Source organism: Coturnix japonica, chromosome 6, assembly GCF_001577835.2.
Source record: "Coturnix japonica isolate 7356 chromosome 6, Coturnix japonica 2.1, whole genome shotgun sequence".
Classification (NCBI taxonomy): domain Eukaryota; kingdom Metazoa; phylum Chordata; class Aves; order Galliformes; family Phasianidae; genus Coturnix; species Coturnix japonica.
Window position 1 is genome coordinate 12,330,941 of NC_029521.1, and position 132,005 is coordinate 12,462,945.

The window sequence follows — 132,005 nt, forward strand, 5'->3', positions numbered from 1 at the left end:
GTGGTATGTTGACATATACATTTTTATTGAAGTACTGAGTCACATGCTGGCCCTGTTCTATCAGCACAGTTGAGGACTTAACCTGCTATGGACTGTGCTTGTAAGAAGGACACTCTGGCTAAAGGTGAGCTAACAAAACTGACTTTAAGACACATGTTCCTATTCACGTAGAAAATCTGACACTAGAGACAGAAGTAGTTTGATCAGTGCATGTTCTAGAAGAGCTAAACATGGCAACAAATAAAAACTATTTTTTTTCTTTTAATTTTTATTACCTGGTGCAAGATCCCAAATTATTCCTGGTCTTAAGCACATTTGATAACTTACAGCCCTCTTCTGCACAGACTAGATTTTGATGTAGGTCTCTTTCCTACATATAATATTTTAAAATATCCTTATCTGTATTCTGCACATTTTGTCTTTATTAAGCACTTGGAAAAGGCTATCTTCAAGGAATAGAACACATTTTTCAAACTAGATGCAGCTCCATTGGTACAAGCTGTGTTACATTTGTAGATCCTTTCGTAGAAATAGGGATATAGAACTTGTAAATTGAGATTAATTAAATAAGATGTTATTATAGATGTCCACAGCAGAGGGTGCTAAGAATAAAGAGAACTGACCATGTACTTAAGATCTGGGGCAAAGGGAGCAAATTCACAGCAAGCAGTAAATGGAAGCTGGTTCATTAGTCACACTATAAGGGCATCAATTGATTCTTCCTTAATGATGTCTCTGATTTTTTTTTTTTTTTTTCCCTTCAATTCAGGTTTTTCATAAGAAAGGAGGTACAACACCATAGCAGAAAACATGACCCTTGGTTTTTTGCATCAATAACATTTTCTCAAAAATTAGATTTAGCACACATACTCATAAAAACAAACTATATAAACAAATAAGACAACAACTAATGCTCTCCTACACTATACCTTTTTTTAACCCCAGAATTCTTTTAATCAGTCTCAAGAAGATGTATTTATCTCATGCCAAAACCAACCCCAAGTATGAGCAGAAAATTCCGAAATATTTCTTCCAATGAAACTGGCTGTTACTTAAATGAAAATGAAGTGTCTTACTGATAGCTTAGATTCCATTGTATTTCAGTGAAAACACATTCTTAAGTTTAGTGTTGCATAAGAACATTATTACATTAAGCTTGTTATTTGAAAACAAACTGTTTCAGAAATATTCTGCTACCAGAGACGTGTTTGGCTTCATCTCCGCAGAGATGACTGAACATCTAATTAAAGCTCTCCATCTCTATACCTAACTTTCCCATTGAGTTCCACAGACTTAAATTTGATTGTGGGGTGGTGTAGAGTGAAAAGAAGGGAAGAGAAAATAGTTGGAACACCAACAGCTCTGATTTATGTGCCTGAGTACCTGGAAAGGTTGCATGTTTGAAAAGGATTACCAGGTCTTTGGCTAGTGAATCCTGCTGAACTCAGAGCAGGATTAAATAAAAATGTTTACACTTTGATGAAGCAGTGTCCTCTATCAGCAGTTCACAATCTTTCCCACACAAAGAAAATTCTTCCCAATTCTCTGTTTCTTTACTCACCTCTGCAGAGCTCAGAATTCTCTCCCAATGAGCCCAAGAGCAGAGTTTGATGTTCTCTTTTTCAGACATCTTGGAAGCTGTCATCTTCAGAATCAGCTCTTAGAGTGATGAAACCTGAACAGAAACCAAAAAAAGTGCATAAAGCCTTTACAGATGCCATCCATGCAGTCCCTACACTGGCACTTCTCAACAGTAAATTCAATGCAAGCATCAAACAAACAGCTGATGCAAGAAGTTAGATTTATCATAAACAGAAAGTTTTTGCAGGAATCAGAAATCCAAAGTTTTTATGCTTTCTGGCCTTGATACCAGGGAAAATCCTGACTTACTCCTGACTAAGGATAAGCCAAGAAAAAATAGAAGTGTATCAGTGCTAGAGTAGAGCACACAGATAATAAATATTCAGCACAGATTTCCTACTATGATTGGCATCATAACACTGAGATTCACTTAGCCACTATTCAATTATATATTCTTTTCCCCCTCCAAATTATCACTCTTCGGTGAGTATTCACACCTAGTGAAAGTGAAGACAAGTAGTAAATAAAATGTAATGAAACTTGTTTTACATCTCTTTTCATCCTCTATGCAGCTTCCTCAACATTGAGAGGAACAGACACGTGGTTTTCTCTTCAGACAATGAAAAGGATATGCATCGAACGACAATTCTGCAGGAGAGAAAAGAAGTCTGAAAGAAAGAAACCTATAAAAGGAAATGCACCACATTCTTCCACCTTCTACCCCAACAAATCCAATTAAACTTGCCAAGACACACACACATGTCGTCAATCATTCCAGAGTCTATCCTCCCTATCAATATTTCAGCAGCATTTCACTCTCTTACTTCTCAGGACTAAGCACACTCCACACAGCATGCATTCATTGTTTGCCATGCTCCTTCCTTGCCCCCTTCAATCAGTCGCTACAAGCCACATTCACTTCTTTCCCACACCTTATGCTGCACCAAGCTAGCTGGTTGGCTGCATAGCAGAGCTTCCTTGTGCACCACTGATGGCTTGCACTTACCTATTTTTAAACAGGAAAATACAAGGTGTAAAATGCATCTGTGAACGGACACAAGGACACTGACACATATGATGCTTATAAAACAGATATTTTATTGGGAAATCCTGCTGTCCAATTTTGATGACCTCAGAAACAGCTTCACTTTAAAGAGCATAAGGAAAACAGACAAAAAGCAAAATGTATCATAATATATCAGAACCAAATTTACCCCGAGTACCTTATGTACTTGACACAGGCAGTCTCAAAGCCTGCCTTAGTAACTGTACCATTTTTAAAATAACTTCAGTAGCTTTCTGTACAGGTTGTAGAGTTCTGGTTCCCAACAGAACTAAGTCTCCCTGACTGAAAAGGGAGGCTTATCGTGACTTTTTTATTCTATGCATCTTGCACAGGACTTTGGGTGCTTACAGAGGTGCTCTTTAGTCACGAACATATGCAGTAACTCATTTTCAGAGATGAGGCTGACTTTGGAAGCACTGAAATATTATAACCATGCCTTGTGCCAGTGCAATAATAGGTCTGTCAGCTTTCTCTTAGGATTTTTTCAATATCACCAAGGAAAATGTATAGAAACCTAATCCAAGGAAGGATTTAACTGACTAGGTTGTGCTGCCTTTACTGACGTTGCATGCAGAGACCTAACGTAGCTTCAAAAGAATGAATGTAGCTTCAAGCAGATGGTAGCTACTCCAGCTGAGCAATGCCAGTTGCAATTTTTCCCTCTTCCTAGCATTCCCATATTCTTCAGTGTCCTCTCATGTCCTCTGATTCCATTCCATTCCAGTGCCGAGTGGATTCCTGGCTTGAAGGTGAGCTCTTGCTGTCTGCTCCTCTTCCATTCCTACAGTATTTTTCTTTTCATCTGAAAAAGTGTAAAGAGCAAATATTGCAGCCTGATATCCATAAAAGATAGGTGGACTGCACAAATGAAATAATAGTAAAATACACATGCCAATGGCCACTATGGATGCTGGTACAACCACCAGGCAATAGACACCAGTTATGCAATTGTTTCCAGTATATGTATACGGCTATATTCTAGTGATCCATTTTTATTCTCCCTCAATTTTAAATAGGAACTGGGAGGAGGGGAGAAGAAAAAAAGTTAAATATTTTCCTTTTTCTCCTCCACAGAGAAGATTTTAATCTTTCTTAAGTAAAAGCCACTTGCTGAGCTCAAATCTATGGGTTCTAGAAGTCCCATCTCCCCTCAACTGCACTCCTAAATAGCATCCCTGAAAGTGTCTGCCTTAACTCCCTAATGAATCTTCAAACATTCTGGAAATAAATAAATAAATAAATAAATAAATAATGTTGAGACCTATTTCACAGTCCTCTGGAGTGTGGATGGCCAACTGCATGTACAGCACTATAGCTTCCTCAAAAAATAGAAGCCCTACTAATCCCTTCAGACCTATCTAAGATTAAAAGAACCTACACAGACTTGTTATTCAGATTGCTCACTACTTCTTTTAACATTCTCACTGGAAATCCAGTCTTTGGACCCCAAACTCTTGTCTTCAAAGAGTGGTTCTGAACTTCAGAGCTTCTTTGAAGCAATGATCTGTGACAGCAGAAAGGAGCTGTGTAAGCCAGGTGAAAAAGGAAAAACCTCACTCTGCAAAGTTCTGGCTTTAACACAGACTTCAATGTTTTGAGAACCAGCATCTCTGGATGTGCTGTCCAGAAACAGTTTCTTTCCTGAACCTTTTAGTTTTTCCACTTCCTTATGTCTTTGAGGAACTTTCCTGCACAAGGCAGAAATCCAGGGGCTGAGGCTGCAGAGGATAAGGAGAAAAGAGGGAAAACAGACAAGTGTTCTTCCTTTAGGTGATAACTTGTCCTGGAAATAATTGGTATTTATGCCCTATTTGTAACAAAGTTGATTGTCACACAAATACAAACATCTCTTTTCATAAATATTCCAACTAGGATGAAAGGATAAACCAAAGTGAAAGGGAACTTCTGAACTAGGCTCAACAAAATTTGGCCATGGGGTACCTGCATGGGGTATACTGACCACAATATGATCTGCTCTGTAAATTTGGTGAGTGAAATATAATTTCCTTATAAATTGGGATGTGATTTTATGACTGAAATCACAGTTGTACTGGCAAGCAGCCCAAGTGCCAGCTCACTTATCCCCGGCAGCACAAACCCAGCTGACTTGAGCATTGCCTGCAGGCTTTTGGAGCACTAGCAAACATCAAATGGCTCCAGCACAGCCTTTTCAGAAAAAGGTTTGACATGGACTAATGCTGTGAGTCACCCCGTAGATGGGTTTATGTGTAGCATTTGTGGGCAAAAAAAGACCTGAAAAGCATTCAAGAATGTAACTGGCAAAGTGCTGACGTGATTTGAGTAAGAAAATTACAATTTTCCCTCAGCCATGCTTTTGGTAAGAGGTCACTTAATGGAATTTCTTTAGAGTGCTGCATCTTGCGCACTTCTCATCTTGAGAACACAATAGGCAAAGCTCCTGGAGTGTGAATAATTAAAACAGTAACTACACGTTTATCTCTGTATTCACTCGATGGTAGAAACCCTCTGCTTGCACACAGCAATTCTGACTGTCATTTATATCCGGATCACTTGCATCCTATTGAACTTGTGGTGTTAAAAGGTAAAGTCACAGCTGAAAAGAGTAAAGTTTCCCCATTTATGCTGGAAAGAAACAAGTATGAAAGCACCCAGCAGGACAGACCTTATCTTGCAGAAATCTTGCATTCTAACATTTGCAGCATTGTCTGCTCATAGTCATGTGCTTACAACCAGCACCCTGAAGAGAGTCTCTTCCAACTCCTCTTTGCAATTTAGAACTTGACTTTATTAGTTTCTGTTTGAAACTCACAGCCTTGATGAAGGTTGGACTTGGAATCCCATTTCTTTAGAAATGAAGAAGAGCTGCAAACTTTTCCAGCACATTCTAGAAAAATGACATATTCTTTCCCTTCTAACCCAACAGTCTACATTTTAGGTCCCATCTTGAATTTGTGTTCTGAGAAAGCCTATTAGTGTGAATGCAGTGAACAGGTGCATGAACATGTAACCTGTGATTCTGGGTGAGTTTAGATACAAGCAAGCCTAGAACTGGTCAATAATCTCAATGCCAAGCAGCACTTTTGGTACATTCAATTTTGAAAACATTAATATAAATGAACTGTATGCGTTGTCAGGGCTGGAATGCAGACAAATGTTTTTTTCTTCTTGAGAATCTCCATTGTTTGTCACTTAAACCACATAAGATCACACAATGACCCCATCCATTTCTTACCAATCCAAACATTGGACTATTTGAAAAGCTCTCTGTTGGCATTCTGTATCAGGGATGATAACTGTGCCTGGAATGTCTGCATGTACCAATAAAAATAGGCAACTTTTAGACACATAATACTGTTTTAGTCACGTGAATGATTTTTCCTGTGGTGAAAGATCGCAAAACAAGATCAAATAAAGAAATCAACACAAAGTAGGAAACAGATTAAATACTAAACTTACCAAACACCTTGATAGAATATCACAGAAGTCCAGACTGCATTCTAAAATTGGTCCAGGTGCTCAGGGTGTTCGGTCCAGCATTTTCAAGGAGATCTACCAAACAGCATCAACATTCTTCCAGCAGAAAGACATCAGCAAGCTCCCATGACAGGGAAAAAAAATGTCTCTATTTACTCTTCCCCAGAACATCCACAACAAGGGCAACACTGAAGGATCCTGTTCCAGGGGCTGTGCTAGAAATCCTCCTGTAGAGTCCTGGAGGACTCTCTGCCAAAGGCTATCCATTCCTCATGATGGAAAGAAGATGAAACAGCAGATCTGATGTTATTTGCTCCCTTTGAGTGAAAAACAGCTCCTGATGAGACTCGATGGCCAGCAGGTAAATGGCAGCCCATGAGCCACTCACATTTTGGAACTAAGCACAGCTTGCATGCTGAAGGGAATCAGGGACTGAATCAGGACTGAGAGCTGCAGTTAAAAATTACAAATAACATTACAAATTTCAGATATAAAGCGTAACTTCTGTGATTTTACATAGCACACAGACACTGTTGGGTTTACCATTTCCATCTTGTGATTTACAAAGCCTGAAACCCCTTATTGGCAGTTTTTGACCTGTGTGAACCAAAGAAATGGCCAGTTTGCCATTTCAGAATCATGGCTGCAGTTTTGTAGGCTAGTGAGGGCAATGCCCTATGTCCAGTTGAGAACTTCTTAACAACATTTCAGTCAACCAAAACCATTCTTCAGCAGCTGCCCAGCAAAGAGGGGAGAGGAAGAGTGTTCAGATTCCAGCTAAGCTCATTTTGCTTTCTATCTTGACAGACATATTGGGCCTATTCCTGAGTTATGAGTGAAACCATTTTTCTCAAAAATCTCTAACATCCTACAGAAGTATCTCAGCCCTGTAAAATCCCCAAAAGCAGAGGATACCAAAGATGCCTGCCACATGTCCTATATATTTACATTATGAATATTAAAAGAGATGATGGACCTCGTAACTTCACACTTGATCTGAAAAGAAAATGTGCAAATTTGTTTAAAAAAGCTATCATTACTTCTCTGGCAAGAGCTACCTCAAGAGTTCTTTCTTTAAAAGAACCAACACAAATCAGTGCAGAGGTCAAGCGTATTTTATATTACTTGCTTATTTTCTTAAGAACAAACACGTACACATCTGCCCTATGTCAGAGGCAGACTCAAACAGCACTTGGACCATATTCACCTCCAGAACTCACTGCAGACTTGCACAACATGCCTTTCTTGGCTTGTGATTAGATCCTTATATAAGTGTCCAAAGAAGGACTAAGCATATTTGTTCTTAACGTCCATAGGATTTCTGCATAATAAAGTAACATAATACATGCTTATTTGAAGTTGAAAAACTAACACATTCTGAAAAACCATTTTCACACCAAAGGAAAAAAAAGGAAAAAAAAAAAAAAGCATTATATAAAAACGTTTGCCACAAACATATCTTTCTATTGTAAAGATATTACCTTGTGATATAAGGGCAATATGAGCAGGCCTGGCTTATTAATTTGAAAAGGAACTCAAAGCGCTAGCAGCAGTAAAGCCACCACACAAAAAAACTTCTTTTCTATAACATCAAAACATCCACATTTATACACTGTAACACAAAATGCAACATTAAATCACAAACAAAAAAGTCAACATTTTGACACAACGCTGACTCTTTACTTTGGCATATATGTATATTCAGCAGATGAACAAGCGCAGAAATTCCATCTAGAGAAGTTTTTGAAGAACAATCTTTACCGTTCTACAAATTCCAAGAAGTTAAATTTCTCACCTTTAATATTGCTTTATTTTTCTGCATTCCTCCCTTTACAACAGGTGTTGCCAGACAGCAGTGGAAGAGTTAGTTGCTTTGCACACTCTGTGTTACCCAGTCAGATGTTACCTATTCATCCCAGCAGGAATCATGTCACCAAGTCTGTGACCCAAACATGTATCGTTGTCAAGCAATACCTATCACAAGATCTCCTGTAATCTGTAACACTTGCTATTTTACTAGAGTTGTGGTCAGTTTGCTAACATGATACTTGTGTTCCCAAAGTGTGGAATAAAATTGCTGTTTGCCAGCATGGATGGCTGGATCAGGTCTTTTAATGTAAATTGTTTGAATCCTTCCTCTTAAAAGAAAAAAGTGTTCAGGTCCTCTGTCTGCAACAAGTCTTAACATCATCTTCTCCCTGGCAGGAACCCACCCAGTATTGATGGCATGTACATGGGCCCTTCTTTATACATGACAGCTTTTCACGCTGCAAAGAATATTACTTTTGAAGGAACAGTGGAAAAGAAAAACTGATCTTTCTTCTTGCAAAGAGGGGCTTGAAAAGGTAATCAAATTGCTAGGGCTGAGCAGACCAGGCAGAAAGGCTCCTTGCATATGTATAAATTCTTGAAATTATTCTTGGCTTTAAGGAATCAGTTCTGTTTGACATATACTTCAGCCAAATGCTGAAGCATGCTCTGATGCAGAATTGAATGATCATCCTAGACAGAAATGGGTCACGTCTGGAGAAAAGAACAAAAAATATGGCTTCCTGAGCCACTTCTGCAAGCTTGCATGCTTACAGGACACTAAACCAGTGAACGAAAACAAAACAAAATCAAACCCAGGAAAAGATCTGTTAAAACACCAGGTCTCAACAGGTTTTGTCACAGAACTTGATCCCTTTTCCTCTTTGTTCCTCTTCTGAGAAATGCTCAGTGTGGCTTGACCACAGCCCTTGCTATAAGACACAAAGACAGGAGAACAGCTGTGACATCAGCCAGGGCCTGGCTGAGCTCACAAGGCAACTGCTTATGGCTGTGGAAGAGCAGAACCACGAGAGAAGCATGGGCACACAAGCGCACGCACACACACACAAATATAAATCTGTAGACTATTGTATATTCACCCAACTTCTAGCACACTACATTTCAAAGGACTTCTTAAGTCAGAGGAGTGCTTAGTATACTTAGCTTGCTCTAGCACTTATCTGCAGGTCACTTCATGTGAATTTCTCTTGCAGCCATGTGGGGGAAACGACAGCCTGAGAAGCAAGGAGGAAGAAGGGCAGGCTGCTGCCCTGTACAGGGGCTGCAAAATCATCAAAACCCATCTGCCTGACTGCTGTTCTGCAGCAGTTCATTCCTGCAGGGCATTTATAAATCAGCTGTTCCTGTGGCACCTGGCAGATGAGGGTGCAAAGGGACCCAAAGGACAGAATGGGATGCGAGGACATGAAAGCCTGTGGAAAGCAGATGTAGCAGGAGGCACAATGATGCTGACCCTGCTGACCTGCTCAGGTGCTGCCACAGGACAGTGTTTTGTACCAAAGCAAAACACACGCATCTCAAGGGCACAGAACTCAACCAGTACAAGCATTAAAAATCAAGAATAGAAACTATGTTAAAACTAACATTTTTTTTTCCAAGTAATTATCATTAATTATTGTTGCAATAGCATAATTAAAGCAGTGATCCCAGCTATTATCCATGTCCTGCCTGTGCCTTGAGCAGTTCTCAGGAATCAAGGTTTTCTTAAAAGTTTGATTCGAAGGTGATGAAGTGCCCTGGTGATGAACTGACACAAGATATAGAGACAACTACACTATTTGAAGTATCAGCTAAAAACATATCTCTCCTTAGACTCTGGTTCTTCAGCTTTTAACACTGAATCATGTAATCTGTAAACGCTTCACATAGAAGTCACCCCATCAGATTAAAGCCTGTGTAAGAGCCTGCACTGGCTGAATGCCACTTTCTAGGACTTAAACATGTATTTGATGCACCGTGAAAGGTAATACTAAGAATCTTCATGTCATTTCTATAGGAAGCGTGTCAAGTCCTGTCCTTAGACATCTATGGGCAGTTCAAGTTAATGAAAACTGCAGGTGATCTCTCTCTTAACAGACATTTCATAGAATTTAGCTTATCCTGCATAATAGATACAGATGATCTACTTCTTTCACACTTTACAGACAACCTTTTCTAAAATGAACAAACTGCTGTTGCAAAACCTGTATAAAATGGTAATGTCTGGCCTCAGCCTGCACACCAACAGCATTTACCTTCATTTCCATGTATGCAGCACGGCAAGAGCTGTGGATTTGATAAATACTGTCAGAACCCATTACAGAAGCGCACCTCTTGATCTAAAACACAAAAAAACAAGTATCAGTCACCATAAAATAAATGTGATATAGCATAGAGCAGAATAAAGTTTCTAGCACATATGGTATTGTGAGAAATGATTTTCTGTGACAGCAAAATATGACAGCGAACAGAAGACAAATGAATTTCCTGAACTGTTTCAGTAAAGGTTGCCTGTCCTGTAAAGACTTACACAGAACAAACTGACAAGATCACCTAGAATTACCTAATCTGACTGGCATTATATGTGACAGATAAAACATCTGTTTAAAGAAAATAAAACAAACTTACCCATGACTAAGATACTGACCAAAACCAGATCAGAGAGTGGGAAAGTTTCCTTAAAAAAGAAAATCTTAACAAATCTCACAAAGAGTTCTCAAACAATTTACATTAATTCAAAGATCCCATCACCTTTTCTGTTCCACCAGTGAGAATGCCACAGTTAATTTACACATTCTAGTTCTGTGGTTTATAGAGAGAGGATTGGTGATCAAGTGTGAAAGTAAAAGGCATTTGAAGAGAAATGGGAAGTATTCCAGCAAAAATCCAATGGCTGATCTATTATACTTTTTAAATGCCATTGCCTTGTTCTCTTTGCGTGAGAACAAAGTTTGTATAATATTTGCTTTTATACACTTTTATACATCACTTTAAATTTAGACACAAATTTTACTCTGAAAAATCAAGCACTGTTGATTTCAGTGCTTGCCAGCTGGTTGTAAATGGCAGGAAAATAGGAGACATAGGCAAAAACTTGAGTTTTGAGTACAATTAGATGTTCATGAATGAGTGTCAGCTGAAACATTCAGCATTGTCTGTAAAAACTTTCCAAACTAATTCAAAACATAGAGATCATATCTTGCATTCTCTTTGCTAAGAAGTCTAAATAGCCTCTCCTCTTTCAGAATTTATTGAGTGGATCTTAAAGAGTTACATGAGGCTGTTTCAAGTTCCACGGCAAAAGAGTAGAAACTTTTAAGCTAAGAATGCAGATGGGAGATTTAGCGTGAGAGGACAGAGCAACACATGGGGAAAAGGCTGGCTGGAAAGGGTTGAGAGCAGAGATGGAAGATCACTCTGGTGCTAAGGGTGATGTGGTGGATGATAGGAAGCTGCTCCAATTAGGATGTGGGTGTAAGTGACAGCATGAGGGTGATGAGAAGAAAATGACTTTACCAGAGATGCTGGAAATCAACTGGAAAGGAGAAGAAAGTCCGTCAGAACAATGCTCGTTAGACAGGTTTTGCAGACACAGACTGTTTTCCTGGCTGGATTCAGCATTCAGACAGCTGAAACATGTGCAGCATAGGAGGCTGCATGGGGAGCCAGGGTCCCACAATAGCCACAAGTTGCCTGAACCCCCTCCAGCTGCACATCCAGGAGTCTGGTGAAAGAACCACAAACCACAGCTCAGCCTACTGTGCACTGGTTATAGTCTGGGAGGCTGCATGATTGCAGTGACACTTGGACGTCTGCTCCAGTTGCCTCGAAAATCAGCTCTGAGATATTTAACCAGAATCTGCTAACATGAATCTGGCAGCTCCCTTCCTGTTAAAAATAACAAAACTAATAGTGCTCTCCACTTACTTAAGGACACATCTTGAAGCTTTTACTCTTAGTGAGCTAGCGCCTTCAACAGGATTGCTAGATACAGCTCAGGTCTGATGCAACTGTCCTTTAACTTGAACTTCCTGGGGTGTTTTTGGGACTACTTACTCTTCTTTCCAGAGATATTCCCCAGCTAGGGATAGAAAGATGCAGGTTAATCAACTTACACAGGAACAAACATAAAAGTTGCATTGAATCTGCAAAAATTTCACAGGGGAAGTAGTACTGGGTTTGTGTTTTGTTTTTCTCAACACAAATTTAATATGCTGCCTATAGTCATTGGAAGAGACCAATTGCCTGAGAGGCTGATTTAGAAGAGAGGCTCATTTAGATGCTCCGAATTTCTTAAAACTCTCAAGAAAAATGATTTTCTCTTCACTGACTGTATAAGGAGCCTGGAGAGATCAGACAACTGAAACTCCACAGTAGACTCTCTCCTCCAAAGGGAACCTTTTGAAGCATCAGAGGTATCATCATGACAATTTGCCTCAAGAGGACAGCTGAAGAAGGCAGACCAAAACACATTAATTATGGTTAACCACCTTCAGTTATTTCCCTAAAACTCTTTAACAGTAAAAGAAAGTAGACAAATGAGTTTATACATTGAACTTCTCGGTACATAACATACACAGAGAGGCAGGAACCTGGATTAAATTATTAGGAACAATGAAAATTCTTTTTGGGTAAATCTGAAAGGAAAATACATGCTCTGTTCCACTTGGGAGGATCTGCTTCTTGTCACGTATGGCATAAGTTTGCCAGGGCACTTCTTCACTTTTGTAACAAAATAGCTCTGCGAATATGCTGGTCTCTGAAGACAGATGCAAGGAAGAACTAGGAATCCTTCAGCTCAGAGCTTGACCCATCTGATCAAACCCATACCTTCTCTTCAGCAGGAGATCTCCGTGTTGTCACTGCTTTGTCTCAGGCCCTGTACATCAACCCTAATCTTCCTCCTGTTTCATCTTTTCTTGTATTTTTAGTCTGGACAGATCATTCTGTTGTACTTGAAGATTCACACACTCTCGTACAACTGTTTTATTTCAGCTCTCGCTCAGCAAGCAGTGCAACAAAGGCCAGAGGAGAGCAGCGAGCTCTGCATACTGTCAGTGCTACATAGTTCTGACTATTACTTCCGCTTGATGGCTTTGGTTTTATCTACGGATTACTCAGTTTGGGAATAATGGGAGATTTACATGCTTGTACATAGGTCAAATGACAGTCAGAACGCACATGTGTTGTGATTTCTTCACCTGCAGATTATTCCTGGTGACTGTTTTTCTAAAACTTCTCTAACTGGCAACAGCAGAAATCACTGTTTGAATCCTTCTGTTTGCAGATGGATGCTGATGTCCTCCTGCTGTCCCAAAAAGCTCAGCCTCTGCTTTTTGCTTCAACGTTAAATTAGAAGTTGTTTCTAATAATATAAAAGTAACTTTCCTAAATTCTTACAGATACAGAATAGATTACTCAAACTTACTCATTGGAAAAAAATCAAACGTTTCCATGTAGCTATTCCTTAATTCAAGACTGCTATTAAGCTACTTTAAGTTTTAGGCAAACTTGAACAAATCAGCATTAATTACAGTGCCTTCCTCTCTAACCAGAGGAACAACAGCAAATGCTTTGCTGTTATTTGTGGTATTCCTAAAGGTTTCAGAAATCATTTGGAGATCCTAAAAATAAATAAATAAAAAAGCAGAAAGATATGCTGATTTTTTGCTTCATAACAAAACTAAAGTAAACAACCTGAATTCCACCACCTGTTCTATAACAAAGCAGGGAAATGAATGACAGTTTTGCAGCTTCTAAGAAGCTGCTGTGAGTTCTGGATGGAAATAATGAGAAGGCAATGTAGAGAATATACTGCCTTATTGATTGATTTATTCATATTTAATGATGATATAAACATACAGAATCTTACTGGAACCCAATTTAATGTTCAAGTTATCCTAGCTTCCCAGAAGCATGTTCTTCTACCCATAGGAAAATGAAAGAATGCAGAGGATCCTCCAGCACTTTGTGTCTTTGGGATTGTCTCCTTAAAGCTTTTCCCAGTCACATGTGATCAAGCCCAGTGCCAGCAACACCAACAATGATGTAGCATGGGCTATGCAGGGATAAAAACTTAAGTTCTCTTCCACCTCCATAATGTATAGCCATGGGTGTGGGGGGAGAGGAGAAAGAATTGGAGAACCATCCAAAATGGGATTCCCAAATGTACTTAAGGTGTATGAGAAGAAACAGGCACTCCAGCTTCATCAGCTGCATACCAGCAGGGAGTAGCCCCTCAGTCAGTTTGTCCTTACTGAGCAAAGTATGCTGGCAACCACATAAAGGTAAGTCTCACCTCTGGCATCCTTCTCTTGGCTCCTAACCCCCTTTGAGACTTCTAGGGATGCAGGACATGTGCTGAAGGACAAGTTCTTGGAACGGGAGCTTTAAATAGAGGTCTGTTCAGTCACTGTAATAGATCACATGGCTTTTTTGTTTGCTTGATTTTAACAAAGAAGAGTTCCATCATAAATCTTCACTTCAAATTTGATTGCTTTATAATATATCATACTGTGATATAGCTGGCATCTGCACTTGGCTCTTATTAGGTGATGCCATATGGTACAATTAGAAGTGGAGACATAGAGGACCATTTGAATAAGTTAAACTTCATTCGATCTACAATTAAAGCATCCTCATTCATCTGCATGCATTCAAGATGCTAACCTCTGAAGAGATTCCCATTTCATATTACCATACCTTTTGTATTTTCGAAACTCTAAATCACTAAGCTGGACTTCTATTGTAATTTGTGTAAGTTGGACGTTTGTTTTCTCCATGAGATGGTTTTGCAGTCTGTAGCATGGTTAGCCTGAAGTTGTGCACAGTTCCCTCTGCCCCACATTCTCTAAGCAAGCAGGGGCTCTTTTACACATTTTTTGCTTCCCACTGGGAGATCTACACAATTGAATTTAACATTGTGTTGTGATACTTGCATTCTAGGTATGGCACAAAATAAATCTGCATGTCATCAATAAAGGATTTTTAATTGGCAAGACTGTATTATTTATTCATGGGAAGATAAGTGAGTCTTAGAATGCCTTCTTTCCCAGAAGGTTAGGGGGTTGCACACAACTCACAAATCTTTCTTGATAATCCTCTACTTGAACCAGAAATTATATTATGCTTTTGTTCTTTCATGCCGAAAACTGACCAAGCGGGCAATGATTTATTAAGCCAGAGTCTTGAGTCTCCTGCCACACAGCCCACTTAGTCACAGTAATGGCTATGAAACAGATCATGCATTCTAAGATAGGCTATAATTTGTGTTAAAGAAACTTGTCTGTTTCAATTACCGAATTTAATTTGCAAAGCCTTATAAAAGGTTATGAAGTAAAAAGAAACAAAGCAGCTAAACTTTGGGTTACAGTATTATGTGTTACATGTACACACAGAGTAGAAGAGAAAATAACACTTTGGAATGGAACCAAAAGATTTAAAATTAAAAAAAATAAAAAGAAATGCTTTCACATAATGAAACATTAAGCAGACTTCTGCAAATATGTTAGCATTCTTCCAGTTTACAGTTTTGCATCCTGACTCTCCATTTACAAATATACAGAGATAGAGGCCAACATATGCATTTATACACATTCTCAGTGAAAGACTGGAAGTGGAATCCAGTTATAGAAGATGAAGAATTTCATGAACAACTGACTCCGGGTAGCAAACAAAGTACCACACAATTTTAGATAACGATTAAACACATCTCAAATTTGAGTTTCAGTCTGATTTCAGCTTGCAACCAAGGTCATACTATGGAGTAGCTAAACCTGGTGCTTAAAAACTGTTTCTCAGAGAATGCACCAGGAAAACAAAAGGTCACTGTTTCGAAATAAATGCATTTTCTCCAAATAAAACTATTGCAACATGCTAACTCATTAAAACTCACCTTCAGAATATATCTGGAAATAATTGACACAACTTTGTTATTCACAGGCTAAAAGTCTCATCATTCGCCTTGAAGAATGGGTGATGAAAGACATTTCTTACTACTTTTGCAGTAGGATACACCACCGACTTACACAACACAGATAAAAAAATAGACAGGAGGAAGCACTTAAGGAACTTTCTATGACATCAAGCACTAAGCTGCTCTCAAATTTCACAATAGCTTTAACGTTTCCTTCTCTTGTGTGAACATGCAGCTTGGAGGAGGGAATGCAAAATGGGAGAAAATAAATGGTAAAGTAGAAAGACAGAGCAGGAGATCCAAGAAGGTGAGATGTGGAAGATGTGAAGGACAGGCACAGCTGAGGCAATGGCTAAAAATCTCAGTGTGTTCTCAGCCACCAGAGGAGGCCTAAGCAGCAGCAGGTGCAGCAAGATGCTTCCAGTCACCACCCAGCACCCTCATGGGAAGGGGATGCTTGTCAGCCTACCTTGGCTACTTGCAGGTAGAAAGGGGCTTCTTCCTGCCACTGACATCAATTCCATCTCAACTGATGATTTCAACAGTCAGGATCCAGGCCTTCCACCCAAAATTTAATTACATGTAACATTTGCTTGTTAAAAAGAATGAGATAACTAGATTTAAGTCTCAGTCACACATGAATCAGGAGGCAGGCATGTCAAGTGGGTATTTCTCCAAGTTGGAGCTTTGCAGCTAGAAAACGTGATGAAGGACAGGCAGAGGAGGGTCTGCTTTTGCCCATGTCCACATCTCCCCCCCGTGCTCCCATGGCTAAACACAACACTCAGTCTACCTCTATTGTTGCTGGCTCTGTACAGCAATGACAGCAGTACAGTAGAGGTACACTCCACTTAGCAGCATACACATTTCCACTGTTTTAATCACTTCTAGGACAGATGAAGTCCCACTTTAAATGGAGACAGGAAAGGAAGGCAGAGACAGGAGCTGGGGCAGCCCCGACAAGAACCCAGCTGAGCAGCACTGCTCATGTGTAACAAAACCCCAGGACAGCATGCACAATGATACAGAGCTGAACACACATACACCTGCACCCACTTAATAGCTACACACTTACAGAGTTAACATTCCTTTCCTAATTGTATTTCACCTCTGCTGCTTGTTCAGCACCTTGAACTGAGATATAATTTCTAAATATTTTATAATGGCTACATTTTAGAAATTGCCCTGAATTCTTTGCAATGCATTATCTCAAAGCAACACAGCCTCTGAAGTTAAGAGATTGCTGAAGAAGATTAAATGTTTTCACTAACTTAAAGATAATCTTGTTTGTTCTAATGATTGATGAGAGACCACCGTTGCAACCTTCAAGTGAGTCAGCAGTGCGTGAAGCACAGGTGAAGTGCCTCAAGTGCAGAAAAACATAACACCAGAAAAATTGTCTTGAGATTTCCTATTACAATATTCCTACTTGTGCCTGGTGAGAACAGGCACAACACAAACCCATGACTTCTCATTCATGAAGATTTTCTCACACAATAATTACAGCAGTTATAAGACAATGTTATTAGAAGATGTAAACAAAGAAAAGGAAATTTCTCATATTTAAACAAATTAAGTTATTAAATCCTCTAAATTCTATAGAATTTCTTTAAGTTGATTAAAAAAGCCTTTGCCTTGTAATAGCACAGATGTTACTAACCATCTTCAGCTGGTCAAGACATGAGGGAAATTCCTGTCAGAAAATAGCACCAGTGTGGAAAAGTTTGAGATAAAGATGATGATGCATCACCCCAGAGTTCATTATTGACCAAAATCTGACACACATGTGCAACAAGCATTTCTACTCTGGGGTGTTTAGCCTACAAGCTAGGGTTTATAGGTAGCATAATGTATTTGTAAATACAGTGGTTTTGTTTTGGAAATTTGGTTTTGCAGATATGATGCAAACAAGATCACCCTTCAGCGAAACAGAGAAGCCTGTATGCAAGAAAGACAAGGGCCTTTGTTAGTTGGTTATCTTTTACTTTCTCTATGTCATTTGTTACTGCTTATTCCTGTTATTAAGAACATACCAAATAAGGGGAGAAACCACCATGAATCAACAAGGTGAATAACAGTTTAAAAACACCTATCAATTTAAGCAATATTTTAACATAATAGACTATTGCAGAAATGAGAATCTACTTCTAATCATAAAAACATGGACTAAGTTTCTTTACTGGGAATAAGCCCATTATTTTTAAACTGTCTCTCTTTCAGTTGGTCAGAACATTTTCTGATGCTGCAGAGGACCTGATTTGTGCTCTTTGCGTTGTTCTCTGACAAGATCTTGCATGGCAGGTCAACCAAAGACAAATTGTTTATTCCAAGTCCTACCCATACTTGACTGCTGGTATCACAAGGTCCCACGGAGGGAAAATGCTCATTTCCCTAAACAGAAGAGGCACCCACACCAGTCAGTGCAGTGCCAACTTTCCACTGAAGTTGCTCCACAGAAGCTGATGCTGTTCAATGTGGTTGCCAAACGGACACAACTGGTTGTTAGTAATCACTGTAGGAGTTTCACAGAAGTGCGTCTGCACGTCATGTTATCCTTAAAATCTATTCACTGTCTTCTTATGCTAGTAATAAAACATGTTTTGAAAGGAAGATGAAGTTCCTGACAGAAGGGTCAGAGAACCCTAAGGAGGTACGTGATTAGAAATGACAGCTGAATGCTAGCTGGTATGAATGGGCACATGGGCAAGACAAGAGGTGGCAAAGATGGTGGTAATCAGAAATTGGACCATCCTGAGCAGCCACAAAGGCTGCAGCCCAGACACTCCATCTGGCTGTCCAAACACATGCTACATGCCTGCTGAATCTGGAAAAACTACATTCATTGACACTGCTGAATTGATAGCAGAAGTTCAGAAAAGGGTTGAATGTCTAAGAAGAGAGTCATACTCTATCAAATGTTGAAAGCATAATAAGCCTTCTATTCTGCCCTGGGAAAACTGATGCTTTGCCTTGCTGTAAAGGTCCCAGGCAGCAAAGGCTATAAAAATTCCATCTGCTAAGAACTTGTGCTTTAGATGATCAAAAAGAATTCTCACATATAGGTAGAAGAAGCCAAGGGATCACATGGAGGGTACTGGTAGGGAACACCTGAACAACTGTCCAAGACACCAGACCTCTGGTCTCTGGAACATGGTAGTAACAACAAAAATTGAGGAATACCAACCACTTCTGACATACAAAGAGTTCCCTAAGTCAAAGGTAACTTTTCCTTAACTGCTCAGACCTTGCTGGATTATACAGAGTAATGGCAGGAGCATGGGTGAAAGAAAAGAGCCAGGAGCTGGAATACACTGAGTGTGGCTTCGCACACATCAGAGATAGCATCAGAAGCACATTTTCACCGAAGCTCTCCCTAAACACCCCATCCACTTCCCCTCATCCATGGGCACAGCAGTCACCACTGAGCTCTTTTCAATTAATTTATTTTCAGTGTCCCCACATCAGCTCACCGCATCATTTCTTTCCCAGCCAGTTATCAGAAATGTATGATTCCACCAACTAGCAATCGTAATTCACAGACAGCCCAGAAAGACCAGCAAACCACACAAAAGCAACAGAAACTTCACATTCAACCCCCATTAACTCTTCTCACTGAAACCAAGTACAAGTGTCTATAAGATGCACTTTTGCTTACACTTAAGCTGCTGCTAATTTTTCTGCCTTCAAAACACTTTACTCTTGAGTTCAGAGTTTATGTTACTCTCATTTCATTCCCAGAGTGAATGTAAACTCAACAAACTCAGCCACTTTTTCAGCAATTTTCAGCTCTTTCACTACTCTTTCTGAAATGCATTACAGCTGTCAGCAATCAGCACAAATAGGTCATGAGCAGAAATGGGATGGCTCTAAATCCCCTACAAAGTCCAAATCCTGCTGCATGACTTCTGCAGATTTAGTTATTTATTTATTTTCAGTTTTCACAGGTCTTAGCAATCTTCACATGGGAAGACATTTGAATCTTTAAATGTAGAAAATCGACTTTGTAAAACAGCTTTTAGTGTAGATCCAACAGCATCACTATTCTTTTCCTAAGCAGGGAGATGCTCAAAGTGTTCTGAACATCAAGTGTCCTGGTTCCACTCTCCTACCACAAACTCCATTCACATGGCTCTCAGTAACTGGCAGAGGGGAATCAAGCAAAACAGCCAGCCAAAGCAATGCAACACTTATGGTGCTTTTATACAAAGACTTGAATCACAATCCTCCCTCATGGATAGTTCCACTTCTGCATGTTCAGTAAAACATATAAACAGTTGAGAGTGTCCAGTATTACACTTGGTTGCTTCACTCAGAACACTCAGAATGCAAAATTCTGGCAATAACTTGTTAGATTTTTGATAACACAATTATCAGGGCACAGTTTCACAATAACCAATAGGTACCATAGCAGTTAACATCTAGGGGTCTCAAAGCAGATGATAAGCTGTTATTAGGTATCACAGCACCTTCTTTAAGCAAAAAGCTATGAGGAGTCCCACTGATTATGTGTAAGAAAATCTTAAATAATTTCAGGACATACTCTGAATGTATCACACTTAGGCTCTGGGCTGAGCTGATTTCACTTTTGCCTTTGTTCATCAAGATCCAACAGAACTGACAGACCAGAGAGATCAGCTCAGAGGACACCAGCAAACTGATTCAGACAGCCAGTTAGTGGGGTACCCAGAACCAATTAACACATTAACCCAGCCTTTTTCACATGAACTCATGTCACCTAGTCTTTTAGAAAGGAATCCTTCCAGAGGGAAAGCCTGCCTGTCTCACAGGCCTGTGCAGTCAGGCAGACCTGCTCCCCTGGGAAAGGCTGAGGACTTGGGGGCTCCTCATATGCCCTGCCAACTGGGGCCAGCAGGCACTGCTCTCCTTGTTCATTCTTTTTTTCTCTTTCCAGTGCTCTTGCTGTGACATTCACAGTTCTGTTCACAGCAGGAAATGTAATTCCCAGGATTCTAATGTTATTGTTATTTCAACATTTTATTGTTGTTTGCTGTTTTCTCTTGTACTTGCAGAGGAACAAGGAAGATAGAAAATGTAAATACTTGAATTTTTAGCTAGCTCTGATTATCCCTGGATGACTCCCAATACCTTTTCGCTTCCAAAGACAGGTCCTGGAATTGATACTGAAACTTAAGTAAATTTGTATTAACTGCTTTGAAAAGGTTTCAACAATAACTTTTAATCAGGCTTTGATGCATTATAAAGATTGCTACTTTTGATTTAAATACTCCCCAGTATTACTTTGCTATTGTTTAGGTGAACAATTGCATGCAGATGCATTCCTGCTTTGGTGTAGACTCAGTCATGTAAAGACAACCACTCTGAATAGGTCTCTACAAGCATAATTATGTAGTCTGAGTAGGGTATCGACTACATAGTGCCATTTCTGGAGTCCTAAGAAAATGAACTGGAGACACTGAAGATAAAGGTTACTGACTAAAAAGAATAATCACTATACTTTTCAACATCCTCTTTTATATAAAGGTATCATCCCAATGTACAAAAGAGAATTAATTGTACAATTATTAAGGATTATTATATATTCAGCCAAATGCTTTTTAAGTGCAACACTGTAGAAAGTTTAATTGTGAAAGGGATGTTCCCAAAAAGTACTTGTGAGAGGATCCTGAGATTACAATAAAATACACAAAATTATGAATAGTGGCATCTACAATTGTACTGCATTTTGGCCATTACTGATACAACTTGACACACTGCTACTATCTTTTGGATTTATTTTTTTTTTTAATTATTTATGTTTTCAGACGGTAGAATAGGATTCCTAACAGTTTCCAATGAGGGAACTGTTGCTAAAGGACCTGGCTGAATTTTACAATCACAAAGTGATATTTGGAGTCAAATCAAGTGATATCAGAGAGACTCCACCACAATGAACCAAGTGGAATTTCTATGGGAGAAAATACCACAAGAATTTTAAGAGGACCATTCCTGCAGAATGACTTTATAAACCCTGATTTATATCATGTGTCATGAGGCTTAGTTTGTTAGTGTGAGTAAAGACACCAGGATGATTTAAAATTAATGATTACCGAGTAGCGAACAAAGCAAAGCTAGTGTATCCCTGGTACGAATTTCCAGACAGGTTCAAGAATATACACCTTGCCAAAAAACCACTGTGCTCAGCAGGTATAAAGAAAGCCTGAGGTGATAGAGATACACCAACTGTAGGAACTACAAAAAAAAAAAAAAAAAAAAAAATCAATACCAGAAAAAAGATCAAGTTATGATTGAATATGAAGTAAACTCAATTTACTCTCACATACGAAAACATTCACAGTTCAAACACAGAAAAGCTCTTGACTGCAAAACAGCATACTCAATTTTAATCATCATAGAAGGTATGTTTATTACTTTATGTATGTATATATGGTGCAGAAGCTGCTCCCCAGACGACAACTTGAAAGAAAACAGGACCAACATCCTGAAAAAAATCATCTAATCACATCACAATAAATGTCACATTTCTGTTGCTCTGTACAATAACTTCCACATCAACTGTTTTAAAACTGTATTTGGATCCAAAACTCCTTAGCAGTTGGGAGTGGGATGCAATCCCAAAGAGCAACAACAGGAATTCAATACAGGATAGCCATATTCTGAAAAGCACGGGTCTAAATTCTCCCTAGCCTGCTTTAACACCAAAGCCATCAGCTCTTCCACAAATCATAAGCCCAAGCTGTGTGCTGGGGATGGAGGTTACAACAGAGAAAATTGCTACTGCTGCTTTTGTTTCTCGTTTCCTCATTTAAAAAGAGGAATGAATTTTAACTGAGACTGGGAAACAAGAAAGGAGTTCAAAGATGAGCTACATATTTACCATATGCAACTTCCAGCCTTCTGCTAATTTCAAATGCCACATTGGTGTCCAAGTCCAGAGATGAGCTGAGTGAACTCAGGTTCTGCAGGCTCTAGCAAGAGAAAAAGAAGCTCAGCACTTCGCAGCACCTAAACCAATAGCACAAGCAGTGGTCCTGAGTTAGGGGTTTGCCCTGAACAGAGCATTCTTATTCCAGCAGTAACAAACATCAGATGCAAGGCAGGATTATACAGATACAAAATAGATCACTGACTGTTGCCCTCTAAAACAAAAGCCACCATTTTTAATTTTTTTTTTCCCCAACATAACTGTACAAGGCTACATCAAACTTGACTTATACTTGCAGGATTCTAAGAAGGTCCCTTTCCTGGATCACTACAGGAAGTCTATAATGCTGATGCAGTCACTGCAACTGCTTGTAAGAAGTCAATTAACTGATTCTGCTTCCAATTATAAACATGCAATCCCCACTGTCTCTAGAGAATCATTTAACCCTCAGGATTACTTATGAGAGCACATGGTGATTAGTTGAGCAAGATGTTTAATTCTGAATGGCAACCAGGTCAGAAGGCTAAAAGTGAAAAGCATGAGAAACTGGCTAAGGATGAATCTGACTTGTTCAGTCTCTCTTTTCCAGAAGAATTTCAACCAAACTTGAGCAAAACAAAAAACAACACTAATATTTAAAAGGGAGGAGTTAGAGGAGAAGCTTTGCTGGCTAAGGGATGTACATCAACTTAAGAGCAGACATCTTACCCAACGACTGCAACAACCAGCTGAAGCAATTCTTAGATGTAGCTGCTGATACTATATTTCCAACATGAAAAAGAAGAACCCTAGTGAAAGTATTTAGAAATTGCACATGCTTGGGTGTTAGCATCCATAGACAATTTATTATGACATTCTATCAGTTAGGCAGAAAATAAAACACAACACTACCATTTGTTTTAATGTTTACGCTTCCAGCAGTATCAGAGGAATAAAATTAAGCTGCTCACACTTTCAGCTGTTTACAAATACACTTGAAAGCGCAGGAGTGCTTTCACTTAAGAAGCAAGTGTACACCATTCCTTAGGAATGCTCATATGCTGTCAAGTAGCTGCAAGTGCGCAAAGATACATCTGAAATGCAAATCAGAGGTCAGAATAACCAGAGGCAGAGCCATTTGGGGGGACTGTTTCATCCTTTTGGCACCTAAATGGTTTTGGTTTCAAAGGCTTTGGCAAAGACATACCACCGATGATAGACACATCACCTTATCCAAAGCTTGACTGGTTAGCTGATACTCTCTAGCCAGAAAGGGTTTGGATTACTACCCCACTTTGTTTTTACGTTATACCTTTACTTCTAAAATTGAAACCCATGAGATACCTGGAGTAGAAAATTTCTTTCTGACAGATAAAAGGAACGTGATGCTCTCTTGTCAGGACTGGGGATTAAAGACAGGATAACACTGGGAAGCATCTCCACACATACAGCAACAAACCAAGACATAAATCTGCATCCATACACTGTTGTTGAGGAAAATTATGGTGACACCACCATGAGAAATCAAATATTGATAGAAAATGCATCTTTTGTCTTAAGAAGTAACGTCAACTAAAATCAGAGGAGGGAGATGCATTGTGCAGCTGTCTCAAGGCCTAAATCAGCATGCACATAAGGCACAGTTTTAGTACATTTAGCCCTGATCTTTGGGGCTATAAATTTCACCATGAGGACAAATACCCATATTCTGAGGAAAAAAAATTGTTTACAGCATACCTAACAGGTGGAGCAGTCCCTTGCAAGGCAATATCAGGTGACACCATCCCCCATCACAAGAGCATCACATTTTTGTGTAATGTAATAAGGCATTTCAAAAGTTTGATGCATTTGAATTTCACACCTACTAAGAAATTGGTATACAAGATGGCTCTTTAGTCTCAGAATTTCTCATTTGTTTTTTAACAGACAATTGACCTGACATGTCCTTGCACTTTGACTGCCTTCTATACCAGTGGACAAGCATGGGTTTTCATCTGCAATCCTGCACTGCTCTTTTACCAGCAGAAATTTATTCCTTGGGACATTTTGTTGTCCTTGTTACAGAAAGAACACTCCAAGGGCTGTAGCCCTCTAAACATTTTTTTCTACCACCAGGAAATTTAATTAAGTTCATAAATAGGAGTGAAAGCTATTCTAGAGGACCACTGCTTTTTACACAACCTGGCAGGGAACTTCAAAGGCTTAACAAAAAACAAAAATAACCACAAAAAAACCCCACAAAAAACGCACACAAAAAACACAAAAAAAAACCCCAACAAAAACACCTATATTCTGAGCAAAGAAAATAGTATTTTGGCTTCACTTTTACTTTCTTGTGGAGATGAGATTTTCACCTTAGACACAATCCAAACATGATGAAAATGGCTCAGCCTCTCTCTCATAGGCACAACCGCACTTGATCTGCAAGTGAGGCTAGACTGCAAAGGAGTCCCTGGTAGTTCTTGAGGTAAGAGTAACTGGAAAGTGCTTTAATTCCCCAGAGAGAAAAGAGCAGAACTGCATCATCTAGAGCAAGCAATTAAACAATGCCTTTCTGTTAATGTTTGGGTTTTTTTTTCCCATCTACTTGTAAAATATAGAGAGCACAGGCAAAGGTGAGAGCTGTCATTAGGCAGCAGAAAGAAGTCATTTTTTGAAAAAGCTGCTAACTAAAAGCATTCATTCAAAGAGAGAACAGTAACACTATGGACAAATAAAAGTAGAAAGCAAGGGACAAGTTCTAGATTCCAAACAGAAAATGAAAGAGCAACAGATATGGACATACAGAGGCATAGAGGCCTTTAAAAATTCATAAGCAACTGAAGGAACCAGGACTGTTTAGTCTGGGGAAAGAGAGGCTGAGGGGAGACATTACTGTTCTCTTCCATTGTCTGAAAGGTGAAGGAGCAGGTTTGGTCTCTTCTAACTGGTTACAGAATGAGGGGAAAATGGCCTCAAGTTGTGCTAGGGTAAGTTTAGGTTGGATATCATGAAACACTTCTTTACAGAAAGGGTTGTTAAGCACTGGAACAGGCTCCACAGGGTTGAGTGTGGTTGAGTCACTATCCCTGAATGTGTTTAAAAACCATTTGGATGTGGTGCTCAGAGACATGATCTAGTGGAGGGTTATTAGAGTTAGGGTACTGTGGTTAGGTTGTGGTTGGGCTCTATGATCTTTAAAGACTTCCAACCTGAGCAATTCTATGATTCTATAGCAAAGGAATTGGTCTGATGGACTTGGTTTTCCTGAAAGAAAAGAGGAACAGGGGAGAAAAGAGGAAGAGATAATATTCGGAAAAAAAACCAAAAACCCCTAATTCAAGTATCAACCAAATCCACTTTATCTTTTCTCGTCCTTTGATCAGGCAGCATGCAGATATGATGACTGCTGGAAGATGAAACAACTTTCTTTAGAGACTGCTGTACACACATACAATTCCATGTTTTCCAATGGGACGGTGTCTGTACTTGCTCTACATACATACAGGGCCTGGTGCAAACTCCTTATGTTCCATGCACATCACCCAACCAGAATAAACACATCTGTTGCTTATTAGGCACATCTAGCAATACAGAAGAACAAAAAATACTTGAGATTTTCCTTAAAAAGGATTGAGCCATCAGAAGTAGCTGGTGCTTGACACCGGTCCCTTCATGATTCCCTTTCACAAGTTCATTTTATGATTTATGAATCCTCCAAAATGTGTACTACAGGTGAAGATCAGAGGTACAGATTTCCTTAGGCTCAAATTTGAAAGCATTTAGTAAAAGCTACCTGACAAAACACTTTAACTATTAATGAGCAAGAGGGGCAGTGAAGCAACTGGGCTTTCTGAAAGTCCCAAATTCTTTTTATGTATTACATTTGGGTGCTCTTCCCCTTTCCACCTTCTTTTTCCTGCAGCACTTTCTGAATCATCACTTCAAAGGCTATAGTGTAGCTTATATCATAAACATCCATTTCTCCTGCCCTCAGGACACCGTCAATGCAACAGAAGATACACTGGTGTGCTGCTGTCAGTGACACAGATGGTTGAAATCTGCACATCTCTTCAACTGAATAGTTTCAATGTGGTATAAAGTAACCTAGCCCAGGAATGAGGTATGTGTAAATGAGGGGGGGGAAAAAAAGAGCAATCCTTTCTGTGCAGATTCAAGCAGCACCTGATATTCAAGAACAATAATCTTCAGTCATGAGAAGCAGCTTCCTTCAGCAGATCCATCTGGAATGAGAGCACTCATTAAACATATTGATTCAATGCCAGAACCTCAGAAATCTTATAGAGATGCTGTGTATAAAAAACTGAGCAGGGCTTTAGGAGGGCTGTAGGGCTGATACCTACTGCTTGGTCTTTGCAGTTTATTCAGACAACAACAGCAAGGTGCTTGAAAAGGAAAGGTGCAGAACTGGGCTCAAGTACAAGCTAAAGTCTACAGCATCTCAGAGGACTTAGAAGAAATACAATGTGCATCATCTTACACCAGCTGCCTTTCCTACAGGAGGGCAGTTTTAATCCCTTTCTTTCCTTCTATGCAACAGGATCTCCTTCCTTTTATAGCTCCATTAACCTCTCTAAATAGTTTTCTCCTGTCTTTGGTAACACTGAAATACAAATGAAAGCCAGAGGGATAGAGAGATGAGTAAGAGTCTGGAGAGTAATGTAGAGTGAAACCAAGAGGGAGCAGAGTAAAGAATAGCACAGGGGAAGCCAAATGCCACAGATGTAGTATTTACCTGCAGTAATTGCACAGGATCAGAATTAAGCCTGAAGAAAAAAAGGAAGCCATAAGAGACATACTAGAGAGAGTGCCAAATGCTGCCAAAATAAAATCCATATTTGGCGCTTACAAAACTCCACAAGGAAGAATTTAAAAAGAAAGATGAGGTCAATGCTATGAATGCATTACCATCAAGGGCCCACAAGCATTGCCTCTATACCTCTTCCTTGGAAGAGGCAAAGGAACACGCTGAGGACAGGTATCTCTGATAAAGCAACTGTTGTAGACACAGGAAAAATGACTGAAGTTGTAGAGTGTGTGTGCAAGAACACACCAAGAAGCATTAGATTATATTTGGAGGGCACAGGACATGCTAACAGAAAGGACTCTGGAAGGAAAATATGAATGGCTTTGATAGCCAATCCTTAATTTAACTCAGTGACTTAATGAGAGGAAGAAAAATGACACAGAAGGGATAAAACAATGGGACAAAAAGGAATGGCTGAAGTCCCGTATACAGACAGACTATTAACTTAGCAGGAAGCTAAATACCATCCATGCTGGAGACAGAACCTCACTGTAGTTTCTTCTACTTCCAGTTATTGCATAATCCCTCTCTTTACATTAGAGGTCCCACAAAGACACCAGCTGACTTGTCCTAGATGTGGTTCTTTAATCTGTTCCACATTAAGTTATATAGTGAACAAAACTTCTTTGGCTGAGTAGCATCACAAAGAACAGTAAACCACAAAAAACAGTAGAGTTGAATAGGAAATGCAGAAATATTTATATTGAAAACACAATATGTGGATAAATAACACTATAAAGCACAATGTTGTGACTAGAGATGGGCGCAGATGCAAGACGTAGAAAAAGAAGGCCAGACCTACTGCACTAATGTCCACTACACCATTCTACACCCCAGGGACATGAACTTCAGTGTTGTTACTTCTGTATAGATTTAGGGAATTCAGATGATAACCAGCTAGAGAGGACACAGCCTGCCAGCTGTGGTGCCATAGCTAAACTTATGGAAGCCCATGTTGAATTGTTAGTGTGTTTTTAAATGTGAGATGTCTAAGGGCAAACTTCCTTCACAGGAAAGAGACTGATTTACAGGTTTTAGTGACAGAAATATAGACCTATCCTCACAGAAGCAGAAAAGAAACTTTGGTGCTTTACCTAATTCAAAACGCATACATTATCCAAGTATGACCTTTTTTTTTTTTTAGTTTGTCCCACTCTAGTTTATTTGAGTCTTCCATACGTTCATTATTTACTGCATTATATAATCTAGACATAAGTTTTCTGTACTACATAGCTATTTTTCACACAACTGAGCTGCAAATTTCAGAGTCCAGATCATCTCACTGTCAAAATCCACTTCTAAAACCAGGTCTGCACCCTGCCAATCAGATTATCAATGAAAGTATCCCCAATTAAGTAATTGAACTCTATGAAAAACTGTTTATTTCACCACAGTGCTACAGTTTCTACCCAAACCTGTTGTAGACAGCAGGAGAATGAGCTGCATAACATGAGGATGAAAGGCAGAAACAAGAGCTCTTTAGCCTCCTCTTGCCAATGGGTGGTCATGGAAAGACCCCCATCCCTTTCTTCAGGTAAGCCTGCAGCATGGGTTTGCAATAGCAAGTCTGGAGAGTCTCCTAAGTGAGGGGACTGCCAAGAAGCAGTTCATAAAGCTGGTCCTTACTGCCACTCAAACAGCTGCTTTATGCACTGAGGAAGGGCTGTCCTGTCTTGCTGAAGGCTTGGGCGCTCAGCACCCCACAGCCATGCAGCACTTGGGTTTCAAAGCCACAGCCCAGACAGACCTGTGCTATTCATATGTCTAAAAGACAAATATCTGAATTTTCTTCTTAAAAAGGTGTGACTCTGCAGGAATGACCTAAGCCAGTAACCAGCTAAATCCAGGTAAGCACACAGTAATAACAAGAAGTTTGTCTGAAATTCCTATAAATTGAGAGCCCATTAATAGTCACGGCCCTCCATATTTTTCTGACATTGTGCTGCCTTATTGCTCCAAGTCACTTATTTAGATCTACATCTGCTGGTCTGATGGTATTCCCTAAACATCAGTTTGAAAGCATCAGACGCAGATCTTCTGCCGGTTATGCTTAACCATCATCATAATCAATCTTTCTTGGTTTGCATAGCATCTTTCTAGTAAAATGCTTTCTAGAGAAGAGTATTTCTGGATGGAAAGAGAACCGGGGTGCTATTATTTACAATCAGTAGAAGCTATTACAAATTTTTTAAGTAAAAAAATCAGCAAATAAAAATGAAAGCAGATGAAACCATAAACTAAGACAAAGAATGTCAAAACCAACTTATATATCTTCAGAAAGAATAAAATCTAGAAAGATTACAGCAAATAAACATGTTTATAAAAACACAGCATTAGATAACGATACTTCAGCTTCTTTGCCACATTTTATGTCAAAGCCATTGCACACCTGCAGAAAATGTTCCATCTCACAGTTGTCATATTACACGCTGAAAAGCCAGTCTAAGCATCCAATCTAAGGCAAGTCTGTCTAATTTCTCAGCCTCTCATCTCACCCTCAAATTTGTTAAGCCTTTAATTTACCCTTTGTCAAATCCAAACATGATATCATATGCAGTCTCAGACTAAGTTCAATACCATCTCAGGAAAACCAGAATCCCGAACCCACACAAGGAGAGAATTTTAAAGGGAGCAAGTCAAGTAATGGAGAACAGTTATAAGGCTGTCTGTGTATTTGCAGCCTTACCCTGAAGCACTCACAATCAATTTCTCTATGAGCTGTATGTCAATGAAAAGACCCTCAACTATTTAGTAAATTATTTTAGAGTGAAATGAATAATCTCTCCAGTGTATATTCTAATTTGGAGTGTATAGTGGCAAAGTTGCAATGCTTGCACCTTGGAAACTGCTTATCACACTTGTCAGAATTTGCTGGGAGATGCCGATAGCCTATTTACTCCCTGGTTTGCCCTGGGACCTCAGATCTCAATGTAAATCAACATAGTACTTTTGCCTTCTATAGTTCTTGCTGATTTATAACTGAACCCTTTATACAATATTAAAATAAAAACAAAACCCAGAGTAAGGAATGTGAAATCATTACCTAAGTTTCTACATTAGTTCTTAGAGGCAAGGAGACACCACTTCTACAGTTACTTCAGCAAATTGGAATCTCCCATGTTGCATGCTGACCTCTACATATTACACAAACTGGAGGCCTTGGGGGATGTGGGGGAGAAGTCTTGTAATTGCAAGCACATTATAATATCTTACAAACAACATACAAAAGGCAAGGATTAAGATAAAGAAAGCCCTATCCCCATGCAGCTCCTGCTGCTGCCCAGGGTTTCTCAGTGGCCAAATGCAAGTGCCCCACAGTTCTCACCCAGTATCCACCTGAGGTTCAGTGCTGAGAGACAGGGGATGACAATCTGCAAACTATTCTCATGTGCAGGACAGTGGGGAAAGCATTTCTCTACTTCATTAACTTCCTTCCCCACAAATTTCAACTGTTGGCTACAAAAGTTGGTGTGTAAAAGATACCTTCAATTCTTGCACATCCAGGAGACTTTGAAGTTTCTCTGATCTCACAGCATTTCCTTAAACTTATTAGCACTCATAATAAAATCTATTTGCAAAAGTATATGGCAATACGAATGGCACCACGTAGGCAACAGTAATTCTTGGTGAAATTAAGTCCAGTGCATCAGAAACTGCAGAGGAAAACTGGAAAGTTCTACATTTTACAACAAACTCAAAACCTGCAGCAGCTGAAGTAGTAACAGTCAAGAGTTCTTGTTTTCATTTATGGAGAAGGAAAATTTATTCATTCGATTTGGAGGTGCTGAAGGGAGAAAAGTGGATTCTTTTTTCCTTGAAGCAACTTTGCCACTCTACTGCTTGACAGAAATCTACTGGACCCTAGGAAGCGTTTAATCTGTTTTTTTGGCAGATGGGCAGACACGACTGCTGGTAGCATGTCAGACAAATCTTCAACTACTTGAAATCTATAGACCTCCACTGGTTTTATTACAATTAAATGGGTGTACATCAGCAGAATAACTTGTCCTATAGAGTTTCTCAGCATTTAATCTCCTGGAAGTGGTCCACGGTAAACACTGACCTCACTAAAACCATCAGGGTCCCTATATCATTCCTGAGGGCTAATGGAAACAAGCAACCAGCACTTAACATGCTTCTCATATTTTTGCAGCTAAAATGTCAATTGTGCTCTTTAAATCAGTAAAAGGTAAACTTATTAACCAACATGAACAGAAATAAATAGTGAAATGATTTACATGAAAGGAGTTTCAGGCACAAATTTGTGAGTAAATGGGAGCTGTTTAAAAGAAAAAGAGAAGCCTTCTGTTTTCTTCACTCTTGGTCACATGCTATCAAGATGTGATCAAGGTGCATTGTAGCTGGCTGTCTCCAAGCAAATTACAGTAGGGACTTTAGGGTCTTGCTTACAGCTGACATGTAGCTCCATCCATCACATCTGCTTTCATCATAAATTACTGGAATCCCAGGATACTTTATGGTTCACCATACTTCACACATCCTTGTTCCCCTTTACTAAAATTTCTTTGCTAATAGAATATACATGAGGGGGAAAAAAAGTTTGATCTATATTGGTTTGAATGCATAGCTTGTCAAAACAAGTTTTCCCTCCAGCTGACATTGAACTTTGTAATTATTCCTGAACACTCCATTTTAGAGACCGCCCCTGGCCGTGCTAATTTAACAGAGATCATGTTCTCTACAGCTTGCCTATGTCTCCCACCCTCTGCCTGGTCAGAGAGGAATATCACAGCTTTTTAAAGGACTTCTCTCTGCCCCCTTTATCGTCCCTCCCAGAACCATTTTTACTCAGTTATTTTAGCCTTCGTTTTTGTGAAAGCAAACTGTCAGTTGACTTTGGGGAACAAAACCTCAAGGAGGAAACCACAACACAAAACAATCACATACATACTGAATTAAGATATCAGCAAGTGGACTGGAGTATGCAGTCCAGAAATGAGCTTTAAGGGAATGAGGTTTCAGGGAGAACAGAAATCTTCCCATCTCTAAAGCTCTTAGCTCTTCTTTTCTTCCACCCAGACCACAAGCACCAAAGAGGAAAAACTGAGCACACGGGGCTGTATCTGAATTCCTGCCAGTAGCACAGGGCCAATTATTTGAGTGGAAGCTTCACTCGCTTTGAAGCGAGAACCTTTTCTCAGGTGAGACAGGCACTGTTTTCTCAATAAATTCAGCAAACATCAGATTTGAAAATGCAGGAAAATCTCACATAACAGTATGTATAGAATAGCCCAACAGCTAAAACTCTCACAAAGAAAGTTAGCAACCAGAATTTGAATACATCACACCCCCGCCAGGTAGCTGAAGTGCCCTAAGTAGGTCCATGCCTCCTACGAAAATTGGCCTCTGTATGGCCAAACACACAGGATACAACAAAAACCAACAAGGCAGGTTATAGTGTTACAAGCAAATGTCCATGGCACACACCCAAGGACAAGAGGGGAGGGGCAAAGATGACTGTAAGTTTCAGAACTGACCAAAATTACAATCATAGAATCGTTTGGGTTAGAAGGGACCTCATGGATCATCAGGCTTGAACCCTGCTGCCATAGGCAGGGTCTCCAGCCTCCATATTTAATGCTTTTGGACCCCTGCAAATAAAAGACCTAAACCTCCCAAATAAAATACCTAAACCCTTATGGACAACTTATTACAAAGCATCTACAAAGTCTGCTGAAATTCAGTACATACATGACTGCCTTAACGTGAAAATATTAAAATGAATATGCTTTTTTTTTTTTTTAAAAAAAAAAAAAAAGATCTGACACCTCTATCATGGAAAATCTGAGCATATAAATCAAGCTGAAAGACAGAAGATAAGACTAGGCAGCAAATCATGTGTTGTGAAGGATTCTCCCCCAGAAACCCCAAGAAGTACATTAGCTTGTGTGTAATCCCCATGGGAAGCTAATGTCCCTGAGCTACAAGGCTGCAGCTTCTGCAGTGCCTTTGTTAGTCAAGAAGGCAAAAGGTCATCGGCAAGAGTTCTCTTTGTAAAATATTCAGATGCAATATTGCAAAATTAACTCTCTTAAAGGCTAAGCACGATAAGCTGATTACTGTAAATGGCTTTTCCTCTTGAACAATGGTAGGAGAAGATGAAAAACCACACCAGAAAAGGGAGGAGGTGATTTATGGAGGAGGACGCTGGTTGGCTGGAGAGAAGAGCAGAAATACATGTGAACTATTTCCCGCAACGGCACGGCCTTCTCTGGATTTAAAGCTACCTTTTGTGTCAAGCTGGAAAGAGAGGGTGCACAAGGTATCAATACATCAGCATTTTGCTCTCCTTGTGACCTTTCAGAGGTGAGCCCATCTACCCAACTAGGCAATTTCCCCTCTCCCCTTGCATTCCCCAAGAGGCAGCTGTCGGGATAATCACCTCCTTCAAGATCCTGGAGCCTCAGAAAACACAAATAATGCACTAGGCCAGCAGTTCAGCACTCTCCTTCAATTACCAATATACGTAAGTCAGGAGAAGCTGGCAATAAAATATCCACTTTAAGGTAGACTTTAAGAGGCAGAAAAAACAAACCCACACATGCACCCTCCCCTGCCTCATAAAGTACAAATTTGTCCTCCCCCCACCTTCCTCAAAGCATCGTCTAAGCAAGGAAAACTTTTTAAAAGGAACAAAACATATATTCCTCCTTGGACTCTCCTGTATCAGAAGGGAAATTTATCATTCTGTGCGCCTCAGCAATATTTCCTGCTTCAGCCTATGTGCTTTCAAATTCCCTTCCAAACATAAAAGCAAAGCATCGATGAAAAGAAAATTGATGTCCCAATGAGCAAGAGCTCTTGCAGTGATTACAACCAAACAGCAATTGGCATGAACAGAGCCAACATTTAATACCATTTTAAGGTATAATTAAAAAGGAGAGCTGTTCAGAAAGGGTTCTTTACTATAAAATATGGCAGGCACACACCACAAATACTCCACCAGCTTCTTCCCATGCAGTGGAAGCCTAAAAACCTTCAGATGAAAATGTATGGTGGGTCTGCAGAAGCCCTTTACAATAACACTTAGGGGCCTTTCAGCACATAATGGACTTTGGCACCCTGCTCTCCCTGTCATTAAGGGTGGCACCAGGAAGATTTAGAGCCAGAGCTCGCCTCCTCCCTATCTCACAGGGCAAGTGCTGTAAAAGGTTGGGGTACTTCCACTCCACATCCGATCACACTCTGATTTAGGGGGATTAGAGAGAAGGACAAATAAAAACAGATTTGTTGTTAGATGCCTTGTCTCCTGTTGTAGAGTTTGAGTAATAAGGTAGTTTAAAAGGAGCTGTGGAGTAGAAGGGAAAACCAGAGAAGCTTAGCAGCAGAGCATAGTAACTGCAGAGATATGAGCTATTTCAGTGAATGAAATAGGAACTTCACAGACAGGAATTTACCAGTGTGAAGCAGGGAGGCATTTGGCTGTCTGGGGTTCGGTATGATTCCTTATTTACACAAGAGCCAGCTGCAGCTGAAGCAGATCCAATTTTCCCTACAAAACAGAGGAACTGAGTCTAACCTCAGTGCATGTGGTTACCTGAATGTGCACATGGTGAAACCACAGGCAGCACAGCCAACTGACAAGAGTGAGTGTGTGTAAGGACGCCTCACATGGGTGCCTGGCAGTGTGTGCTCACACATCTATGCTGGGGCTTACCACTGCACTGACAGCCCTGTGGGCACACCGAGTCCTCTTCACTTCTTTCAGAAAACGTACAAATTTCAAGGTGTGTAAGCCAGAAATGGCTTCTGCAGCATAAAGAGCCCTTTACTTAATGTATAGAATCCTAGAATCCTTAGAGTTAGTATTAAGGTCTTCCAGTCATCACAGGTGGCACCCGGAATATTTAGAACTACTTCCATCTTTCACAGGGACTGCAGCTTTTCAGTAGCTTGAGTCTCTGAAGGAAGTCCACGCACATACATCCCACACGTTCACAGACTGCCAACTCTTGCTTTTTCTTTTTGCTTTGCTTTAAATTTAACCACCAACCAGTTGTTTAAGCATGCCACACTACTGCAACCATCCTTGGACCACAGTGCACCCCCTCAAACTCCTGACACTTCTGAAACTCAGCACACCCCTTGCTCACAAAAAACATACAATAGCACCTTCAGTTTGTATGTTTCACTAGGCAGCATTTTAAGGCATCACATAGCACCACCCTTAGACTAAACCTACTCCTTTTCCCCTTTCTCACACCAGATGACTATTCATGAAATAAAGCTCCTTGGGAAATTTCATACACATGCTGGACATGTCCTTTCAGGTTAGGCGCTGAATCAGAATATTAAAAATCTCTTAGTGACTGTGTATGTGGGAGAGATCCCCGAGTCAAAGGAAAGTTCTAGTAGAAACCACAGCTCTTGTGGAAACAGCAATGCCCGATTACTGTTTTAGAGTATATCAAGACCCTGGCTGAATGCACCAAAACAGATGCTAAGACCTCACAGCCTGCTGCACACATCAACTGAAAGCGTGTAAGAAAACGCAAGAAGCATCTGAGAATAGAAACAAGTGTTTTGACAGCCTCAGTCTAAAGCACGAGACCAGATGTTTCTGAATACCAGGTCTGAGAATCTATTTAGCCACCAGAGGGAGACAAAGACACCAAAGGACAATACTTCACACTACATTCAGATTTCACCAGGAGAAAGATTTCATGGAAAACACAGTCAAAAGGCACAAATTTGAGTTGAGCATTAAAATTCAGGGTTCCTGGATCTAGTGAAATTCAACTCCAAGCCAGGACTGCTTATGGTGACAACCTGACTTGTTTTTTTTCCATGTACTAATCCAAATGCAGTAAGCGAATATATAAACAATAGAAGAAATGCTTCTTTTCATTTTAAGCATCTTTTCTAGATGAAAAAACAATGGATGCTATGTTGAAACATTAAAAATCAAGCTTTTTTGAAACATTGGGGTCAAACAGAGTTCACAGCATTCTCAATATACATTTTTATGACATCTATAAGCCTATCATATGTTATAAATTAATGGCAGATACAGCACACTCTAATTACACCACCCATGTCTATGTCATTTAAGTAATAGCTCTAAAGGGTGGACTAAAATGAGAAGCCCTAAGGAATGGCTGCAGATACTTGTGAGGTGCAACACCGCAGAGATTTACAACCTACTGTACAATATCACCCTCTGCTGGTCACAGTGAGAAGAATTTTGCATGGCAGCATCCTCAGAGATTCCCACAATGCACCAGGGCAGGAACAAGACTGGTGGTGTCTTATTTGTTTGAAGCACATCATCCGATGTACAATTGAAAGCATTTAGCCTGCAAGATTTTATTACACCTCAGCATAAACTGATCAACTGACTTGATGGAACAGAATGGCAAAAGTACATTCAATGTGTGGTAAATAAAATAACCCAGGCATCTCATCTTGCATGCCCCTCACTCACTACAGCAGACTCCGAAAGCTCTGAATATCCTATATAGCCAGGATTAAACCCAAATTGCTTTTCATTTTCAAATCTTCATGTAAATTTAAGTTATTTTAAAAGAGGAATTGTTTGGAAAAGGGCCATTTCACAAACCAATGAAAACAACAGAGAATTTAATCCTTACTTCAAGTAATTCCTAGAAGGTGGTATTTGTGATATTGGGCTACCCAGCACTGCAGATTGAAACTTCACATCCAGAATCTGGTCTGTAATACCTCTGTAGCAATACAGAAAAACATGTTAAAAAGTCCAATAATGCAACAGGGAAGAAACTGAAACTATTACCTTAGCCACACTTCACAAACAAGCCAGTATTAGCCTAAATATTACACAACATTTGTCCATGGGTTAATTCACTTCCTACCAAGAGCATTGGGCATTTGTGCCCCATGATACAGGGTTGAGGGGTAGGATCAGCTGTAGGGGCTTTGTTGCTGGTATGAGTTGGGCCCTGCTGTGGGCAGTGGATCAGGAAGAGGCTGCTGCCACCCGCACCATCCCTCGCTACAAGCACAGCCCCAGCGCAACCAGAGAAGCCCCAGGCAATGCAGAGAGCCGCAGTGATACCCTGTGAGACCAACCAGCAGTCAAGAGCAGCAAGAAGGCAGCATAGGACTCATTTGCATCTCATTCTTCCCACATCTCTATGTGGGCTGTAACCTCTGGGGAAATCACCTTTACACCAGTCACAGTTTCACTGGCTCTTCAGACCCAACATCTCCCTGTAAGCAGGCCTTGACTGGAACCCTTATTCTCACCATCTGTTCATTTCATTTTAAAATCCTGCATTCAGACACAGGATCAATAACATCGGAAGCTGTTGCATTTAAACTTGTTTAGTTAAGAACCATCCCACAACACAATTTCTTCCTAAGTCAGTCTATACAGGCAGAAATTTTCCCCAGCTGCAGCACATGATGAAGAAGGCACCAGAAGATAAGCCACACATTTTCAGCCTTCACAGAACTCCAAAATGCTGTAGATTTAAGACAGGTTGCACTGCAGAAATCAGGCACTGTAATGTCCCCATACTCATTGGTTTCCAAGAGAGAAAATGCAACTGCTTTTTTCCTTTTTTGTTCCATGAGCAGGAAGTTTAAGACTACTTTTTATTCTGTGGTTTCTACACCATAGCAACACTTAGAGGAGCATTAGACAACAGATGGATACTGCTTAATGGAAACTCACAAGTTGTCCACAAATCCAGATCCACAGTTTCTAAAGTTTGGGCAATTCAGACTTGTGCAATTTTTTACAGGTCAAATGTCTTACAAACACTCCTTCAAAATAACATTCTATTTACTGACTCATATTAAATGAGTATAAAAAATGGAAATCAAGTCAATTAAACTCATTTGATGCAAACTCAGATAAAAATGCCTCTATTAAAAAAAAAAACAAACACAAACTCCCATGTGAACTGAACCTAGGTGCAAGAAAACCTCACATTTTCTTTGGCAGGCACTAGATAGGACAGAACACAAACAACTGATTCCTCCTCAAAAAAGATGCACAAGCACAAGTTTAAACTAATTATTTATGCTCAATAAATCTGCTTGATGTTGGAGACAAGTGATTCCTTATCACGGCCATTTGGATCTATGTCTGAGAGCTTTAGTATGTCTAGCAACCACCCTCAAATAGAGAAACTATCACCACCCTTATTATACAACACCCAGATTACACAAGGAACCTCACTAGAGCTAGAGGGATGGTTTACATGTAAAAGGGTGGCAGAATCAGGATCCCAGTTTCCTCAAGGAGCAAAAAGTTATCATCAAAACACAGTTCTTTCTGGGCTGCAGAGAAGTCAATTTCTGGAGTGCAAGCTAAGGGCTAAACACATGCACCATCCAAGTCTTATAAGTGAACCTAATTTGCCTGTGTTTGAATTCCCAGTGAACAGTATAACCCATCTCTGCCTAGCATAAACTAAGCCAACAGCAGCACCAATCTCAATTTTATTCAAAACCACAAGTCATGCCTTGAGGATATAAATTTTTCCCCTCCCTTTCCCATCAACACGCACGTTTTGCCACTCGCCTTGGGAAACATGTTATTAAAAAAAAATTCATTTCCCCCTTGGATACATTTTTATATTGTATACTAAATTATGCATTTAAAATCAAATAAAAAGAATTTACTGCCTTAAGATTACTGCACACATCAGAAAGCTCTCTGTTTCTAAATTTTGGAAGAATTTTCCACCTTCCCACCCAAGCCAAGCAAACATCCAGTGTTGTTACAGCTGAAGTAGCAGGAAAAAAAAAAAAAAAAGGACAAAAATATTTTTCACATTAGAAAGCTCTGGGTCAAGTATTAAGGAGGAAAAGAGCACATCTCAGAAAAGGTACTGTTCAGTGCATCCAAGAAGGGAAACAAACTCAAATTCTGAGGGCATATCTAAGAAGTTTACAGCTTAGGTCAGCCTGAGATAACAATCCTATGATACTCTCTCCTGAACAGCATGAATCTTAGAGACTGATCAATTAGCAGCCTAGCACAGAAGTTTATCTCATGGCGTTTCACTCCATTCAATCATGGCTCTTATTGTTAGCAGGAAGGGAAGTTCAGCAATGCAGAGTCAGTTCAGATATGGAAAATGGTACCTGAGGTGTTTGTTTTCAGAAAAGTAGAAGATGGGGGTGAGTGGTAATCTTTTTCCTTTTTTCCCCTCATATTATCAATGGAGACAAAATGCTATACAGAACAGTAAACATCTGCAGAACCTGGAAATGTAAAATATAAATGCCTCAGTTCTCATGTGGAGAAATGAGTGAAAGTGTCCTGATTTCCTGAGATGAACTGCTCCACCCACTTTGCTCAAATCTTCTTAAAAAATAAAAAATAAAATAAAATAAAAATCAGGAGACTTTTATGCTTAAGTTTAAACTTATCACATTAACTGCAGGTAGTCACACTCAGACAAGTTTAACTTGCACTTCTAAGGGAGTGGCTGCAGTCTGAATCAGTCTCTGGCTGACACAAGGTTAGTTCTTCAACTTATGCAGAAGAAATAGCTCAACCAAGATGAAAAGCACTGCTACCAGGCAGAGACAGGTATAGTTTTTACAGTTAGTTACATTTTTCCATGAACTACAGTATAAAGAGAAACTACAGCTGGACAGGGATGGAGATTCACTGAAAATACTGCTATAACTCTCCCATGGAAGTCCACCAATGCAATGAGACCTGATGACCAGAAAGAGTTCTTTAAGGTGCCCACAGAACTTGACAATGGGTGATACTTATAATTGAAGAATAGGTTTGAATGGAAATAGTAAAGAAATAGTAGATAGAGGCTCAGGAGCTGTTGTAGCTAGAGAAGACAAAAATAAAGCAGACAGAACACTGAAGAAAGGACAAAGCCTTAGAAACACAAGGATACATATCTGCAGATAAAGGAAAAAAAAAGTGGATATTTAATAAATAAGCTAAAAAATACTAAGAAGCCAGCATAATATAGGGTCAAGTATGGTCTAGGAGCAGGGAGATGAACACAGTCCTAATACCTCAACCTAATCAGTAACAGTAAAGAACACAGTAACACTGTTTTTCTTATTGTATATACAAGCTAGTGCCCCTTTTCCCTTCAGCAGCCCCTCCAAGCAGACACGTTCAGGTGGCAGGGAACATGACATCTGGAACAGCAGGAACCCAGTGGCAGGCTATACTATATTCACTGTAAATCTTTGCTCATACCTGAGCTTCTCCATCAAGAAGGGTTTATCTAAAACTTTTACATAGCTCCACTGCTCTCTCACCCTTATGCTTCATCCAAACAGAACATGTGTTGGACTCCATCACTGAAACGGGTTTAACATTCCTACAGTCTTCCCTGACTTTAAAATGCAGGCCTCTGGGTTGCATGTAAAGAATACCACCATAATTTAACTCAGCTCATAGACACTCAAGCAGGTCAAGCATTTGTCAATTCCCTTTAAATGTCTTTTAAAATATTTCCAGAACCACTAAATAAGCCCCCAGAGAAGCATGAACAAATAGCTAGAGTCTGTTAAAGAGAAGCGGAAGGATTGCTCTCTCCCAAAAGGGGATAGTCAGGACATCTGTTGAACACTCCAGGTATTTTTCCTTTCCTAAGGTAATTGTTGACCCAATCCCATGGTCCTACTTATGCTTTCAACTGGAAAGCTATAATTTGGGTAGCATCATAATTCATTGTTGGATCTTTCTATCCCTAGGTTAGATGACTAATTAACATGACACTTGGGAAATTGTGTTTGCACTTCTTGGCAGTGCAGGCTTGAACTGGAAGTCTCTAATCTGTACCAAGGAAAGCAATTCCCTTATAGCATGCCTACTAGACACAAGGCAGGCAGCGGATTTGTACCATATGTTGTGGGTGGGAAGACCATTAGTTCACCAGACTGTACAGCTCTTGCAGAGAAAAAATAAATAAGCATCAGTTTTGCCATGGCCATTTTGGCTACTGCTCCAGATCCTGTGTTCTGGATGGGATATGTCTGCAGGGATGCACCACAACAGGTGACAGAAATCTCAGCATTAACAAAGCTGATAGAGAGGAGTGCATCTGTGTCCCACATGTGCCGAAAACAACAAATTCAGCAGTTCTACCTCAGAGGAAAATTGCTGCCTTCTGTGAATACAGCAGTTGCTGTTCTGCAGCCCAGATAAAAACTGTGCATTCCCCTCCTGTGAGTGAATTTAATGATAGTAACAGTTGCCACATCAATGAAACAGGAGATTTAAGATTTCTGCTCTCGCAGAGGTCATTTTGCACAACTTTCCTTCTGTACCTGATGAAAGAGTAATTCTCTCCCTTCCCCAGCACTCAGCTACACTAATGGGATTGTCAAAAAGCACAGAAATAATGGTGGAGCTCAGACTTCAAATCTCCCAGGAGCTCATCTGAGCAAACAGATTCCTTCCATGGTACCGATGCCCCAAGCTGCATATGAACAAACCCCTGCTTCTCACATTATCCATGTAAAAAACAGGCTCAACTAGCAAGAACCATGCTAAGAATGGAGGACATAACCAATGCAACAAACATTTTTCAAGTAAATTCACATCTCATTCAGTAGAGCTCATACTCTTACTCAGTTCCTCTCACTGATCAGAGGTCTCATGAACGTCTTCAGCAGGAACAGATTTGATGACTGCCAAGAGTCAGACTGTTAGTGAAGCTTCATATAAAACTCCATCCTGAACAAGCAAAATATCAAAACAGAACATCAACTCAAAATTGCTGCTGCACAGTAGATGCAGTCTCACACCTACAACCCATCACCCAAACCAAGTACTCCTGATGGAAACAAAGAAAATGAAGAAACCTTACTTGTTCAAACATGGTCAATAAAATAAAACACTCTGTAAATTCCTTTCACATTTGTAAGAGATATCAAGACGTGTCCTTTTGTGACTAGCTACAGTAGTGCATCACAGAGAGACCAAACTCCATCCAACCAGCAAAGACAGTCAGTAAGGACTCTTCTAAAAACATCCTGTTGTTTGGTGAGCTGTCAAATACAGTTCCAACCAACAAAATGCATCTTGCATGACTTCTACATGAAAGTACTTCTGTATGTGATGGGAGATGACCTTTAAGGCTGTCCAGTTTTGAACTGTATAGCAGACAAACTCATTGGCACTAATGTAAGAGAATGGTTTTCAGTATGAATTGACCAGTGTTTCACACTAAACGTTTCATACACAGCATAAACTGATGCTTCTGCATTTGTTTCTGTCCTGAGTTTTTCAACTGCTCCCTAATGGAATATACTCAAGCGTTATATTTTGATTTGCATGTTTCACATGAATCATTAATGCAACAACACAGAACATAATGTTGTTCCCACCAAAACCACATTAAGTTCTTAGAAATTGAGCATGCCCACATTATGCTCGCGCTAGGAGAAGCATATAGCTAAAGAACAAGCACATGTATACTCTGGGCTTTCAGAAGCCACTGTGGGCAAAGGTCCCTTTTACTTGTTTTCATTTAACTATTCTCATTTGTTTCCTTTATCCCCCCCTCCCCCCTTCTAAAAGCTTGTCCAGATTTGTTTGGATTCTTTTTTTTTTTTTTTTTTAAACAGTTGTGGGATGTTAAATGGACTGACTTAAACTATGAAGAGCTGGTAAGTGTTAGGCGATCTCTACAAGATCGCTGCCATGTGGATCACAGACTGTAGGTTTTTGTCTCAAAAAGATGTTGATGCCTGCTGGCACAATTGAGCTAACACTTCAAAACGTATCCCTAGGCACCAGCTCATCCTAGCTTTTAAGACAGACCTGCACATATTTTCTACATATCTCATTTCCCAAACTCATTGCTAATGCTACAAATAAGACAACTCCATCAGCCAAGAAGGCCAACCAACTGGTCAAGATAATTTACAGTTAATGTAAACCTACTCAGTGGGATTACCAGCACATTTATACACTTACAGGCATTCATGAGTGGCACATGATGCTAATGGACATTAAAAGGAGGGCTGCATGATGAATGATGGTAATTAATGATTAAAGCATTACACAACACATTTCCCTGGGAGTGCCATGTTAAGTGTCACAAAGTTAAGAACCATCAACTTGCAGCTTAAGAGGTCCTGAGGTTGCAAATCACTTTGAAAAGCAGAGGTACTTTACCCTTGCACTTTCTTTCCATAACAGCATTTAGGAATATTAATACAACAGTGAGGACACCTCCAGTTTGAAAAACATTAAATACACACACAGGGAGCACACACGTGCTCTTTTCTGAAAGTTTAAGCATTTCCTACATGCTAACAATTCCTGTCTTACCTTTCTTTTAAAAGTGCTCCATTAAGAAGTGCCTTAGATTAAGGCGTTGTTCATGCAAGCAATTAGTCTTAGTAACTTAATGCTAGCTTACGGAGACAGACAGGAATCCTGTTTGCAGTAGCATTGCTCATGGTTATGCATTATGGTAGAAACTGGGGGGGGGGGGGGAGGACCTTAAAAAAAAACCTTAAAAAAAGGAAAGATTCTGTGTTCACTATTCTCTGTCAGGAAAAAGAGAACTATTTTCATGTCATGTAAATATATGGAGAGCACACATTCTTCCTCTGGAAGGAAAGCAGCAGGTGCTGTATATAGTCTCATTAAGATAACAAAGAGCTAAGTACTCTGCACAAACGAATCAGAGCACTAGTAACTCTGAGAACCACACTAGTGTATTCACACTGACCGGGTGAGGATGACTCACATATCCCCTGGGCAGGTCTAAAGGAGCAGGCACATCACCAAGGAGATGGTCGCTGACTCATTCCAGGTTAGGTGGTCTACAGTCACACCTGACAACAAGCTGCTTCTCTCAGCATTGACTTTTTCAGGTGCACAGGCAGCTGCCCAGGCTGCTATGACACTGAGGAAGAGTCTGCAGAGGGTAGCGTGTGCCCACATCTCAGCTAAACCCATTACCTTCCACTCTCTCAGCCCAAACCATACTGCAGTGTTTGAGTTTAGTGATACCAACTGTGAAATTAAACCGCTAACACAAGTAGACATGACAGCCTGCCAAAACTGCTGTGGGGGCCTTCATGTGGAAGGAGGTAGCATCACCTTAAACTGTAGCAAAGAGCCAGAAACCAGTCTGTCAGACTGCTTGCTTGACATCAGGTCTTCCTGCAGCGACCAACAGCATGCTGAAGAAAACTTGGCAGGGAAGTAGGCAGGGATGAGGGGGAAGTGTTTGTTGATTCTGCTACCCATTTAAGTGCAAGATCAGTTTCTTCAGGGTTGTGAGCCTGAATAGACCTACCCTCTGCTACTCTTAAATCACATCTACTTAATCTGTTTCTTGGAGGATTAGATATAATCGCGCAGAAGAGACAAGCATACACAAGAACCAGGTCTGCAAAGGAGATTATTTTCTTTAACTTAGCATCTACTGAAATTACTGAAATGATGCTGACACTGCTGATCTGAGTAAAGAGAGCTGTTACAGCAAAGGATGCAGGCACTGAAAGAGTTGCCTTGGCTCTACAAAAGCCATTTGCTCACATTACAACCATTTTAAAAAATAATAATTTTAAGATTCAAATAATACTCTGAGAATACCACTGGAGGCAGCTGCAAAAGATAATAGGCACATATACATTTCCCAAACTGTATGATCAGACTTATTTCATCAACTATCTATAGCTTAAACATAACTTTCCAGTATCAGTACAAACAGCACACTTTCAGAGCATTAAGAGGCAGCCAGCTAGAAAAGCATGAGAAACTTGAAGTGATCACTTGATCCTCATAAATGCTGCTAAAGCTGATTTCAAAAGTGGGACTTTGTCTTCCTAATCCCAGTAATTCCTTTAATTGAAACTACAAAAGTTGTCTTTTTCAGCTAGGAAGTGCTAATTCTTCACTCTTAAACTGTTTCAGCCTGGAAACAGGTAGCATTTCAAAGAGCACACTAGCTGAAGGGCCTAGGAGGAGCAACAATCAAAAAAAGCCTCATATGAAATCACTGGGCACTTCATTTTCACAAGTTGGAAAGGAGAAAATGCTGCAAAGGCTTCAAGGAGAGGGAAGAAAAAGAGTGGGAATTTCTCCTTCTACATTATTTCCCATGGAGTGAAACTAGAAACCTAGAGGAGATTAATCATTATTAAGAAGTGAGGAGGAATTACAACTAACAGTTTTGTTCTGCTTAAAAAACTTAGAGGACAATTAGGAGCCACAGCACTTGGGTTCTGTCTTATGCTTTGAATAAAATACTTAGGTCCCAATTCAAGAGAGAAAACCCCTACGGGGCCACCAGAGAACACACTTCACATCAGCAGGACCTCCACATGGGAACCTCAGTCATCTGAGTACCAGATTAAGCAGTACAAGAAACTACCATAAATCTGATTGTTCACATACACCATATGGAGGTACAAGAAAAAATTCACTATTTCCAGATAAAACTACTCGAGTCCAACAGCAGGAATCCCTATTTCTGATTTCCAAAGGAAACCAAGTACATGCTGCTATACACTTTCCCAGTAAAGAACAGCACTTTGTTCTGGCACTAGAACAACAAAGGCAATTCTGTCTGTGTGCCAGGACATCACTCAAAGAGTTACTGTAGAACTTCAGTTTTGTCAAAAGATATTTGTGACGGTATCTTTTCCCCAAAGAGGAAAGTTCTCTAAAAAGGAAAGGGATCTGCAAAGAGCATTACCAATTATTTCTGCATCCCCCAAATAGCTGGAAAGAGACCTGAAAGATGAAAGCTGGCAGACTTCCACTTCTAAGGACCCAGGCCACAATCCACCTGCTTTAGGATATTTGATCATAATTTAATTGTAGCCTGCTGCATGTAGGGTAAAGCTGATGATACCCAACAGACTTTATTCATTTTACATCAAGAAACAAATTAAGCCTTTAGAAGCAAAGAAGCCAATGGATGTCCATGGTAATGAGTGCAGCAACACCACTCATAAAAAGACTCTAGAAAGGGGAAGCAGAAAATGAATGAGCTAATTTAAAATGAAAATACAGTTTCCATCCTTTCACAAACAGAAGGAGAGACTGACTGTAGATGCCTAAGAAGTCACTATGATACAAATATCACTCTACCACATTAAAAGCATTCAGATTCAGTTGAACAACTGAAAAGGAAACTCAACTCTTCACAGGTTTCAAAACTGCTCTTAGTTTCATCTGGCCCAACTGAGACAAGAACCCGGCCTGCTGCCATTAAGCTGCATAAAACAATACTTGAAGATTTAAGTGACAGTTTTTGCAAGCCAAAGTATAAAGCCAGATAAATGGATTTCACGTATGCCATATAAAGTATTCATAATCAAGAAAACTTAAAGTTCAGTAGCACACAAGTCTGTATTCAACGTGAACAGAAAGACCAAGCACCAAAACACAGATGAGAAAAAGAAAACATTTGGGTACTCATTTGTTTGCTTTTAATGGAAAATGACAACCTTAAGAAAAATAAGTAGACAGTAACTACACATACTCCAAAATATATTATGTTACATTCTAAGTTATTAACTACCTCTGAGGTTTCTTATAAAAAATGTCGAGACTGATTTGAATATCTTGCATGAGTGAACTTGTACTGCATCAATAAAGTCACAATATAGGTCACTAGCAACACCATTTCCGCTAAGTTGGCAATGAGCTCTCAGATCTGACATATGACTTCACTGTCACAAGATGTTAATTACCCCCACTGAGGCAATACACAGGCAAACACTCAGAAGCGCACATTCACTTTTGATTTATTAGGAACTGTATTAATTTACAAGAATAAACACAGAACTCATTAATTTCAAATAATGTAATTTAGCTGCACTGAATTACACCTGTTCCTTAGCTCCAACACAGAACAGAAAGGCACGAGGTATAATAAAAACATGAAAAGGATTAAAATACCGAGTCAGGCCAGGGACTATTGCCTTTTTTATTTAATGCAGGCATTGTCTATTACAAGCAATTTTCTGAAGGCAATGCTCTTGCATAATATGCTGTATGAACACGAAGAGGGTGGGGTCCCAACAGCCCAATTCTTTTAATTCACTGAAGTGGAAACAGTCAAGAACAAATGGAAAGCAGAGATCAATTGCTCCCACTGGCGATGTCACCAATTATGAATTTTGCGGAATTAAAATGAATTTACCATCTTGGCTGTGTTATTATGGTCACATTGTGTAACATTATGAAAGCATATTCATATCATGTATAAGATTAGCTGAAATAAATGTATGATTTTCCTCTTTTGAAATACTGTACATTGTAATGATACTTGATCAGTTCTAACAGGATGTGTAGGGCTCACTTGTTAACTAATCACAAAACAGCTGCCAGCAGTATCAGGAAGCAAATGCTGCAAGAAAGTTAAAACATTTATTCCCACATCAGCAACATCTGGTACAATCACAGATAGCCACTAAGAAACCTAACAGCTTACATCTCCTACACTACCTTTCTCCAAAGACGAATTATCTTAGCATTCAGAAGACCAGCTTCCAGCACACACTGACTAAAAATGAGACATTAATTTGGTCTGCGCCTTCAGAAGCAAACTAAGCAAATCAGTGATCTAAGTAGCAGCAAGCAGCACCACCCTACCCAGAGCAGTCCAAATGAGAAAAGCAAATGCATTGTTACTTTTTACCCAACAGTGTTGATAGCCTGATATTCTACAGCAAGGACCAAACCATGACTGACCACAGCTAAAGGCTAGACAGTTGGAAATCCCCATTGCATTTAATGGTTTATGTACTGTGGAAAGAGTAATCTTTTTAAGCATTCCAAGGAAATTCAGAAACACTCATCCAGCCACAGCTTCTAGTCAGCTCCAAGGTCGTTTTGCATTTTTCTTTCCATGAACCCCAAAGACTTCTTATAGACAGCTGATACGCTAGAATTGCCAAGTTTGTGTTAGGAAGCAAAACAAAGTAGGTAACTTAGCTAACAATATTTATTGGTGGAAGGCAGAAAATACATATGACTATGGTGCAAGGTAATATGGATAAAAGTCTTACCTGAATCCCTAGCTCCTAGCAATGAAAGTACAGCCATGCTACTGCAGGCAGTTAGAGTCACACAGGTACCTACCCTACATTACACTGATGCTAGGCACATATTAGCCTTAGTAAGAAACTGCATTACAAAGGGAATGGGAACAGGCATGACAAGGGAATTAAAGAAAAGCTCTAAGAGTTTAAAGAGAAAATACAACCTGTAATAACGTGGAGATGAGGAAGGGAACTTCAACAAATTCTAAAAGGAAAGAAAATTCTACAATGCGAAAAGAGAGGTTGCACAAAACCTCTTTTTAGGGAGAGAGAGAACCCAAATGATCAGGACAACAGTACATAACTGACACCTTGCATAACATGGATAGCAGAGAAAAGCATACAGAGCTTCGTTAGGAAAATGTCTTTTTTCCAGGCTGCCAGAACAGCACCGCTTCACCTTAAGCAGCAATGATTGCACTGTCTGCTAAAGAACCAGAACTCGGTGAACAACAATAGATATAGTAATTAATTTGTGAGCACATATTAGCATTAAAAAATGAGTTTACCATTTCATTTTCTAACAGTCAAAGCATAGACAGTGCTGCTTGAATACAGTTACCTGGCATCTTAGCATGAATGGCAGGCAAGCTATGGAGGAGAGTGTTTCAGCTTTAGTAACATTTATTTCAAGATTCTTGATTGATCAAGAATTGAATCAAGAATTGATCAACTCACAAATGAAGAAGTTCCCTGTGAACAGGCTTTTTTTTTTTTTCTTTTTTTTCCTCCAAGACTGTAAGATGCTCCTTTAAACTTACATTTTAATAATTTATATTGCTGTAAGAACCCAGGCTCAAATCCCATCAAGCTAAACACATGCTGGGATGGTGTTCTAGCCAAGAGCTGAAAACTTTAACACTGCAATTACACAAGAAATAGAAAGAAAACTGTGATGAAATTTATGCGTTAGGAGATGAATTAACTTGCTCTGGGCCGAGATCAAAGGAAGAAGCAGAGAAACAATTGCACAGCCTATAACCTATATGCCTGCACTACCTTCTACTCCTAAGCAGAAATCAGAAATATCTCTGAAGAAATGCAGAACTATGCGATTAAATTACATGATTTTTTCCTAATATGGATCAGCTAGCTGACATTGATAGAAATAACTTAAAGGACTGAGAAGAATTGTCCATTCTCTATAATTGCAAACTGCCCTCTCCTGGACAGCACTGGAACACTCAGGTATTTCATTAGCCCAGCAACATGTTTATACCCCTCAGAAAACATGAATGCTAACTTCTTTAAGCATCTGCAAATCCTTAGGCAATGGATGCCAAATTCTGAGTAGTATGGATGATGGCAACTGCCTCTCTGTGGAACCCAGTGGCAGCACTCTCTCTCCAATCTGATTCACAACACTGTCAGGCAATTGCCACCAGTTCACAGTTGCAGTTTGTAATGGGTTATGAGCTATAAACTTCCAAGGGGGTAATGAACTAACACAGACCCAAGCCTTACTGAAGCTTGAAACAGCAGCCACATACACCCAAAATAGTGGGAAGTTTAGGAAAGCTCTGCAACAGAACATCCAATTCCCCTTGAGTTCCCAAGCAGCAGCCCCATACAAAGCAATTAAGGAGACTACACAAAGGATATTCAGAAACATCCTGCAATGAGGCCAAATCCAGCAAGCTGCTGAGTAAGTACCTCCCACAAGGTGCAGCATGCCCCTAACTCCTGCCTCAAGTTATACTGCAGGAACCTTGACACATTCGGACGTGTGGAGGACACCCATTATTTTAGCCATTTGAAAGGAAGCCTGATTGATATAAGGCACCCACAGGGGCAGTAGAAGATGGCTGCAGCCTGAGCAGTGACACAGGAAGGTCAGAGGGAGGCAGAGGGACTGCGCTATGTCAGATTTAAAAAATAAATAACCCCTCCCCCTCCTTGAGCTTCGGAAATGACCTACATGCCATTTGTCAAATAGTTTCTGCGGTGATACCGGCAGACACAATAGTTGTATAGCAGTCCTGAGCAGGATGGGGCAGCCGGAGAGGGAGCAGACGCCTAACAGCTGGCTCCTCCCAGCCGACTGCAGCTGAGCTCATGGCAGCTGAGCACAGTGCTTGGGACCACAACAAGGCCCTGCTTTTTGCTGTGATTTAAAAATATTAAGCAGCTTCCATCAATTAATAAGCTTTTTGAAATAAAAATGCCCTATCAGATTGTATTAGAAGCATGTAGCTTACCAGATGTGCGGAGTAAAAGCAGCATCACACTGTGCCAGTTAGTAAACATGCTTAAGGATATATTTTTCACAGTGGTTTAAGAGAGTGAGGCCTGGTAAATTACACAAACAATTCTATAATATACATTTCCTGCCTAGAGAACCTAGTCTTGGAGTCAGTATTTCTAGAAATGTAAGTACTGAAACTGCACTTTAGTTGTCAGTAAATTCATTATCACACGAACTAGGTCTAAATTATTAAACCTTAATGATGTAGGTTCTCAAAATGCGTTGGGCTTTATTTTCCCACACAGAATCAATGTTAAACATTAGCAGTATAAATTAAGTAATACTTTACCATGGCACACTGCTGCTTTGAATTGAGTTACCCTAGGAAGATGTATATTCATGGCTACAGGCTCTCTTTGGCCTCCTAGTGAGGATGATATAGTTTATTGTAACAAATGAGCAGTCGACCTGTAATGACTTAAATGATGTATACGTTTTTGCCAGTGAAAATGTACCAGTGCAGACCTTTCTGCTTAAGGGAATGAGAAGAAAACAGGAGCACGTACTATAAACATAATTTCCATGAAAGCCTGGGGGAGCATCTCCCTTTACACGGTTTAGAAGCATGGCGCATATCACAAAACATTTTAGGACTGTTAAATTAATAGAATATGGATTCAGGCAAACTTGAGAAGGATTATTTTTTAAAAACAGTGTTTTGGCTTTAATCCTGTGCTGCTTTTTTGTGTGGCCTTTAATCTGAGCTCTGCAAGAAGACAAGTAAGGAGACAACACAGTCATTATCTTGATGCAATTTATAGCTCCTTAAAAGAGGAAAGTATTTGTATTGCAAAGTCATCATAACGATTGTCACATATTATTGCTGGGTTTCAATCTCTTTTGTTGCTATTTCTTTTACTCACCCAGAGGGCTCTAACATTGAAATCACTGCCTGATAGCCTAAAGTTTACTGCAATATACATTTTGCAGTGATATTTGAATTAGACTAGGGAAGGTAAAAATACACATTTCATTGCTTTTCAACAGTACCTAAAAAGGCAGCCTAAAGAGTCATGGATGCTAACTTGTCAAAATCATCAGTAACTATCACCAAGACACACTAGCAGGTTGAAAAGAACAAATTAAAGACTGATAATCCAAGGCCCTTTTCTACAGATTCCTTGACAGCACTGCCATATCCAAAAAGACTATCTCACCTCATTCAGAAGTGCAAAATGAATGCTGATTCTGCCCACGTGCAGAATCAAAGACTAGTGAACTGACAAAAGGTATGTTATAAACCAGGAGGTGAGAGACTGCACAGTCAGTGTGCCAGCAAGCCACTTTCTCTTCTACTGTTGGAAATACAAAGAAGTAAAAGAAAGATTTCCTGTATCAGGAAGTATAAAAGACTCGCGTTATCAAATAGAGATAAAAACCAGGAGGTAAAGAGAAAAAAAATAAAGATGACAAACTTGCTAACAACAGCAGTGCAGTACAGTCCCATGAATGGCACATGGAGATCCAGCTCAGAAGAATTTCCCCTATTTCCAGGGATATAAAAGTGATCCATCCACCTCTCACACGCTGGTATTAATTACATTACGAATTTTTTTTTCAGCAAAGCCCTACTAGGCAACAACTTCCAACACACACAAGCTTAAAGAGAAATAAAACTGCAGACCAACTTCTCCTCCCACCCCATTTGAGTACACTGGTCCAGCTGGACCAGTCTGTGTACAGTCTTCTCTTGGTGAAGTCACTTATAAAGCTTGCTTATAATATATGGCAGCAGAGTGCATGCAGAATGAACTATTATTGTACTTAAGACTGCTATCTCTAACCACATTCAAGCTTGTCCACAGAAAAGGTTCACCCTAACTGTAGCAAGACAGCAAAGCACCATCAACATAATGCATCAAGTTAGGTACCCTCATGGTTGTTGAAGTCTGCTTGATAAAAGGCAGGATAATGGGTGGTAAAAGTCTCTATGAAAATCTCAGGAAGGTCTGAGAAGACAAAGGGAAAGGCAGATATGTTTTTTCAGCTACAGTCAAAACCTCTTCTGCAAAATCTTTTATTTTGCATTCACATATGCAGAAACTACTTACGGATAGTGAGTATTTTACAAATGTGAATCAACGCCTTTAGTCATTTCACACCTGGTTTCCCCTTCTCTATCCACTGTCAAACTTACAAATGCAACTGATACGTAGAAATAGGAATGTGAGACTTGCCCCAAGCTATCATCCATATTACATGGTTGGTAACACATCCAGAAAAATCCCACAGTTTGTGTCACTGGTGAATTTTAGTCTCGCATACTCTGGTTTTCAAAACATGCAAAACTTCTTAGAAATGCAACAGTGAATCATAAGCTGTTTTCAAGTCTTCTACTGCATGCAATAAAGGACTGTACTTTATGATGTCCCTGAGTTCTAACACCCTTTATTTACAAGTACCTTTTGAAAATATTAATTTGGTATAAGGTCTTATAAGAAGCAGTTAATTAACTCTTGAAAGCATCCATGGACAACTCTGCATGGTACCATACCAAGCACTGCTGGTGTACATTAAACATGTCCAGGAATGTCTCCACAACACTGCTTGTGTACATTTACAACCACCACAAAGGTATCTCCCAAAGCTACGAAAGCTATGAAATAGTTTCAATCTGAACAGAGTACTTATTCAGTCACATAACATAACCAGAAATATTACAAGTCAAATGCTGATTTAAGCCAATTTCTCTGGGATAGGTGTTAGTTTAACACAAATATTGATCAATCTATTTGTACATTAAAATATATATTAAAAAAGAAAATGTTTTGCCCCTTTAAGAACCTCATACTAAGGACTAATGTTTGTTGTACCAGAAGTGTAACTCTTTAAGCCATAGAAACTGCTGTAGTAGTAATTGTGGTCAGTAAGACGCAAAATAAAACTAAACCCGGATTTCCATTTAAATAGTATGCTCGCAGCTGGAATTATTTGTATTTATATATTTCCTCTTGGGTTTCATTCATAGCACAAGGGATCCTTAGCTCCTATAGCCCTAGTGCAACATTTTTATACAACGGCAATTCAAGTATACACTGTAGTTTAGAGTACATTACTTCCCTGTGGGAATTAGGTTTCCACTCACATAACTTTAAGTACATAGAGTGCTATTGCCAGCAAAGTAGTAATAAAGCCCTTCCTTGACTCATTTGGTGCAACTTCTCATTGGTTAAAGAACAGCTCACAAGTCTATCTGTTCCACTTGTTTAGCAAACCCAGAAAATGGAGAAAATTGCCTCCCTGCTCCTTTGATCTAAATGCTTATTCAGAGGACCTCAGATATGGTCTGTTCCAGTTTTGTATTAAAACTGCTCCATCAGTACCTGCACCTTGACATGTAACTGCAGAAATTGGATGTGCATCTCCAGCATTTTTAGGTACAATGACATGACAGTGGGAAGGTATAATGTTACCATCCATTTACACAGCTTCTAATAAACAGCTTTTTCTCCTGTAAAAATGAAATTAACCTAACAAATAGAAAAATGGGTTTAATAAATCAATAAATACCAAAGACTGCAAAATCTCTTCTTGGTGAGGCCACATCTTGATGGAGACTGTACGCCTATGGCACTGAGAAAGCTGAACTCAGAGTACACAAAAAATAAATAACCTAGCTATCACATCAGTGTCCCCAGTGCTGCTGTCTTCTCCATGTCACCAGTTTCAAAGGAATTAAGTCAAAATCCAAATAATTGCATGTAACTGTTTTTTAATTCTTTAATGGCCACCCCTCAGTCATAAGCCAGAATACACAAAGAAAACCAGATAGTATCCAAGTGACCACTTCAAAGTTAACACACCTTCAGAAGAACAGGTACAGAAAGGAGTATTCCAGAAACACCAGGAGAAACATAGCCAGATGCTGTAGTCACCGTACTGCGTCCACTCTGCCAGCAAGCAACCCAGGGAACATTATCCTGAGATACACAGCAGATGATGTGTTTGGTTCAGCTATTAAGTCTGCCCTGCCTGGATGAATCCACTGTACACACCAAAGACAAAACGCTGTACTTCAGGCCTGTGTGAGAGCAGCATTATGCCCAGACACAAAGAGATACAGAGAAAGGTTTGGCATTTCAGAATGGAAAGCATTAAGCATGTGATGAGACAGATATACAGACAAAAAAGTGCAAAACCTCTCAACCTGTTTGTCATTTAGTCATTACATTAGAGTATATTTCATGTTCCCACCTGCAATTGTCCAAAACCAGACTCTTACAGAAATTAGTGGTAAACTGCATGTTTCATGTTCAGGCAAATGTCTGTCTTTTTTAATAGACATCTCATTATGTGGCTATGGGATAACTTCCAGATCTTAACATAAAAGGAGAACAGGATAAGCCTATTAAGATAGCCCTAACTGCTGGTTCCTACTTGGTACACTAACAATACAGGTGAATTGCAGAGCTAAGCTATTGCAATTTTTTAGGTTTCTCTGAGCCAAGCAGAATCTCATTAGGGACCTCTTCAAAGATCAGCTCCTCAAAAAGCAAATTCAAATTATCCTGTATGTTCTGGCTACTTGCAGTAGCACCTTTATATTAAGCATGGCTCGTGATTGCTCTCTTTGTGGGCAAATCGCAGAACGTGCTATTAGGGATTTTTCACTTTTACAAAGGATGAGAATTTATTGCTGTTTTTATGCTAACGCATTGGTGTTCTGAGTATTTATAACATACTGTTGCATTTGTTATTAATAGAGCTGTGTACTGGGGAGTGCGTAAGAATCAATAAAACTCTCTCACATCTGCACTTATAGTGTTTAAAAACAAGATAGAGCATACATAGTCCACAGGGTTTACTTGGGGAGATGCATTTCCTGAGCAATTACATTGTTCTGCCTCGTGTGGGGGTTTTGGATCACTGGTATTGATGGAATGCAATAGCAAAAACAGCAGAAATCATAAGGCAGTATTTTCTATGTGCTGGAAAATACTAAGGTTGAAGTGAAGACCAAGTTCCATCTTCATTATTTATAAGCTATAGGATCCTGGAAAGTCACTTTGAGCCAGACTTTTAAGAACAGTGAAGGACCTAAAGACAGTACCTTGCAGGTTTCTTAAAAAAGCCTTACCCTCACACTCCACAACAGTGCAGAACATGATTCTTAGGCAGCTTGTGTTGGGTGAGATGGGATGGGAATATCTACATGAAAAGAAGGATGCAGGAACCCACTTACTCTCATCAGCTCTAAATTATCCCATCTTCCACACCAAATGTCACTTTGGTCCATTTCCCGTAACCTGCAGGGATTTCCCAGTATCTATGCCCCACCTGTACAGAACTGGCCTTTCAAGAAGTTTACGCATATCAGGGGCTCCCAACCATCAACAGAAGGGAGGGATACTACTCACTATCTGTGCTTCTTGCATCCCTCCTCACTTTCCCTGCTGGATCTCCCAATGCCACCCCTGTGCCAAGCATTCACAGACACTTTCCACATTTTGGCTCAGCAAAGCTACTATGAGACAGCAGCTTTCAATCACCAGCCCCTATCAGTAAAGGAGACCAACAAACCCAAGCAGCAAAGAAGTAGCAGTATATATCACAGGGGATGTCTAGAAACCAGCACCCTTCAGCTACCAGGGAGCACAAAGAACGCTTACATCTTCTGCCTAAAGAGATTCTGATGAATGGAAGATAGATAGGTAATGCAGAGATTGGCACATACCAAGAGAACAAATGCTCATCTCTTGACAGAACAAATTCACATTTGTGGGTGTGGCAGCAAACAGCTTTATGTTCCAGTTGACTCCCCAAGGGGCATTTCCCTTAGAGCCATTTCCATGGCACAGAGACGCAGCATTTCTTCTGGGTGCCAGATTGGTTTCAGGCATTTGTGGATGAAAACGCTAAACTATGCAGATAAATTTCACAAGATGAATGAGCATCTGCACTCCAATATAATTTATATGCAATAATATATGTTATTTATACACTCTGAAGTCTCTGCGAGCCAAAACATCACCATTTTGTCTATTTTCCAGACTTATAAATAAGACATAGGATTGTAGAGAAATTATATTGGAGTACAAAGGCTCATTTATCTTTTGAAATTTACTTGCATACCCTTTACACTCGGAAAAATAGCACCAACCAGAATTTACACGGAAATAAAATCAGTCAAATGAAAGGCTATATGAAGTGTTAAGGTAACATACTCAAATTAAGTGAAGTCAGTTCTTTTCAACATCATTAACCCCCCACCATAAACTAAAAACAACTTCCCAAATTTAAACTCTCTACATATAAGATACGATGCAAAGACAAGTCTGGTTAGCTTGAAAACTAAGAACTTCTCTTGGTAGGAGGACCCAGCTTTGCTTTTGCTTATACCAGGTTGACAGCCATGACCTGGAAGTTACTGTTCTAGATCTGCGCGGACCTAGCAACAGCACAACATGCGGCAAGAAACACTTGCTCAGGCATTAGGAATCTCTGAGCTTTAAGACATATTCACTGTAATACTGGTCTAATTCTACAGCTCATCTCTAGCATGTGTCTGCTTGGAAAGAACCTTTGTTTGAAATACTCTGATCTTGCTAAGTTCATATTAAAACATCTTCTAAAGGCTTCTACGTCTGCCAGTTTTTCAGTAAGCAAAAGCATTCTATGCATCCTGTAGGACAGTGTAGATACTGTGACAAAACCAACAAAATGCATAAGTTCTCAGAGTGCCTAAATCCAGAGCCACTGAGGTTAAAGACTACATTTGGTCCAAATATTAACAGCTAAGCAAGTAGTTATGCCTTATTTTCCCCAAATTGCTCTCTTCTAACACTTTTTAGCCTCACTTTTCTCCTGAAGTTAATTGCACCATTACCTTTACTGCAGAAACAGCACTGGGATTTCTTGCTTCCATAAGCAAAGATTAGCTGAGTTATCTAAAACTAATTAAATAATACCAAATATTGCATTAAAATGATGGGTTTAAAATTTATTTATTTTTAAAGAGAACAGTAAAGGAGGAGAAATTACTCTTGGTAAAACAAGAGTCAAATCAGCAGACAATGAAGTACTTCCTAATTGTGATTTTTACTATAACCACTTAACTTCCTTGAAAAGCAAGGAACGTGAAAAGAAAGTATCAAAACAACTGGAAAAAACTCCTGCCTTCAATAGAAAAAAAACTTGAAGGAGTTAAAACTAGAATCTAGATTTCACTAGTCACAAGTATATCAAGTGGTTATGTTGTCTTCCGTGCAATGCAATCCTTTAGGTATCCATTCTGGTCTGGTTAAAACAGCACAGTATGCTAAAACTTCTGCAAACTGCACAGATAAATAACTGATGTTTAAGTGCGCCATGGGATGAAAGCTTTATAGATCCAGAAACATTTTTCATCTGCTCAGTTCTGCAGCACGTTCCTACTTTAGGCCTTCTGGCAACATCACACACAGCCACAGCCAGGGAGCTCCCAATCCACCAGCCTGCCCTTGTATCTTTCCTTTACTGCAGATGCTATATAATCTTCTCTGCACATACTTAGTACCAAACAGCAAAACCAAAGCCTGATAAAATGACAACAGAAGATAAAGCATTTCTTAAAATCCAAACAGCCAGAAGCAAACATAACTACAGTATTTCTATGCCTCTGGCTGGGAGGCAATACATAAATAGAAAAGTATCTCATTTAAACTATTCAGTCAGGCTTAGTGTCCAGGTCTGAGCAAGCTGTCTTCAAAAGGTAATCTTTTCAATACAGAACAGGAATCTCTACAAACTCAAAACAAGCATTTTAAGTGTGCTAAAAAATGAGTAGAAAATATCAAGTCTCAGGTGCCATGCTTTTGACACAGCCTAACTAGTGATTCATGTCACATGCTTCTGGGTAGAGAAGACTGGGTGCCTCTTAACACAACTGCTCCAGATCCAGCTCTATTAACAACTTCAGAGGGTAAATGCAGAGTCTCATGCACACAGACATTGCTGATGCCTCCACTCAGTCCTGAAGCCTCAGCTGACTGACCCAGGAAATCAGAAGTCTGGGGCCCGGGAAAAGAAAGGTGAAGTAAGATAGACATGATGCAGACAAGAACGACAATACCACATCTGCTAGAAGTTGATAAAATGAGATACAAAGCTAAACAGGATATGGGTAAGAGTAGAATCAGTTCAGTCTCCAGGAAAACTGCTCCTCCCTCAGTATAAGACAGAAAAGTACTGCCAGGATGTCTGCTATAGGCCAGACTACTTAGAGGCCTTACCATTCTATGAAGCTCTACTGGGAGTTTCAGGCACTAAAACATTCCATAATTAATCAGTCATAAGGAGAAAAGGACAAAACTTGCATTGAATAACTATCCCCACTGACATCATTGGAGCAGATTTTAACTCTTCATTATGCCAGCCTGAAAACAAAGCTGCCCGACTCTCTCCTTGTGAGTGCTGTCCCCACTGGCAGGTGACCGCCAGCACACAGTATAGAGATTCCAGCTTGCACAAGCACGTTTTCCAGTTAAATGGATTCTAACCAGGTAAGAACACCATAAAGGTAGCTTCCATCCCCATACCTCTCAAGTAAGAAAGATGAATGTACACTGTACCTGCAACTTGTCTATCTCACATCAATTGTGAAAAACAATCACAGCAGTGGTGCAAAGATCACTATACTGTTTGCAAAGACTGTTTTAGTTTTCATTGTCCATTTTAAAAGTTGGGGACTTTGTTTATTCTTACACACACTATAAGAAAGAAAACATGGCTGAGAACACCTAGTTGCTCTTAGAAATACATAGAACTGCCAGCTCTGCCAGTAAAGCTCTTTATAGTTTCACAATAGCTATGAGAGGATTACTGCCTGCATTTTACAGTTAGGAAGCTTAAAGAAAGATCAAATAGGACTCCAAACCTACTCATTTTTAGTATTGCATCCTGTAGCTATTTCTAGTGTGGGAAGAGAACCAGGAGCGCACAGCCAGCATCAACACCCAAAGAGCTACCAATTAGATAAGCATTTAATTCATGCATAGTGAATTGTATCAGTGACTCCTCATCACTCTGCTTATCACACTGAATGCTCTTGCCTTTGGCTTCCAAACCTGAGAAGGTGCTGCACACCCACCTGGATTCATCAGCCCTTACCTCCAAGCAGTAATTTCAGAGGTTCCGTACCATTGCAACCCTTGGGTGTGGTCACAAGGCAGGTGTGTCTGCAGGAAGACAGAGTTAAACTACTCTAAAATCAGACTTGATTTAGCAGTGCAGGGCTGTGATTTGCATGCTGGTTTCACATCATGTCAAGGTTGGTATTGCTGTGATTCAACTACCAGAACTTCAGCCAGTGAGTGTAACTATCTCCTCATCAACAGCTCTTATTTCCCCCTTCTCCCCCACCCCCCCTTCCATTTTGACAGCCACTTCTCTGCAGAGAGAATGTTGTCCAAGAACACACCAGTGAGAAGACAGCTATGATAACCCAGAAAAAGTATAAAGACCAAGACCTACTGACCCAGCTCCACCCAGGGAGGGTACAGACATAGCAGACTAAAGAAAATGCTTGCTGCAGCCTGTGGCACTACTTCTGAAATGTATTCTGGCAGTCCTGGTCTCCTGCCGTCCCTGCTTTCCATACAACCTGCCCTACCCCAAGGCCAGAGCAACCCCAGCCCAGCCCCAGCCTCACCCATGGTCTTCCTACACTGCAGCACTGCTGCTCTTCACCATCCTTTTCACTCTTCCTAGACACAATACACATTCTGCCCTCCCTTTGAGGATGCTTTCATCTTATTATAAACTCTTTCAGGCAAAGATGATCTTTTATTATGTGTTGGTACAGTGCCTAGAAAAATGGGGTTCTGATCTCAAGGCACTGCTGTAATATAAATAACAATAATTCACTACTATTTGCCTTCAGTAGCTCCAGGAGTTTCACTGGGAGATGGTGAGTCATGCTAACATGCCTTTCCACAGCACAGAAATAAATCACTTTTGCACATTCCAGTATTTTGGGGAGATGGAAGAGAAGGAGGGAGGAAATGCAAAATGAATCTAAAACACATTTGATTCTTTAAATTTATAATAAATCCAAGTGATTTACCAGAACATAAAATTCTCACATGCAGAGTCAAGGACAATATTCTATTCATATGCGGGAGTCATTTATTCATTTATAATTAGATAAAATGAACTGCAATTTTTTTAAGAAAAAATTTGCATGTGGCAACAGTAATGTATTATGGAAGGGTGGCACTCTGTTACATCCATTTGTTAGTCAGGACACTGGAGCTGCAATTTAATAGACAAGAAATAAGTACAGTAGAGGAAGGGAAAAAATTAAATTCCGCATGATCAGCAAGGTTTCGAACAATCGCTAGCCAACTGAAGTGGGTGCCATATCTATAAGTCATTTTGTTTTATAGGCCATTAGGATCTCCTGAGAGAGGCTGCATGGAGACCGCTGCTTTTTGTTGAAATTAAAATGTCAGAGAAAAAGAAATAGAACAAAACAGGGAATCTGCAATTAATTACAAGGCCATAAAAATTCAATAATCAGGAGGCAGTGCTGCTGTAGGCACAGCGGTATCTGATTCAGGCTAACAGGAATGGAATACATTAATCTTTTCAAATTAGTTTTTTAATCTGACGGGGATATATAGTGACGTGTTCTTTTACCGTTTGAGCAGAGCTGCTGTCTAATATATAATGCTGAGTGTCTGGAATTAGGACATCTATAGCTGTTTTGTGACTACAACATTTTCACGGCATTTATTCAACCCTATCTGTACACCTGTCCTACAGGAATCAGGAAAAACATGTTCAAAGTTTACATCACAGATACTGCTGAAGAAAAAGACTTCACATACTAGGATTAAGACAAAATATAAGGCCCCAAACAAGCTTGCACAAGGCTGCTTAAAATGGCAGTCCACTCTTCAGGATATATCATTAGGCTTTGAAACTGCAGTCCCTGTCCTTATTCATAGGAGTTCTCTTTCACTTTTGGTTGTTTTTTTTTTAAATCATTATTTCAAGTAATCTGCAAATGTCTTACAGCTTTCCATGTTTCATATGCTGTAAAGCCCTAAAAGTTCCACAAGTCCTTGTTTTACAACTTTCAACATCTGAAACATCCCTCAGAATTATTCCTCTCATGGTGAATGCTTCCCCACTGTTCCTGGTGGCCATCTTAGAAAGCACACAACAGATTGTTACATGTGAATCGAAAATCCAGGAATGGGATAAATATTTTCTGGCTACCTGTTACCTAGAATAAGTGCTCACCCTCGGAACTGTAGTGATACACAAAAACTATTTAAAAAAAAAAAAAAAAAGTGCTGTCAAATAATGCTTTTCCTCTCATTTGTTCAGCTTTACACTCTAATTCTGCTGAAATCACATAATTTTCTTCAATTAGCAATGTATGTGGCTAGAGAAACCCTCATAGAGAATGGAAGAAATTGTCATCTGTTCTCTTTTTCTCCACTGGCCTAAATATTTTTTTATCCTTTGTTTAAAAAACTTCTGAAGGCCCACTTCAATATTTTCTATTACGTGTGTTGTTCTATTTCTTTACAATTATTACTAGATAAATTCTCACACTTTATGAAAAGACTTTAAATAGACTTGAAAGCAACAGCAGTACAATTAATCAGGGCCTACTAGCTCAAAACTTTCCCACAGGTGGATGAAATCATTGCCATCCTGTTTGTCCTGGGCACATACATTATGCTGTTTGAGGTTCCAGTCCTGCAGGTATGCATCCCAAAAAAGACATTCCCCAAATGAACATTAAAAAGACTAAGCTCAGGTTTGAATTAGACCTTTGGTTAATTCCATTTTTTGTTTGCAGATTTTTAAATCAAATTCCAGAGCACTCACTTGAAAAGCTATTTCTCAATTCTTTTCACTGCTTGCATGTAGAGTAACATCATTTATGCATTCATTGCTTTTTCCTGTGATGCAGGATAAACAAGCACGGATGTATCCTTTCCATGGATCCTTCAAACAGATAAATAATATGTTGGTGTGAGGGTAGATGAAAAAGTGAGAGAGGGAGCAAGTAAGCAATACCTAATTTCCTAAGGCAGGCTTTTCAGGTTAAAAGAAATAGTAGATCGATTTAGGAAACATATTCCAAGCTAGGAAGGACAGGAAAAACTTCCTGTAATAAGCATTCATCACTTTCAAGGCATCAGTTTTCTTTTCAATTACTATGACAGAAGAACTCTGCCTTATGCAGTTAGTTTATCTAACACCCATTTCCTATGACTGTATCACTCATATGCATACAAAAAAAACAAATTCATATCCAGAGGACAGTGGAGGGCACAAACTTAACTCCCCTGAAGTCATCAACTATCAGCGTTACTATGGCAAGAACCTCTCCCTACATCTCCACACTGAATAGATCTGCCCTAGCTGTCTATTGTTTCTTGATCATTAAAAGCCAAACACTTCAAGTAATTTCAGTGTGAGATAGCCATATTCTGTCACTATAATTGTCCATATGGAATTCCTCTCATCTGAAGGGTTCCCAAGGTGTAGTTTCTCGACTCTGAAAGCCAGATGTAGTGATAATATACTCATTAAAATAGTTGAATGCAGCACCCATTCCTTATTACAAGATTTTAGTCTCCAAAAACTCTGACCAGCAAGTACATTGCACAACAGAAATTTGAGGTGGAATTCAGGCAGGTGTAGTTTCCCCAGTTGTATGGTACTCACCTGTACCAATTTTATGTTGTCTCATGGGAGACACTGCATACTGAACCAGTCAGGGAGAATTAATTCACATTGTCACATCCTAACTGCAGCCTCATCAAGCAAGAGGTGAAAGTAGAGCTAGGAAAGCTGGCTTAAATTAAATGCATTAAAAGACTGCTCTGTTCATGAAGTGTTATGAACATATGTATTTCCATAAGCGTTAATGACTCAAAATTATTTGTAGATGATCATCATTGCAAGTTGCCCAACACAAGTGCTGAGAGTTCAGAGTAAACTAGATCATCCCAATTATTCCATTTACTTTTCAATCGCAACTAGACAAGCATAACAATTGAAATGACATTAAAACCTCAGTCCTGTCAGAATTTAAATGCTTCCAAATACTGCTTTGCTGTTTGAACAAAAATGAAGTACATAGAGAAATATTATGAATATGAACCACAATAAAAACAAATTAAAAAAATAAGAACAGAAAGATAATAACATTTTCACATATTTGTCCAGCTCTGATGAGACAGAATATTTGTCCATAGTACACTTTGACAGTTTTGACCACTGTCTCACACTGTGCAGCTCTATTAATGGCAGCACTAGAAGTCAGGCCAGTGGCACTTGTACAGCAGAGACACCTAGACTTAAAAAATCAAAACCTGAAGACACTGGCTGTAGCAAAAGCTAAATAAGGCTTATGTACAGCATGAGAATGGATAAGTACAGGACAGTTTCTTTGGACTTTTTTTTTTTCCACTGTCCAGACTCTGAGAATAAACAGATGGCTCTTGAAACACGTCCTGTTGGCAAGAGACAGCAGCCTTAAATTCACTTAGGACAATGACACATTCCAGGGTAAATATTCATTCTGACTTATGAGGAAATTAACCATGCGGCTCTGATTAGCAATAATAAAGAGACAGACAGCAAATATCTACAGCTCACAATGGACATTAAACATATAATGTCTTCCCTTCAGTTCCTGTGTTTTAACAAGAAAAAAACTGTAAGGAGAGAAGATACTTTGTACTTATCTTACAATTTCTTCAGCTGAGAAATAAAACAGTGTTTCAAAGTTGCTATGTTCATGCGATTTCCTATGAACATACACACACACAGATGGTAACCTGAGCCATCTGTTACATAAGAAGTACAGCCACAAGTTTAGAAGTCTGGACTACCAGTTGTAAAACACATTACTGGTGTTATCATGGTATTTTTCTTTACAATAGTCACAAAAATAATGTATATTTTCACAATAAGATAATGAAACCAAGTATAATAAAACCTATAAATCAACATATGAGAAGTTGATCAGACAAAAAGGTACTGAAATGCCCAGTAGCTTTCTACAGTAAGATGATTCTCTTGGTTAATGAGGAAAGGTAACTGGATATTGTTTATTAACTTTCACAAGAATTTAGACACTGTAACCGGTGAACAGTAAGACAGGCTGAATTGCTAGGTTTGGAGTTGGAATCAGCATATGAAACCCAGCTGGCAACCATTCACAACTGGTGTACCCCAGAGGTTGGTACTTGTGCCAGACTGTAACATCTTATTAATGACCTGGTGACAACACAGTGTATCCTTAACATTTCTTGTAGATGTTAACAAAACGAGAGGTTGACACTTGAGCTCACTGTGTCCCATTCAGGGGGACCTTGACAGGCTGAAAAAATAGGTCAGTGGGAATCCCATCAAGTTCAGAAAAGGCAAATGAGAAGTTCTGGATCTCAGAAAGAATAACTCCATGCACCAGCAAAGCCTGGGAGTCAAGCTGGATGAAAAGCAGCTTTCTAGAGAAAGATCCCCAGATTGTCCAGCTAGCAAACTGACCATGAGCCAGAAACATACTTGCAGCAAGTAAGGTCAGGATCACCACAGGCTGCATTCAAAAAACAATTACGAGCATAGGAAGAGGATTAGATCTGCGTTAGCAGTCCCTGGTTTGAGCAGACAGATCCCTTCCAATCTCAATTTTGTATTTCTCTGAAAAGACTCAGTATATACAATATATATCACTATACATGATATATATATACATGCACATGTACATATATCAGAAGGATTACTATTTGCATAATGATATCCAGTGCAGTTCCTTGCTATGAATCCTAATCTCTGTTCTGAAGTCTTTACCACATACTGGCAAAAAGAAAGACAAAGGACAGCAAAGAAATAACAGAAGATCCTTGCAGTAAAGTCTGTTGACTTGCCATATTTATAACTAACTGAAGTTACTTCAAATTAGGATTCAACATGAGTACCCCCAGGCTCATCTTTCATTCTCCTTTTGCCTGTATATCACCAAAGCAAGTGTCCCAGCTCATGCAGAGCCAGTGACAGAGCTAGGCAATGAAACTAGAATGAAGACTCCTCTGAATTATAGCCTCAGGTGTTTCTCCCATCTTCCTGAAAATCTATTTTATTCTAATGTAGGGTTTAAAGATAGTTCAGACGCTGCATATACAGGACACATACTCTGTGTAAGACCAGAGAAAGGCAAGAGGCACACTGAAGCAGCAGCAATTCGCCTTGAGGCCAGAGGCCATTCCCCCTGGAGTCCAACCTGTCCAGCCACACACACCTGATACCCCAATAAACAAGACGGCAGTGAGGAAGGCATGTGCCCTACTGCTGGTCTCACTGAAGCCACCAGTTTCTGCAGGTAAAGGACTTGGCCTCTGGATTGCCAACAGGAACTGCTTTTACTCTTATGTGGATAGGAATATGTTAGCAGTAACAGTTATGTGGGTTGACTCTGAAAAGAGTTTGAGTTTGTGGAGAAAAATGACAAACAGCAGTCAAGATAAAGGATGAAGGTTAATTGAACAACAAAGCACATGTGTTGGAAAGGAAGGGAAAGAAGAGAAGAACATGAAGGAGGAAAAAGAAAGATAACCAAAATCTTTAAGACATGACTCAGCTTCTCATAAAAAATTAGATATATAATACACCAGTCCTCTGCTCTCACAGTTTCACTGAACCAAATGCAGACAACTGATCCTTCCTCGGCACCTTCTGAAGTATGAAGATTCAGCCTCTAGTCCATTAGCAATATGGATTCAATTCCATCTTCCCATCAATACTCATCTGAAAATAGTAAAATTGCACAGCATATTCTGCTGCATCAAAACAACAAGCTATTTTCAGCATACCTCTACATCAATGTAACACCTCTTACATAAATATTTTTATATAATAACAAATGTGTATGCTTTTATTATGTATAGCCTCACTCATTCAGTACGCCATCATTAATTCTTTCTGCAGGCAAACTGAACTAAGAACAAGCAAGAACAAATGCTAAGTAGGCTGTAAGTAAAACTTCATTAAGTGGGTTAGGGGAAAAGGTGAAGAGCAGTGAAAACTGCTTGGATAAGAGGAAAAGGAAGAAAAAACAAATTACAGAAACACAATTCATGAATTACAAAGAAAGGAGCTATATGCTATATAGGAATACATGATATAAGCCTGAACATCCTGCAGTGCTTTTGTTCTATAGGCTGATGCTAAACATCCAGAATCAAAAGAACATCAAATTTACATGAGCACGGGGGGGGGGGGGGGAAAAAAAGGGGGAGGGGGGGGGGGGGGGGGGGGGGGGGAACAAAACAGGGCAAAGGCTGTGTGAGAAGGGACCAACTAAAGGCACTGAATGAGAACATGAGATAGGTCATTTCAGCCTCCTCAGAAATGCAAGATGATGCTGGGGATGGAGGGAAAGGAACTAAAGGTGAGAGACTGCTCCAATTCCTGAATGACATTCAGAAGCCAGCTCTGCTCAGTGAGGCAGACATTACATGTCATTTTGTCAGCCTGCTCAAATCTGGAATCCTTATAAAAGTCCATTAGCTACAACATCCTGAAAATTAATTTAAAATGCAGCCCGTGTTTTGGCACCGTGAATTGACACTGTATGCCCTGTCTCTGTTTTATTCTCACATGTGCAATAGCAACACCAACCTTTCAACAATACACCATAATAACAGATGGCACAGGAAAAGAAAGCCAAAAATATAACACGGGACTTTATGCTGAATGGCTTCTAGTATTAAAAAAAAAAAAAAAAAAAAGCAGTAAAAGTATATCATTTATGAAAAAAATTTGGTTTTGTGAGCCAAAAGACCTGATGATTTAACAGAAAACTTATGAATGATTTCTTTTCCTTTGAGCCTTTCCTTGGTTGCCAGTAAGTCTTCAGAGTCTGAAACGCTGACAGATCCTCCAGATACCTTGGCTGCTGTTCTCCAGCCCCACCACTTCTTAAACTTGATGCAAAACACCCTACAGAAAGACGCTGAGTTACAACAATCTCTGAGTTACAACAATCTCTGCAATAGTATTGCAAGCATAGAAATGCCAGTAATAAAGCATTCCTCACTACAAAGAACTGAATTACATGGACAGTGAGAAAGCTCCCGGCCCTAGTCTTCTGCATAGGTGATTCTGTGGTTCAGATGTGAAGATGTATATTCAAAGCACTCGTATCATTTAATTATTTTATGCCCCAAAACAGCAAATCCTGTCTGCCTTTCATTATTTAGCCACTCGTGCCACGTCTGGCAAAAATAATAATCTCTTGTATGTTTCATAGCCTTATTATTTTGGCTCCAATAGTTAAGAAATTTTTCAACTCAGCAGCCCTGGATCAGCTACCCAGCATTTGTGTGCAGCATTACCTGATGCTATACCTGCTAAAGCCGCAGCAAAAGTCACTGGTTTCACATGACACAGTACAGTGATTCAGCATTCCAACCACAGCATGCAATGTAGCATTCCAAAGAGTGAATTTAAATGATTTAAAATACAAAGAGGGAGAAATGATGAAGGCGAGCAGAGTTTCTCAATCTTCTCAGATTGACGAGCTTGCTTTTTCAAGCAAGCCAAAGCATTAAGATTGCCTCAACTTGACTATTAAAGCTAAGAGCAAAAATTATAGCCATCAAAATACTCCTACTCATGTGAAATTCACCTGTGTTTCATGAACAACTGACAGAATATTCAGCCTTCAGCAGTAATAAAACAGGAGCAAGATTTTCTTTATACTGAGCTGAAATCATGTCTTCAATGCTTTTAGAACCTTAAATGTCTCTTGAAACATAGCACTCTCCAACTAATAACAGCAAACAGACAAATGAGAGATTTTATGGATATGGTGCCATGTTTGTAGCTAGATAAAAGAGAGAAGATTTGGACATGTCAGTATATTTTAATATAATCAGAATATAACAAGGAGGAAGGATCACCAAATATCACACAAATAAAAACAAATATGGGACACAAGGGAGCTGTAAACTCACTAAGTCAAGAAAAAAAACTGGAAAAAATAAAATGCTAATGAGTGAGATTTCCCAAACCTAAAAGTTTGATTAAAAATTATACACAATTAACAGCAAGATTGAGGAAAGTTGCACTTTTGCCATAAGAAACATTGTACACTTTGTATTCTCCCCATCAAAGATTAACAAATGATATTTGTTTCACCACAGACAAGTTCACACATCATTCCGAATCACAGCCATCAGTCTGGAGGAATAAACATCTGCTGAACAAAGTTTCAGCAGTACATTAATTGGATCAAATGACTGCATCTCTTCTAAATCTTACAGATAACTCTGACAGCTAAACCCCAACTTCCACCTTTCTGAACATCCCTGTCCCTGTAGTTTATCTTCTCTCCCACTTGTGATAGCCTGATTACTCTTAAAAGGAAGTCTGCAAACCTGGGACAATTTTTATTTTTTTAATCTGCCAATATTTTTACTAATTCTTCTTTACTAATTTTTCTTTACTTTTTTTTCCTTCTACTTCCCCAGAAGTACTTAAAACTAGAAGCAAATGAACCTGTTCTCTACTGTTGTTTGCTCTGATCAATTGCCAACAACTGCGCCATGGAACTCCACTGGCAGATATGGTCAGAGATAACTTCCTCTCTAACTTGCTATGGAAGTTACTTCAGAATGATACACGAGATCACAAGCTGTATGTGCCTCTAATCAATAGCTCATTTCTGATTCAGAAGTTAAATGCATTATTAACGCAAATATATTTGAATAGCAAATAATAAGGAATCAGCAAAGGTATGGATGTACACTGCACATACAGTGAGATAGATCCAAATTAAGTTAGCCATTGACATCTATTTTCACCATTCTCCATTACTTTCATGAATCTTTCTGGATGATGGTCACCAAGATTTATTACTCTGTTGCAGTTACAGCTCATCTGCACATCTGTGTTACCTTTGGATTTCCTCATTAAGGCAATCATACTGATATATTGGACAGAGATCAGGTATGAGTTGTAGAAATGATTAAGAGACTGGGTGGACTAATTTATATGTAAAGATTAAAAGAATCCAATATAAATAACTTAGTTTACTGAAGATTAAGCAGGGAACAGGGGCAGTGGGCACATGATCAAGGTCTACAAATACTGGATGGGTGTTAAAATCACGAAGGCGTAATAACTATTTAATCCAGTAAGAGGTAGTTTAATAGAGCAATGAGAAGAAGCCAGAGAGAACACTTCACATAAGCATCATGGACAAGTTTCCAGAGCAAGAAACCAGCTTTAGCACAGCCTCATGTGGAAGATGGCAGCTGGGACATTTTGCAATCCGCAAAGCAACAAGGAGGCTGGAATCAGAGAAGGCTCCATGCCATAGATGGATTTAATGCACTTTCAGTCTGCTCAGGTTAATATGATACAAGCTCAAGCACTCCACACAGGCACGCACAGCCACTTTCATAAGAACGCTACAGTGCCTAATTTGCCCAGTCACTCCCACATTATTCTCAGCTAGCTACCCAAGGAGAAGCAAGCCTCATCATGTGAGGTGTTTAGAAATAGATTGGACAAGCATTAGAAACTGTACTGCAGGGTACTGGCCCTAGGGGACAGATTAGATGACCTCACAGGATTTTTTTTTTCCTTGTCTCTAATTCATGCAGTCTACAATGAATACTTGGCTCTTACTGAAGGTCCATCAAGGGTGCAATGATTGCAATAATCATGATTTGATAGAACAGTTTTCTTCCAAATTAGATGGCTAATACAGCCTTTGTCTTATTCCCGCCTTACTCTCCCCATCTCTAATTAACTCCTCTGTGCAGTGGCTCAGGAATGCATGTAATCCCTCCTCGAAAGGTTTTTTCCTAATCCTCTGTGACAGGACTCGCAGCATGCTGATACGGACTCCAAAGACACATGACTCAGTCAACTAGAAAGGCATATAGCAATCTTGCTACAAAAAAAACCACAACACCACCACATTCTGCTCTGTCCTCACTGAGTTGAGTACCATCATATTCCTTTGTAACAAAATCAATTCACACAACACTAGCATCCAGCTGACTTCAGAATTCACTAAAGAAAATGGCCTACAACTTCCTAGTTGCATAGGATTAACAGTAGACAGATAGAGAATATCAAAGGCACTCACTAGGGGTCATCATCCGAACTGCCATCCACTGTATACTGAGCATCTGAGCCCAGTGGGGAATCCTACTGAGTCCAACCACAGCAATAAGGCTTTCAAAAAAAAAAAAAAAAAAAGCTTTAGTAATAGTATGAAACAGTACAAAAATTAACCTGAACTCCAGACTGGTTGCTAATAGCTAAATTCATTCATAACTTTTTCCTGTAATGATACTAAGAAGAAAGAAAAATTAACAAAAATAAATTTAAAGATATTCATACTAGATAACCACAAAAGACTGATAAAGAAAAATGAAAATCAGAGCGGAAGGAAAAAAAATGTTAGGCTATAAGGAAGTGATAGAAGTAGGTGAATCACAGGAAAATATAGAAGCAACAAGTATTGAAAGTGACCTTAAATAGTTTAAGTGTCTTAGAAAATACCTAAATTATTAGAAGTACATAATTCAGTATTTAACATTATATGCACATACATATACATACATTAAAATCTGGTTAGATTTATTAAAGGATCAGACTTGAGCAGTTTTCCACGTTGTAGATCAGTAAATCTCACTGTCCATTTGTAATAATCTCTTCTTGTTTCACTGAAATATGCCTCCATTCTCAATTTATGACAAGTAATATAAAAGGTGAAGAGTAGCTGGTGAGTTGAGAATAATCAATGCTAGAAAAAAATTCAAGCAGCTGTAAAGATTATATACTGGTGAACAAACCATTCTTCTGATAAATACATATGCACTCTCAATACAAATAAACATACATTATTTTCTCATTAATAGAATTTGTTTGCTGCCACAAGTCCTGGTGGTTCTAATTAATGCATGATTTCTGAAAAATCTTTCAAATGCCTACTTTGCAACACCTTCACTCTTCAGGGCTCAGATTTTTCAGGACATCATCCATTCAGTTTTCCTCTTCATGATACATGTCAAGGTGATGCTATCTAGGGTTTCTATTGGAGAGTTCAGCTGTTCCCCACAAGCTACCTCAGAACCATTATTCACAATGGAAGAATTGTGTAATATTTTATCTGAAGCTTTCAGTATTCAAATTGTATCACATTTAACATTGCTGTCATCCTTAATCCTATCAGAAACCTCTTGGATTTTTTACTGTAGCATAGAGAAATAAGTAGTAAGCTGCTTTCAAGTTGTCATAACCCTAGTTGAACGATCCCAGTTAAGTCAATTGATTTTGCTATTTCCCCAACAAAGCATTAGATAACAGGCAAGATGGCTAAATGTAAACAATGTACCAAATCAAGTTTCTGGACATCAGAGCCAAACACAGTAATCGATCTCATTCACAGGATTTGGATTTCATTCACTGTGATTCTCACATTTGAAAGGTGATGGCAACTTCCTAAGAGGTCCTCAAAGGATTCAGTACAGAAGACAGATGCTGATGAGAGGATTCAGGGTGCAGGAAGAGGTTGCAGTACAGTTTGACTCTTCAAAGTTTGGTATGAAAGAGGAATTTAGTGCAGAATTTCCAAATTCAAAGAGTATCTGCCATTAAAAGATTCAGGAAAAAAAAGAATCTTGATTCATTATACAAATGCATTAAAGAGACTCAAAGTAAATATTAAAAAATAAACAATTGTAGATTAACATAGCTGCCGTCTTAGTAATCAAGAGAACCGTTCTCATCTATACTGCTCTGCTATCTACTGCAAAAGCAAAGCTTTTTTTGTAAGGTGAATTTGTGCTGTGTCTTTATCAGCTGTTCAAAGAAGGGTCTCACTTCTGGCATATAGAAAACCAAATGTGCCTATGAGTCACATTTGTCAAAGGGATATTGATTTCATTTGTAGCAATCCTTCCGTAGTCTTGAAAAGATGAACTCATAAGTTTGCCTTGAAAAATTCAGTTCCCCAGTAGTCCCTATGTCTCTGAGGGGCTCTAAAATAACCTTTCTGAGCTTAGGAAGTATTCGTGAATGAGCACAATTAATATTTCATACTGCCCCATTTGCCCAGCTATCCACTCAGAGTAGAAACTGTAAACACAAAATAACTGATACAAGGCAAATTAGCTTTACATAAAATAGTTTATGGTGAGAAATGGTGAAATAACTGCAAATATAGGTAGCCATGAAGAAATTAGCAAAACAAATGAATTCAACTAAGAATCCCAAAATAACTTTTCTTAACGATTACAGATAAAGATGCCAACATCTTGACGCAAGAAATATGCTACTGGGATACACAGAAATCCCCAGATTTAATAACAGTTAATCACATGGAGCCAACAAAAAGCAAAAGAAAAAAAAAAGAAAAAAACACCACCACAAAACATACAAACATTGGAGAGATGTTCCAAGCAACAAAAAGAGGAAAAATGGAAAGACAGGCTGTAGTAGGGCAGTAAATTAAAATGTCAAGCTAATGGGATTTCTAATGTATCACTTGTTGTTTATTCTCACTTCAGCTGCCCTGCCAGGTCATTAGAGTAAAGCGTATCACGTAGGAGTAGGGAATAGCAACTACATTAAAACAACCAAGTTATTAAAGAAAACAAAAACACACGCAAATAATAATCTTAAGAACTTAACTTCCACCTAAAACCCCACTTACAGTATGAGAAGGCAAAGAACAAAAAAGATCCATCAAACAAATTAAGACTACAAGTTAAGCTTATCCCAATCAATTCAATACACATGGTGAAAACAGGGTAAATAGCCAAGTCATTAAATTCTTTTAAAAAAAAAAAACAATATAAACATATGATTTAAAAGTCATTTAAAGATGTAAGAGTAATCAGAAGGAAATCCCATGATTTCAAGAATTATTCTGGATTTACACTAGCAAAGCTTAGTTTAGAATTCACCCTTCAATATATTGGCTGTTCACCTATAAATCCATCTTAACAGAAAAATATTTATCTTCAGGAAACCATGGAGCAGTCCTTAATACCACTGGTGTATTTTTAAAGCTCTGTGTAGGATATGAGCAACATTGCTTCCTTTAACAACTCGCCACATGGGCCTACCCTACAAAGTTACTGCACAAACACCATTGTGAAGTTCTATATGTAATCTCTTCCAGTAACATTAGATTATATGTAATGAGTCTACAAAGACAAGAAAAATAATTTTTCCCAACAACCAGCTATGAAAACTTAGCCCAAGCTGACTCAATCTTTCCCTCACCCCTTGTCCTGTCCTCCTGCTTACAAAGAATGTTCCCACAGAGTAAACCACGTCACTGCAGTAAAGCTCCAGCATGTTTCCATTTTCTTCCCTTGGGTCACACAGATAAGATCCACAATAGGGACACACTAACCTGTTCTGAGCATACACAAGCAACCCAGCTGAGCTACCATCTCTTCTCACAGCCCATTAGTTTATTGTTCAAAATTTCTTAATGTATGCCACTGCCAGACAACTGCTCTGCTTGCCAGTTTGAGCAGAAAACCAGACTAAGTACCCAATGTGTTTTCTGGTATATTTTGATGGTGCTGTATCCAAATAGAGAAGTTTTTTGTTTTAGTAAACCTTCAGGTAACAGAACTTACAGACTAAGACATTTTTTGCTACCAGCAGGTTCAGTATTCCTACATAATCTAGACAAAGCAATATCTCTGCATCTATCTTCATTTATTTCTCTGGTATGTTAAGAGTCCCAAGACAAAATTCGAATACATCTAACAACACTTGAGAACATCTCCAAGGAAATCTAAGGAGAAATCCTGCCTCCATTTTAAATAAAAGGACATCTAATGCTGATGCTATTGTGGGCAGTACATTATGAACATAACTTGACTTTTAACTTGGGTTATAAGATAAAGAGTTATGAATCAGTTTTATGCAGGGCATAAATAAATCTGCAAGTGATAGTTTAGTTTGACAATTCTATTGCACCCCCATGTAACAGAAATCTCTTATAGTTCAAGACAACAATTTTAAAATAATTTTTTTTAAAATTATATAGCAATTCAGATTTAACATATTAAAACATAACTAATTACATTTGCAAAATGCTGTCAATGTAAATAGCAGCAGAAAGGTATGAGTGTGGAAAAGGGATATAGAAGTACATGCTTATAGAACATGTACCTTATCAGTTGTGAGAAATAATTTTTTGTGGATCAAAACATACTTAGAATTTTTCTTCCAACCCTGAAACTTCATAATCCTCCTCAGTATGGCAATCCACATATCTGAATGGACAGTGTATTATTTGTATTATTATTTGTAGCTGGTTAGATCCACACCCTAGCTTCTGAGTAATACGACATTACAACTAGCAATGATGAGCAAATAAAATACTTCCAGACATACAGACGACTTTCAAAGAGGTCTTTACTTGCCTGATGTGAACATGAACAGTTGAGCAATGAGGCGTACAGTATAATTTGTACCTACATGAATGACACAGCAGAGATGCAGTTGGAATCATCAGTGAGAAACCTCAAATAAAAATCTAAAAGGTGGCTTTCTTATCTCATGATATATAAGTATTTCCCAGCAGACAAACATAAGTGCTTCTCACCCAAAATATTCGAAGTGAAATACAGCAATCTGATGCTAAGCACAGATTCTCAGGACTAATTATCCCAGACAAGCTGACATCCAAGCAGACTATGAATTTCACTACAGCAGGGGCTGATAGGGATATTTAACAATAAAACTAGTTGTTCTTTCACAGACACTATTGTAGATCCTGCAAAATCATCTAAGGTAGTATTTTAAATGTGTAGACAGTCATGTGTCATTATACTAGACAGTTTACTAAAATGTTCATTAATAATGGGTCCTCATTCATTTTATTAAGGCAAGAAGCCAGTATTGCTGAATGCTCCGAGAGGTTAATGTTTTTCTTTCATTAAACAATGCATGCTGGTGCAAAGCTGTAAAATAGATGGTGACTGACCTAACACTACAAGACAAGGTAAAGCAAACAAGTTTTTGGTCATTTTGCCAAGAATAAATATTTTTATTCTCAGGCCTGACTTTGTACAGAATGCTGGTCCTATAATAAATTCAACTTCAGGACATTACTATTTGAATGAAACCCAAATCTACTGTTTGCGTTGGAAGATTCTAATGAGACCAGTCATCTAAATGGATTGGATTCATAACTGAGACCCAGAAAAAACATTACTTTTGGTTAAAAGCCATGCTGTCAGTAAGAGTTCCAACCAAATTAACCAAAAACTAGTTGAAAGAAAGACACCTCACACTGTCCAGTGAACTAAAAAGTATCAAAATAATCAGCTACATCATAACAACTGGAAAACCGATAGTGGTTTCTGTGACCTAGAGTAACATGCCTCACCTCACGTACAGGCAAGCAAGACATTCTGCTAAGCGTCACTACCATTTTTGCAACAGCTATTAAAAACCCTCACACAGGGAATGAAAAATTCAGCTACTGAATGGTCTATTTGACTTCAGTGGAAAATAGGCTTGAGTAAAGACTGTGGGAAGAAACATAATATTACAGTCAAAGGAACTAGCAGAGAAAAAGGAAAATTTCAAAGAACATTGAAGGAGGAATTCTAAAGTACAAAGGCAGATGGAAGATGGATATGCAGTTCCCTTTGCCATCTTTGAAACACTATCCTTCAAGAGAAAATGAGCTGGTCAGGACTCCAAACATGGCACACAGTACTGCTAGAGAAACTCAGGAGCTCATGATCAGAGTTAGAAGAGGAAAAATAAAGTAATACCGATTTGACAACTTCTGTAAACTATAGCTAAACAGTAACAATGAAGTCAAGATCTTTTCCATGTGTCAACAGGGAATGAATGTTTTCCAAGGAGCCAAATTCCCAAGTAATTCTGTTCAAAATATTTTGAAATGGCATTTGCAGAACCTGGTACTACTTTAATATTACCTCCTCCTCACACACCTTTTACACACACCTTAGATTTTAAACTTTAATATTGTTCTCTTGGGACCTTTAAGAGCTGGCAAGAATTTCTCAGAAATGAGGGGGGGGGGAGGAAGGGCAGGTATGGAACAGGCAATGCATAAGATTCCATGTCTGCTTTGCTCATCTGGTCTTGTAAGTTCTCAGTGCCATTTAGCTTCTGAGCTGAGTACAATAGAAGCCACTCTCAAACTGAAAGGAAGCAATCTGCAACATGGTTGTTGCAGAACACAACAAACTGGTCCCTACACAAATCCACAAATCACACAGCCATATCTGCTCTTAACATTACTTGATCTTAACCAAAATCTTCATTTGTTTAGGGTTTGTGAAGCAGTTTGTAATTTGAATTGTGTGAAGTCAGTACTTACGAAAAATGTAGTGAATTCACTACATAAAGAAATTGTTGCAGTATTGTTTTTAATCAAGAACAAAAACAAGCAAAAGAACCCACTAGGTTTCTACTAATAAGGCCTACCAAACAGCTACAGGATCATAAAGAAGCCCTACTAATCATGCACAAGGAGCAAAATACAAAAAAGAGCTCATCTCAGAGAAAAGCTTGTCTGAAGATACAACGTGGCAGACCTCAGCCTAGTAGCTGTTATTTTGTGTTTTGTTGTTTCTCCTCTTCCAAGTAGAAGACTCTGCTTCTTTCACTAATTAGCAAGTACACAAAACTACAGAAAATTAATTACAAAAATAGAAATGATTCTATTCTCAACTATAGCCTGAAGATATTTATACTTTCCTGTCCTAGTGAAGAACACAACTTAAGCCAGAGCAGATTTAATTTAGAAATGTGACATAAGGTACAAAAAAAAAAAACAAACCCACAAACCAGCCCAAACCCTTCCAAATCAGAATTTCAAATCCAGTTCAGTGTATTATCAATGCAGATTCATCAGGTGGCTCTTCTTGAAATGTGTTCACTCTCTTGGCTAAAGAATTCATAATTATGCCTAATTGTGAATTACTGAAAAGACTTCAATCAAAGAGGAAAAGAAACATTTTCAGGTGGCAAATACAATTTTGCCAACACTGCAACCTCTTGAAACACTGAATTCAGCAATGGAATGTTTAAATGGAATATTTAATTTTACTTCCTTGATTTTGGCTCTCTGGCTATATTTCATTCAGACTTTTAATTATTCTGCATTGCATTTTTATTATAATATTGACATATATAACGTTATGCAATTGCAGAATGCTCCAAGTTAAAAGCATTCTGGCATCCTTAAAAATGAAGTATTTCTGACTTTTCATGCTGTGTTTAATTTCATGACCAATGAGGGAAGATGAAGAAAAAAATTCAAAACATCACATTCACCCACAAGGACAGCAAATACATTTCTCAACCACATATATTCTCAAAGAGCAGTTTGACTGCATTAGCTTGCTACCTCCTGACGCACAGGCATCCATAAAACAACGACAAAAAAAGCATACCACATACCAGTATCCCCAATGCCCCAGTCACAATTTCCTGAATCAGGAACCTGAAAATGAAGTGACATTCTACTTCTTTCCAATCTGAAGTATTATGATTTATCTGGGTCACTTAAGATGTGTTCTGTGACTAAAGAGGATTTTTGCCTTCAGCACCTTTCTCCAACAGCAAACTGTGCTCTAAAGAGCATAAGGGAAGAAATGGCCTTCACAGGCAAAACATGTTGAGAGCCAACACATTCAAAGCAGCAGTTACAGTTCTGTCAGCTGAGGAAATTAAAGATCTTCACCATGCTTTTGTTAAAGCCAGGGGCCATTGTACATCCTCCAACCCTCAGCAAAGATGGCCTTTGACATAATAACACAGATACTCCATTAAAGCTCAAAAGCACAGCTCAAAAACACATTTGAATGAGGTGTAGGGATACATAGTGTCTACCATTTGTCAAGCAGATGAAGTTAGGAAGCACCAGGAAAAAAATTCTCAGCCTCACTATTATTTCATAGCCTTATGGAGCCAAGACTCCTCAGAAACTGAGAGCTCAAGTAACATGTTTTTGTGAGGAGGCAGATAAATGACTATTTCAGGTGCCTGAATATCTCAATATTACTGGCTTGTTCATTTTCAAAGTCAAGTGAAAATAAGCTTGCATCAAAACTTATTGAAAGACTCTTGCTTAGGAAATGTGTCTTCAGATACAGTTGCAGACAACTCTTGGGAAAGGAAAATGCACTGTCCAGTTGCCAGCTAAAGTGTGTTTTATGAAAATAGAAATTCAATTTCAGTGCTGTCAGCTACAGAATATTGATGGCATTGACGATGCTTCCCTGATCCACAAGACTGTGAATCACCTTCCTAGGGACACAGTGGCACAGGCAGTGGGAGACAGTAAGACTGTCACTGTCTACTGAAGAAACTCCCTTAGATTCATGATCACTCAGATAACAAACCAAGCTGTCAAGGGATAAACAAATCATTTCTCAAGAAATCCACACCACACATCTTTATGTGGATGCTGATGCTGCCTTTGATTAATGCACACTATCATTTAGCAGCCCCAACTTTACAAGAAAGCTTCAGCTGTTACTGACCTAGAAAAGCAACCACTTTTGTCACACAAGTGTCTTTACAAAGAAAATACAAAGTTTACAAAGAAGATGTAAAGAACAAGTGCCACCTACAGTAACAAGTCAAAGAGAAGCAACTGAAAAAAAAAACAAACCACTACCACAAGCAATTAGTCAACTATCTCAAGCCAAAGTACATTGTTTTTTAGTTTCAAAGTTCTCGTATTAAAATTAGTCAATAGCTTCTGCTTCTCCTGAAGCTCATGTGTCACTACTGATAGACTGCGTGACATTCTCTTTGCCCCAGATTTTAACATACACAAAGGAAAATACCTTCCCCAAATCCACTTTGCACTATGCAGGGATCTCCTAGGAATCAGTGACATTACCTTAAGCCAATGACTCTGAAGTACAGTCAACATCCTATTTTATTTTCTGGATAATTAAAATAAATAAATCAATCGTGAGTTAGCAGGTGGTGTGAAGGCAAGTGCAAGCTTCTTTAAGATTCCAACAAGAGAGAGGAAAGTATTCCACTTGGTGGCAGCAGTGGTCTAAAATGCATTGAAACTCCACATTCCACAACATCAAGATTCACACCTTTAGATTCTTCATTCAGCAACAGAAAGAGATACCTTCCTTTCCTAGACTAAAATACAGGAGGTTTTCAATCTTCTAAATGATTAACAAAGTTCATATACTACTGATTTATTCTTTATGATTTTGAGCTAAATTACAGGAATGGAAACAACTTCCAAGAAAAAAAAAATATAAAGCTTCCTGTTTCAATGAGGTTAGTACAGATAGAAAGCTATGCTGAACAATAGTATCTGTGAGAAAGAATGACTTCACAATCCACTATACCCAGTGTATGGCCCTGTCAAACTTCTACAAAGTTAGAAATATGGAAAAGTGTCACCTCCTCAAATGTTCAGCCTATTAGTGTTCTGGTGACAGACATTGAGCTATGTCATCACAGCCTTTGATGCAAGGACCCACGTGAGCAATTTTACAGGCCAAATCCTTATTTCTAGTGCAAATTCCTGCCTTGTGCTGGGATTCTTGTCAAGAAACAAAACATAAAGCTGAACTCTGACATACTAACAAAACATTTCAGTGATGGCTATAACACAGCTCTGCATTCCCTCTAAGATATGTATTATTTTCATAGCCTACAATAGCACCTCGGACATTCTCCTTACATAAAAAAATTATTCAACGCATGAATAGCAATCTGCATCTCTCACTGTGGTTCCCTCTTTGCTTCACCAGAAATATTTTCTAAGTTACTACATCAAACACAGTAGCAGATCACCCTCCCTGCTTCTTTAACTGAGTCTGTTGTCAATGAACAGCCTCTAAGAACCGATTGCCTTAAGCAAGCCAAGAAATGAGCATCATTCCCACCACAGCCACTTGCAGATGCAGAGTTGCTGAGCACTTATCTTCCATACGCAGCCCATACACTACAAACACATGGCAGTGCCCATCTTCACCCACACTTTGGATGAGAAAATACAAGGCCCTTGTAAAAAACTGTCCTGAGACTTACACCAGAGAGCTATAGCCTACAGTCTTCTCATTGCAAGTAAAACAGGGCAGGGAAGAGACAACAGGTTATTAGAGCAGGGAATTATTGATACGTGGCTATTGGCCCCAAAGTCCCCCCCACTAACAGCTCTCCAGCTGACTTGACATAATTTGATTTGCAAAAGTAAATCTTTCCTACAGGCCTGAACCATGAGAGTAAGGAGTGGAAAGATCTAGAAGGCAGGCACTTAAATGAGGTCAGAGTTGCCTGGACAATTGATACTCCTTTATCTACACTCCTTGCATTTAATCTTTCCTTGGACACCTTTCATGTGCTGTTGACCAAACTTTGTGCACCTTAGATTATTTCACCTAGATCCTCTGAAACACTTCATTAACCAGAAACATCAGTTAGCTACCTTGAGCAACAGCACAGATGAAACAAAGCTGTTACACTGCCTTCCAAAACACACATACCTATAGCTGGAGCTAAGCAAGACTTCTTCAGCTGGTGGCTGCCAGCACCTTTGCACATAAAGACAGACAAGCTATACCGCCTACAAAGCACCAGCTGAATGTAAGATGCTATACATATTAAAGTAGCAAAACACTTGAAGGAACAGCAGTGCTTTTCTATACACCCCTGAAGACATCTGGACTAGTAAGACCTTCAACCCATCCCCTTGAAACTGCTGTGACAGCTCCTACATACAATTACTAAGGGGCTTCAAACAAGCTTACATTCCCCCCCCCCCTTTTTTTTTTTTTTTTGCAAAGAAACATCCCCATCCTCAATTACACTCCTGCATTTGATCTGCCTGTAGAAGGGCTTTTTGTTTTGTTATTTGCTTTTTCTTAGTTTGTTTTTGCTTTTTTTTCCTCCAAGAATCTGCAAATCTGGTAAAAGTCTCAGTTGTATTGATTACTTTTTCAGGTTGGGGGTGGAGAAGATCTTTTAAAATCTTTATAAGTAGTTGAAAGCTCATTTTCCTTTTCCCCTTCATATTGGTTTGTTTGAAAAAGCAAAATCTATTTGTTACCCCCAATTTATCATCAAAAAGGGTCTGACATTAATTGCATTCTGTTATTACAAGTGGAGGTCATACGTGCTTTTCTTAATAGAGTTTGCAGCTCCTATTTTTATAGATATTCCACGCGGGCCAAATAACATTAAGAAAGCTAAGGTCAAAGCCCAGCCACTTCAAAAGAATAAAGGGAAAAGATTTACAAGACATCCAGTGAGAACATCTTGTAAGGAAGCAAGAGTTTTCTTCTGAGATTACACCAATTGAAGCCTAAATTGGTGAAGAAATCCCAAAGGAAGACACATTCCATTAGGAAAAAAAAAAAAAATCAATATTGCTCAGAGATGCAACTGATTGGATCCTGAATTTTAAATAGGTGATAACTTCTCACACTCCAGAAAGCTTCCCTACAAACTGTTTTGACTTCCATAAAGCATTTTCAGGATTTCCCCCTCTGCTCAAGCGTTCCAAGAGTCAGGTGTCCTGAGTTCACCACTTTTAGCCCATCCCAGGTGTCTGTTACCAACATACCCTTACCCCCATAAACACCTTCACCCAGATATACTGGCATAATCACTTCTAAAAAGATTTCCTAAGCTACCTGAAACAAAGTGATTTGTCTGGGTTACACATTGTTTCTACGCTAACTGATTTTTCCATGTCATATTACATGAGCAGTTATCCCAGTTGACCAGAGAGATCTCCACGACTCCATGAAATACCAACTTGTTAAACTAGTATAGCTAAGGTCAAAACACTACTGACCAAATTCATCTTCCAGTGCCAATGTCTGTATCTACTAACATAAAACAAACATTTAAAAACAATAATGAAATAATAAATTAAAACTAAAATTGCTTAAGTTTAGTTTTTCTGAAGAGACATCACATTATTCTGCCTCAGCAGAGAGGTATAAGATTTAGGCTTTCTCTAACCAGACCACTGTCCATTAGAACACTCCAGCTTCTCCTGCAGCTTCAACAGACAGATCTCTATTAAAAGAGGTTAAAGCAACTTCACCCAACTGGTAATATAGAGATGGAAAAAGAAAAACAACAAATCAAAGCCAAAGTTAATCCTGTCTGCACATCGCAAGAAGGGAAAAGAAAACCAAAGGGATTCTGAGCTGCTATCTTTTTGTGTTCCTTTTACTATTTGCGTTGTAAGTATAATTGGTTGTTCTGTCTTCCCTATCTTTTTCAAATAAGTCCTCCTCAGTTCCAGGATATAATCCTGCCAAGTGTTGATTTCTTTGGGCAAGGCTGCTACCAGTCCTTCTCAATCACTGCAAGCTTTGGCTTCAACAGGATCCACACATCCAGCCTGCATCATCTGCTTTAATTATCACACAACTTTATCCATCTCCTATTGCACTATTTTCCTGTAATTATATTTCTTCTGCTATGTAATCCGAGATTGATTCTCATGTACATTCAGCATTTTTGAAATTAAGTAATCCAAAAAAGCATCTTTTCTCCTATAAACTATGTATACAAAAGACACTGTGGACAACATCCATTTCTACTCCTCTCTGTGCCCCTTTCAACTATTATTATCAACACACTGTCTCCTTTTTAACACTCACTTCAACCCCATTTGCAAATATCTATTTAGAGACCAAGATCTATCATCTTGCATGGCTTCAAGTCAGCTCTGGAACTGTACTCAGGCAGATGAAATATCTGTAGCCTGTAGGTTTGCCTCAGGCAAACCCATCTCTAGCACTAGTAGTCAAAGCAAGTACCTTCCTCATTCATTAGAAATGAGTAGCATTCAGATATCTCAGGAAGCTGCTTTGGCTAGCTGCACACACACACACAAAAAAAAGCTAGAGTCAACCAGTTTGGATGAGGTCCAATCAGACTTTTAGATCCTGTCTCAAAAGGACAGGTTCCAAAGGGAAACTTGAGCTTAATTTTTTTCATCTGACCATCTGCAATTATTTAGAAATATCAGCTAGAAATATGGAGCTTGAAGAAGTGTGGCTTCAAAGTAACTCAAATAGCCTGAGGTTCATAGATCCTTGGACATAGATTTCAGTCCAATCTTGTATCTAAAACCAGAGGTAAAAATCAGAGCAAATACAGTTAGATCCTGATTACAGTTTACTAGCCTCAAAGGCCAGTATCTTAAATTTAGCAGCTTGGTTTTAAAGATCACTGCAGATACAGCAAGGTCCTTCCTGCAGCTATAAAGATTATCACATTCAGCAACTGAGAAGACATTTTGTTTAATTTCAGTTACCAAGGTATTACTGTTAACCTCATCACTATTTCTTAACAGGATTGTTACAATAAAGAAACAAAACATCTGATTCAGGGCTAACAGACAAACATTCTTAAGTGTCATTCAGAATTCACCATTAGTCACACAGCCTCACATCGGAGTTAATGCTCTTTCTGAGCCTGATGTGCTGGAATCCCACTGTCCTACTTAATTGGAAAAAAAAGAAGAAGATACAGCATGTTATCTGATTAATTTCACAAGAGAAAAATATTAATCTTCTGATAGTTCTGCAAAAGTTATTTTCCCGTATTGTCCAGGATGACTAATATACTAGAGATAATCCATTTTATCTGATGGATACAGACTCGATACAGTGAAATCTACTCCTTGTAGTATTATTGAAGAGGTGAACAATGATAAGCCTTGAGATGATCTTGTCCTAAAGCCCAGGAAAATCAGGTCACCTTGCTCATAAACATAAAAGAAAAGCTCTTAAGTTACAACATTCAGAAATATTATGCATAAACTAAATTGTGATAAGCAAAATTTTAATAATATACTTGCAGAGTCTGGTTTCACATAATGCAAATCAGAGTCAGAATAATTTGGACTTGCCAAGAAAGCTCAGTTGCATTATATAATTTTCTTCAGCTGCCTCTGTACTTAAAATTTTAGATTTCGAGGATAGTAGCAGTACTCAAAAATGAGTTTCTGCAGTTCTTTTATCTTCGGTCCATTTAGTTTCTTGTTCTAAAAAGAGCAGTTTCATATCCAAGATCTTAAGCTAGAACCTGGACTCATTAATTACTGGAGGGCCTTGTCAGTCATTTAACTGTTTTTAAATCAGGCTCTGTTACTTCTGTATCTCTCAAATCAATTTCCCCATCTCTAAAGACCAGTGATAGTACCCACCACACCTTGCTTTTGCTTGCCTAACCAGATAACAAACCTTTTGAGCAAGGACAGATTCTTAACACATGTCCATGTAACACCTGGCATTCTGTGGCCCCAGGTAGGCTGGTAATAACAATAAAAACCATACCAACCTCAGTACAAAGAAAAATACCCACACAAAAAGAAAGCAACAACAACATAATAAAAAGAACGAACACAACTTTGGAAGAAAAAAAAAACAACAAAAAAACTATGTTCTATTTTCATTTTATTTTTTCCAGCCCATTTTGTTGCAATACCTTTTAGGACAACCATTAAGAGGTGGAACACAGTAAATGCTACAGCTACAAAGGGAAGGCCATCAGACCTCCCGTTCAACAGAACAGAGGCAACACTCACATGCCAGAAGTCAAGTGCAGAAATAACTTCTGCACCTAACCAAACTCGGGGCCATCTATCCTAAAAGATTTTAAAAGATCACCTTTCTATGCTTTTTGCACAAAAACAGCACCTACTTCCTAACCCCAACACTGATGATACAAAAGCCCAATCCTCCACATATTTATACCCTTCCCTGGCAGAACTGCAAATTATACTTTAGTCAACACTATTTACTAGATCCTATACAGTATAAAAGAGTGCAATTTAACAGTGATATGCAGGAGGGTCACTAAGGTCCTCTCAACTTCTAGCCCTTTTTCCCCAACTCAGTTCACAAAGGAAATCACCTAACTATATGTAATGTAGTAACAGCCTCCAGCTACAAAAATACACAGGATTGTCTACAGACACTGCTCTTGCTACACAGCAGACCCAGTAGTCACCATGGCTTCTTGCAGAGTGTTTTCCTACAAAGCAGCATGATTTGATTACCCAAACGTGACACTTGTATCCTTCCCCACATTTATACAAATTCAGTCACATTTTGAATGCCATGACTAACTTCCATATAGACGTGGCAAGTATAAAAGACACAAAAGGAGACAGGCATCTAACCACTCCTAAGAAGTTCCTAATTTTCATTCAAATACTAGCTTTCAAAAAAAATGCTACTCTGTAAACACAACAGAAATCAAAAGTTAAGGATCACTTCCAGGGAATATTCCACAATTAAGACATGAAAATTCTCTTTAGCAAAAGCATGACCTGCAATATATTAATGCAACTAAAAATCTCTTCCCAAGTCTCCCATCAAGAAATGATGGGAATCAGAGTCTTAGGCAGGTGCACAGATTCCTGGAACAATCTAAAATACATCTTGAGCTTTGTAGTCTAATATTGCAATGGTTCTTAAATGTATGTGTTATCATGTAATTATCCCAGCATCATTTTCTGTGAACTTTTGCCTTCTCTTGTGCAAGAAATCTTAATTTTTTTCCCCCTACTTTTCACAAAGTAACATGGCTCATCAGAACAGCTCTAGTGTGATGGTTCTGTGCTAAGATAATACTCCATGTATAATAATTTACATTAAATCTTTTTGCTAAATACATATTGTTCCCATCAGTGAACAAACAGCCTATCCAAATGTCCTGATAATTTGTTTTAACAACATGTTACTGTTCTTGGGTAATGCAACAAAGCAGGCAATCACAGATGAGTGAGCAATATGCCAATAAAATTGAAAGAAATAAATTAGTATCATGGTAACACATGTGTCTTCACAATTAATAAATTCCACTCCATCAGTCTATGATTTAATTATGCATTATGTATAGGGCTACCATGAATCATTCATGTATTCTGTTAACTAAATGGCTAGATACAAAGCTTATAATGAGAATATTTACATGAAAACTTAAGTGTTCATGAAGAGTGGAACACAAAATGTTCTGAAATTATTTTTCAGGGCTTTTTTTTTTTGTTATTTCTTTCTTCTTTTTTTTTTTTAATAAACATGCACATAAAGCACAATTTTGTCCAGATTTGAAATAATTTTCTGTATATTTCAACTGAAATGATTAGTTTTTATTGCACAATCTACAGTTAAGTTTACTAAGCAATTCCTTAATACAACTGTTCTCAAGAAACCCACCTCTGACTATTGTCTACCAATGGAGTCCTAAATGAGGTTGCTCAAAGTAAGATTTGTCCCAAAGGCCTCCTCACTGACCTCACCCTCTGTTACTCCTTTCTGTCAAGAACCATATCCATCAGGACTTCCTGACTGACTGATACATCTGCAGATTAAGACAATTTTTCCTACAGAACAGAAATGCACATATAATAGGATCAGAACATCACATTAAGTCAGGGCTATATTACTAGTATCTTTTGCAGGGTAAAAAAACTTGATCATTCATTGAGTGGTGGAATTACTCACTCCCTTATTCTCAGGCCTAACAAATAGGAGAAATATCCTTTCACAGAATCTGCTTCTCAGATCACTGAAACAAGTCTTTTGATTAACTTCAGTGAATTATTGATGAAGTTCATAGTTAGCAACAAACACCAAGAAAGAGAGACATGTCTGTTTAGGGCTCACTATTTGCCACCAAGACAAAAGCATCTGAAATCATAGCAAGATTCTACATCACCAGGCATTAGAAGAAGCAAGAAACCCATGCAAAGGCAATATAAGAGCACAGGGTCCCCCTTCTGTACTTTCTTTACAGCAAATTTTGATCAAGATTTATTTAGCTAAAAAGCTTCCTAATGATTATGTAAAGACCTGAAACAGTCTTGTCTCAGAAACTATGTCATACAATTCTAGTACCACTGTTTAACTTCTACATATGAATAAGGCATGGGCAAATGGTTTAGAGACTTCCATCATATAATGAAGAATTAGATATTTCTAGAAGTTTTTGAAAGTTTTTCAGATTCATCCTCCTCTTATTTACACTGTATTTCCCCAAATCTTACAAGAAAGTGTTGTGTAACATCGTTACTCCTTGACTGACACTGAAAGAAGCAGCTTTTGAGCGCCTTGCATTAATTTCAACACTAAAATGCTCTGTGAGGCCACTACTCCCTTAAGCAGCAGTTAAGGAGAAATTCTGGCTGCAGTGAAATTCGGACTTGCTGACCTCTATCTGTCCAGAAATACTGAAAATAGTCTGCTCTGACTCACTGCTCAATTTTTTTCTGAAACACTGTTTTAGAAGAGTATTCCAGGTTTTTACACAGTACATTGCATTTGACATGAACAGTCTGCAGCATATCATCCTTATGGCTGCAGTACTCCTATAAGGTAAACAAGGTATTATAAGGTAAAACCAGCGCTTTACATGATGTCTACTCTTAATAATAAATAGCCAACAGGAGTAATCACTTCTTGACATCCCATCTAGAAAAGAGAGAAAAGGTCTGGGAAACTCTCCTTACAATACTGGTGTCTAATTTGCATCTGAAGAACCAAGAAGGATTCTCAGATCATTATGATCATTATCAAAAACCTTGTTTTAAAACAGAAAAAAAGTTCTAGTTGAGTTTTACTATAAAATGGACAGTGTGCAATGTTCTCCCAAGTCTCACAAGGGTGACTGCAGTGAGGTACAACAAGACATTCCATCACAGAAGCATCTCCACTTTTCAGATAGAGCTTTTTCCACAACTTCTCGTGCAGACCTGCACTACTGCTGAAAGCAGAACTGAACACCTCTTACTCTTTCCACTGTTTGCTTCCTTACAGCATACTGCCACCAAGAGCTTGGTTGACTTGTCCCAATTAGAGACTGCTAATTAGATAAGAGTAACACCAGAGAAGATAAAGCAGAAGACAAATAATCAGTTACTGCTCCTGCATCTTCTGTCTTAGAACTACCTGAAACTGCTTGGGGAACTGTCTTCAGCAAGGACCATTCTCAGGCAACCATCTTTCATTGCCAACTGCAAATGTAAGCTTCACAAAGCAGCCACACCACCACATACCACAATAAACATTAAACATTAAAAAAGGCATACATGTTTGCATCTAGAGTATAGGCTCTGGTCCATTACCGGTTTAAGGGGAGGAAAAGAGATTCTTGTATAGGTTCTTTGAAGTTGCAGAGTGAGTGTCAGATGATAGTAATAACGCTAACTGTATACCTGCTGCAAAGCCCCTGGAGAAGCAGAGGCACTTTTATACTCCTGGAAAGAAGTAATTACTTTAAGAGATTACTTTAAGAGATTACTTTAAGAGATGGAGTGAAGAATGTAGCTGTTATCAGTAGAATACATATTCAGGGATTTAGGGATTATCTAGCACCTGGTTCTAGGAAACCCTAAGATTAAATCAAGTTTGAGCTCTTCAGTTTAAGATGAACATATGTAGCATCCTTTCTTTAACAATCCAGTCCTTGAAGGAGTGGCACCTGAGCCCACTATCTGAAAGTTCCTCCCCCTAGAAGTACTGCCCCACTCAGGACTGAAACTCAAATTAACTTCTGAGTACATGAAAAGGATTTTAAAAGCTGCCTATGCACCACAGGGATAGCTTAACTTGAAGCGGGGTAGCTGGAGTGTTCCTATGCCTTCGTTATTCTGATTTGCTCTGTGTCACCAGTTCTCTTTAACAGAACTTTCCAGGTTGTTTTAATTGTGCTCTAATTATTATTTATGATTACCCTCATCCACAGTAGAAAGCTCCTGACTGTTTCTTTCGGCAGGTGATGTTGTACACTGTTTAAAAAAATTGTTATGCATGATATTAAATGTGTCAGGGAACAGCATCAAAAATGAGATACTTGGACTTGTTTGTTCAACAGGTTCAGGCAAATAGACCAAAAGATCCAAGCTTTCCACTTCATCTGAACCCATGAAGCTTTAAATGTTTATTTGAGCACTGCCATTCTGCAGCTCATATATAAAAGGATCAGGTTTTCACCCCCCAGTTTTAAGATATTGACATGCTCAACCTTAGGCACAATTAGCTCAGTAGAACATAAAGAATGGGACAAAAGCTTATCAGATAAAGCATGATCTAGGCATAAGGAAAATGGCACCATCTGTATTACAGGAAGGCAAAAAAAAAATAGTGATTTCAAAGAAAACACACATGAGATCTTTAGCATGCACCTAGAAATTCCCCACTTATAACTCAGAAAGAACAAATGTTGTTTGTGCCCAGCACCTATAGGAACTTAGGGAAATTGTCTTATAAGAAAGATATAATAGACTTGTTCCACAGGAAGTGGCTTAAGTTAACTGCTAAGGGAAATAAAAGTTGCCTGCAGTGCACTCATGCTCTATACCAGACCATTGTGCAACTTAAAGATAATCCAAATATTCAAATAAAATGTTCTAGTACATAGATATTTCTAAACAGCTTTGGACAATTTCCTTTCTGTGCACTGAAGCACAGGAATTTTTCTAGACCAGTTGAATGACTCAGTAGATAAATCTTAGGGAAAATGTCTGTAGTTATACCAATTCAAAAACATGGGATCTCCAGCTTCCTGGGATGCCTTGAAGCATAAAAGCTATTTGTCTTAGCTTATTAAAGAAGTGAAAACGGAGGAAAAGGTTTGACAGTTTTCTGGCTGGACCTGGCCTATGTGTATTATGCCAACTGCGTTCTAGAAAAATCACTTTAGTAAAAGGCTTCTTTATGTTTCTGAACTAGTTTAGTTTCATGAAATATTAAAGACCAGCCGTCAAAAGGGAGCATGTCAGTATGAACATTCCTTTCCCATACAGAAACATCCCACAGTAAAATGACATTAACATTATGTTCTTGTTCTATTCCTCTCCCATGGCTGCCTGGGTCTTTGGAAAAATTAGAGACTGACTTTGAGTCTCCATTTTTTCCTGGGTCTTTGTGTAACACAGAAGAGAGGTAGACACAGAAACAGGCAAAGTTTCAAGAGTAAACTGTTTCAACTGATGAGAGCTGTGAAGCCCAGTTGTCCTGAAACATGCTGGGGGACTAGGCAAGACGCTGGCAGGTGAAATTTGATTTATATGAATTTAAGCTAATGCTACTGTCAAAACAATCTTAGCTTCTCATGTATGCTGATGAGGCCTCTCAGAAGAATAAAGGCAGAGGAGTCAACCTGAAAAATCAGACTTAATGTTGCCCGTCCTTTTCTCATCCAGAAGTTACTAAAGCATATTGCTTCATTCTTTCTTGGCTCCTTTACACAAAACTAAGATGCAGTCAATGTTCAAATAGACATGTGAATCAAACTGTCATCTGCAATACTTACACTCAGTCTTGTCCCTGGAAAGGCAGAGAAGAAAGCAAAAAAAATAAATAAATAAAATAAAAATATAAAAGAAAGGAAATCTGTGAAGATTGGTGGAATCAAGATGCCACACTGGAACCAGAAACATTATTTTTGTCTGTTACAAAGCAGCCTCTGCTCTTTGCCCCGACACAAAGGCACTTACAAAGAATATCCTTTATTTCCACTGCATTTTTATGCAATGGCTGAAACCTGTCATATACTTTACAGATGCCATTAGGACAGGCTCTGTTCACTTTTAACACCACAGTAATTCTTGTTATGTTCAGGACAAGGGAGAATAGAATAAAAATAAGGAGGGGATGATACTCCTTCTATGCTGACTAGAAGATGTCTTCCTTCAGATCTGTGCCTTATCAAGATTATCTGAGACCTCCTAGGGGGCTCTGCTGAAGATAAATGCTCAGAACTTGTGAAAGCAAGATTGAATGACACCATCACAGATTAGGAGTCAAAACGTATAAACACATGAAACTGGTTATTTCATAGAACAGAACCAAAGGACAACTGGAGTCTAAGACACTGTGAACAAACCCCTGCATTTCAACACTTCAGGTCAGCTTGTTGTTAACATCAACACAGCCCCAGAGTGGGAAAACTCCGTGGTCATTTTGAACAACAGGCAACAAGTGATCCAAAGGCCAGAAGAAATGACACATCTGCTTGCTACAGTAGCTATCAAAACACATCCTGAACAGAAGCAAAAACATGCACACAGATATAAGCTAATGTTTCCCAAAACTGAGCACAAGTAGAAGGATGGAAGTGGATAAATACGACATGCCAGAAGTTCAGCACACTGGGCACAGAGCAGGGAACAAGGGAGTAGTTACAAACAGCAGAGCCTGCTTGGGAAGGTCAAGAAACAAAAATCTAGAGGAGCACTGGCTTTGTGGATGCTGGCCAGGGACACTCAGAAGGCACTTCTGCTATTCAGAAGAACAGGATAACACTTGGTCTTTCTCTCTCCTATTTCTCTGTACTAGACTGCTCCTCTTGGAGCAGAAACTGTTACTGTATGTTTATGTAGCATCTTGTACAAGACAGTCTCATGACTCACTAAACTGGCCCAAGAGATTGATGGAAGGAGATGTGCACTAAGTACCTCACTCGGCACACTGATATAATACCTAAGGGAATGTCAGTGACAAAAATTTGGCGGTAATAAGAACAAGGTCCAACTTGCCTTCTCCGTAAGCAGCTACAGCCTGAAAAATCTGAGTTACTCTGGTCAGAGCTCTTCTAAGATGAAAATGTCACTGTAGGAAAGGTTCACCAATGAATTTACTGACAGATTAGCATCACTGGTTGATTACAAGGACGCATTCTTCTGAAGCAGAGCAAAATACAGGACTAGAGGCAAATTTCAGAGAAAAAAAAATAATCTGGCATCACAGATTTCCAGTGTACCAATAAACTAAAATTAGAAATAATTCAAACAGTACACATGGGATTTGTTACTTAAAAAGGATGATTTCTACAGAGCATCGTTTATACATGCTGGTTTATCTCAACAGAAAAAGGAAGCCAGCATCTTCTCCAGATTGGAGGTCACCTGTACCCACTGCATCTACAAGTGGCTGTCAGGTTTATAATTAATCAGCACTCATGGATCCACTAATTGGATCAGATCGGTGCTGAAGCAATGTGGGTCACAGTGCTTTAACAATACCAGTACAAAGCAATCAGTGTTTCAAATGACCTCATGCCACTGCCATTTTATTGCAGGGGAAAAAAAGGCCTCCAAAAAGAGGAATCCTTGCACCTTTCCCCATTTCCTTTCATTACAGTTTTCTATCATAAAGAAAGATCAAGCTGAGGGCAGATGTGGGAAAAAGTCATTTGCTATGCTGGTAAATGTTAGAGGCAAACGCTGTACTGTCAGTTACAATTTGATTTTACAAACTGCTTCATTGGTAATTTTAAGTATAGCAACAAGATTTCCCCACTGCACCAAAAATAAACCTGCTCATCCAATTACCAGCAAATTATCCACCATTACCTTTGTTAGTGAACAGTAATTTTTTCCTGTCCCACAGAGGGGCAAGGAAGGAAGTCCCTGCCTTATTTCAGTAATAGGATAGATGTTTCGGGTTCATGACATTCAACGCACCTGAAGTGACTTCATTGCTTACTGTACTGAAACAACTTTGAAAAATAAAGTTTTTAAGAACTCTGATGTCAGCACGAGCTCTGCAAGCAATAATGTTTCTGAAGTCACATAAAGTTTCTTTCTGGGCTTCTGTGATGCAGGCTCCTTGTGTCACCCTGCACAGATACTTTCTCCCCTCATCAGATGGAACAAGTCTGAGACCACAGCTCCCCTGCAACACACACTGGTGTTCTGACTTGCACCATACATTTGAACTGTTCTCAGTAACTCAAAAAGGGGAAAGGTTAGTTGGAACAAGTTGTAGCTTTAATTCTAAGTACTTCACCTTCAAGGACTTTATGAACAGCTAACCTCTAACTGTTCCTTGGGGAAAGCAAATACTATTAATTGCAAACTAAGCAGAGAGGTTGAAGCCAACCTTTGCACAGGTCTCCATTAATTCCAGGCACTCCAGTTTTTCATGCCTTTTAAGAGCTGATCTTCAGTAATATATATGAAGCCACATGGTCTAAAGGCATCAACCAGGACATTCTTGATTGCCACCTGCTGGCATTCCACACATTAGAGTGAAGTTTATAAATAAGCACATGATATAAACTACGTCACTTCAGGAAATCTTGGCCTGAATACCTAGCATAAGTATTTCCTGAGCCATTATCCAAGTCCCAGCTTTTCTTGAGCATAGGCAACAACAATAACAAAAAAGAAAAGCAGTGTACAACCACAAAATTTGGTTGTGACCAATCTGAGATCTCAATCAGAAACTTGGCTTCAAAAGAAAACCATGCAAAGATTCCCTATGTGTTTTTTTTCCTACAATTATCTGTTTAACAGGGAAAGTCCATCTTCTAGGCTCTACTGCTTTTGAGGTAATCAGACCTTAATCTGAGTTGACACACTCTCAAACACTCCTTGAGAGAACTTCATATACTGATATTTCTCTTGGATCTGAAAGGGAACCAGAATCCTCAAACCCAGACACAAACCTGACTTGGCCACAAGAAACAGATTCCCTTCACATACCTGGCAAACCAGAAGTAATACCAAGGACAGACAGCAAGTCTTCTCTAATATCTCAACCACATGAAATGCCCCAAAACAGCATCCAAGCCACCTTCCCCACAGAACAACTTCTCCAGCAATGGAGTCAGCCTTGTAAGACCTCTGGAAATCACTGACTACTATTAGCATCAGTATTAATACACATGGCATTGCAAGACTGTCCCTACAATCAACTTAAAGAATTCAGTACTGCCTTTTCTGAATCCAAACCATATTACTCAGTGTTCTGCATGTTACATCTACTCAGGCAATTAGCTTTCTTCTATTCCCCTGCAGCAGTACTGCATGCCAACAAGGCAATACTCAAAGATATTCAAAGCTTTACCAGTGAAATTATGAACAAAGTAAGATTCTCAAGCTTTGTAGTCCATTTAAACCACACTCTCTGAAAAGACTTTTTAGGTGATGCCAGAGTGATGAAGAAGGCAATGTATCAAAACCATACCAAGATCACAGCTGTGACATAGAGCCATGAGAAACTAAGTGATGCATTCAAACCAGAAATCACTGAAAACAAAACTCAAAGTCAAGTGAGTGCAAATTCACAAAGAGAAAAATTTGTGTTTTGCATTTAATTCTTAAAAGACCGTTCAAGCTCAACAGTAAGAAGAAAAATAAATTAGTCTCTATATCAAGCCATTCATCAAAAAGCTTCAGTGTGAACCAAAGTCCCAATTCATAACTCCTATTAACATTAATCTATTTTCAGCTTTAGTGCGCAAATTCAGGTAACGACACTCATGCACTTTGGTACAAATTAAGTACTTAAACTTATTACTTTCACAGCCTCACACTCACATAAGTAATTGGGATTTGCAAGTTTGGAAGCTATATCCTTCACCAATTGATTTCAAAATTAAATAAGGGAAAGAACAACCCACTTCGAGGTTCTTGTAACCATGAAAATCCAGTTCTCCTAACACCATTTTGAACTGATGTAGCTTTTCATACACATGCCAACCTTCTCATATTTAGCACACTTAAGGGTTACTTTGCATTTTCCTTAGATACATTATTTGCTTGTGCTTGACAGAAGCCCAAGTAAAACCCAACAAAATTCCCAAGAACAAAGCTTTGTGTGTTTCTTTTACTTTTAAATCATCCAAGTAAATCAAGAATCAGTATTTTAAAATATTATCCATACACTTAAGGATCAGAAATCCTGCTCAGCACAAGATCTGCCCTAAGACAATTATTTCCTGAATACTGCATCAAGACAAAAAGAAAAGAAACAAAATGCCAACAACATACCACCTACCAGTGACCTCAGTCAACTGAATAAACCAGCATTTCATTCTTCCCCCTACCTTCCCTTGTCCTGAATTAAAATGAGAAGCTCAAAATATTCTCTACTTATTTTTCTCCACATCTCTGCTTTACATCTGAAAGATCAGTTTTCTACTTGAGGAGGAACAAGATAGAACATGAGTTCTGGGGCAGGCTAATACTTCTCTTTAAGTTGCAATTAAACTACATTTTTAATGACACCACCCTCTCCAACATAAAATACTTAAAAAAAAAAAAAAAAAAGAATAGGCCGCAGTGCAAAATCCTAAAAGCTACCCTGCATATCTGCTGCTTACTAAGGACATACACATTGGTTACCACAGAGATCAGCAAAGTATTCCATCAATTAACTGGACTGAAAACATGCTTACTATCAATAGAACTAAGACAACATTACATTCAGATCAAGATTTCCCTAACATATGAGATTTGATCCAGGTTTTGCAATCAGTTCACTTCTACTTTGGGGGGGGCGAAGGGGGAGAAAAAGAAAAATTACTTATTTTCTCCACTTTTCCTGTCAACATCTCTGTAACCTCAAAAGCTGCCCTGCTCTACATAACTGTGCAAGCTATTCTTTCATGTCCAGCTTTCTCCAGCAAATCAGATAAAACTATATACTTCAAAGGTCAAATATATCTGGTACTGAATATTGGCCAATTAATTTTAAAGACAGAAGGTTGTAGCTTATGCTTTTACACATTCTATATTAAAAAAAAAAAATAACTACAGTTGACAAGAGGCAAAAATGTTCCAATTAAGATCTCATAGCCAGATTAAGGAACACACTTAAATGTGACAGTTCTTCCAAGTAACACTTCTATTTCTTGCTGTTTTAAATCCTGGAATGGCTTGGGTTCAAAGGGACCTTTAAAGCCCACACAGTTTCACTGCCACCTCTCTAGACACTGGGAACTTCCTCTAACTGTGAACAAGTACAGTTAACAATACAAGCAGGTTAACCTCTGCACTCAGCCATACACGCTCCAGTAATAAATAAATAGATAAAGTTGTCAAGAAAGAAAAAAAAAAGTTTGTCAAGCAGGGAGAAAGTCAACTTCTCATTCAAATTATTCTGCAGATACAAGCATGGGAGCCTCCCATTAGCCACAGGGTAAAGTAATAATATACAATCATCTTAACAGCAACTTTTTTGGAGTTTCTGGTAAAGAAGTAAAGAATGGAGACAAACAGCCAGGGATTCAAAGCTGCAGCTCATTTTTACCTGATTAACTTCTCAATTAAAGTGCTTGAGAGACAATAGAATATAACCACTTTAATTAGGCATTATGCAAGCAGCTGAATGACACTACAGTGCATAATTAACAATAGATTCCCCACCTGCCTCCTTATTTCATATTCAGACAGGGGTCCTCTCTTTACAAAGACAGTCTTGCTGATGACAAAAGACGGAACCAAACAGAGCATAAGGAACATGCTCCCAGATGACAGTAGGGAAGTGAACAGTGAAGAAATCAAAATGTCTGAATTTCTCTCAGCTGCTAAAGGATATATGTCACTTCAGACTGGAGGAATGCAGTTTATAAATAAAGTCAGAGGCAAGTATGGCCCTGCTTAACACATGGCTATTGCAGAAGAACGTTTTATGAAAAACAGGCAGTGAGATACAGCTCCACTTGTGCTAACGCAGGTTCTATTCTAATACCACCCACTGTCTTAGTGAGTTACGCAGGAAGCACAGTTCCTGTTTGGCATCTAATGTAAAAACAAAAACATGCCCACACCAAAATGAAGATGCAGACAAATGAAAAAGTCTTGTACACAACTGCACTTCAATGTGTATCCACCATCTCCACTGATCTAACATAGGCCATCCCGTTACGTGACCACAGTATAGGCAAAGTCCAACCTGTGCTGCTAGAGGGACAAGAGATGGGACAAGGCAACCAGGCTCCAGAAAGCTCTTCTATGGTGTGTGCATCCATTACGCAGACACTGTACATTTCACCTGGCCTCTAGGCAGTTCTAAAAGCATCAAGCCCCCAGATTTCTTGATGAGAAATTAAGGTATCCCCTGTCAGCTGAGAAACAGAAAGAATGGCAAGATTCCCAGTCCCAGGTTTGTCCACTGTACTGCAGAGAGGCCCTCAGAAAAGGCCAAGGAGGCTTTTAGTAACCTAATGTCCCTAAGCATTATCAAGGCAAGACAAGCAGAACTTAGAGAGAAAACAATGACATAATTCAGATTTTTTCCAGAGTACAGGAAACTGAGATTCACAATCACACCAGAGTCCTTTGACAGCTTAAAAAATGACATCAGGTCCCCCCAGGTCCTGAAGCAAAGCCTCTCCACTGCGAGGTAGAGTCAGGCAAACAACTGAATCCTGCTGAGCTCCAAATGATACAGCTATTAGCACAGTCAGAACAACATCTGAACCAACAATGCAGAAGCAGGAAACCACCCATCTCTTATTAAATGAAGCAGGAAGGACTGAACACATGTATCTATGCTACACATAGATGTGGGACGTGGATTCCTCTTTAGTAATTGCACTTTTTCCTAGATGGAAGGGAGAAAAAAAAAATCACAGGAAAGAGGACTCACTCTGGATAATCAGAGCAGCCTCCAGCAGGTTGGGTTCTTAATCTAAACTATTCTGCATTGGCAGCTGACAGTCCTTCCAGTGAAGAAGCACCTGAGTACTTAATAACAGAGAATTAACAACCTGACAATAGGCGAAGTACTTGCACAGGCATTAGTAAGGAAACAGAGTGACACCTTACATGAAAAGCTCCTTGAATGCCATTTAAACTTGTCAAATTGCAGAAAATAGAGCTGCAACTTGATAAAAAACAAGGTTATTCATTACGTGAACTAATGTCTAATTTTATTAAATTGCACCCATTTTACACAAGTTAAAACAAGAGGTTCTTCTTGAAGTACTAACATTTGGGAGCAATCCTGGACAGGCCAGTACTGACAAGAAATGGAGTAATGTGCACAGAGATCCTACAGCTCAAAGACATGAAAGCAATCATCCTGTCTGACCTCCTATAAAACACAGATCATACCAGCCCCTAAATGAATTCCCTTTTTCAACCAGAGACAGTGAGATTGCTAACGATAACAAATCCACAACCACCCTTGTTAAAACACTCCAGTGGTTAATTACCCTCATTATTTTCAAATAGGGCTTTTTCTTATAGCCCAAATGTGTGTAGCTTCAGCTTGCAGCAAGCAGCAATCACTTATCAGCTAAATGCAAGAATGCTTCTGGTCCTAATATAGGTACTTACAGACTGGTCAAGCCACCTCTAAACCTCAATTCAATAAACTAAGAAGATTGTGCTCTCAGAGCATGTCACTAAAGGACATGTTTTTCAGACCTTTTAATCATTCTGACAGATTGCCTCTGATACTTCTTCAATTTGTCAGTATCCTTCTAGCACTGCTGAAACAAGACTGAGGCACAGTATCACAAAAGAAATTACACCAGTGACTAAAGAATTACCTCCTGACTCTCACTTAACAATTCCTCATTTTTACACTGAAACACCTCACTAATCCTTCTATCTGGAGAAATTATTATTAAGGAGGCACCTCAAGTACCTCTCAATGCTCTCCCCTTCCTCAGAGGGACTTCTACTCTACAAGAGTAACCTCCTCAACTTCTAAATACGGTATTTAACATTTGGATCTATTAAAAGCTCCACACTTGCATTCTCCTAGATGGTACTTCTGGCTTGGAAACCCAGTATTGCAAAATGCCATTCCCCCCCAAGCTGACACAAGACTAGGGGACAGCATATCTGCAGGCTTTGATCACCAGCAATCTGTGACTTTCCTTCACATTCAACTATTAGAAATTAAAATAAAACAACAGAGCTATGAACCATTGCTGCAGGACCTTACTGGAAACACACCCACTCAGCACTGATTTCTTGTTTACCAGTTTAACATCACATTTAGAAACTCGTTCACAACTAGACAGTTAGCAATGTGTTAATGTGGTGCCATGCTAATTCTGCTTCCCCCCCCCCCCCCCCAAATGTCCTAGGGTAGCAAGTTCAACTGCGGGTTAAAGATATCTGTAGTATTTTCTGTTATCAATTAAGTTTACCATAAAAGAGATATCAAGTGAGTTTGACAAGATCTATTTTCCATGAACTCATTTTGAGTGACATTAATTATATTATTCTCTTTAACTCTTTGCTATTCAAATCACCTTATCAGCCATTTCATTATTTTGCTCAAGATCAATGTCAAGTTGACAGGGTTATAATTACTGAGTTTGCCTTATTTGCCCCTTCTATACACTGACACAATTTAAGTTTCTTCCAGGTTTCTGGAACATCCTTCATAGATCAAGGAACAAGCATTAGTGACCCCAGGAGACAGACACTCCAGTGCTGGACAAACCACTTATTCATGCCTGGCGACATAACTTGTTCTCTGCAGGTAACCATTTTACCTTAGGAGCACAGGTATCATGGCGCTCTTAAGTCATCTCCCTAAGCACAACTAAATCAGGACCCAGATTCCTTGAGAAGCAACAAGAGAAGAAGTCAAAAAACCACTAGCTAGCAGGTTCCTCAAATTTGATTCTTAACACATTATTCTAAAGACTTAAATCACCCAGTGCAGAATTGCTAGAGTTGCAAGACACCTAAGAAAAGCCTTCCACAGTTGTTCACTGACCTGTCCACCCCAAGCAGACCCTAACTGAAATCAATGCTAAACTCTCAAAGTTAGGAGATAGAGAAAGTGTAAAAGTGTCAGAAAGCATCTAACTCTTAATGAAAAAAGAATAGACACATGGAAATTGGGCTAAGAGGCTAGAGGACCTAGATGGAAGTGATAAGCTGACACAAGAGATAGGGACACGTCAAAGAATAACAGAGGCACTGCAGAAGGACAGAAAGACACCAGGAGGGAAAGAAGCAGTAAACATAGAGAAGACAGTGGAGGAGAACAAAGTTAAATTGACAATACCATCACAAAGCCAGGTGTAGTTGCAAGAAATCACATTTCTACAATCCCCCCTCAGCCTGCTCCAATCAGCTTTCACAGCCTTTGCTAAGTACTATCAATCTCCATACTGCTGCACAGAAGAGAACAAATGTTTTAGGCAATGAGAAAATGAAGAAAGAAACCTTCAGGATTGAACACAGGGTCTGCTTACTGCTCACTACAGCCATGAAACTAGCTGCTCTGCTCCCCCAGGGCTACAATACAATATAATACAAACTGTGTTGACTTTAGGCAGAGTCCAGACATTTGGATGTGACAACTCTCCCAAAATGGTAGATGACAGAGGTCTCGTCTGAGGTGCTGCAGGCCAAGCTTGTTATTTGCCTGCTGACACACTAGCAGCATTGTGTTGTTCTGAAGAAGGGAGGTCACAAAAGGCAAAATCTCAAGAGGCTTAGTAATTTCAAGAAGCCACTCACACAAGCTACCCTGGGCCTTAAGGGGATAGAGAGTACTTGGGAGATGGTGACTGAGTGCTCCCCATCTTACCCTACTACATTACCCAAATTAATCTCAACAGGAAAGGGAGAAAGTGAGGAACATGATTTCCAACTCAGAAAACGAATAGCGAGGCAGAATTGTGAAGGACAGCCATGTATTTTCAAAGCACATGTTTAACTGTATTTAATGCCAATAACTAGACAGCACAAGGACTTCAACTGCAAGTGTGACAATACTGGCCCCTAGTATGCCAGTTGTGCCTCACACTGATGGTAACAGACTCAGACAAGACCAACAAAACAATAAGCATCAATTTACTCAGTCTAGTAAAACTTTATTTCACTATATTCAAAGCATATTTGCCTGTATGTAAAACAATATCGATCCCATTGCAAAGCTGGCCAAATTAGCTGGCAACTTGGAAGAGATGGCACAGCTGAGAGTAAGCAAACTAAAATGCTGGGACTAAATCAAACTGACAGTGTCCCTTTAAGGGAACAAGCATAACCAAATGGGTCTATTTTTAAAGCCACTTTTGCAGAAGGCTGTTGCCATTCTAATGCTGTTACCAGCAGCCAAGACAGCATCTGTGGCCACAATTTCAGGGAGATGGTATAGCAGGAGGGTGTTCCTCTACCTCCCTACCCAGCTTTGTCTGGAGAAGAAAAAAAAATAAAAAGAAAAAAAAAAAGCAGTGAAAAGATTATAATGAATTTTGTTCTAAAAAAAAAAAAAACAAAAAAAAAAACCACCACCAAAACCACCACAACCTCAAAGCAAAGCAACTAACATACAGTGCCTGCATCAATAGGAAAAACAGTAGCCATGTCTGTGATTCTAAAGCGCTCTGGTCTTTTAAACTGTGCTGCTGTCATTAGACCACTTATGACTCTACATTATCGAAGAGGGACAGATAAGGTAACTTACCAGTATCTGCAAGACAGAGTGAAATCTATAACCAGAGTCCCAGGGTAGCTGACCTCCGCTGCTAGAAATGATTGGTCTCCAGAGAACTTTTGTACGTCTTCTACAACCCCCAAAAATGCATTATTTTTTTCTAAGAATGTTAATGCACAAGAAAAAGAAAATTCTGTGGAGAAATGACCCTAGGCCTAGCAGAATGAATTAAAGGACATCAAGATTATCTTAGAATCTGCTTAGGACCTCTGTGGTCACTCCTATACAATATTAGCAAACCTAAATCCAAAGAAATCTAGAAAATATAGACAAGAGATCCTTTTAAAAATAATTAAGCCAATATTAGATTTGGAAGGGTGAGGTTGGGAAGCTGCAGATTGTGTAAGTAGGAAGTATTTTCCATCTCTTGCTTCTACTAATTCCCTCAAGCAACAACAATATGGCAAAGGGTCAGTGGGCTTAGCCAGTTCATTCAGAAGTAAAAGCCAAGACAAGTTCCTTGCAACAGATAAGCTATAGTTTTGAACTAGTAAGTTCACATCCATGCAGCTCCTTGAACAGCCCTTGCTCATTTGCAGCCTGTTGTCACAAAACAAGGAAACTGCTGCTAATTAATAACCATATTTCTGACACCTGTGTGGCTGCACTCAATATTATCAGGATTTTAGGTTTTCACACTTGGGAACAGAGCAGTAGCTTCTGTCAAGCCAACTCTGCAATTTTTAATCCTTCTTTCACACCAGAGAACACAATTTAATAGAGACTATCTACCCCAGCATCTTCCTCTTCTCCCATTAACACAGCTCTAACATCCACACGGCACCTAGAGCAATTGCTTACACAGAGAAGCACCAGCAGGGAAGCATTTAAACTGTTTCAGCTGTCTTCCACACAGTTTTTAACACCATCTGATCAGCAAACACTCTATAGATTATGGCAATTCAGAAGCTATAACTTCATTATCTGCTGCAAAACTGGACGTTTATATGGGTTGCAACAGTGTAGCACACACTTCATAAAGCATCTTCTTCTAACCTTAAAAAGCATAATTTTCAGAGCAGAAAGTGCTCCCTTGTTCATTAGCATCAAAATGTCACTAATGGTGCCACTAGACATCAAGCAGCATCCTTTTGAGAATCTGGCATAATCTTTACTCTCCTAGCTTTCAGATGAGTACAGCATTCAGCTGAATAGCTTTTTCAACAAATGACATGTCACAGCCTTGACAGAAAAATTCTTGCACCTTGTCAATCATTCACTCACCATCAAGTTCAAAAGCTCATCTTCACAGAGATGGATTTGATCTGCTCTGCAGTTAAGAATATTAAATGTGGACTCACAGAGGAGAAGATGACTACAAGTAAAAGTACAAAGCAAGTGTGGCAAATCAGACAAAGTACAATGCCATTTGTAGAGTAAATAGGCAACAGAACTTCTATAGCATGTGGAAATTCAGGCATCAGCTACACAGAACAAAAGCAGAGCATTAGATGACAAGGATGGAAATGTAAACTCGCATGGATGGTCTCCAATATTAAACTGGTGACCTAAACAGCCCAGCCCAAAGGTTAGATACTGTTTTATCCATCAAGATTGTTATATTGCAGCCATCACTATAATGTAACACAGCCAGTCAGGTCCTTTATTGCCAGAGAGAAATCCATGTGTCATTTCCAACACCTCAGTTATTTCTTTGATAGATGTGTAAAACAAAACACTACTGTGCACAGGAAGGTGCCTCCACTAGACAGGGCATCATTCATCACTCCCTTCAAACCAGTTCAACCTGAACTGAAACTATGGTAAAAATTAAACATAGTCACTTTAAAATTATTCAAGCAAGATAATAACTTTCCTACTTAACCTCTCCAGGACTGTTACAAAAATAACTCAAATATCTTCAAAGATCCCTTTAAGGAGATACAGTCTTGTTGGCTTCCTCTCTGATTACCTGAGGGTTTTCTCCTGAATGATATGGTATTCCACAGTTACATTTTTAATGAAGAATTGCATTTAATTGAAAAGATTGTTTTCTGATGCAGCACTGCTTTGACGTGACATTTTTAGCCAGCCTGTTTCCCAGCTTTTACCAGTGCTCCCAAATCACCCAGAGAAGCCACTTTAACCATCTGTGCATGCTGTCTTCCACAGAGACCCTGCTAGGCCAGTTAACATAGCTTAGACATAGTCAAGTTGTTGCCATGTACATTTCACCTTACAGTTTAATATTTAGATATATTATTCCTCTCATTTAACATTCTGGTTACATCATTTTACCTTGGTGCCAACCATCCTCAATAGTGGAAAATTACATGAACTGATCAGCCAGCATAGATCATCTAAGCTGAAACGTGACAGTTGTGAAGTTATTGATTCTTGTAGATTTTAATATCCCAATGAACAGACCAATCTGATTAACTCAATTTAATTTAATGCCACTCACTCCTTACTTTGAACTCTTAATCGCCACATGCTAAGTTAGCTAGTTTTCTGTCTCTTCAGTTTCCTTTTTAGCCCTCTTTCGTGGGTCAGGTAACTCTATACTATATTCACAGTCAAATACTTCTGGGAATTAATTCAAGAGCAGACAATCTGCAATAAAGCTGACTTTCTCAGTTAAAAAAGGCTCCACTTAATCATTCCTTGAATAAAGACCCTGCAGCTTCAGTGAGAACAGCTCCAGTGCAAGACATTCCAAAGACTCCATCCTAGTGCATAACTGGCATGCCAGGATGCAAAGTGACACATTGGGAAGTTGTCTCTATGTTCAGTGGCAGCAGATTCAGACAAAGAAGCCTGCTCTTCCGCCTGTCTCTGTCTTTTGGAGTTTTGATGTTTTTTTAAGACTTTCTTTGAAGCCTAGAGGCACTACACATACTCCTGTCACTATGGCATGCGTGTAGGCTTCTTTGTGCCTTCACAACTGTGCCTGTGCAACACAGTCATGTCTCTGGTTCTATGCCACTTTATTCTAAGGAGGTCTCTTAGAAATAAACACTGGCAAGGGCAGGGAAGGACCATAACAGTAAGGCCTGGAGCTCTCAAAGCAATGTATTTTTCTCCTGGTTCTAAATGATTTGATTATATTTCAGATTCTCATCAAATTATCTCAAATGGCAGGAACTGGCCCACCATTTACTTTCATAGCATTGCCATTACTGTAAAGTAGCAGCTATTTTAATTGTGCCAGGGTTAGTGGCTCCAGACACAGAAAAAACAAAAAAGGATTATGATAGGGTGCCCATTTACCCACTGCTACCTCATTTCATCAGCCATTTATCAACATATTCTTCATTTGGAAGAAATAAAATCAATGGTAGGCAGAGCTCTTTCAGTGCATTTAACTTCCCTGGCGTGATACAGGTGGTAACACAGCTGAGATCAAATACTTCCATCTTTCCTCCAGAGCCAGCTTGGCTGCAGACTAGCTGCTCCACAATTAGAGACTGCAGTATTTCTGGCAAGGGTTGAGCATCCTTTCCACACCTGGGATTTGAGCAACCATTGCTTTCTACCTAAAGAACATTCACTTTCTTCTCACTAGCTCATCCAAATTTTACACATGCAAGAAAACAAAGGCCTCACTCAAATTATGCAGAAGCAAGTCTTAAATCTAAAGAAAACTTTAAGCAAATAAGAATACTGAGATATTAAAACACGTGCTGTACTACAATTTTTACATCCTGCAATAAGTAGTTCTCTGCTAGTGAGAAGTGATTTAACTACATTTATGGACAAAGCCTGACTACGCTTCAGGAGACTACATAGCTTGCTAAGTCATTTCTGCTGAATGAATGCTTTTCCTCAAACCTGGAATAACAAGAGTTGTCCAACAAAAATTGCTTCGTACAGCGTTTTTCACCAAGTTTAATTACTTAGTATATAGACGAGGGCAATAGAAAAGAGGTGATATCCAACATTCCAGTGCTTTGCAGGGAGAAAGAGCTACAGTAGCGGCTTGTTCTACTTTCAGAAATCTTTATCCCTCTCTGGGTTTTCTGTTGAACTTGTAATATAAATACAACTGTGCTGCCTAGAAGGACTAGAGATCCTGGAATCAAAGCATCAATAATGAGTCATGTTCATGTGATACACACACACAAAAAGATCAGTCAGGGCTTGTTCAACTCTCAGAACTGCTGGTACAGAATCAAAGCATGAGGAGAAGTCACAGCAACACAAGCCTTTTCTTTCTACCAAGATAGAGTATTTCAGAAAGTAAAGCAAGGAATAAGGAACCTGCTCCTCTGCTGAGACCCCATTCAAAAAGGTTGCTTGGAAAAGTTGTGGATGTCCCATCCCTGGAGTTGTTCAGAGCTAAGCTGGATGGATCTCTGGGCAAGCAGATCCAGAGGGAGGTGTCCCTACCATGGGCATGGGTTGGAAGTGGATAGTCCATTTCCATAGAAATATCCATATCCATAATGGACAGTCCAAAGGATCGTTCCGACTTAAACCACAATATACAACTACGCTTTGCCATGTATTTCCTGAATGATTTTTAAGGACAGCTATTATTCATGATATTTTATATTGCAGTAGAGAAGTCCTCCACACCTGGCACCTCTCTATGTCCAGTTAGATCTGCTGCAGGGACTACAGGACAATGGTGCGTCACTCTTAGACTTGTTTGAGTTTCTATAGCATTTCTGTCCAAGTGCTAATATTTTCTTTAGTTAGCCAGTCCTTACAGTGTGACAACCCTTCAAATGTAAAGCATCAAAGTAACTACGATGCCTGGTTTTAAAATTTAAAGCCAAATAACTCATGGCCTCACCCCCTCAAACTGAGATCAACAATATTTGGTTGACATACAATTTAATCATATGAATATACAGTATTTAAAACACTATATACTGGAGACATTTTTCATATTCAGGCTAGCTTCTCATTCAGTAATGCACACATTGTGTTTTGTACTTTATAAATTTCTAGTATGCATGTCACTCAATAAATCAGCATGTATAAATCAGCCACGGACTCTGTGTTGCATCTATCTTTCCACTCCTTCTCTTGAAATGCTTTGTCAGCACAGGCTTGAGATATTGGTTCTGCAGGTGCATGTAGATCAATATTAAACACACCACAGTGTAGTCTGCAGTGACTAATGTTAGCTCTGCTTCACCAGTCATTTGGAGTGTGTAGTTAGCTGGGTAAGATTTCCAAAGCACTGAACACGGACAAAGTCTGCTTTCAACCAAGTCAGCAGTATAACTCTTGTTGAAATCCAGCGTACAGGTCCTGCTAAACACAGAATATCGATCACAATGTTTCTCAAACAGTATTAAGTAGTACCACATTAAAAGAGGTGTCAGATGAGTCAGATCAAGCTGTTCAACTAAGCTAAGAGGTCTTTCACTTGCTGAAACCCACAAATCTGTCCTCAGAAAAGTCATATCTGCCACATGCATGCTATGCAAAACACAACTCTCAGCTTTTCTAATCTTTCTCATGTTAAAAAAAAAAAAAAAAAAGTGAAGACTCACTTCAGCCAGCAACATGCCCTCAAAGTCCAGAAAACCAACCACATCCTGGGCTGCATCAAAAGAAGTGCAGCCAGCAGGGAAAAAACTTCCATATGAGGATGTATAAACTATGTGCAAGAACTATTTCCTATACCACTGAAATGCAGCCCCCTCTGGAACAAAACATGGAAGATATTTAACAGAAAAAAAAATTAACTTTGAAGGAAACAGTCTATAATAAACATAGCCAGGTATGAAAGACAACACCAGCTGCATGCAGTGATGAGGACCAACACCAAATGTTAACAGCCACAGCTGTCTGGGAGCAACAGGAAGGTCCTAGACTAGGAGCCTCCACAACAGAAGACAACTGGGCACAAGGCTTATATATGCAATAGCTATCAGATTGGATATTTATTCTATACTAAAAGCACATTCTTACTGTCTCCACCAATAAGAAACCAGGTTACCACGCTACATACCACCTTAACATTTCAACTGAACTTAACATTTCAAATGAACAAAATAATCCATGGAAAATGCCTCTGTTGTTTCCTTGTGTCCATTTGCATACCCTTGGGCTGCACTGCTGGCACCGAATCCCAAAGAAACCAGGCTTTTCTCCTCCAGAGCAGAACTCTTCCCAGAGGGAAACACATCAGAGCTGTCAGTCCCACCATTTGCTGAAAAATCACCCTGTCCTCTCACCCACTCACCCCTCAACAGATGAGCAACTTCACCACATGCATGTCAGCCTACAAGACAAAATGGAAAAGCCTACAGCTGAAGCAGCAGCTGCCACAGCTGATTTAGCTTTTGATTAAAGAAAAAAAAAAAAAAGGAGCAAAGCAATGGGAGAAGACTGAAACACTTCAGATCATGAGTGTCCAACCTGATAGTACTATGGGGTTTATGCCCTCATTTATTCTTTATGTCTTGATAAAAATTATTAAAAATAATAGAAGTTCTGTTGCCTATACACAATAAATATATATTTTACATGCAGACCAAGCAGACCATGCTTTAGACTCTGTTATTTGTATTACACAAGGCTTTGATCAGCCGTGCTACAGATAAAGCACATATATAACAAAGGTGTAGATTCAGGGTACTTAAGACTCAATGCAGGAGTCAGGAAGGTGAGTTAGTATTTCTAAGTTCAGTGAATTTAGTGATCGCAAGACACAACTAAGCTCACAAAAGGTAAACTAGGATTTCTGTTTCCTTTTCCATGACATTAATCAGCATCAAACCAGGCAATAAGGGGCTAGTAGCACCAGCAGCAGAAAAGGAGCCCTCTGAGAGCAAAACAGGAGGGACAAGCCTCAACCCTGTAGTTGTTAAAAATGGTAGCTCTAACTTTCACACTTCCCTTGGTAGCAGTTTGACTACCAAGGGAGAACATTTTTATTTAACTTCTTAAACTATTCTTGATATTCCAATTCCTTGCCTCAGAGGCTGTTGCCTTTCTTCTGAAGTCCTTCCCTAAGCAAGCAGTGGAAAACCATCCAGAAAATCCCAGATCCCAAGTTGTAGTGTTTTTGTTTTCCTTCTCTCCTGACTGCTTAGTTTTCACTCCTGGATGATTCAAGGTAAAGAACTGTGGGGAGCTATAAGCCTCTTGGCTATTCCACTAGCACCAATTACGTATTCCTGTATTCCAAGATGCTGCCAAAGTCACACAACTTTACAGACCTCACTGCTTTAAAAGAAGTATTTATCCTGTCCTCTGAGCAGATGCGTGTTTGTATTGCTTTGGTGAGTAATGACTCCAACCAGAAAAGGATTCCACAATGCCAAATGCAGCACACATGCACAATAAGAAATAATTCCTGCACCCCAAAACAGACAATTTAAATCAAGAAGTAATGAGGAGGGCAAAACTAATACAGAGTATAGGTTAAAAAGATGAAAAACCTATTACATGAACAGGTGCTTTCACTGACTGTTTCTACTTGCCTCCTATTTTTTTATTTTTTTTTTTCAGAGCTTAGCTGCCTACAACCAATGCATCATAAAAAGCAAAATGATGAATCAAGGCTTGAAGGGCTTTTTTGGTCCAGAAGAGGGCAGAAACATAGCATAAAGCTATCCTAATCCAGGCAAGTTCAGCTGTTCCAATGCATTTTCAAGCAAGCTATTACAAGTGATAGAGTGACTCTCTAGAGGAGTGTTTCAGGAAGCAGGGATTTAAATGCTCTTCTGAATTTTACAACAGGTGAAGGTACTTATCTACCCTGACCTGGCCCTGCTTTTTATGACCAGTGTGTTCCATTCTCTGATGTCTAAAAAGGATGAGAGAGAATGAATGAGGGAGTGTCGCTCTTCCTATTCATGCCTGCAGCAAAGGCAATGTTTAATTTATCACATGCCCACTATACACACCCTTACACAGCTTGTATTACTGAGAACCCACACCAGAAGGGCATGACATTTCCCCCCAGACTACAATACGCCCATTCATTTTCCAATAGCAGTGCCACTGCTCAGGCTATGTATGCAGTATCACGACTGCATACCAGGAAACTGCTAGGAAAAAGAAAGGCATGCCAAAAGAAAGGGAGACTCATGTGCCAAGAACTGGGCAGTGATCTGAAAGGATAACTTCAGATGAATACTCATATGTATTTAACCTGCATGCCAACATGCAATATAGCACAGCTCTGCTGTTCATCCCATCTGATTGTAGAAGGGTGGGAGTTGGAAGCTTTCTGCTGCCAGAATGTCAGCCACAAGCCAAAAGGTACATTTGGTTGCTTGACAGTGCAGCAGATGTGCAATGGGCATCCTTTTCCTTCTCTGACCTCCTCAAGGACAGCAAAATCAGCTCCAGAAAAGGCAATAACAGATCAGAAAAGGTAGGGGGTTGTAGTTTTTGTTTGTTCTTAAAGAAGTTCTGCTTTTTAGCACAGTTTTCACGTTGTGTTCTTCTACCAGAAATTCATCCAAAAAAAAAATAAAAAAAAATGACACCCTTAAGATTTATCATCTGAGTAAGAAAATCCAGGGAACAGAGGATATTTATATCAAACACAGACAGTAATTGATAGCAGTGAGGGGGACTTGTACTGAAAGCATTCAGAGGAGAGCTGACCAGCACATGGAAACACTGAACACATCAAAATGAGACATCACAGTATTGCGAGCCCAGATGAAGCTTCTCAAATTGTTCTTACAAATACCCTGCTTGCTCAATGCCTATCAAAGCTCTAACGTGCAAAATTGGGCATCCCAAACCTGAATGCACATCCTTCACTCTTAATGGTTGAGACAAATACTTAGATAGTTGGGAAGGTTGCTCCACACAGCTATAAAGTGTGGAGGAAAAGCACTGTAACCACACATAAGTGAAAGAGAAGGCAGGAAAGAACAAATCTCACTACCCACCAGCCTCTTCATGTCTTGACTAGATTTAGGGCTGTAGAGAAATTAGACACCAACAAACAAAAGAGGAAACTGTACATAATTCTCCTCTCAAACAAGATTTCCCTTTGAAGATAGGACAAAAAATGCCTCTTCTGCTTTACATAACATTAAAATACCTTACCAATCCTAGCATACCATAAGAAGTAAAAAGAGGGAGTTAATTGCAGCTACTATTAGATTCCACATGAACCTTAGAAGGCAGAGATGTGAGCCATCGCTCAACATGTTATGTTTGAATACAGAACATGGAGCTAAGATCCTTGTTCTCAATAATTTTTGCAGCTTCAGAAGGAAGGGGGTGAGGAAAAGACGATGGAGAGAGGGGTAAGCCCTACAATCAACAGAGCATGCATAGACAGTCATAAATTCTCATTTGATTAACTGAACATTTTGATTTTATAAATATCTAGGAGGAACTGAACTATGCTGATTCTGTGCATTGACTTAACAGGCAATTAAATTCCTTTATAATAGAGGAAAATACCAAAAGGAAACTTATCATGCTACTGCCTTCCTGCTATTACTACTTATATTGTTTGGGTTCTGGTTTGTGCTGGGAATATATGTAATGCTTCACTCAGAGAAATTACTGCCCTTTAGAATGGATTCCCAGAGGATGATTTTGCTACTTCCTGGGTTCAAGGCTCTTAAAAAACAAACAAACAAAAAACCTCTCAGTTACACTTCAGAGAACAGAAGCAAAGGCTGACTGGCTGTAACTCTATGGAACATTGGAGAGGAACAGGAGCAGCTTTGCTTGCGTTTGATGTACTTTAGATTACAAAAGTAGAAAAAAAAGATGTATGGCATTAGCCTGCAGCACCATGAAGCAGTACATTTTGCCAAGGGTTCAGGAATATTCAACATGTAAGATCAGGTATGCTTTAGGTGTACTGATGCCTAACAGGAGCTCTCAGCATCCTCCACATGGAATCAAATTTCCCAAGGCTCCAGCAAACCTACAGAAACTCCCAGATTCCCACACACCATCAGATTCCACACAGTGATAAAGACAGTAGTCCTCCAATGCTTGCACGTTACAGCCTTACAGTATTCTCCTTAAAGCTCTTTACACTCAGGTCCTCAGAAAAAAAAACCATACACTCTCTACGTGTCTAAATTGTTTTTGTTTTCTCTTACTGTATTGCATCTGTACATTAAGAACAGACCAAATTCCACTCTTGTGCTTTAAGAAATAGGTTTAATTTAACTGACTAGAGACAGGTTTTCAGGCACACTGCATATTTCGGTCCGCAAGTTTATTTTAGCTCCAGAAGAACTACTACTTCTAAGGATGTGCCAATACAGAAACACACAGAAAAGGTGCGGAATTAGGAAGGAGCAGTCATATTTCCTCTGACCATGAGAAACAAGCACTCAATCCATTACTCCATTTACCCTTTTTAACTCCAAGCTGAATGCACAATAAGCACCGAGTCCACACTTCATGGCTTATTTTGAGTATACAACAACTCTGCAGGTACATAAACATCAAGAAGCTAAACAGTCCATGAATGACACTGCAGCTAGGCTGGAAGAGTTACTAAACCCCATTTGGTCAGAGAAACTGCCTCTGCCTTGGAACCAAACAGCTTTGATTTTCCAAAAGGCATTTCATCAGGAAGTTATATGGCATGCAGTAATTACCTGTGTTCTCAAAAGCAGTGAGACAGACGACCAGCTGCATACCTATCCTCCTCCTGGCCTAGCTCCCAAACACTCTGGCATTTTCCACTGTCGCCTACATGAATTAGACAGAAGACAAAGGCAAACCACATCAAGGTTCCTGCCAGTTGGGTAGTGTGTTGGGTTTTAAGGGCTGCAGCCTAGGATTCAGTTACAACAGTTACTGTTTACAACATGCTACAAATACCCAGTTAGGAAACATAACAGTTCTCTATAAAGCTGTTCTACACTGTGAGCTATTTCAGTAGGGCTCTGCCAAGGTACAGGACTGCTATGTATTTTGCATGCCCCTGAAATCCAAATGTTCACATCACCAAGTCTGACCAACCTTTCACATATACTACATGGATGAAAAGTTACTGCTGAACAATTTCATTTCTTGCTTTCTGAATTAGAGCAGTTGTCTGTTTGTTTGTTTGAAACCAGAATAGCATGTTCAATTCTCTGCATTATCTTCTCTGTATAGAAGATAGAGCATGTAAAAATCCAGAGGCAGAAAGGGCAGCTTCTTCTTGGCAGTATGATGGGACCAAAACTTCTTGAAGTGGCCCTCGCCCTCATTTAAAAACACATTTGCATCTTTCTGAGGGAGGAATACGTACAATAACAAGCAGTTGCTGACTCAATAGTCCGTTATAGGTTCTCTCATTTTCACACAAGACTGTACTGTTTCAAGCATTCCGTCGCTTAGGAGAGCCTTTGCTGACATTGTGAAGATACAGTCTAATTATTTCAGATAAAGGAGATCATGAGAATAAAAGCAGAGCTCCCAGAAAAGAACACAGTATGATTGCACTTCCCCTCTGTGGTAAACGGCAGCAAGTTCAAAAGCAAAATGGCACCAAAGAACGCAAGGTGCAACAGAAAAAAAGATGAAGTAAATCTCTCCCAGAATTTTCTTCAAAGAGCTTGGCAAATTCAGGAAAAGATTCCTTACAAATTGTGCAATGCAACACAAAAGAGCCAAGAGTTGTCCAGTGATATTTATGGTGCTTTATACAGAGGCTATTATCCCTTGGAATGGACTACAGAAGAATCATTTTGCTACTTCAGGGGTCCAAAGCCCTAAAAAAATCTGTGTTACACTTAGGAGAGTAAAAGTGAAGTATGCAGAAGTGATCAAAGGAGAACAGGCTGGTTTTACAGCCTGCAGGGAAAACAACTGATCATATATTCTTCCTATGACAAACAACTGAGAAAGTAATTGAGAGCCTAGCAGAAACCAATGTTGTTACCTCAGCATTATTGATTTTAGGCAGACATCTTAATCTAACACATGACAAAACTTTGGTCATTGCAGTAAGATATAGCTTTCAAGGAAAAAGGATATTTATAAAGGTAGTTTTATAGTTCAGTGAAAGATTCTTATGAAGTCAAGCTCAGGCCATACATGAATAAAAATAAAGACTTCCAAAATGGATACTAAGTTTGACTAAAAAGTGAAAATGTAATATATTAGTGTATTATAATATACTATTGCATAACTGTATACTAATGCAGAAGGATCTTCTAATCTTCAAAGCACTAAAATACAGAACTTTAAAATGCATTACTGAGAAAGCCTTGTTCTTATCAAAGAGATGACTGCCACTGAAAAAAATGGAAGCTTTTTTATTATTTTAAACAGAATCCCAACAAATCATTAGATTTAACAAAAGCATTCCAACTGCTTATATTAAAAGGAGCTGAGTTTTTTGTTTGTTTGTTTTTAAACAAAAACTTCTAACAAAAATCAGGCCAGAACAGAATAAACAAACATTCCTTTGTTGACACTGAAAGTTAAATAGAACAGTAAAGAGCACAAATATATAGAATAATAATAAGAACACCCCTAATCCTGCATCTCTCTTGTTGTCGCGCTGTTGTTATTGTGCACTGGAGACTTCAGGAGTATTGCCCTTAAGGGAATGGGGGGGGGGGGGGGGGGGAACAAAAAAAAACAACACCAGGCCTCTAAAAAACAAGCCTTTATCTTTAGCATCCATTCACATAGATTGCATTAAAAAAAAAAAAAAAAAAGCAGCACAGTCACACCAATTTCTTTAGATATCAAATATATTTTTTGTAGAAGTAGAGCCTGGTTGATGAGGTGTTATGGCTATGGTTGATTTGTTTGCTGCTTGTTACATTTTATCACATGCAGCAGGGTGATAAGGAGCAAAAATTCTCACATTTTGTTTATGCACTATACAGTTTAAGTCTTACATGTCACAGCATCTTGAGACTTACAGCACCCTTTGTAAGTACAGCAGTACAGCTAAAGTTGTACCTATTTCAATTACGTGGCAATCACTCACAGGAGAAAATTAACAAGTTTTATTACTCAGTAGAAAGCATCCATTGCACCACTGTCCTCACAACCATTCCAAGGGTGAGGCCAGGCTACGACCTAGAAGAATATCATTCAGAACAGTCTGTCACCTATTTTGAGAAATTCAAAGCACCACTGAACGACATCCTTCAATGACAAACTCCCTTTGTCAGGAGAACTGCTTCTATCATTGGATCTGTCAAGCTGAGCCACTGAACGGAGTTCAGTCAGTCCTTGATACTTGTGGGATATTTTCATAGAAGCCATTAACTTACTTTGCACCGGGAATTACACCACTTGGCAGGAGCTATCTCTCCTCACGATACCTGCATGTCCAAAGCCGAGCCTACACTTGTAATGAGGTGGCAAAAAGTAGTCATATATATTCAAAATGTTGGCCTGTAAGCCGGCAAGACCTGAAAATATTTACCAATACGTCAAAATGCTTCTAGCTGAAAACCGTTTCTAAACCATTCGCTGTTTGCAAGTTTAATGGCGTAAGGCTTATGGGCTCATGAATCACCAGCTTTCACAGCAGCAGCATTTGAAATGTTGATACCTTAGCCTTGAAATAGATGTGAAGGTACCACAGCCTTTACTAGCTGTTATCGAAAGACATACTTTAAAAGCTTCCGCAGAAGACTGAGTGCAATAGAAGTAGCTCAGCAAGATGAAAATAACGAAACCAACTTAGTTAAAGTCATTGTTCATGTCTGTGTTCCATTTTAGCGATTACCCTCCAGTTGGACGATGAATCATATTAAACGGAGATTTGATACTTACAGTTTGTCTGATAAGAAATCCAGATGACTTGAGAAGCAATGATGAGTATTTGGGAAACTATTAGTCTTATTTCAAATTACTGAATGCAACTATCAGAAGAAAATTTTGGAAAGCAATTCCATTTATCACAGATTTAAAAAAAAAAAAAGCAAACCAACAGCTTTGCACTCTTCTTACTATTCTAAGATTTCTTGGTAGAGAAGACATATGAACAGCCATAGAAAAAACTTGCTACAAAAGATACATGTAGTTTGAGCATCTCTAAGGTCAAGGGGGTTTTGCCAGTAAATGGCAAATGCGGCATTACAGAACTGTAAAATGAAATGCTCAGTGTATCAGAAAGTTGGAACAGACCAATACAAAAGCAAATACAACTGGAAGAAAAAAAAAACTCAAATGAAAATAATAATAATTCCATATATAGTTCTCTAAAATATGTCACCATAAATTGATTCACCTAGGTTTTCCAAAGGGAGATTGTGGAGTGTAAAATTGTTGTATACATGAGTGTGCTTTTATTTACAACACCTATGACAGATGAAAGAACACAAAAATGAAGAAAATAAAGTTATCCTTCAGTATTAACCAAGGAGATTAAGAAAACCCACTAAACAATAATAAAAAACACATGTAATAGAACGTTTACAGGTTTGTTTCTCTGTGAATGGTGTAAAAGCCACGTGAAGTAACAGCTCCATATTTTTTCTGATAATTGCCCCATCTGTACACATGTTCATCTACCATGTTGTTGCTGACAACTTGCAGATCTCCCTCTTCCATCCCATCTCCTTACAGCCAGATTAAAATCCTAACCTACTTCCCTCACTTCTCTGAGGGTGTCTAAAATCTACTCAGCCTCAGCTCTGCGATATTTCTCCTACATCAATACAGATGAAAATGACATTTTGCCCATCACTCAACTCATAATACTTCATTTTCAACTCTGGTTTCCCCCTAGGCCTTCACATTCAAACCATACAAAAATAATCAGAAATATTTTGACACACTTCCAAAATGATTTATTTATTTTCACCTTCACAACAAACAACTTATGTCCAAGTTCTCATCATCATGATTACCATAAATTATTTCCACAGATTTAATCCCATTCAAGTCCCATCCATCCAGAATGCCATCTTCAAGGAGCACCTTCAGCAATTATTTTACATTGAGGCTTGTACTCCTACACTCATATTTGAGCGAAACTCCTCCTAACCAGCTTCAAACCTCGTTTTCCTTCTTGAACTCTCCTTAGAACTTCCTTGCTCTGATTTCTCCTAAGAAACATCTCAAGCAATACAACCAGTACACCCCTAGCTCCATATTCTCCCTTCTTGTTACCATTTTTCTTACATCCATATTCTGAACTACTGGGGAGCAAATACCATTGCATTCTCTTTTTTCATCTGCACAGAAGCTCTGAACACATTTCTACTTCACTCAGTAAACTAAATATATTTTATACTGCTGCGTTTTAGAAAGCTGTGCAACTGCTATCCTTATCATGAATGCAGGAAAAAAAACAAAAACAACAAAACACGGGTAAGCCAGGTTTGAGGTAAGCACTGCTTAAATTATGCTTGAAGCCACACCAGCAGACACAACACATAGCTCCACTAAAACAATCAGAAAAATCAACACAATGGAATGGTGTTACAGGAGATGTAATGACAAGAGAATCAGCACAATAGAAAAGTGTTACAAAGGAAAAGAGCTCACCTGCTCCTGAAGATGTAGGCTCACGAGGGAAACTCCACACAAAAGCGATCACCAACCAGAGAACCTTCCAGAGTGGCAGTCAGCCCTTAAATGAGGTCTAAGAGTGGTGCAGCCAGGCTCTACCCCTTCCAATCACACAGCTGAATTGCCTTCACCTGTGCTCCCAGGGCTGACCGGGTCCTTTACCCAGGTGCTCAATCAGTGGTTCGGGCCACGACTCAATGTCATAGGCCAGCATAACTTCAACATATGTACTGAGACTATTTCTTCTGGGTTCTGCTGTTCCAAGAGGTCTACGCACACTTCCCTCAGACTGTCTGTGGTGTACAATAATTTTCCACAACAGGGCAAATATCATTCTTAGAAGAGTCACCTGTACCCAACCTCACCTAGTAAAATCATATTAGCAACCATGATGGTTTAGTACTTGTGTTACCAATAGGTCTGGTAAAACCAAATGAGTAGCAGCTGAGGTTTAGAGCACATGTTACAGGTAGGCTGTCAGTCACTGTGTGAGCAATCCCATGGTCAGCCACCCTCAGATTTTACTTCCCTGCAGTCCATCAAGAAGTCAATTAAGATGATTACATTTTGGTCTTCAACACCACCCATGTACCAAAAGGCACAAGACTGATACAGGAGCTGATACAAAGCAGCGCAAAGAGGGAAAGATACACACACACAAATAAATATTTAAAAATAATGCCAGTGGAAAGAAATAACTTATTAAACTCACCTAAATTTATTTAGAATTCTACACTCCCACCTCATTATGCTCAGTACTACTGGTCTTTCTGAAAAAAATGAGCTTGAGCAATAACTACAAATGAAAGATGGAAATCCAGAAATGAGATTACAGCCTTGCCAGTAGGCTAATATTTCCCTAGCCCTACTTATACCAGAAGCATATACAATGAGGCAATAGTAAAGTGGATGGTGTAGCACATTCCCACATACAAAGCAAACAAACAAACAAACAAAACAACCACTCCTTGAAGGAAATTATCAGGTGGAAAAACAAGCTAATGCAGACATTAAGCCTTCTTTGCTTCAGTCTTTACTGCTAAGACTGCTCCTCAGGAATCCCAAACCCAGAGGTAAGAGAGTCTGAGGAAAGGAAGACTTCCTTTTCATAGAGAAAGATGAGGCTAGAGATTATCTAGCTGGCAGAAGTGACAGTGAAACCATTCCATGTAATCTTTGAAAGGTCGTGGACAACAAGAGAGGTACCTAAAGACTGGAGGATAGCCAGTGTCACTCCAGTACTCAGAAAGGATAAGAAGAAGGACCCTGACAACTACAGGCCAGAAAGCCTCACCTTCATCTGTGGGAAGGTGATACAATAACTTATTCTGGACATCATTTCCATGTAAAATTTGTGCAACTGAACTGACCTTACAGATAATAGGGAGCAGTGGGGTTTATATCCCAAACCACTTCACATACACTTTCTGTCTCTAGGTAGCTTTCACCTTCCCAGATCAAGATGTCTTTCAGTGCTCAAGTAGCCACAACACACTGCAAGCATGTTTCTGAATTAATGTGACAGCCAATGTTCACTCTCCAGTAATATATCACAGAGAAATGTAAAATGAAAACTGTGATGGCTCAAAGAAAAGAAGCCAGCTAACTAAGAAACTAAGAGGATTTTATTAAATAAATAAATAAATAATAAAGGGCGGAGAATCCCACAGCTGATCTTTCCCTCCTGCTGCTGCAGTCATAGAGAATGATCACTAGGTGGAGCTACAGAGTCACAAATCTGATTTATGGCCGCTAGTAGAGCTTGTTGCCTCGCACAGTTCATATTTGGCCTGAAACTGACATATCCCAGCGCTTCCTGTTGACTCATCTTCTGAGGGATAGGATGAAATGCTTTCATTTACAAAAGCAAAATGTACACAGAGAAATTGATGAGACACTGAAGGGGGGAAAGAAAAGAAACCAACAGCATTCACAGCCTTCAAAATCAAATAAATTTTAAAGGCGAACTGAGAGATATTTTATCTGCCAAGATAGATCAGATTTCTTGCTTTGTTCTGCAAGTCAGAAAGCACAGCAGACTCCTTAGTGCCTGACATGATTAGCTGAGCTGCTGCAAGAGAAATACACGAGCTCTGAGCCCTGGTCTTTATAAATAAGGTCTAACACAGGAAAAAAAATGCAGCGATAGGCAAATCCGTGTCCCATAAAAATAAGTACAGCTTCTGCCTTGGGTGAAATACTTAATCCTGCACTTAAGACGTACTTACAGGAGAATCTTTTTCTCTAACTGCATTGACACTGGACAGCTTTGCTAGCTTAGGGACACAGCTGAATAGTTACCATCCTAACCTATTGCTGCATAGTTCATCAGGCTTTATACAAGTTAACTATGTGTCAGAAGGGAAGCATTACCTGCTTTCATCGTACATCTCTTGAGGCCAACGTGCAGCCCACTCAGTGCCTGCACAGTCCTGGTCTGTGTGCAGGATCGACGATTTCATTTCCCCAGAGCAACAAGAAGATGGATCTCTGCATCTTGCAAGGGCTTTGCCTGGCACTGCCAGTACTTCACAAAAAGACAACCAAACCCCAGGCCCACCTGCAAATGGGACTGCACCATCCTTTCAGCACTTATCTATGCATTCTGTGATGAAACAGAGCACGGAGTGCTTTTTAGCCTGGTTTCTGAGATAACAAGATAGCAGTCACCACTGGTCAGTTCCCTTGGCCACAGAACAGAACAGGAGGGAGACCTCTAACCAACTAGAAGAGCTGAGGCCCTGTTCCCCATCCTTGGCAACCAGAAACCCACAGCTTTTGGCACAGGGCTCAGGCCCCACAGTCCAATGAACTTTGTGACAAGGAACCGGCTCACACCTCACTATAGGTGCGGAGGAATGAGAAGGCACACACCTGCAGGACTGGTGGAGGCCACAGAGAAGACACTTCTGCCAGGAACCCCTCCGCTGCAGCACTGCCAGCCCACACAGCACCCAGGCACGCTTTGAAATGAATCACAGAATCACAGAATTATCAAGGTTGGAAAAGACCTAGAAGATCATCTAGTCCAACCATTACCAATACTTCCAGGCTAAATCATATTCCTCAGCACCACATCCAAGCGTTTCTTGAACACTCCCATGGTCGGTGACTCCACCACCTCCCTGGGCAGTGCATTCCAATGCCTGACTACTCTTTCCAAAAAGTAATACTTCCTAATGTCCAGCCTGAATCTCCCCTGACGCAGCTTGAAACCATTCCCTCTAGTTCTGTCACTGATTACACGAGAGAGGAGGCCAACCCCCAGCTCACTACAACCCCCCTTCAGGAAGTTATAGAGAGCTATAAGGTCTCCCCTGAGCCTCCTCTTCTCCAGGCTGAACAATCCCAGCTCCCTCAGCCGCTCCTCATAAGGCCTGTGCTCCAGACCCCTCACCAGCTTCATAGCCCTCCTCTGAACATGTTCCAGGGCCTCAATGTCTTTCTTGCAGTGAGGGGCCCAAAACTGAACACAGTACTCAAGGTGCGGCTGCACCAATGCCGAGTACAGGGGGACAATTATGTCCCTGTTCCTGCTAGTAACACTGTTTTTGATGCAAGCCAGGATGCCGTTGGCCTTCTTGGCCACCCGGGTACACTGTCGGCTCATGTTCAGCTGAGCATCAATCAGTACCCCAATGAAGAAGCAGCAGTGAGATGCGATGCTCGCAGAAAGCAGAGCACAGCCCTTTCTGCACAGATACTCCATCAGACCTCGAGGGAAGACACAGCATCCCTCAACTTCCCTCTCTCTCGCCGCACGTGGCACGAATGTGATGCAGGAACCACCGTCCGGCCGGGAGGAGGCGGTCCCGGGCCGCCCCGCACCACGCGGCGAACAGCTCCGCCCCACCCGGCTCCGCCGTGACCGCGCCGCGCCGCTCGCAGCCGCTTCTCCGCGCCCCGAGATGCCGCTTTTCAGCGTGCCCAAGGAGGTGGCCGTCGGCACGGCCATGCTGGGGGTCGCCTTCGCCACGGGGATGCTGGCAGGTAAGCGGCGCGCTCTCTCTTCCCTCCGGGCCGCGGCGACAAACGGGCTGCCGGAGCCCGAGCTGCGCCCTGCAGCCCGGCTGGAGAGATCGGAGCCAAAGTCCTCTCCAAAGCGGCCCGCTATGGGGCAGGAGCGACGTGCGCTGCGCTGGGGGGCGGTGGCTGCTCCGTGTCTCGGCTGGGTCCCTCGTAACGCAAACAGGAACGGGCGGCGGAAGCCGTGGGACCAAAGTGCTCCTTAGCGGCGCGCAGCCAGCAGGAGGCGGAGGGGATGAAGTTGGGTTGGATAGAAGCTTGGAGCCCGGGGACATGCATCAGCTGACAGCCCCGGAGCACTGCGGCTCTGTCATCTGCTGAACGAGGACCCCAGGCGAAGGAAACGCTGCCGGGGCTGCCGTGCGAAGACTGTCCGCTATGTCACGCCCCGGTCACGCTTCTGTTCCTATGCTGACCGCAGGACTTGCAACAGTTGCTCCATGAGAGTATGTGTCCAGTAAGGTCAGGCTGCCCTAGGGCCTTCAGCTCCAGCTGCTGAACATCTAAACGTCTCTAAACATCTCATGCCCAATCCTTTTCCTTTCAGTCTTTGCAGCCTCGGGCTGTACAGTTCAGAGCTGTGTACATATATATTTATATGAAGTCCACTGAGCCATCCAGCTGCTTTGCATCTCCATTATTCACTGCAGTTTTCAGAGCAAAACACTCTTAACTTTGGTGCTCTCTTTCTTTAAGCAGCCTATTGAAAAACTGAAAAACTTCATCAGTGGAGCTCAAAGTTATCTTTTGTTTGTTTGTTTGTAGGTAAAAGATATCCGTCCCTATTGTTTGGGACATCCAAACCACACAAGAGTATTATTGGGAAAAGCAGCCCTCTGTGGCAATACATACTGGATCATTCCTTGCGGGAACACCCGATTCTCAAGAAGCTGCGCCTGGTCAGTATTTTGTCTCCCAGCAGTTTTCCATTTGGTAGCATTGCTTTACATTTTCAACACGTCTTATCCATGTGTTTGGACCTCACTTGATTTTAACACGTGACTTCTGGAAGTTAATTTTAGTTGGCATATAAGGAAACTGTATATGAGAGAAGTGATGGTACCCAGCCTGCTCCAGAGCTCAGAAGCAGCGCCTCCTACTTCACAACTGGGTCTGATCAAATGAGATGTAATGCTACCATATAAAAGCAATCAAATGTTATATACTGGGCCTGGTTGGCTCAAATGGGACCCAGGAAAGAAAGGAAACTGTAGGACTGTCCTTTCCACTGAACTGCTGTGGCATAGCTCTACTTTCATGCTGTTCCTTCCACAGTGCCAGTGTCCCTCCTGCCCTGACTTCTCCAGCTCTGTGCTGTGCAGCCAGCGCTAAGTGGACCAACCTACAGAAATAGGCTTAGACCTGGTAGTTTAAAAGTGGAACAACCAGCCAACCAAAAAGAACAAAACCAAAACAAAATCCACATCCTACACATCTTGGAGGTCTAAGAGAAGCAAAGATTGTTATTAGGAAAATAAATAAAAATATCCAGGACATTTACTATCAATGTTCCACTAAGGTTCTTCATCATTTACATTTCTGAGTTTGCTACAGCCATGGGGTAACTTTGGGGCATATTTCTGCTTTGAATAACTAGCCACTGCTTACGACCTCCCCCCATCCACCTTAGTTACTGTTAAACTCAAAACAATTTCTACCTCATAAATGGAGCACAATACCATCTAGAATGAGAAAAATAAGATTATATATTTTCTCTGGTTTGAAGCTGTTGTGTTTTTTGTTTGCTTTTTTCCCTCCCACCCTCCCTTTTAGGATACTGGTTTGGGTTCTTTTTGTTTGTTTGTTTGTTTGTTTGATGTATCATTTCTTTCCCCTTTTTAGCTCACTGCAGAATATCCCTGGGGCAAAATGATGGTGTCCTGTGACCAGGCTCAGCTTATGGCAAATTTAATCAAACTCATAAAAGCAAAGAAAGTTATTGAAGTAGGTAAGAGTGTCACTTTGTCTTCTCTGTTGTAAAATAAATCTGTCTGTGCTTGTCCAAATCCAAACATGTTTACGTAAGATAAGGCTTTCAAATACAAGTAAGGTACTACATCTTTGTGTCAGCTTTAAGGTGGACAAGGTACAGTGTGAAAAGCAGCATCTGATTTGCACATACCTGCCACTTGCATTCAGTATTTATGGCATCAGCATGCGTGTCTCAACAACTCAGAGGCAACCTGAAATATTAAGCTTAACAGATCACTTGTGTCCTCAGTGTGGGCCAGCAATTGCAGGGTATGGTGTATTTCTCCTTTTCTGTATCAATTTCTTGCTGGAAGGAATTTGTTTGCTTCATAGGCCCAACATCCAATCAATTTCCCTTAACACCCCTATGTTAGAAGAATCTCCGAAAGCCAGACTGATGCTGAGCAGCCAGGTATTAGTCCCACCACCTTTACCCTTGTCCTCCCTTATGAAGCCCTGATATTTTGTTCCTGGGTTGATCCAGTTGCTTTGGCCCATTACTGAGTTCCACTTTTAAATAAGTGGGTGATTCTCAGATATAGGACTAGACTTTACCAGGTATGTCCAGGAAGCTCATAGGGGGAAGAAATAAAGCAAAAAATCTTTACTACAAGATGGATTAAAAAAAAAATCTTCCCAACTCCCATAGTGTTAAAATTGAGTGGAAAGCCTTTTGAGTCCTGTAGCAAATTGCCATCTTGATTCTAACGTTGTCATGTTTTCTTTGTTTTTTAATTCTTACTTCCTGAAGGAAGCATTCTATTTCACTATTTATGAGTTTTTCAGAATATTATAATTGTTGATACCTTTTGTTATTTTCCCAGGTGTTCTTACAGGATATAATGCCTTGAGTATGGCACTTGCCCTCCCAGATAACGGCAGAGTTATTGCTTGTGACATAAATGAAGATTATGCCAAAATTGGAAAGCCACTGTGGAAAGAAGTAAGTAGCACCTTTACTGTTACATGTCTGGGACTTCTATTTTGCACGACCAGGAGTGATGGTATCTCAGACTCGGACATTCACACACAAGCATTCATATTGTTAGGACAAAGGTTGCTACAGCTTATTTTGAGAAGACAAATAATCTCTCTAGAACCTAGAAATAATAGGAAAAGATATCTGAACACTAATCACTCCCTGGCTGCAAGCTACTCAGAGGTTATTTCTTGACCACTTTCATAATCTCTATGTTCTTTTTCACCCTAGGCAGGAGTAGATCATAAAATTGACCTACGGATTAAGCCAGCTACTCAAACACTTGGTAAGTAACGTGAAATATGTTTTTCTTCCCTCCTTAAAAACCAAAGACAAGTATAATGCTGATGAAATCCAGGAAATACACTATTGGATCTGATAACTTTGCTTACAGTGAAATAAGTATTCTCATCTAAAGAGTTCCTTAAAAAATAAATAAATAAAACAAAAAACACAACAAACAAAAACACAAAATGAAGCACAACCTTACAGGTTTACAGTTTTTGTATGTATTAGCAGAGAGGTGAAAATGCTTATCCTGTGTAGCAAGCTGTGCTGATCACTCAGCTGTCCTGTCCGTTGCCTTGTTTAATCTATGAAGTTCTACTGTCAGCTGCTTCTGGAAAAGCTGATTAAAACAGATTAATTAGACAAAGCCCAATTTTTCTTATCCATTGTCCATTCTAAGTAAGTATAACTTTGTTGTAGAGAGGAAGAGTCTTCTGAAAGAGCTGAAGTGTGAGAAAAAAGAAAATACAGAAGCCGAGATAAAACTTGAGGTGTAGTAATAGTTGGTTTGGGTTCAGGGAAGTTGAGATGCAGTAAAACCATGCAGGACCATTAAAATAGCAATGATTTTTCTGAGTCAAGAAAAGAGAAGACGTAGAGCAAAGGGAATAATAAATATTCTGAAGTGCAATAAACTTGTTAGGAATGCAGGAGGTATAAGCAGAATATAGAAGGATTCGAGCAGGGTTGTTTGATGATCCATAGACCCATCCATCACCTTGTATTACTTCCAAATTCATCCTTCTTTTCTAAAGAGGAAAATACTAGCAATCTGACAGGATGCACAGTCCTTGAAGCCTGATGGACAGCTTTGTCTAGGCAATCCTTCAGAAAAAAAAATTCTGATGACAAAGGATGAGGGTGGGAGAGAAGAGAGGCAGCGAATCTTATGAAGACAGTAATCAGCCCCTTTGAAACAGTGGGCTTGGAGTTTTCAAGAAGATAATTTATAAGAACTTTAAGTTCCACTTGCCTTGGCCCAGAGGGGAAATACTTACAGCTGTCTTTTACTGTGCTCGTGATGTTTGGCAGGGTTTGTTCATGACCTGCATCATAGCACTTGGTCATCAACTAGAGATTATCATACAGGACATGCTCATAAATGAGAGAAAAATAGTAATCCACTTCAGAACACAGTTCTTTTTCATCAGCTGAAAACAGCTAGAGGTATAGAATGCATCCCATTTCAGACTGCTTTGCTTGCTTTTACTGTCCCGTTCAGTGGCCCCAGCTGTATCCTGCAGGTTTTCATAACTGCTCTTTGAACTTCTTCCACATTGGCAGCACTCAGTGACCCAATGTTTTATGATATACACCTTACCCAAATTGGTTTCTATGTGTTAAGCTTTACTGGTAATTAGCTGTGGAGGAATGGGCTGCCTGGTCAAAGCACCAAAACCATTATTTAATGAGAACTTTGACACAAATGGATTACTTCCTCCTTTTACAGAGCATTAACCAGGGCATAACAACTCACTTTGTTGCCCATCTAGATGAGCTGTTGGCTGGTGGAGAAGCAGAAACCTTTGACTTTGCTTTCATTGATGCGGATAAGGAAAGCTACAATGAGTACTATGAAAAATGTTTGCGCCTCATAAAGAAAGGGGGAATAATAGCTATTGATAATGTAAGTACTGTGGTTGTAGTGGTACTAGCATAGGGAATTAATGCTTTCCCCTCTGGGAAGGGAAAATAAAGTCACAGTGGGATTCCAATGACTTGATTTCTCACCTACATCTCTTTTGAGAGTTGCAACATCTTTGTTCCCTGTTATACAAAGAAGGCTTTAAAATTCAACAAAATCTCTTAAAATAAGCTTTACTCAATACTGCATATAAAACTTCTTGCCTACATAAGTAAGTAGTAGTTGTTAAATTTGTGTCAGTACATTAACAGCCTGAGATGAAAGGTTTATTCATTGCAGATAATGCTCTGTATTCATTTGTTTTATCTTGTAGTGTTCTCTACTATGTACACAAGAAATAAGGTATTATTTGTAATCAGTAACTGCTTATAAGTTATAAATTAAGGACTAACAAAAATGATGCTAAACTTCAGAGACCTTTAGGTGTATTATGCCGACTGGATAGGGGCTTTTAAAAATACCTGTTTGTCATACTTTTTGTTTGTTTAGGCTTCTGTTCTGCAGTAGAAGTACAGTTATCTAATTCTGCAGATGATAACATTATGATAACTCTATGATGGAGACCATTAGCAGTCTGAAATAAGATATCAGTTCCTAGAAAACACACATAATCTTTTCTACAACTTCCTCTCTGGTCCAGGAAACTTACTGGAACAAATGAGGTGCATGATATCGCTTTTTTCGATAGGTTCTTCGGGGTGGAATGGTGCTAAAACCAAGAAAGGATGACTTGGCAACGCAGAGCATCCACCATCTCAATGAGAAGCTTGTCAGAGATGCACGAGTCAACATCAGCATGATCCCAATGGGGGATGGAGTGACATTAGTGTTCAAGTTGTAAAGGAAGGAGGCCCAGCACATGGGAAACTGCAAGCACTGGATCACCAGGAAAAATGTAGCCAGAATGCTGTCAAAAATGATTATTTAACCCGTACCTCCACAGGATAGCACAGCCTGGGAAAGTAGACTTACAGAATCAGCAAGACTCTAAGGGCAGTTAAGTTGAAGATAGAGATCTGCTTGGAGATGTACTATGTCTTCTTATTTTAATTATAATGAAGGAAGTATATTAGAAAATTGCCTTTTTAAGACAGTGATTGAAAAAATAAATAAATGTGTGGAGAATGACAGACTTCCAACTGTGTCAGCACAACAAAGAGTTCTTCTATCCTGAAAGAGGGTATTGAGTCTGAGACAAAAGGAGGGTGAGGGCACAGGGAATTAAATCACACAAGTATTAAGTAATTGGGGCAAGATTGTGGAGAATACCAAAATCACTCTCAGAAATAAACTTAAACCACTAGAACATTCTTTCCCTATGTTTTCACTGATTAGAAGGGACATTAATTACACCTTCCACTGCTGAGGAGTAAGTCTTGAATTTGGACAGGAAGAAAGGCCTTGAGTAGCAGCTAGCGCTGGTTGAGCTGAGAGAGAACAAAAAACAGTGATGTAACTCAGCACAGATTCGCATTAATTGAAATGGGTCCCACTTTTTTATAACTAAGAAGGACAAAGCAGAGAGTCTTTTATGTTACCAGGAGATCAATGTTCAGCTGGGAAAAAAAAAAAGAAAAAAAAAAATCATTTTCTGGTTGCCTTATTGCTGTCTGTTTTGTTGGGTTCTGTCTGTGGAAGTCATATCAAGGTGGATAAAGAAGTGGCTAAAGTACATGTTTTGGTGACACATTTTGAGGACTGCAGAGGTGGGCAAACACTACAGAGTGAACTTGGAACTCACATGTGATTAGTCTCTAAAAGCAGCATCGAACTTGGGCTATTCAGTACTTCCATACAAGCTAAAAATCCTTGCAGGTAAGAGTGTTCATCAGACTGTTTCTGTGGGGTTCCCATCTGTTGGGAACATCTGTCTCAAAGTAAAAGAGTGAATCTGCCCAGTTTCAGTGGGTCTTTGCACATCCTGCATGTTTCTAACAAAACTGGGCCAATAAAATCTCCATTTTTCCTAGTTATCGTCATTGGCTTAGACACTTTGATTTTTTTAATGACAGTGTAAATAAGCAGAAGGTTAAGGGGTCATTGTCCATGAAAACTCTAGAGGACACTATTTAATTGAAAAAGTCCAAATAAGAATTTATTTTGGTGACTCATTTTTATGTGATAAGACTAAGTAAAAATTACATACCTTCTGGAGAAGATGACTTTATGCTCTCTTGACATGAAGATATTTGCTGGGTGCTACAAAGCACCGAGAACCACGGCCTTTATTCCTTCAAGATAAATGGGTAACTGAAGTCTTATTTTTTAAGGCAGAAAAAATGGCATATACAGCTGACATTCACAGGACTTGGAGAGTGAGTTTTCTGCACCACCGGACAGCAAGCAATGGTAGCTGAACTCAGGAACCTTGCTCTTAATAGCAGAATAATCAGTCCTGCTGTCAAAAGGAGAAGAAGCAGAGTTTAATGTTAAAAGTCATAATAGGAAAAAAAATAATAAGAGAAATATATGGCATGGAGGAGAGTGCTAGCATTCTTGAAGCAGAAATTAAAAGCTGCTAGTAATAATTTTAGGACACTGTATTGAGAAGCCTCAAATACAGGCTATCTGAAAAGAAAGTATTTTAAAAAGCGTGTTAAAGGACAAACGGAATTTCCAATATAAAGCATTGCCTAAAACTTATGTGTGCCCAAAACTGTGTTGTTGTGTAAAATTTAAGTAAAGTGTGTGTACATTTTTTATTTTTTTTTTAAAGTCACAGCAAGAAAGCCAAAACGCCTCTTCCTCCTTCTAGTGCAGCACAGAGCCTCAGTGGCAAGTTACAGAAGGAAATAATTGTATGAGTATGCAGTACAGCTATTAACTGGCTATCCAGGTAATTACTGCAAGCATGGATTACTTTCCCTAAGCAGCATGCAACAGTGAAGCTTCTTCACACCCTACTGTATTGCTTTGCCTACAGCATTCTTGACACCCAGTTAGCTTAATTGGCTGCTGCCATTCATTACTCCTTTCATCTTGATGCATTCTATGAAATTCTTCACCTTACCTGAAATAAGAGATACTTAAGGGGACAAGGTAGAGGGAAAGGATATTCTGTTGAAGATAGAAAAGAAAAATCAAGCTGGTAGCATCTTTCCATGGTGAATTACACATACTAATACCAACTCATTTTTAGGGATTTCAGTTTCAGCCTGAGATTCTTTGTATAGAGGAAACACAATTAAATAAGGAAGCCCTAAGTAGCTACTGAAATGCTAATTTAAGATACTATATCAATATTGAAGAAAAATGTTATTTTCGATTTTTTTGGCCTCCTGTAGAGAAACCCATATCAGAAACAAAGAGAATCCTCTTTTCATTTCCTTAAATAATGCATTTGAATGAGTCAAGGCACTGGGGGCAAGGGTTTCAGGCCTCAAAATAATTCTTGAAACTGGCTAAGTGGTTCATATTTGTGAAATGATGAATGGGTTTTGGGGTTTCTGATAGGGGGCAGATGTTCAGGGCACAAGCCTTACCAGCCTCATGCAATATGCTGCAGTGGGAAAGTTGGGAGGAAAGGAAGTGGTGCCTGATGGTGTCAGAGTGAGATTTCTGTTCTATTTCTGTCTCTTCCAGTTAAAACCCTGATTCAGCATAGCACGTCAGGATGTACTTAAGTACTTTACTGAAATGAGGGCTGGCTGCTGTGAGGTAAAATCCATGCCTGGGAGGAGGCCAGGACAAGGTTTGTATGTTTCTTACATGAGATTTTAAGTAGAACATAAAGCTTGACCAATTTATTTCTCAGGGTAATTTCTTAGAGCTGCCAAACTCTTTGTGCCTCAGTATTCTTGTCTACATGAAAGAAATAACACCTTACTGAAGTCTTAATGACTGTAATAGCTTTCAGATGGAGTGGCTAAAGAAATATACCAGGTCATCATGTTTTCATGCAAAGCGTCTGGCTGCATTCCACATTGCAATCTTACTTAAGTGAATAATAAAAAAGGAAAGGGTTGCAAACAATACTAGACACTTGAACTGGTTAAATACTCTTCATGTTTTGGTCCCAAGGGGCTGTGTACCTTCCTGACTGAGCTTCCAAACCAAGCTAACAGATGCCAAACTCTAGCTCTGCAATGGCACAAAGTCCCTCTGATTTCTTTGAAGTTCTGTAAGAGTGAAGGCTCTGCCCTAGCAAACAGGATGGAAACAAACAAATCCATTCATACCTTATCCACAGCAGCATCCATGGCTATATTTAACTCCTGCTAGAGATCATAGCATTGTTTGTAACATCTGCAATATCAGGAGACTAAAACCAAGCTGGCTGTAAATGCTCGATGAGCTCACCACATAAGGCAGGCAGTGGGAAAGAAAAGTGGTACCTGGTTTTACAAGGGAGGCAGAGATAATAGACAAGAGATGAAATAGATAAAGGTCCCTAAAGGACTTAGCTCTTCCGAGCTCTATCAAAAGCAGGCTTTAATAGATTATCTCTGCTGCAAAGAAGGATCCCATTCTTCACAGACACTTTGTTTCACAAAGCCAGGGATGTGCAGGCAGCAAGTTTCACTGACAATCTACTGAAAAGGCAGATGCACCTAATAATATGTTTGTCATACAAGAATATTCAAATAACAGACAATTCCATTTTACTCAGTATGAAGGCAAGCTGAAATGAGCTAGAGCTTACAAAGTTCAGTGAGTAAAGCTGAGACACCAAGTAGCTTGTCACTGTTTCACCATTTTTGGATGCTGCTTCATGGAAGACAGACAACACAGCACAACAGCACAGTAAAAGTGAACGCAAGGCATTTAAAGATACTGGTTTCTGGTATAAGAGAAAGGGTTTTGTTTATGATAGATTGTTCTAAGAAGGAGGATGAGACAGAAAGTGAAGTGTGATTCCAAAGTTATTTTTTGCATCTACTGTAGTGTGGATCTGCTGCCAAGGTAGCTACAAGCCGGTAAGAATACATGTGCTGGTCCAACAGCTATGGCCTTTCCTAAACTTGCACAAGTCAGTGGAAGGCTATCACAGACTGTAGTTATGTTAATAGCAAAATCCAAGTTATCTTCCTCAGTAAAGCTGATCTAAAGAGTCAGCAAGTGCCAGAAAGTTTTAAAGAAGAAACAGTCAAATAACAGTTTAGCAAAATTCAAAACCAGTTTTTGACTTAATTCCTACCCCTTGAATGGTGGGAGCTGTCAAAGTCCCCATCACGTAGGCTAGCAGAAGACACTGGTTTTGTTCAGATGGCTCTGCTAAGTGCCAGAGTCTGAATCTGCATTCAGTGGGGCTAGCGCATCACCTCTGCTATGGACTCAGCTCCATTTTAAATATGCAGAGTGTAGTGCGAGCATTTAATCAGACCTGTCTCCATCCTGATCATGTAATTACCATTAGAAAGAATAGCAATGTGTCCCTAAACTATAGATTGATGAGCCATCTGTAAGCTGAAACAAAGAGCAGACGGAAGCTTAATTGAATCAAATATTTAGAATACATTACACTTCATCTTGTAGTTACTCAGAAGCTGGCCTTCTCTTCAAGCTCCTGCCCCGTGCGTCTGGAATTCATCACTACTAACTGCATTTAATCCTTCAACCTTACTGTAAAGTGACTGCTGATAATATATAATTATGGTTTAATTCAAGTGGTAGATCAGCTTTGGGGAATCTGTTGGGACCACGGGAATTTAGGCTTTCATTAGGTGGTGAGAACAGACCACAAGACAAATCATCATGAGTCTTTGTCTCTCTCTAATGGCAAGATCATGTATAGAAGCTTACAG

General features: G+C 39.4%; 1 protein-coding gene and 1 long non-coding RNA gene across 2 annotated transcripts; one reads left to right on the forward strand and one right to left on the reverse strand.

The window, feature by feature from the left end:
- Window positions 1-2,268: 2,268 nt before the first annotated feature.
- On the reverse strand, window positions 2,269-117,451 carry LOC107315776. The gene is made up of 3 exons (XR_001556052.2): window positions 117,329-117,451; window positions 6,086-6,553; window positions 2,269-3,449 (listed from the first exon to the last, which is right to left on the reverse strand). It is a non-coding gene; the product is annotated as an uncharacterized LOC107315776 (long non-coding RNA).
- Window positions 117,452-121,014: 3,563 nt separating this feature from the next.
- Window positions 121,015-128,230, forward strand: COMTD1 (catechol-O-methyltransferase domain containing 1). The gene is given in 9 exon segments (XM_015866860.1): window positions 121,015-121,063; window positions 121,066-121,216; window positions 121,218-121,342; window positions 122,144-122,277; window positions 123,221-123,326; window positions 124,174-124,292; window positions 124,560-124,614; window positions 126,110-126,243; window positions 126,950-128,230. Coding segments are annotated over 9 exon segments (1,026 nt in total). The 3' UTR covers window positions 127,103-128,230.
- The last annotated feature ends 3,775 nt before the right edge of the window (window positions 128,231-132,005 follow it).